Genomic DNA, 144,179 nt, shown 5'->3' on the forward strand with positions numbered 1-144,179 from the left:
TAAACCATCAATTTTATCAGAAAAATGTTTCTAGTTTATTTTTCAATCATTTTAGGAATTTTTATGTCTACTGTTTATCTGTATTATTTTTCAATTAAAACCTTCACTATTTCAAGTTCTACTTCATTTTTTTCACACATATTTTCAGTGAATGTTTCTACTACCTTTTTCAATTAGTTTAGAAATAGTTTATATGTCTAATATTTTATCTGTATTATCTTTTCTGATATCTTCAATTATAATACATTTCCTGTATATTACTTCAATTGTATTAGAAATATTTTCCATCAAAATCTTCAATTTTATCAAAAAATTTTTTCTAGGTTATTAGACAATGTTCTAGGTATATTTTCCATGTTTATTATTTTACTATTATTATTTTCCAACTAATTCTTCAATTTGAACACACACATATATCGTCAAAATCACTACAGATATTAGTTAAGATAAACTTTAATTTTATCAGAAAATATTTCTATAGAATTTTTCAATTATTTAGAGATGTTTTTATGTACACAAAATTATCTGAATAATTTCCAGTGAAAATCTTCAATTTAACACTACTTTTCCATATATTGTTTCAATTATATCAGGAACAAATTCTTTGAAAATCATGAATTTTATGAGAAAATGTTTCTAGGTGCTTGATTTAGTAAAGATAATTTAATTTTCTACCATTATTATTTTCCAACAGATTTTTCAATTTTAACACATTATTTTTCAATTTATTCCTAAAATTGAATTTGCCTACACATTTAGTTCTCTTTGTCAACTTTTTATGTCTATTTATTTTCAATGCCAAATCTCAATTCAAAATAAATTTTCTGTATATTTCTTCAATTTTATAGGAAATATTTTCCATGAAAGCCAACAATTTGATTAGAATTATTTTTACATGGTTTGTCAGTCAGTTTTGAAGTATTATCTATGTGTACACTTTCATGTGTATTATTTTACATCAAATTCTTCAATTTTAACACACATATTAATATATTTCTTCAAATTCAGTGAAAATGTCACATTGGCATCACTGTCAGTCACTCAGAGACTGCTGGTCCTGTCCCTGACTTCACGCCAACCCCGCCCCTCGCCCATGTATCTCAGCCCTGGGCTGTCACCCAGCAACCGCTGGCCGCGCCCCTGACGACCCCTGAGCCTCGCCCCCCCCATGACATTGCACCTCAGCCCCTGGCGGGCGCCATGTTGACGTCCCTGTCTGTCACTGGGCAAAGGCTGGCACCACCCCCGGAGTCACTGTTGTGCCTGCCCTGCATCCAGCCTCCTGGAATGATGTCATTTCCTGTCTTTAATTTTTATGAATGAAAGTGGGCTGGGAGTTTGAATGTGCGCGTTGGTCAGAGGTCCGGCAGAGGCCGGAAGGAGGTGAGTGAGCACATTTAGCAACTGCTGTGATTGCTGAGCTTCCCGGGCTTTGAGCAGCCAGGCCTGGAATTGTGGAACGGGACTGCATTTGCGTGCGCATTCAGATGAAGATAGTGCTCCATGCTGCGGGTGTGTGTGAGCTCTGGAGTAACTCTGGGCTATCCTCCTGTCGTCTCCGCAGATGCGGTCTGTGAGTTTGGAGAGGCCTGGCAAGACGCGGGCTTCCCGACTTGGAAAGTTTGCAGGGGGACGGAGTGCAAACCCTCTCTGTGCTCCAGGCAGGGACAGTGGAGGGGCAAGGCCCGGGCTCTCCGCTCTGCTCTGGAAAGTTTGCAGCGGGGCAGAGTGCAAACTCTCTCTGTGCTCTGGGCGGGGACAGTGGCCGGGAAAGGTGCAGGTTTCCCGCTCTGGAAAGTTTACAGTGGGACCGAGTGCAAACCCTCTCTGTGCTCCTCTGGGCAGGGACAATGGCCTGGCAAGGCGCGGGCTTCCGGCTAGGCTCTGGAAAGTTTACAGTGGGACCGAGTGCAAACCCTCTCTGTCCTCCTCCAGGCAGGGACAGTGGCTGGGTAAGGTGCAGACTTCCGGCTCGGCTCTGGAAAGTTTGCAGTGGGGCAGAGTGCAAACCCTCTCTGTGCTCCAGGTGGGGACAGTGGCTCCGCAAGGCACAGGCTTTCCACTTTGCTCCGGAAAGTTTGCAGGGGGACTGAGTGCAAACCCTCTCTGTGCTCCAGGCAGGGACAGTGGATGGGAAAGATGCAGGCTTCCCTCTCTGGAAAGTTTACAGTGGGACCGAGTGCAAACCCTCTCTGTGCTCCTCCGGGCAGGGACAGTGGCTGGGTAAGGCGCAGACTTCCTGCTCTGCTATGGAAAGTTTGCCGCGGGGCAGAGTGCAAACTCTCTCTGTGCTCCAGGCAGGGACAGTGGATGGGCAAGGCGCAGGCTTCCCACTCTGGAAAGTTTACAGTGGGGCGGAGTCCAAACCCTCTCTGTGCTCCTCCAGGCAGGGACAGTGGCCAGGCAAGGCTTGGGCTTCCTGCTCTGGAAAGTTTGCAGTGGGGCGGAGTGCAAACCCTCTCTGTGCTCCTCCAGGCAGGGACATTGGCTGGGCAAGGCACGGGCTTCCGGCTCTGCTCTGGAAAGTTTGCAGTGGGGCAGAGTGCAAACCCTCTCTGTGCTCTTCCAGGCGGGCACACTCGCCTCCTAGCACGACCCTCCTGTGGGAATGGAAGCCAAGCCTGGCCGCCCTGGATCTCTGGGCTGTGCGCCCGGCTCTGGCTTCTGGCTGTGAGCTGCTGAGACAGGAAGGGAATTCACAGGCCAATAAACTGCATTCTGATCCTTAATGACACAGGCTGGGCTGTGAAACGACAAAGACCTGGTAGAGTTTACAGAGGTCTGGGCTGGCGCTTTCCAAAGGAACATTAATGATCAAGTTGGAGCTGGCTGGGGTCAAGGGTTGTAGGCTTGGCAGGGCTAGGTCCCAGGGTAACTTGTTTTTTGTTTTTTTTTTAATTTTTTTTTTTTTTTAGTTTTGTTAATTATTCCTGTAGTAGTTTTTTTTTTTTTTTTTTTTTTTTTTTTTAGTTTTGTTAATTATTTCTGTAGTAGTTTTTTTTTATTTTTTTATTTATTTAATTTTTTTTTTTTTTTGCTTTACTTTAGTTGTTTAGTGTTTCAATTATTGTGCAGTAAAGGGACTTTTCCCCAATCTCTTTGGTATATTGCATGCTTTTACATTAACTCTGGCTATATATTTATAATAACTCTGGCTATTCTTACACAGGCACCTTCTTTAGTTTAGGAAATTTTCATTTAGGATTTTATTGGAAATGTTTTCTAGACATTTATGCTGATTGATCTTCACTCTCTCCCTCACGTTCTCCTTCTGAGGTGTTACCTGTGGGTATGCAGCTTGAATGCTTCTCCGTGTCCTTCTCTGAGCTCTGCTGTTGTGTGCTGTGAGGGGACCTCAGGGAAGCTCTGAAATCAAGACATGGTGAGTACAGGATCACTGCCCACAATGGGGAGGAAAATGAGGCTGAGCAGTGGGACCAGGGGTGGTGGGTCTTCTATGGGGTTGGATCAGAAGCATCAGTCAGATGTGACTTCCTGTGGGGTTTCTAGTGGTTCTTCTTACTTGCAATTTCAGGCCATGACCTCTGAAAAACTTCAGTATCATGGCTGATTGTAATTGTGTCCAGAACATCTGGACCAGTTGCTTTCTAATAGAAGCATTGGTGGTTTCTGTGACTATGCAGCACCTGTGTCAAAAACTTTTTGTATTTTATAATATACACTAATAAGGCAGGAATAGGAATGGAGAGATGGCTCAGAGGTTAAGAGCTCTGGTTGTTCTTACACAGGTCATGAGTTCAATTCTTAGCAACCACATAGTGGCTCATAACTATATGTAATGGGACCTGGTGCCCCCTCCTGGCCTGAAGTAATACATTCAGGGAGAACATTATAGAAGTAAGAAATTAATTCCTTAAAAATGAAGATGGATATGAATCTAATAGTTCTGATTTCATACATTAATAGTTTTTATTTTGTTTAATTTCTTACTTTTTTCTGCTGTAGTTTTTTTTTATATTTCTTTAACTTGTAGGTTTAGTGGTTTGATTGGTATGTGGCAAATGAAGAACCTCTTTCCCATTTTTTTTTTTTCTATTTTTGATGCTTCCAATTCATTAACAGGCATCTTCTTTAGTTTAAGAGAGTTTTCATTCATGATTTCATTTGAAATATTAAATATTTTCTAGACCTTTATGTGGATTGATTCTTCTTCTTCTTCTTCTTCTTCTTCTTCTTCTTCTTCTTCTTCTTCTTCTTCTTCTTCTTCTTCTTCTTCCTTGTTATTCACATTCTTCTTCTTCTTTTCATCTGCTCCTCCTCATTTTCCTTTTCCTTCTCTGACATGTCCTGAGAAAATAAAGTAAATGAAACATGGAAGAGATCTGCTGCAAAAGAGGGTGTATTGGGAAAGGGAAGAGAGTGAGAACCTGAGGTTGGTGATTTATTTTCCTGGCCAGTATTCATTATTATCCTATGCCGGTGTTTGGGCAGCTGCATTTGTGGTGATTACGGCTCTAGGTACTGGTTTCTCAGGGTGTCTTTTTTTGGGTGGGAGTTTATTCCTGGCTTATGGTTTGCTGTCTAGATTTTTTGAAAATGTTGGGTGACTGTTGCCCCATTTTCTGACCTGTTTGGTTGGTTTGTTGAAGAGGAAATGCTGACTAATGTTAAAAGCTTCGAGAGGAGGTGGGCAGTAAGAGATACTCTTAGCAATCCACAAGGATCCATAGTCAGGAGAGAGGTGAAGCTGCCATCATTTCTACATTTCAGAGCTACAGTCATCTGAAGGAGCCTCAGTTGTGGATGTGTCCTCATCAAAATGGCAGTTGCTATGTCTGTGAGTGATAGTGTTGATGATTATGAGTGTGACAATATTCATAAGCAAGTGGGCCCAGGATGGATGAGATGACTTCCTGAGCATGCCAAATAGACCGATCTGAAGAACAAGCCAAGAGATAATGTTTGTCCGTGCCTTTGCCTACTGTTTGTAGCTTCTGTTCTATTCTAAGCTCCCAAAGTGGTGAACTGATATCTGCCAGAACCATTAACAGCAACGATTTATTATGAGATTTATTATTGTTTTTATGAGATGTTTTTTGCTTCAGGATTCTACCACAGCAAGATAGTTGCAAGTTAGAACACCACCAACAACAACAAAAAAAAAATGGTATCAATAGATGATTTTGCTGCTGGACAGAGTCTAGCTTCTGTTTTGAGGGATATGGAATTATTAGAAATTGAGATGGCAAAAGTCATAGAAAGCTGTTCATGAAGTTTAATCAGTTGTTCTTATAGGATTGTGAGTTTGGAGTGTTGACAATATGCAACCAGAGGAAATCGAGATCATAATATTTGAGTGGAAAATAGACTCTGAATTTTTTAGAGAGAGGTCATTCGTGTGATATTTTTCCAAGAATTTTTTCTCCTTGGCTTACACCCTGAAATATTGAGTGGGTTAAATTTTGAAATGAATGTGCTGATTTCTATATTTTCATTCTAATGTGTGTGTTTGTTCATTTTCCCACTTATTTATTTATTATTTATTTATTTTATTTAAATTTGAACTGCTACCATCTCTTCACTCCACTTTACACGGTCCTTCATTCCTAAGTCCTTTTATCTCTCAAAAGAGCTCGGGGACCACAGGAGTATCTACCAACCTTGGCATTTCACATTTCTGGATGGTTAGGATTATCTCTCTTACTGAGTTCAGACAAGGCAACCAAGTTAGGTGAACAGTTTGGACAGACATTCAAGAGCATAAGGGACATCCCCTACACTTGATTTTAGTCAAAAGGCCGAGAAGCCATTAGATATATCTCCTGCTCCATTTGTTGGTGGAAACACATGAAGACTGAGTAGTTCATGAACTACATATATTGTGGGGAGCTTAGTCCATTCTGTATATGTTTCTTGGTTGGTAGCTCAGTCTCTGACTGCCTCCTAGTGTCTGGGTTAGTTGACATTGAGGTTCTTCCTATGGACTTCCTATTCCTTTGGAGACCCTCAGTCCTTTCCCCCAAAAGACCCCCTGGACTCTGTCAAATGTTAGGATGTGCGTGTCTACATCTGATTCTGTCAGGTGCTGTATGGACACTCTCAGAGGACAAGTATGCTAAACTATTCTCTTTAAGTATAAGAAAGTATTTCCTCAGTAATGTCAGGGATTGTTGCTTAACCATGGGATGGGTCTCAATTTGGGCAGGCTATTGTTAGGACATTCCTTCATTCTGTGCTCCATCTTTTTGCCTGCATTTCTTGTAGACAGGACAAGTTTTTGGTAGAAAGGTTTTTTATTTGGTTGGTATAATTAACTGCATTGGGGGCACAGCCTGGCTACAGAATCTGGCCCTCTTCAGTGTCCATAACGCACTGCTATGCATCTCAGCTACAATCAACCCCGTAGACTCCCTGTTGCCCTCCCTTTCGTGGTCTGTGGCACATTCTAAAGATGCCTAAACTCTTAGACCCCTAACAGCTGCAGACTTCAATTAATTTTCCTCACCCTATGGCCCTTCTTTTCTCCTTACCACAACATTTTGTTACTTCCCCTTCCCCTTTCTTAACTACATGCCTTTCCAGTTCTTTCTCTTTCATCTGTCTCCTATGACTATTTTATTTCTGTTTCTGAGTGAGATTCAACCATGCTCATTTTAGACTTCCTTCTTTTTAAAGATTTATTTATTATATATATGAACACTCTTAGCTGTCTTCAGACACACCAGAAGAAGGTGTCAGATCTCATTACTTGTGGTTGTTAGCCATCATGTGCTTGCTGGTATTTGACCTAAAGTCTTTCCAAAGAGCAGTCAGTGCTCTTAGCTGCTGAGTCATCTATCCAGCCCCTTAGCCTTCCTTCTTGTTTAGTTTCTTCAGGGCCAAGAAATGCAGCAGGGATATCCAGTACATTATGGCTATTATTCATTTGTATGTGAGTACATATATGCATATCATTTGGGGTCTCGGATACCTCACTTAGAATGATGGTATCTAGACGTATCGATCTGCCTGCAAAATTCATGTTGTCATTGTTTTTACAGGCTCAATATAATTCCATTTTTTAAGTTTTCCATATATTCTGTATCCATATTTTGGTTGAGGTACATCTTAATTTTTTTCTTAGTTTCAAGCTGTTATAAATGAAACAGATATGAACTTAGTGGAGCACATACCCTTGTGGATAGATGGCTAAGAACATATCCTAAGTGTAACACTTTCTCCAGTTAAGTCTTAAATTCATAAAAGGGGTAGGCAATGTGTTTCCTACTTGCAGGAAGGAACTTTTAATAAAACCTGCTGCAAATGTGGTTTAAGTGATGCAAAGTCCATCAACTTAGAAGTCAAACTTGAGAGGATCATTCATATGGTATGTCTTCTGAAAACTGATAGATGATAAATTTCCAAATTATGGATTATTCCTGTATGGTTTCAGTTTGGCACTATTACACCATTCTTTTGTACAGTCAGCACCCCAGGGATGTTCATTGCAGTGAAATTATGAGGATGATGCTTGAGTTGCATTTTGCGACCACAACTTGTTGAGATAACTAAGGTATTGTTAAATCTGCCATAGGAAGATGTATACAGGGAAAGGAAGTAGACAAAATGTTAAAAGATGTGTCTTTCAAGATTTTGCCTTGAGTGTCCAAGGAGACTTTAGACATTTGAACAGTGTAGGAGCTCCTGCAGACTGCTAGGATCACTGAAGAAAGACTGAATGAATTTATATCACATGATGAACATTTGCCTATAGTGATCAGGGTATGTAGTTGATTGAAACAAAAAGCTGCCAGATAGGATGATGTCTTTGGCTGCTTGTCTGTCCTGTCTGTCTTTCTTTGTGAAGCCCGTGGAAGAACTTCTGGTAGGAGCCATTCCAGATACCTTCCAGGAAATTGTTTGTAGAATGAAAATTTTATTTTTTCTCTCTTTTTTTGCTTTTCCAATAATTTATATATTAATTGTCACCTTTATCACTATCCACATTATATGTCCCTTGCTATGGCAGATTCCCTCCCCCAGTCTCCTCTGTTTTTCTTTGAGAGGTTGAGGGGACCCCAGGTATCCCGAAAATTGGTGCATCAATTCTCTTGTGAGTTAAGTGCATCCTCTCTCACTGAGGCCAGGCATGGCAGCCCAGTTAAGGAAACAGATTCAAAAGATATCTCCCCCACAGCTATAGGGAAAGCTCTTGCTACAGTTGTTGGATGACCTTCTGAGTCTCTGCACTGCACATCTGCTATATATGTGCCAGGGGACTTAGTCCATCCTGTGTATGCTATTTGGTTGGTGGCTTAGTCTCTGAGTGTCCCCAAGGGTGCTTGTTACTTGAGTCTCTTGGTCTTCCTATGGAGTTCCTATCCTCCTCAGGGATTACAATCTTTTCAACAAATCTTCCATAATAGTCCCCAAGGTCCATGCAATGTTTGATTCTGTATCTCTGCAGCTTTTTCAGTGAGCTGCTTGGTGGATCCTCTCAATGGACTATTTCTCAAGGATTCAGTATGGGAGCATAACAGAGTGTTGTTAATAATGTCATGGATTGGTGCCTGTCCATAGAATGGCAATCTCAAGTGGGGCAAATTTTCATTGGCCATGCCCTCAGTCTCTGCTCCAGATTTTACCCAGCATTTCTTGTAGAGGGGAAACATTGTATCCTTGGTGTGTTCTGTATTGTGGTTGAAACTGACCCTTCAGCTTTCTTCTCATGCTCCCATATATGCACTATAATCTCTTTCCTTAAATCATATAAAATACAATATATACATTTGCTATTCAGTGATAATCTATTTTACAAGTCTAGTTGTTTTATATTTTTATATTTATTCTATTTTTTGCTTTTCTTTTCCAAACCAAATTTTGCTGTGTAGCTTTGTCTGTCCTTAAAGTAGTAGAGAAGCCACAAAAAACACACATCTTATATTGGTAATATAAGCATATTTTTGTGTGTTTTTTCATCCATGTCTTCAGTATTGAAATTTGACCAAATGTTATAGATTAAACTTCATATTTCTGCCAGGTGAATACAGATGTTCTATGAATTTATATTTCTTTGTAGGAACTTTCATAAAGAACTTTGAGTTCAGTATCATTTTTTCCCATGGTTGTTTTTTGTAGGGATTGAGGGTCTTAAAATATACATTTTAGTCTCCTAGAACACATTACAAAGGCCATGCCAGTGTCTAGGTAAGTGGCATACACCTGCCTGTGCCTCTGTGATTAAAGACATGAGAAAATACACCCAGCTTGCCCATCATGTTTGTAGTTAGTAATTGTTCATACAATTTTTCAGATGTGTGCTCGGTATTGTGGATCTGTTTCCTCTGCATCTCCCTCTCAATTCGCATTTCTTTGGCAAGGCTGTATCCTATTCAAAGTGTTCAAAAGTGACAGAGGAGTATCTTATAATTAAAGCTCCTTCTAAAATGACACAGTAATTATAAATTCAGAGTCAGAAAATAAGCAGAGCAAGCACGAGAATTATGTGAATATATATTTGAGAAAGCATATATTTATTTTCCGGTGATGTTAGTATCATGCTTTGTGTTGTACACTTGTATGGGATATTTAGGATGCAGTGACTTTTGATGATGTGCATGTGAAATTCACTGAGGAAGAGTGGAATTTGCTCGATCCTTCCCAGAAGAGTCTCTACAAAAATGTGATGTTTGAAACCTACCTGAACCTCAAAGCTATAGGTAAGACTGTTATTATTTTTTTCAGAAGGAAATAAATGTTTCTTGGTTATTGATGATCTTCTATTATTTTAATTGTATGAAAATAGAGCTGAATTATTCAGTTTCACTGAATTTTCACTGTAACTTTCACAGTACAGTTAAAATTCACAGTATCTTTAATTTAGTCTATGTTCCAATGGTATATCATTCATTTTCTTGTACTGTATTTTAGGCTATAATTGGGAAGACCATCATCCTGAAGAACATTGTCAAAGTAGTAGAAAACATGAAAGGTAATTTTCATGTGCAAGCTTATACACAATTGTCTCTGAAGAAAATTTAATATCTTATGGAACCTCCAGTTAAAAGCAAGACTATAAAATGACAGTCCTTTAAGTGTAGCTGTGATTATAATATTCTCACAAAACCATGTACCTCAAGATCCAATATCTCGTTTGTGTATCCATTTGATAAATAGCTCCATTAGTGCTATGCTGTGGAGCTGACATTCTGTATAGCCTCAAAGTATTTAGAAATTGCATAATGAATAATAATAAATCTTTATCCAAAACATTCTAATAAGCAGTTAGTCCATAGAAAGTTTGGTGATACTCATATTCTTGTAGTAATATGGTTAAGTTTGGTGAGAGAGAATTTTATGAGTATCAAGAATGTTGTTGTGGAGAAACATTAGACTACATTGCACATGGTATGAGAAACAAAAATTCAAACAGTGTGAATGCAATGTGTAAAACTTTCATTTATCATTCTTTTATTAGGTATATCGTGTGTCACAATGGATAAAAATGATATGAGCATAGGGATATTGAAAGAGGAAACATAAAACTTTTTGTTCTAAAACAAGAAGATGCATAGTATTCTGACTTTGATAGAAATTAGGATTTTGAAAGATATTTGCAATTAGTTGGTTTTCTAGTTTTACAGGGAAAATTCCAAAACCCAGTTTAGAAAATCTTTATGGGTATTAAAAATTTGAAAATTCTTCTGTGTGTCCTGGTTAATAGTCAAAAGTGTTGTAATTCACAAGGGAGGAGAAAATATGAATACAATCAGTGTTATACAGATCAGAGTTGTTCTTTCTTCAGATAGCTAAAATGCATCATATTAAAAGAGGGTGTTATAAATATGAGCCATGTAATAACTACCACAGAGGTCTTGAACTACTCATGGTGAGGGTGAACACCATGAACATATAAATTGCTTAAACCTTAAGATCTGCTGCTTCTTTACCATTAGACAAATTGTAAACCTAATTCTTATTGATTACATGAGTGATCAGAGTTATGAATGTGGTAAAGATTTCACATGTGCTAATTATCGTTGCAGGCATGTAAGAAGATATACTGGAGTGAAACTCTATGAGTGTAATATATGTGGTAAAGTCTTTACAAGATCCAGTCATCTCAAACATCATAAAACAACACATACAGGAGAGAAACCTTATAAATGTAATCAATGCGGTAAAACTTTTGCACATCACAGTACTTTCCAATATCATAAAAGAACACATACTGGAGAGAAACCTTATGAATGTAATCAATGTGGTAAAGCCTTTGCACAGCGCGTTCATCTCCAGTATCATAAAAGAACACATACTGGAGAGAAACCTTATGAATGTAATCAATGTGGTAAAGCCTTTGCACGGAGCAGTCATCTCCAATATCATAAAATGACACATACTGGAGAGAAACCTTATGAATGCAATCAATGTGGTAAAGTCTTTGCAGCTTACAGTAATCTACAAAAACATAAAAGATCACATATAGGAGAGAAACCGTATAAATGTAATCAATGCGGTAAAACTTTTACACATCACAGTACTTCCCAATATCATAAAAGAACACATACTGGAGAGAAACCTTATGAATGTAATCAATGTGGTAAAGCCTTTGCACAGCGCAGTACTCTCCAAAGACATAAAATAACACATACTGGAGAGAAACCATATGAATGTAACCAATGTGGTAAAGCCTTTGCAAGACCCAGTCATCTCCAAAGACATAAAAGAACACATACTGGAGAGAAACCTTATGAATGTAATCAATGTGGTAAAGCCTTTGCAAGACCCAGTCATCTCCAAATACATAAAAGGACACATACAGGAGAGAAACCTTATGAGTGCCATCAATGTGGTAAAGCCTTTGCACAGCGCAGTACTCTCCAATATCATAAAAGAACACATACTGGAGAGAAACGTTATGAGTGCAACCAATGTGGTAAAGCCTTTGCACAGCACAGTGATCTCCAATATCATAAAAGAACACATACTGGAGAGAAACCTTATTAATGTAATCAATGTGGTAAAGCCTTTATAAGACCCAGTCATCTCCAAAGACATAAAAGAACACACACCGGACAGAAAACTTGTTAGTGTAATCAATATGGTAAATTGTTTTTACCAGGGATAAGTCTCCAAATTCTGTGTGCTGGAGAGAAACATAATGAATACGATCATGCATTAAGTGGGAATTAGGAGGGTATCATAGTATGATATGATAGACATGGGTGCTTGGGATTATTTCCACTCTGGAGATTTTTTATTTTTGATGTTTTTGCAAAGAAGTTTGCTTCCCTTGTCTGAAGAGTTTCCTTGAGGTTAAGGTAAATATGTTTACATTAATTGTATTGACAAAGTAAGTCACGAAAATCACTGCATAGAATTTGGCCTGAAAGATTTTAACAAGCATAGAAACTAAGAAAGGAAAATAAAAAAAGAAGGGTTCAAAATACAAGGCATCATTAGGAAGTTGAATACAAGGATCAAGGATATTCAATGGCATTAAAGGAATGGTTACATTAGGACAAGATTGCATTCAGCTAAACATATGGATTTGCAGTTGTATGAAAGAGAACTGTATCATGTTAGGAATTATTATTACCTGGATACTGTTTTGATGTAGACACATGAAGATACAATTATGTGTCAAATTGCCAAGAGATAGATCTGGATTCTGGGTTCTGAATTTAAAATATAAGCAGAAAGGCTTAGTTCCAGTCATGGTGTTACATGCTTTTTAACGCACCATTCACGAGACAGAGTAATGCAGGTCTTTGAGATCAAGGTAGATCTCTAAGCAAGTTCCAGGAAAGCCAAGATTAGGCAGTGATATATTTGAAATATTGAAAGTTGCTGATAATGGAATACAAGGAGCCATGTTCCAGCCCGAGTAAGCACCAGAACTCCGAGAATTTTATCATGAAGTGGTGTTGAATATTGTCAGAGAATTTTACATTACCTCATGAGATGATCAATTCTTGGTTTTTCTTACACTTTAATCCCATTTTGTTGAACCATCACTGTTTCTAGAATGAAGCCTTCCTCATTTTTAATGGTGGACAATCTTTTGATGTGTTTTATATTTTATTTTATTTGTTTTATCTTTTAAGTATTTTTGAAACTGTGGTTTTAGGTATAATTGGTCTGTAATTCTCTTAAATTGCTCAGTCTTTCCTGACTGGATATATGAGTATTCAGGTGTTCAGAAAATTAATTGAATAATATTTATTTTGTTTCTATATTGTTGAATACACTGAATTCTTGTTAAATCCTCTTTGAAAGTCTGGTAGGACTCTACCCTAAAACTCAGAGATGTGGGCTCATATTGTGGACATATTTTTAATGAATTATGTTTTCCTTCATATTTATGTCAGTTTAAGTTTTTTTTTTCTCTAGTTTAATTTTGGAATGTAGAATCTATTGAGGAAGTTAGCTATTTCTTTTAGAATTTCCAAGTTGGTGGAATGCACCCTTTTTAAACTATGCATTTACTACTCTCTGGATTTCTTCATTACCTGTTATTTAATCCCCCATTTCATTTTAGATTTCATTAATTTGTATATTCTTTATCTTTTAAAGGGGTTTGTTTATCTTGTCTAATAAAAGGATCAAAAGACCAATTCCATGTTTCATTAATTCTTTGAATTGTTCTCTTCCTGTTTTATCAATTTCATCCCCCAACTTGAACTTTCTTGATGTCTCCTCCTCGTTTTCTTTGCTCCCTCACTTCTTTTTGTTGTAGCCTTTAAAACATGCTGTTAAATTGCCAGCATGGGAGTTCTCCAATTTTTTCATGTAGGCATTTTGTGCTGTGAACTTTCTTTTAGCTCCACTTTTATTTTCTTTGTGGACCATGAGATTGTGCATGGTGCGTATTCATTTCCAGTGAACTCTAGAAAGTCTCTGATTTCTTCCTTAATTTCGGTGTGGACCCATTGTCTCTCAAACATTAGTTTGTAGTCAGTTAGCTGTCCTCCCTCATCTTTCACAACACTGAGACATCAGCAGGTTTTTGGCCCAGATCATATATTTTGTATCATCAGAGATTGTGGGGACTCCTGGGTCTGGTGCAATCAAGGACATGAGGATCCCAATTTCTAGGGGCCACCCACTGGGATTTCTTGTTGCTCTCTGGGGTGCAATTTAGTCCTTCCCCATCAGATCGGCCCTCTCCTTACGAATGGCCCCATGGATATGAGAGGTAACAATAGCACACCAGCCATGTGTGTCTTGTCTTTTCTCAGCTCTAATGACATTTCAGAGCTGCCAGTTCAGCTTTCAGGGCTGACATTCCTGCGAGGTGTGGTCCTCCACATGTGTTCTCGGTATTTGACACCACCACTGCCCCAGTGTACCCATGTCCATCCTGAATGAGGCAGTTGCCATTGGTGACCCCTGTTACCCCTACTTCTATTTGAGCCATCATGTAGAGGCCCATCCAGCGAGGTCAGGGTCCAGCAGCAGGGCAGCTGAGTAGATACTCTGGGGGGATTCAAGAAGGGTGGCTGGTAATGAGTCCTTCTGGTATCATTTTTACCCAGAAGCCATTGTGACTGAGGTGTAAATAGAGTGGTTGTTAGCTTGTGCCCATTGGTTACACATTGGACATTGGCTAATGCCAGAACGCCTGGTCTGAGTATGCAGTCCAAAGGTCTATAAAGGTCACCTGAAGTTGGCAGAGTAAGACTTATTTTCTTTGCAGAGGCTTAAATAGCCTCAATTTTAAGGCATCTAAGAGGGCCTCCATTTTTGTTTTCTTCTGTAGCCACTGGGACGTCATTTATAAACTGATGAAGAGACTCTATCTGTAGGTTTTAGTACAATATAATGTTGAACTGTATCAACAAAAGATGATGGATTTCCATTTTACTTTTAGGGTAACCCTGGTCTTGTGGTGGGGGCACTTTTGATTCTCAGGGCCCCCTTATCTCCTTTTTAGGCATCACTCATGGTCTTCTGATTTGGCCTTGGCTAACAACAGGATCTTTCCCAGGTCTCCAGTCTGTTGCTTCTGTCCTCTCATCTGTGTCTCCTCTGCAGTCTGTCCTCCATTAAATACTCTTTTGCCACTGTCCTTAAATCTCTCAGACAACTCTTTCCTAACTACTCCACCTTCTGGGGCTTTGTCTTCATAGCTGGTGTTCCCTGATTGACAAAATCTCAAGCGGTCGCTGCCTTTGCTTCTGGTGATTCAGGGTCCATGGGCGTGTATTGTCAAACATGTCTCCATGACCCTGTCTCAAAAAATCTGTAGGGCTTTTATTTTCTCTCTTTTATTTTTGCATACACTCTGGCCAAATTTGTGAGCCATCTTGTGGCTACCTCGAGACCTTCCAGCATAGCCGGACTGTGGACAAAGGGCCTCCTCTTACCTTCAGTGTTGTTGCAATAACAGTTTGGGTGAGTTAGGGTAATGCAAATATATTGGGGCCAGTAACCAGCTCATATACCAAACCCAGACACTATTGTGGGTGCCAACAAGTGTTTGCTGACAGGAGCCTGATATAGTTGTCACCTGAGAGTCTCTGCCAGTGCCTGACAAACACAGAGGTGAACACTCTCAGCCAGCCATTGAACTGAGCATAGAGTCCCCAATGGAGGAGCTAGAGAAAGGACACAAAGAACTGAAGGTGTTTGCAGCCCCACAGGAGAATCAATAATATTAACCAATTAGTAACCCCAGAGCTCCAAGGACCCATGCCTCCAGCCACATGCGTAGCAGAGGATGGCCTGGTCGGACATCCATGAGAGGAGAGGCCCTTGGCCCGTGAAGGCTCATTGCCCCAGGGTAGGGGAATAGCAGGTCAGGGAAGCAGGAGTGGGTGGATTAGTGAGCATGGGGAGGGGAGATGGGATAGAGGGTTTTCAGAGGGGAAATGGGGAAAGGGGATAGCATTTGAAATGTAAATAAAATATAAATATAAGCATATGTATATATAATATAAAAATATATAAATAAATATAAAAATAAAAAATAGCACTTGGGAGGCAGAGGCAGGTGGATTTCTGAGTTTGAGGCCAGCCTGATCTACAGAGTGAGTTCCAGCACAGCCAGGACTACACAGAGAAACCCTGTCACAAAAGAACAAAAACCAAAAAAAAATAAATGTAAATAAGAACATATCTAATAAAAAATTCTTTAAACAAAACACAACATTAATTCTCATTGTGACCACCTTGAATGGATAAAAGTCAATTCACAAGTATCTTAATCACTGCTGTTGCTTTGATAAAATACTCTGTCAGGAGAACAGGTTTATTCCAGCTCATGTGTCACAGTAAAGTCCCTCATGGTGGGCAACGCCACTCTGAAGTGTGAAGCAGCTGCTCACTCACAACAGGTGTGTAAATGATTCTATACTGGGGTGGAATTATTTTAATTGTTCAGTCTCAAAGAAAAGCAATAAAATGGAACATTTTAAATTCAACAACACATTGGAATGGACAGCACTGCACAAATATGACATGGCCCTGAGTGAAGAAGGTTACAATTTGTATAATGCTGTGTATGCTGTGGCCCACACCTACCATGAATTCACTCTTCAACAAGTAGAGGCTCAGATAACAGTAGAGTACAGAGGAGTATTTTCTGACTCTCAGCAGGTGAAGTTTCTTATATTTCATTATGGTTAGATATGACAATATGATCCTTTAAATGGACCCAGAGACACACAAGTACAATTGTTAGAGATTATTCCCTCAGTGCAAAGATTTTTACACTGCAAAACTCCCTAATTTTACAAGACTAAATATCATGAAGAAGGGAAACATTTAATAGGAAACAATATTTTTTATATCAGTGAGTTTTGTGAAAACATGTCTCAACATTTCACCCAATGATTTCAAAAGTTAAAATAGGAGCCAACAATTTTATAATAAAAGCTTTAAGTGATGACTAGAATATTTTTCCGAAGAGTAATTTCTCAAGAATCAGTACATGTGCTATAAGTAATAGTTACTCATTTAAGTTAACAATGATTAACAAAATCACAAATGGTTAAGACTATATATGTTAAGTTTCAGTTTATTTCATATTTTTATTGTCTATAAATGAAAGAACAACAGACATTCTTTATTTTCACACATATTCAGAATTGCCTTTCATTTGCACATGCCTGGCTATATTTTCAAAAATGTGTTTTTGGCTAACATGAAAACACACGCACACACACACATTCACACACCATGTTACTTGTTATATGCTAATCATTTTTTCTTCCATATTTTACCATCAAACATTGACATCGAACATTATATAAATTTTCAGTATCAATGAGGTATATTCTATTGTACTCCACAGGATTATTTCAATACAACTGTATTTTGTGAAAGTCATCAAGGAATTAGAGGAAATTCACAATTTTGCTTTCCCTTTATTGATACGCTTATGTAAGCATCTAATGATGGATCTCATTTAGGTGTCTTCCTTGCTGAAGACCAGGGTGTTTACTAATCCTGCTGGAGAACTGGTGAACATGAGTCATAGGGAAAATCAGTGTGCAGAATATGACATTTTCATCATTTGGAATTTTCCACAAGGCTTTGGATTTAAAGTGAAAATAGGAAGCTATATTCCTTACTTCACACAGATGCAACAACTTCACATATCAGAAGATGTGGAGTGGGCCACAGGATGAACTCTGGTGTGTACACCACAAATTTTAGATGTTATCGAGATATCTATACTTTTAAATATGAGGCACTGAAACAATATTTTTGTGGTTAAGATCAATGGCTACTCTTTCAGAAGACCATGCTCAGTTACAATCACCAAAATTTGGTACGTCTCAACTCCATGTAAATCTCATGATAGCAATCAAAGGCCTCTGAATTCCATGTTCAGTTTCACCCATAGGCCTATTCAACACACACTACAGGTGTGTGTGTGTTTGTAATGAAAACTTTGTAACTATATGTATACCATGAAATTTTCTTATTTTTTGAGAACATATTTATAGCCTAATTAAGTATTGCATGTGTTCATTAACAGAAATCTTTCTACAGATTCAAGGTATATATACACAGATATGTATATATATATATATATATATATATATATATATATAATTGGTTATTTTATTTACTTACACTTCACATGTTATCCCACTATGCCACTTACTAGAGTCCCTTCTTCCGTGGGGGATGGACTAATCTGGCATCACTGGGAGGGGAGCCCCTTGGCTCTGTGCAGGCTCAATGCCCCACTACAGGGGAATGCTAGAGTGATGAGGCAGGAGTCTCGTAAATGCAGGGGAGGGGGGAAAAGGACAGGAGACTCAAGTTTTTGTTGTAATCCTCTTTACTTCTAGGACAGTCTCATATAACACTTCATATTCATCACACAACTCTTGCCTGATTTACCCTACCTTTTCCCCCATACACCTCTTTTTTAATTTGTAAATCATGATAGAAACACTGATGCTACATAAGCATTCCTTTGGGATTAATCGATTTAGGAAGGACCTATTTTAAATTGCGACAACTTGAAAGTTACATATATAATTTCACATGATGTAGAAAATATTGTGTGACATTTGGTCTACTGCAGGGAATGTTTAAAATATCAGATAATATGCAAAGAAGGGAACATTTTATGAAAAGTACAAGGGGGTTCAGGTTGTGCCTGCAATATTATGCTCTGTAAGTTAATGTGAAAATGCACAATCCCCTTATGAAATAAAAGTGTTTCTTTGAGTGAGTAAATCTCTAATTGAAATCTCACACAATGTCCACTGTGTAACCAATGGCACAAGCTAACAACCACTCTATTTACACCTCAGTCACAATGGTTTCTGGGTAAAAATGATACCAGAAGGACTCATTGCCAGCCACCCTTCTTGAATCCCTCCAGAGTATCTACTCAGCTGCCCTGCTGTTGGACCAACTTCATGTTTCATTAATTCTATGAATTGTTCTTTCTATTTTATCAATTTCATCCCCCAACTTGAAAATTTCTTGATGTCTCCTCCTCGTTTTCTTTGCTCCTTCACTTCTTTTTGTTGTATCCTTTAAAACATGCTGTTAAATTGCCAGCATGGGAGTTCTCCAATTTTTTCATGTAGGCATTTTGTGCTGTGAACTTTCTTTTAGCTCCACTTTCATTTTCTTTGTGTTCCATGAGATTGTGCATGTCGCATATTCATTTACATTGAACTCTAGAAAGTCTCTGATTTCTTCCTTTATTTCTGTATAGACCAATTTTCTCTCAAACATTTGTTTGTAGTCAGTTAGCTGTCCTCCCTCATCTCTTACAACACTGAGACATCAACAGTTTTTTTGGCCCAGATCATATATTTTGTCTCATCAGAGAGTGTGGGGACTCCTGGGTCTGGGGCAATCAAGGACATGAGGAACCCAATTTCTAGGGCCCACCCACTGGGCTTTCTTGTTGCTCTTTGGGATGGAGTTTATTCCTTGCTCATCAGAAGGCTCTGCTCCTTATAACTGTCCTCATCGACATGAGAGGTAGCAATGGCACACCAGCCCTTTGTGTCTTGACCCTGGGGAAAAGATAATCTTACCACAGTGAGGATGGCATGCCTAAGTCTATGAACCCAGAGGAAGCAGACACATCAGAATGGGAAGAGGCCATTTGAAGAACAAGAATTTGTTGTGCCACACCCAGAAGTGGCTGTGATGTCACAGGAAGTGACTGGCCATAACCGGAAGTGAATGTACATCACAGGCAGTGACTTGCTTAAAGAGGAAGTGACAGTTCAATAGCCAGAAGTGACTGTCACCGTCACAGGAAGTGGCCGTGTCTTGACAGGAAGTGACTGTAGCATAAAAGTAAGTAGCCATATGTCACAGGAAGTGACTTTAAGGACTTAAATGTCCGTTCTTAGCTGTAATGAATTTTTCAGAGCTGCCACTTCAGGTTTCTTGACTGACATTCCTGCCAGTTGTGGTTCTTCCCATGTGATCTCGGTATTGGACACCACCGATATCACAGCATACTCCTGTCCATCCTGTATGAAGCTGTGGCCATTGGTGAACCCTGTTACCCTTGCATCTATCTGAGCAGTCATACAGAAGCCCAGAGAGTGAGGTCAGGGTCCAGCAGCAGGGCAACTGAGAAGTTAACCTGAGGGCATTCAAGAAGAGAGGCTGGCAATGACTCATTCTGGCATCATCTTTAATCATGAGGTCGATTGGTTATCTATAATCGATCAATAACCTAAAATGAACACAAATCGATCGGGAACCAATTGTCCATTGATCATTTTTCAGTCATGGACCTATCATTCGTCCCACATGAGTCTCATTGTCTAGAAGCCTATCAGTCATTTGATTGTTGATCAATAGTAGACTTCCAGTCAACGACGAGACAGTCATGAGCTGCCAATCAGTCAATAAATTATCTATAAATAGTAACCAATTGATTGGTAAATTAATCAATGACAAATATTCAACAAAAGTTAATTGATCAATAATTAATCAACAATCAATATAATTAAACAAACGACAATTATTCAATTACATTGGTCTTTGCTGCACCAAAAACTGACTCGGTTATTTATTGATTGATTGTGAACTACAGATTCCTGACTGATTATAAGTTGATTGATTGATTGATTGATTGGTGACACATTGGCCATTGGCTCATGCCAGGACTCCTGGTCTGAGTATGAATTCCCCAAGTCTACAAAGGTCACCTGCAGTTGGCAGATGAAGGCTATTTTAAGCACAGGATTAAATAGTCTGAATTTTTCAAGGCATCTAAGAGGTCCTGCATTTTGTTTTTGTTTTGGTTACCACTGAAAATTCATTTATAAACTGATAAAGAGTCTCTGTCTGTAGGTTTTAGTAAGATATAATGTTGAACTTTATCAACAAAAGCTGGTGGGTTTCCATTTTGCATTTAGGGTAACCCTGGTCTTATGGTGGGAGCACTTTTGGTTCTCAGGGCTCCCTTACTTCCTTTTTAGGCATCACTTATGGTCTTCTGATTTGGCCTTGACTGACAACAGGATCTTTCCCAGGTCTCCAGTCTGTTGCTTCTGTCCTCTCATCTGCGTCTCCTCTGCAGTCTGTTCTCCATTAAATACTCTCTTTGCCACTGTCCTTAAATCTCTTAGACAACTCTGTCCTAACTACTCCACCCTCTGGGCTTTGTCTTCATAGCTGGTGTTCCCTGATTGACAAAAGCTCAAGCCACTGCTGCCTTTGCTTCTGATGATTCGGGGTCCATGGGGGTGTATTGTCAAAAATGTCTGCATGACACTGTCTCAAAAAGCTGTAGGGCTTTTATTTTTCTCACTGCCTAATATTATTCACTCTGGGCAAATTTGTGAGCCATCTAGTGGCAACCTTGAGCCCAGCCAGCAGAGATGGAAGGTGGACAAAAGGCCTCCTCTTACCTTCAGTGTTGTTGCAATAACAGTATGGGTGAGTTAGGGTAGTGCAAGCATATTGGGGCCAGTAACCAGCTCATATACCAAACCCAGACACTATTATGGATGCCAACAAGTGTTTGCTGACAGGAGCCTGATATAGCTGTCTCCTGAGAGTCTCTGCCAGTGCCTGACAAACACAGAGGGGGATGCTCTCAGCCAGGCATTGAACTGAGCACAGGGTCAACAATGGAGGAGCTAGAGAAAGGAACCAAGGACCTAAAGGGGTTTGCAGCGCCACAGGAGGAGCAACAATATGAACTAACCAGTAACCCCAGATCTCTCAGGGACTAAAACATCAACCGAAGAGTGCACATGGAGGGACCCATGGCTTCAGCCACATGGGTAGCAGAGGATGGCCTGGTCGGACATCCATGCGAGGAGAGGCCCTTGGACCCGTGAAGGCTCATTGCCCCAGGGTAGGGGAATACCAGGTCAGGGAAGCAGGAGTGGGTGTGTTAGAGAGCATGGGGAGGGGGGATGGGATAGAGGGTTTTCAGAGGGGAAATGAGGAAAGGGGATAGCATTTGAAATGTGAATAAAATATAAATATAAGCATATGTATATATAATATAAAATATATAAAAATATAAAAAAAATTAAAAATAAAAAAAATTAAAAAGCACTTGGGAAGCAGAGGCAGGTGGATTTCTGAGTTTGAGGCCAGCCTGATCTACAGAGTGAGTTCCAGGACAGCCAGGACTACACAGAGAAACCCTGTCTCGAAAAAACAAAAACAAAAAAAATAAATGTAAATAAGATAATATCTAATAAAAATTTCTTTAAACAAAACACAACATTACCTCTCATTGTGACCACCTTGAATGGATAAAGGTCAATTCACAAGTATCTTAATCACTGCTGTTGCTTTGATAAAACACTCTGTCAGGAGAACAGGTTTATTCCAGCTCATGGTTCACAGTAAAGTCCCTCATGGTGGGCAATGCCACTCTGAAGTGTGAAGCAACTGCTCACTCACATCAGGTGTGTAAATAGTCAGGACGCCAAGAGCAATGAATGCCTGCTACTGCTCAGCCCCTTTCCACACACACTGCCCGGGACCCTAGCCAGGGAATGGTGCCGCCCACAGTGAGTGGGGCTTCCCACACCAATTAAGATAACCAAGGCAGCCCTTACAGCCACGCCCCGAGGCACCTCCCCCTTGTTAGGATTCTGTCTAAGCTCCACCCCACAGTTACCTGGCAACAGCCAGATATGCCCCTCCCCACCGTTACCTGGCAACAGCCAGGTAGGTCTGGTGCACTATAAAAGGGGCTGCTTGCCCCTCCCCCTCTCTTATCCTCTCACTCTCAGCTTCTCTCTTGCCCCTTCTTGGGCTCTTCTCCCTTCCTCTCCGCTCCCTCCTCTCTCCACATGGTCATGGCCGCCTCTGCTTCTCTACTTTCTCCCTCTCTCTGCCTTTCTCTGCCTCTACTTCCCTCTTGACTCCCCTCTCCATGCCCTGAATAAACTCTATTCTGTACTATACCTTCTTGTGTCTGGTAATCTCAGGAGGAAGGGATGCATTGGCGTGGGCCCACTGAGGCACGCCCTTCCCCCCACACCGCCATTAAAACATATTCTTTCGCCTCTTTCTTTTTTATGACCACAACAACCCTGGCCACTCTTCATCTTATCAAGTAGACAGTTGAGGTTAACCATCATGGTGGCTGTGATGCTTGGTCTATTTATCTAGACACTGGGGTACTCTGTCTTGCCTTGAAAGAGTATATGAAATCATTTTCTCAGATTAATTTTAATATATAATAATATATAATGATATATAATATATTATAATATATAATATATATAATTAATAATATAAAATAATAGATTTTATATTAAAATATTTTATATTTCTAAAATCTATTTATTGGAATTTGTGCATTTACTAGCTTTCCCACCAGATGTTAAATGTATTGTATGACTGAGCCTGACCAAATTGACGTTCAAAAGTTGAGGGACTGGGTGGGTACAAACCAGGGCTAGAGACTCCTACATATTCTGATCCTTGCTCCCCTCTCATTTCCCTCCTCACCAGGGGTAGTATTTTCCTTCATTACTGTAATCAATATGGCTTCCAAGTGACTTCGTTCCACATAGATCAAAGCTCTTCATAAGCTTTACCTCAGTTTCTCCCCTTGTTCTAGGAGGGGAAAATTGCTAGTTAGCCTAGGATGACCCCTCCCACTCCACAGAGGAGAACAAGGGCAAGGACTCAGGAACTGACTCGTGGGTGGAGGGAGCACCTGGTGGCAGCCCTGCCAGGGAAACATGGCTCCCTAAGGAGTGTGTGGGTGACTTGGATTTCCCAGATGGCATTGCCACCATGAGCAAAAATGGTCTCAACCTCCACTCTTTCCCCCACAGTGACTCCACTGTTGACTTCTTCACATCTCTGTGTAGGGTTGTCAGTGTTGTGTTTTGTAAAAGGAAGTCAAGGGTGTGTTTGGTGGTGGTGCGGTATGGTGTGGGGGGAAGGGGGAGCCTCTGTGGATGATGGTGAGGCACCACTTCCCCCTGAAGGACCAGGCACAGGATGGTATAGTAGAGAATAGAGTTTATTTAGGGCTTTTCCTGGATCTAAGGAGATGATGTTGTGATTTTTCTCGGCGTTGTGTGTATATTGGATTGCATTAATGGATTTTTGTATATTGAACCAACCTTGCATCCCTGGAATGAAGCTTACTTGACCATGGTGAGTGAGGGTTTTGGTGAGGTTTTTGGATGCAGTTGGCAAGCATTTTATTGAGTGTGTTTGCATCAATATTCATCAGTGGGATTGGTCTAAACTTCTGTGTTTTTGGTTGAGTTCTTGTGTGGTTTAGGCGTCAGAGTAATTGTGGCTTCATAGAACAACTCAGGTCGTGTTCTTTTCCTATTTTATAGACAGGGCACAGAAAAATTGCCATCAGGTCTTCTTTGAAGTTCTAGTAACATTCTACACTGAGTCCATCCGGCCTGGGCTGGTTTGGGCTGGGAGGATTTTCATGACGTCATAAATATATTTTAAAATACACACAGGTGCACTGACCTTGAGATCGCGCACACATTCCCTGGTGGAGGGAGTGTCATTAAAAAGATAGTACTTGACTTTGTCCTCCTGTGAAAAGTCACTGTGGACACACACAGCACACAGTTTGTGTGTCTCAAATTTCTGAAATGTCTCAACAATATCCGTGAGCGTCCACATCTCTTCACAGCAGAGTCTCCAGATTGTTAACTCAGTAATCACCGGCTCAAGCTCACCTGTGCCGTGTAGACGTCCCCAGCATCTGGTGTGTTTTTCCTCACAATGGCCGCCCCCCTTGAACTTTAACCTGTGACGTCTCTGCAGCCTCTCCTGTCTCACTCCACAGTGCGCACACTGACCTGCTTCTCGTGTCCTGTTCTGCAGGCAGAAGCCACGCTGCACCTGCACATCCGCTTCCTGTGGCTGCAAAGGCGAGTTCGCTGCAGGACGCCAACATGGACGCCGACCTCGGCAGCATCGTCCATCTTGTGCTGGTTCTGGAAACGGACGGATGACAATGTCAAGGTCACGGACTCTTCCTCGATGGCGTCAGTTTGGCGCGACTCCCGCCACCTTTTGTCACAGTCAGGGCCTCAGCGAAGCCTCTGAGAGTTCATGGCGTTGCACGGAAGTGGTGAGGACGATACTTACGTGGAGTTTTGTGACCAGGAGGTGTTGAGATGCCTCAGGCGTTAATACATTTCCTAAGAAGACAGGCGGACAAGGAAAAGAAAGACCCGAACTCGGAGACGGAGAACGGACAGGAAGAGGAGCATCGAATCCTCTAGAAACCGAAGTCCAATGTGTGTAACACAAAGCTGCATCCACATCTGCACAGGAGATGTGAACCTCCGGGTGCAGCCCTTGAACTAAAGAATTCAGGAAGTTTAATCAAGAGGAAAGCAGGGTCACTTACGTGGGGAGCATCACACTGGCAGCAAGTTGTCCTGAGTCAACACAACATATTTTGCAAACATTATTCTAAAAGGATGAAGATACTGCTATCTTAGAATTAATACGCCTTCCCAAGGAGAAATCACTCTACACACATTTAAAGATTATTTAAACACATCTGTAATGACAGCAGGAATTCAGCTCCGGCTAACGCTCTGTTAGTTTCACTCCCCGTGTTACACTTTAGACAATGAAACAGGGACAAGAGGAGACTGCAAGTCTAGTCATTTAGGAAGAGGGAAGATTTACATAGCAAAGACATTCCTCAAACTATTTTCTACGAACACCAGCGCCCTCATACAAAGGGTCATTCTTTAGTGACAGGGTCGTAAGTCAGAGGTCTCAGAGTATGAAATAGAGGAAAGTATAATAAAACTTATTATAAAATATATAAAAGTTGTGGTGGGGAGGACTTAGAGAAGCCATGACTTATTCTAGGCAAAGCCCTGAAGAAGTGTATCTTGTATATTATTTACAGAGGGAAAATGGAAATAAATGGGAGACTTCTATGAGGCCAGAAGATGCTATCTTACAATAGGACAAAATTGGGAGGAGTCTTATAAACAATGTTGCACTAGGAGAACAGACCTCATCTCAACAACATCACAGACCCAGTCTACAGGGGTCTAAGCACTGACAACCGCAGCCCCACAGGGTAGAAAGGGCTGGGTTCTGAGGATATAAAATGTCCGTACAGCCCCGGCCATGGATCATTCCCAGCTTTCCCAAGGATGTTCCTGGCTTTAGAAAAGGAGCTCTATTTTTCTTTGTTTCTATTCCATTCATCCAGGATTTTCATTATTTCCTGCCTTCTACTCCTCTTTGGTATTATTGTTTCCCCCTACCCCTGGGAGTTTCAGGTGTACTTTTGGGATGGCTATCCCTGGTTGCCTACTTGACTACATCTAGAATGGACTATAATCATGAAATGAAGGGCACACCTATGATCCAGATCTTGAAACTGAAAGACACAGGCTTCCGAATTGGATCTTGGCAAGAATATCTAGAAGCAGAGCGGCCAGGAAAAGCATAACCCCAGGCAAAGTAGTCCATACTTTAATCCTAGGAGACTGTGGCAATTAGATTTCTTAGTTCAAGGTCAGTCTTGGAAAAAGTGAGATCCAGGGGCCTGGTGGGACACACCTTTAATCTGAGCCACACGTTCTCCTGGAGGCCTAAATAAGAACAGAGGAAGGAGGAAGACTCATTCTTTGCCTGCTTGCACTTACTTGCCAGCACATGTATTGGAACAGAGCTCTTCAGGATTCCAGCATTTAAAGGCGACCAGCTGAAACTAATATTGGACTTCCCATTCACAGTTGCCCATTTTTGGCTTGGTTGGACTACAGATTGTAAGTCATTACAATTAATTCCCTTAGCATAGAGAGACTGTCCATCAGTTCAATGGCTCCAGATCACCCTATCTAATGTGACTTTCACATTGCCGATATGAGAACTTTCTACCTTCTTTATGGAGACCTTGTATTATGAACTATTCTCTTAGTGTCTATGCTGTCTGTAGTGGCTATTCCTGGTTGTCAACTTGACAATATCTGGTATGAACTACAGTCTAGATTTGGAAGGCTCACCTATGATCCTAATCTGGAGGCTCAGAGATGTAAGTTTCTGACCAGGATCTTGGCAAGGAGGTCTTGATGCATAGTGGCTATGAATTCCAGAAGATTAAGACAAGATCCCAGAGTTCAAGATCATGTGGGATTAAAGGCAGGGAGGCACACACCTTTAATCTGGGCCACACCCTCTGCTGGAGACTCACACGCCTTTAATCTCTGCCACACCCTCTGTTGGAGATTTAAAGCCTTTAATCTGGGCTACACCATAGCCAGATATATAAGGACTTTGGAAGAAGGAAGATTTACTCACTCTTCCTTGCCTGCTTGCCTCAGGGGACTGAGCATCTGCTAGATCCTTGGACTTCCATCCACAGCTGCTGCTGACCATTGTTGGGGAGTTGGACTACAGACTGTAAGTCATCACCAAATTCCCTAACTATATAGAGACTGCCCATACATTCTGTGACTCTAGAGAACCCAAACTAATACAGACTGATTTCACTGAGTTTCAGGAATGTGCCTTCATTATCACTGAATTCTATAGAGTCTTTAATTTCTTCCCTGATACAGAGATCAGTGAGCAGAGAGTTGTGTAGATTTTCTGGTGTTTCTATTGTTGTTGAAGGGCAGCTTTAACCCATGGTGGTCTGACAAGGTACACGGTGTTATTTCAATTTTCTTGTGTCTGTTGATTTGGGATTTAGGATATGGTCAGTTTGGAGAAGGATCCTTTAGGTGATGAAAAGAAGGTCTATTTCTCTGTGTTTATCAATGAGCTATATCAACAGTCACTAACATGGCATTCTGTCTTTGAATACAGGCAAAATACAGATCATAAAACAGATATCAGTCGAAAGTATTTAATGTATTTACCTCTACAGGTTTAGCCTCTGCACCTGTTTATACACCTCATAAACGAGATATGTCTGTTACCACTCCTTGAGTAAATATATTAAATACATATTAAAAGGAGATATAAACATATAAAATTATATATATATATATATATATATATATATATATATATATAATATTTTCCATTTCTCTCAGATTATAATATAATTTGAAAACATCACATTCTAAACTCTGATATTTGTTCAGAAAACAGAAGCCATGGCTTTGGTTGCATCACACTTAGAAGAGGCGCCTAGAAGGAAGGAGCACCCAGAGCCCAACATGCCTCCAGACCTGACCCGAGAACAGGCATGGGCCTGGGCAATGGATAATTTTGAGGCCTTGATTCATCCCTCTTGCCAGCACCCTTGGTGCTGTGGGCCTGGGAACCCCAGCATAGCCACACTGCTGGATGAAGCTGCATTTGGAGAAGAGAGGGGACAGAAATGCTCTATGGAGCCACATGGAGAGGAGCCAATGGCTGAGAGTTCAGAGAGTCTTTGGGGTCCTCTAGAAGTAGGAGCCACTTCCAGGAGAAGGGTTCAATGGGCTCTGAACCAGGCAGAAGATGACAGATCAGACAGCGGTGGAGACATGTTTGACCCAGGTGAATTCTGGAGCCAAGGCAGTTCCCATAAACGACTAAAAACAGAGCCTTAGTGAGAGAGGAACCTGTAAAGGAAAGACACCCAAGCATTGTACAGAACATACACCTTGAATCCTTCAATATATTCCCTGGGAGGAGCCAAAGCAAAACTGAACAAGAGCCTCATGTTGTCTCTGTGGATTTATGAGCTGGGACTGTGCCCCACATGCCCAGGAGCCTTGAAGTCTGTTTATTTTGCCCTTCTGACAGTTCAATTGATATGTTGAGGGATTTTTCCTAAAATCTATGTAGAATCATTGCATTCTGATGGAAAATGTACATAATTAAAATATTTTCTCTCAGCCACCTGTGTAATTGTATTTCAGTGTCAAAATCAGCATTCTAATCGGTGGTAGGAAGTGTTCACTAATCAAGTCAGAGAAATTTCTCTGTGTGGAGTTTCGTTAGGTTTGGGCCATGGAAACAAACAGGCTTGGTAGGGACAAAAGAGTGCTCCACCCACTAGGATTTCTTATATTATTCTCTAGAAGAGGGCAGAGTGGAAATGTGGGTAAAAGTGGGTGGTCGGGGTTGGGGGGATGGTGAGTGTGGTAATTGACCTGCAGCTTATAATGACAAGAAAGGAACAATCTGATTACAGATCTTCCAAACTGGCAACCAAGAGGTGACAGATGATCAGGTCTAGGCAAGCACAAAACACTTCCCTTTAATCCATGTCTTTAATGTATAAGGTTGACTGCCACATCCACCAAATCAGGCTCATGGGGTCCAAGGAACAGCAAAGAACTTTAAGGTTTGTAATCAAATAACAAGGATTTGCAGAGGAAGACACGGTTGTGCACACATTTAATCCTAACACAATAGAGGTAGACAGGTCACTAGTTGTTTTTTTTTTTTTTTTTTTTTTTTTTTTCTATTTTGTTTTGTTTTTTTTTTTGTTTTTTTGTTTTTTTTTTGTTTTGTTTTTTTTTTTTTTTTTTTTTTTTTTGAAATAGCCCAAGCACTTGCTTGGCAATGTGGGGAAGTCTGTATGCAGAGAAATGGTGAAGATTGGTAGCAACTGTCAGGACAAGGAAATAAGTCCTTATGCTAATAGACTTACAGGAAAGGTCTCTGAGCTGATCAGATCAGGGAAGGAGTCAGACACAATGCAAAGCAGCAACTGAGACAGCTAATCATCCTGTCCCACTCTAGGATGCCCCTGAGTTCCACATGCACAGGAGTGAAACAGCTTAGGGTAGTTGTCAGAAAGGATGTAGACATGGCTAAGTGGTCAACAAGAGCAGCCTCTGGGGTTTGACAGTTCAGAGATGCCTGACTTAGAGGGTGTACTGGCTGGTTTTTGTGTCAACTTGACACAGGCTGGAGTTATCACAGAGAAAAGAGCTTCAGCTGGGGAGGTGGCTCCATGAGATCCAGCTGTGGGGCATTTTCCCAACTAGTGATGGGGACGGTCTTGTGGATGGTACCACCTTTGGGATGGTAGTCTTAGGTTATATAAGAGAGCAGCCTGAGCAATCCAGGGGAAGCAAGCCAGTAAGGAACATCGCTCCATGGCCTCTGCATCAGCTCCTGCTTCCTGACTTCCTTGAGTTCCAGTCCTGACTTCCTTTAGTGATAAATAGCAATTTGGAAGTGTAAGCCGAATAAACCCTTTCCTCCCCAACTTGCTTCTTGGTCTCGATGTTTGTTCAAGACTAGAAACCATGACTAAGATAGAAAGGGTCTGGAAATCCAAGGACCATGGTGACTCAGCTGAGATCTGCATACCTGAGATCTATAGTAAGGTAAATTTTCTTTTGTTTTTGTTTTTGTTTGTGTTTTTCTGTGTCTCTTTGATTGTCCTGGCTTATTTCCTCTAGAACAGTTTTTCAGAATAAAATCTACTGGCAGGGACCAGAACTATATTTTAAATGGGCAACAGCTTGCTTCCCTGAATGTCCATCAAAATGCTCATAAAAGTCCTGCCTACTTTACTCTGTTTTCTACAAGAAGTCTGAGTGCTGAGTTCTTTTTCTGAGTGGTAAAACCCTTCCTGTACTCCTGACTTGCAAAGGAAGGGGATGCTACTTAAGTGTCCTCCTCAAGCTGACAGCTGTGTGATCACTCTCTTGCCTGGGACATGACTTACTTCACAGCTTAGGTCTTTCTGGGGGGTGGGGAAAAGATGCCTTAAAATTCCTGGGAATACTGAAAAGATGAAACTGAGACCCACAGTCCAAGAAAGTACAAAACCACTATCTTGGAATCACAGCGGATGTTGACCATGCTGCCTGAGTACTAGCACCCACATCTTCAGCATGGTGTCGAGAACTCAGTGGGCACTGGAGGGAAAGTTTTGGCTGCAGAATGAGGGTTACTAACTTCCCAGGCATTGTCTTGTGCAGGTGAAATCTCAGGAGAAAGAACATAGCTGACTCTCCCAGTTGCTGAGCACTGTTTTACACAGATGTTTTCTTTTATACTCCACAAATGCAGTAAGGACTGTCATTCAGACCCATCCATCATTCGTTTGTTCCTCTCACTATATATCCCTGTCTGTCCTAGAATTCTTTGTGCAAATCAGACTGACCTGGAACTCACAGGGATCCACCTGCCTGCGTGAACATACCTACCTTAGATCCATTTCCTGCTGAGAGGCTAGACTTCCTGGAAGACTAAGAGGTAAAGTAAGGCTTATAAAATGAGAAGCACTTCCAAGACTGGAGGCACATAAAAGACATCCTCTCAAGGCTAGGTGGCTTGGTTTTCTGTGTTAGGTCCAGCACTACAAATTTGATGCAGAAATGTGCTCTGGAAATTGGTAAAAATAGAAAAATTCACCTGTGTAGAATGTGACACCTGTGGTGTCACAGACCTCTTATCCCTTTTGGGGAGAGGCAAGGCAATGTGAATCTGTGTTCAGGGCTAGACTATTCTATAAAGAAGAAAGAAGGTCTAAAATGGAAGTTGCAGGTGGCCGCTAGATAAATTTGGAGTGGAAGCCCATTGTTAGATCTGTCATCATTCATGCTGATTCAGCAGAAGGTTGTCTGCTGTGTGCCGGTTATCTTATGGCCCATCGCACATGATAAAATGGATGCCTGAGGTCCCTCTTAGGATTTCCTTTAAAAAAATACACCTGTTACTCATGTAACCAGCATTAGGTAACTGTAGAGTATCCTCATGTGTGTCCAATACACTCTTCATCTTTTCCCTTGGGTCATTTTAAGACGAATGTAAACTTCCAGGTTTTAAACACTTTTATTAAGAGAGCTGTAAACAAATAAAGAAACGAACATCAGATGGCTGCAAAGACACAAGTGTCCTGTGTGTGCCTTTTCTGACACAGCTGTCAGAGCAGCTGACACAAGTTCCCCTAATTGCAAGTCTTAGAATGCATCAGTGTTCCTGGGCTCCAAACAGAGATCTGGGTAGTTTTTTCTCCTCCTCCTCCTCCTCCTCCTCCTCCTCCTCCTCCTCCTCCTCCTCCTCCTCCTCCTTCTCTTCCTCCTCCTCCTCATCTTCCTCCTCCTCTTCCTCTTCCTCCTCCTCTTCCTCCTCCTCCTCTTCCTCCCCCTCCTCTTCTTCCTCCTCTTCCTCTTCCTCCTCCTCTTCCTCCTCCTCCTCTTCCTCTTCTTCTTCTTCCTCCTCCTCCTCCTGCTCCTCCTCTTCTTCTTCTTCTTCTTCTTCTTCTTCCTCTTCCTCTTCCTCCTCTGCTGCCTCCCCTTCCTCCTCCTCTTTTTCTTTCTCCTCTTCCTCCTCCTCCTCCTCCTCCTCCTCCGCCCACGCTTCTGGAAGCTGTGCCCAGTAGCCTAGACATCTGGGACTATCAGAAGCAGGGTCCTGGTCAGTGCTGTGCCCACAATCACAGGTCTCAAGTTCCAGGCCTTTCTCCCTGAGCAGGCAAGGGGAGGTTCCGTCTGACTCCTCCCTATCTTTGTCGTTGGCTACATCTCCCGGGGATGCTTGTGGCTCCCTCTGACTCTCACTCTGGAAGACCTCTGTGGCTTTTCTGATGTCACGATTCATTATGTGGCGGTATCTCAGGTAGTCCAAGATCTGAAATACACAGATGGCGAGGAGTAAGGATCCCATTCAACAGTCCAACTGTCCTCAGGGCAGATGTTTGGCTCTCCACAGACAGAAAGTGGCACAGATGTGCAAGATCCTGTACTCAGGGCTGGCAAGACACATGTACTTGGTAGTTGATGCTCTTCAGAATCTGATCTATTTTTGAAAAAACTGAGACAGAACCACTTCACCACCTTGGCTTTATCCATGGACCACTGAGAGCAAGTACCTGCCCTCTGATACAGAGACGATTCCAGTAAATTAATTATACCCTTCCAACCATTACACTGCATGGATCTGGGTTTTAAACCCATTATCCTAGCAGCTATTGGCATTGCATAAGGAGGCAAGGGTCTTCCCAGGTTGGTGGTATAAAGCATTAGTCCCAGCACCTATGAGAAAGGAACGAGAACAGAGGCAGGGATAGGTGGATCTCTGATCTCAAGGACACACTGGTTGTCAGACCATGTTTAAGGGCAGCTAGGGCTACACATGAAAACCTAGGCTCAAAAAACAAAACAAGCAAACACAAAAGGAGTGAAAATACTTTCACTATGGATGCAATTGTCTAGAATTATTAAACATTATAGGCAAGTGAATAGACAGGCAATGTAGAAAGTGCTAAAGGGCCAGCAAATCAATCTGGGGTGCCTGGTTTACAGAATAAAAGATCAAATAGAATGACCTCTCACTCCAGCTCACATTCCTGAAATGGGATATATTAGAATGACTTACTGGATGCAGTCGACCTTATCACACAGCAGCTGGATAGGAAGCAAAGTCCAAGAATCCAGATGTTCTCAGTCCCTGAGGCTGGATGTCCCAGCTACTCTTCAGTAACAGCTGAAACCACCGACAAGCAAGCTCTAATGCCTGCTAAGTAATAAGACTTGATAGCTAGGAGAGAGTAAGCATGCAATGTGAAAGCTTGCTTCCTCTGTGTTCTTATGTAGGCCTCAAGATGAAGGTGTGGCCACAATTAAAGGTGTGTGTTTTAGACTCAGTCCTTGGATTAAAGGTGGGTGTCTTCGGCTGGGTGTTGTGAATCATGCCTTTAATCCAAGCACTATTAGCTGAATACTGCAGGTGGATCTCTGTGTGTAGCCTGGTCTACAAATAGTGTTCCTATACAGCCAGTGGTATTGCAGACAAACCCTGGTTCATAGAAAAATAACTATCACAATGACACAGTTATGTGGCATTCTTGCTCCATATTCAGATTAAAGGCCTGTGTCTTTCAATCTCAAAGAGATCTGCATTGAATTGAAGTGTTCCTACTTCAAAGAACCTGATTAACTTCTACAAATTAAACAACAAATCCCTTGAAGTTGTGTCCTTAACTTTTGGATTTTCCATAATTCATGATGTAATCAAGCAAAAGCGATTTTCAGAACAACCACGGTTACACAGAGCAATGCACTCTGTGGTCTCTAGGAGCCTAGACAGGAAATGAGTCTGGCAAGGAGGTTAAATGTTTCTTGGCTGTGAGATGAAAGCCAATAACTACTTCAACTTGAGACTTGAAGTCTAGCTAAATTCCACTTGAGAACAACTCCAAGCTGAAATTTCATAATGATTTCAAACATCACTGGTGATTTTGTTTCTAGGTGCTATCCTTTTGCCAATGAGATCAGACCCTGCTGGGTAGGGTGAGTAGGATTCTGTGCAAACCCAAGATGTAGACCCCATGCACCAAAACACTGACCAAAAATGCTTGGTATCTGATTGTGAGTGTGCAGGAGATGTGATGCTGTGCTCTCAGCAGGCTGAATCTAATTCAGATATTGCTTGCAAACAACATAGTTAATTTTGTTTCTATGTGCTTTACTCTTCAAATGGAACCAGACTTTGCCAGGGATGCTGCAGTGAGACCCTTTGTAAACCCATTACCAGGGTTTACAAGGTGTGGAGGAAACCCTGGATGAAACCCCTAGCGCCCGTGTGCCAGTATACAAGAAATGTGATCCAGACACAATTTCATTTTTTTCAGGTACTCTCTGTTTGCTATCATTTCTAAGTATCTCTGGGGTGTGTTGAATCTCTACACTCTCAGAACAGCTGCCATCCATGTTGACTCAGCAGAGGGGTTTCTCAAAGTTCTCAGGGTTGCTTCCTGTGTGGTGGTTATCTTATGGCCCAGTACACATAAGAATAAGATTTCTTAAGACTTCCTGAAAACTTCTTTAAAAAACACCATTGAGTACTCTGACCTAGGCTCAAAAGACAAAAGAAACAGGAAAAATGGGGCAGAAGCTTTTTAAATTAAGATCCTATCACTCTGGATGTGATTGTCCAGACTTAACCATTATAGGCGATTGATGAGACAGGCAAAGGGTAAAGTGCTCATGAGCCAGCAAATCTCCTAGGGGAGCCTACTTTAAAGAGTAAAATATCACATAGAATGATCTATCAATCACTCTACCTTTCCTGAAAGGGGATTTATTAGAATGACTTACAGGATGCAGTCTGCCTTATTCCACAACAGCCGTATAGGAAGGAAAGTCCAAGAATCCAGATGTTCTCAGTTCCTGTGGCTGGAACTCTCTGCTGGTCTTCAGAAGAAGATGGAATAATAGTCAAGCAAGATCTAAGCAAGCAAAGTAATAATACTTGCCATCTAGGAGAGAGCAAGCAGGCACTGTGAAAGCTTTCTTCCTCTGTGTTCTTATATAGGCCTCAAGATGAAGGTGTGGCCCAAATTAAAGGTGTTTTTTCCAGATTCAATCTCTGGATTAAAGCTGAGTGTCTTCTGCTGGGTGTGGCAACTCAGACCTTTAATCCAAGCACTGTGGGAGTGAATCATGCAGGTGGATCTCTGTTAGTAGTCTGGTCTACAAAGTGAGTTCCAACGATTTAAGAAGAAAAGTGTAGTGCTAGGGAAAAGTTAGTGATCTACAAAATAACAGATAGGAGCCAATCTTATTTAACTCATAGTAGGGTTGATATTTTATTATTTTATATTATTTGAATTAGCTTGGACCATCCAAGGAACCACTGTCATGCAGCATGGTTGTGGTTGTTGAGGGCAATGCAAGAGCCAGAGCCAAGGAATGAGGCCTGGCAAGATTGCTAAAGTCTCCATTTTCAGATCCTCAGTTCTCCTACAGAGCTGCAGACCAGCGACTTCTTCACCACAAGGGTTGCTGTGGCATTGGCGCTCCAGGTGGTGTGGACCTAAGTGGTCACACTGTGCGCTCCTTTCTCTAGTTAGCTATGACTTGTCCTCCAAGCCAAGTTCTTCTAGGCTGTCAGCAGGCCTGAGTTGTTTTCCGAAAGTGATTTGAAAATTCATATGTGTTTTTGTTTCTCTGAACATTCACTGTGCTGACAGGATTGGACTCTGCCAGGTGAACAGAAGTGGAATTCTGCAGGAGCTCAGAGTCTAGAAGGTGTGCTGCTAAAGGCTGACCAAAATGCCTGGTGCCCGGATTCAAGGAAGGAGATGCATTGCAGGTGCCACGGGTTCATTTGTTTTCTGCTCCACTAAGCCTCCTGACTTTTCAGAAAGCAGACTTCATTCTGTCTACCTTAGGTAAATAACCCATTCAGCCCTACAAGTGTGCCAAGACTTGTGACCCATCCCCCCCCATCATGGAATGCAACAATGTCAGTGCAAACATAAATCTCCTTGAAGCTGCTTTCCTTTCTGATCTTCTATGATTTTCCAGATGGCACAGACAAGTGTGCAACTGGTATTCTGTCTCAGCTGGTCTTTTCATGTAGCTGTAGTTTCCCTGTTGCCTTGGGGTCATGGCCCAAGAGAACATTTGACAGGGAAAGCACAGGACAAACATGGTTGACTGACTCACTCACCCCGAGTTTTATGTGAGTGTTGCAATCCTGGCAAGGCAGGTCCATATTTAGTTCCCCTGTCTGCATGTCCATACTTGTAGAGACCACAGCTAGACCAGGGACCAAGGAAGGATCCCGAAGCTCTAAAGCTTCCTAGCTCCACAGCTCTGCCTCTGAGCTCCAGGCACTGACACTTCTTCCCAGCAGGGGTCACCATGGGCTGCTCTTCCACCAGAGAGGAATGCAATGTTCAGTGCCCTTGTTTGCATTCTCAGTGCTCTCCTAACTGTGAATTTCCCACACAGCCAAGTTTTCCATGGGTGTTGGCTTGCGCGAGCTGAAATCATTTCCAACTGTGTCCGTGATTTCTTGGTGCTATCGTTTAGACAACCAAATCAGATTATGCCCAGCAAGCTACAATAGGACTTGATTCGAACCCAGGGTGTGCTCCTAAATACTGACAGAACAGCCTGGTGCCCAGGGATGAGTCATTCTCTCAGTGAATCCAAGATATATTACCTGAGTCTTCTCACCTCTGTTGAAAGTTCTAGGTGATGTGAATTACAGAATATATTGAATATTCAAAGGAAAACATGCTGGTCAGTGTTTCTGTGCACTGTCTATTTTTTTTCCTACATAAACTTCCTGGGAAATGAAGTTCAGAGAGTCAAATGTAAGAAATAATTCCTTAGCCTGGTACACGGCTTACCCTACTGAGGGATTCAACTGCTAGGAAGACCAGCAATAGAAATATGGCTTGTAAGTGTTGAAGCTCTTCCAAGACTGGAAGCACTTAAAAGACACACTCTCAAGGCCAGGGAGCTGGATTTTCTGTGTCAGGGCCAGCACTGCCCTGAACTTCCAACTTAGCCTGTCCTGTTTCTGCAGGTGAGGTCCCCTGTGAAGCAGAAATTTCCAAAGGAAATTGCTGAAAATAGAAAGAATCTCCTGTGCAGAAGTCGTGGCACAGGCCTCTAATCCCCATACTAGAGAGAAAAAGCAAAGTAAATCTGAGTTGAGGGATAGTCTAGTCTACACAGAAGGAAGAAGGGGTAAAATGGAAGTTGTAGGTGACACCTAGATTAATTTGTAAAGGAAGCATCTGGGTAGATCACTCCTCAACCATGTTGATTAAGCAGAGTGGTTTCCCAAAGTGCTCAACTTTACTCCCTGTGTGCTGGTTGTTTTGTGTCCCTACACACATGAAAACCAGGATGTCAAAGTCTCCTAACGACTTTTTTTAAAAAACAAACCACCACTTACTCCTGTAACCGAAGGTAGGAAAGAATAGAATATCCTCATCTGTGTCCACTCTACCTCCATATTTTCCCTTGGGCTATTAAATAAGAACACAAATTTCCAGCTTTTAGCAGTTTTATTAAGAAAGCTGTAAGGTGGGTGATGGTGACACAAGCCTGTAATCCCAGCACTTGGGAGGCAGAGGCAGGTGGATTTCTGAGTTCGAGGGCAGCCTGGTCTACAGAGTGAGTTCCAGGGCAGCCAGGCCTATACAGAGAAACCCTGTCTCGAGAAAACCAAATCTGAATAACCAAAAAAAAAAAAAAAAAAAAAAAAAAAAAGAAAGAAAGAAAGAAAGAAAGAAAGAAAGAAAAGAAGAAATTTGTAGATTTTGATTCAATATATTTCTGATAAATTTGAAGAAAAATAAACAAAAATGTGTTAAAATGGAAGATTTTCATGGAAAATAATACAGGTAAAATGTTAGATATATTAAACATTTCTGAATTAATTGAATGGTAAGTAGAAACCTTTTCTGGTAAAATTGAAGAGTTACACAGAAAATATTTCTGATCAAATTAAAGAAATATATAGAAAATGTGTTAACACTAAAGAATTTCTTCAAAAATAATAATTGTATAATAGTAAACATATAGTAAATGTGTTAAAATTGAATTTGTTGGTGAGGGGTTAGGGTTGGCCCCTGCAGTTTCTTTATGTATAAAAACCATTGCTTGAGAGCTGCGAAATACACTCAGATTCAAACGGCCCCTGTGTGTGTTTCTGTGTGTCACCACTGAATCCATACCTCAGCCCCAGGATGGAGCTGTGTTACCATCCCTGTCACCTGGTGACTGCAGGCACAAACCCCTGATGTCACCCATAGCCCCGCCCATGGCCCGTGTCCATCCACCTCAGCCCTAGGCAGGTGCTCTGTTGGTACCCCTGTCAGTCACCTGGCAACTGCTGGCCCTACCCTGACGTTACCCCACCACCTTCCCACTTCTGTCAATCTCAGCCTCTTGTGGGTGCCATGTTGGTGTTCCTGTCTGTCACCTGGAGATGGCTGGCTCTGCCTCTGATGTCACCCTGGCCCTGCCTGTTTTCTAGCCTCCTGGAACGTCATTTTTTGTCTTTCATTTTTATGAATGAAAGTGGGCCGGGAGTTTGAACTTGAGTATTGGTTCGTGGTGTGGCAGAGGGGGGAGGTAGGTGAGCCCATGCTTTTATCGACTACTGGGATTGCCAAACTTCAAGCGCGGGCACGGAATGGCCAGGCGGGGAATGGGGTGACGGGACCACATCTGCATGCTCTTTCAGATGAAGATAGTGCTCCACGCTGAAGGTGTCTGTGAGCTCTGGAGTCACTCCGCGCTATCCTCCTGTCATCTCCGCAGACGTGGTCAGTGAGTTTGGAGAGGCCTGGCAAAACGTGGGCTTCTCACCCTGGAAAGTCTGCAGCAGGGCGGAGTGCAAACTCTCTCTGTGCTCCAGGCGGGCACAGTGACCTCCTGGCAAGACCCTCCTGTGGGAACGGAAGCCAAGCCTGGCCGCCATGGATCGCTGGGCTGTGCACCCGGCCCTGGCTTCTGTGTGTGAGCTGCTGAGACAGGTAGGGAATTCACAGGACAATAAACTGAATCCTGTTCCTTAATGACACAGGCTGGGCTGTGAAATGACAAAGACCTGGTAGAGTTTACAGAGGTCTGGGCTGGCGCTTTCCCAAGGAACATAAATGACCAAGTTGGAGCTGGCTGGGGTCAAGGGCTGTGGGAAGGGTGGGGCTAGGTCTTTATCAAAGAATAGCACCAAGTTCAATGATTGCTTCCATCTTATGAGGGAAGATCCCCAAGTGAAATGTAGAACAACAAATGCCGCTGTGGTTTTCTATTTTATGTGACCTGGTCACCACAGTAGTAAAGATGTTTCCTGTCAGGAAATCCCAAATTTTTGGATAAGGAAATCCCAGATTCTTGGATAATTTTCTTTCCACTTTCCATGGGGCCATAAAACAGATGTTGATACTTTGAAAACGAGGGCAAGGAAGGCAGAGGAGAGAAAAGATAGAAGCTGATTTCACAAAGCACAACAAATACTTTGCCCTAACCCTGACCCTCTGAGCCAAACTCTAACCCTGATATTTCTTCTTTGTGTAATATTTATACTATAGACTTAGTGAAACCATCAAGAATAATGTTGACCACCTTAACCCTAACCCTTCCCCTCACTATGGGAATTACTCTAAAGCACTAACCCTATCTTAACTCCTAAATTTCCTAATCACACAAACCCTAAGAACTTTACCCTCTTCCTCAATATAATACTTTAATCATGTAACTCTTATGCAAACCCTCCTTACTGATAGGATTTTTTTTTGTTTTTGTTTTTTGAGACAGGTTTCTCTGTGTAGCCCTGGCTGACCTAGAACTCACTCTGTAGACCAGGCTGGCCTCAAAGTCAGAAATTCGCCTGCCTCTACCTCCCAACTGCTGGGATTAAAGGCGTGTGCCACCACCACCTGGTGGGAAATTTCTTAATTATACTTTTTGAAGTAAGAAACCCTTTCTTAATCTTGATCTTTTGAGATCCACCTTTAATCTAGGTTATAGATTCTCTTGGCAAACTATATATATATATATATATATATATATATATATATATATATATATATATATATATATATATATATATATATATATATAGGATAATGAACATAGTGGGGTTTTTTTTGTTTGTTTGTTTGTTTTGCTTTCTATTGTATTTTTTTTTTGGTTGTGACCCTATATTTTTTAACAAAAATAGTTGATTTCTTTGTTTTTTCTTTAATTTTTTTTGTTTTTGTTTTTGTTTTTTTAAACTGGCATTAGTATGTACTTATTTCTTCAAAATTCTGGTATATACTGAATATAAGTTTTAATATCCTGCAACATGAAATCAACCAGTCCATGATTTTTCGAATTCTCTTTGGCTGGTAGCCTTTATTGTGACATTCTATTAACTAACCTTTCTGTATACTTAGATTCATTACCTTTATGATTTCAGACATGTTTATCTAGAGAAACTATACTAATCCAACTGTGTTTTTTCTCGACTTAGCCACAAATGAAGATGTGCGTGTTAACAATATTGCTCAACAGGGTTTCCCTTATGTTTCTGGCTTTTCGCCCAGGGTTGTTTGATACCTATCATCTGGTGAAAGGGAGCTGCAATTTCCCTGAGGCTAGAATGAAGCCAAGAAACAAAATTCTTTTTTCTTGAAGATTTATTTATTTATTATGTTTAAGTACACTGTAGCTGTCTTCAGACACCCAAGATGAGGATGTCAGATTTCATTACAGATGGTTGTGAGCTACCATGTGGTTGCTGGAATTTGAACTCAGGACCTTTGGAAGAGCAGACAGTGCTCTTAATAGCTGAGCCATCTAACCAGCCCCTGTTAAAAAATCTCTTTTTTTCCTTTTTCTCTTTCTTTCTTTTTTTCTTTCTTTCTTTCTTTCTTTCTTTCTTTCTTTCTTTCTTTCTTTCTTTCTTTCTTTCTTTCTTTCTTTTTTTCTTTCTTTTTCTCTTTCTTTCTTTCTTTCTTTCTTTCTTTTTTTTTTTGATATTCAAGGCAGGGTTTCTCTGTGTAGCCCTGGCTCTTCTGGAACTCACTCAGTAGACAAGGCTGGCCTTGAACTCAGAAATCCCCCTGCTTCTGCCTGAAAGTGCTAGGTTTAAAGGTGTGTGCCACCACCACCAACCCAACAAAATTCTTGATTCGTAAAATCCCTCTTTAATGCTAATAGCCTGGTTAACTTTCCACTCCTGAGTCAGACTGACAGCCGCACTGTACCTTGAATAATGTGCTATGCAAGCTGTTCACCTGGATTTCTGGAAGAAGCAGACAAGTACTGTGGGAAAATTTCAGGAAAGGTCTAAATGTCTAAAGTCAGGATCATTGCTAACAGATGGGAGTAGTGAGCGGCCCACTTGGTAAGTCCTCCCCCAGTGCTGGGTGGGATGAGATTCCTCCTGGAGGGTGAGCCTAAATGCTAATTTAGTGTAAACCAGTACTGAGATCTAGAAAGATTCTGTCCCTGGAGAGGAAGCACATTTTAACCTTTAGGAAGGATTAGACTCACTGGCTAATCAAGGCCACCAGGTAGACCTGCCAGTCAGACAAAGAGGTGGGATCATCTAGGTGCCTGACTATGGTGATCGCTGTGGCTGTGCAGGCTTGAATGATTCTTTGTGCCCTGCTTTGAGGTCTGTTGTTGGGTGTTGTGATGGGACTTCAGAGAAACTCTGAAATTGAGACATGGTGAGCACAGGTTATCTACCCACAAAGGGGAGATACAGGCGGCTGAGCAGAGGGCGCTGGGATGGTGGGTCCTCCATGTGATTGTATTGGAAATATCAGCCAGATGTGATCTGCTGTGAGATTTTTAGAGGTGCTTCTTACTCGCTTGTTCAGGCCAAGAACGTTTTTTTGAGGCAGGGTTTCTCTATATATCCCTGGCTGTCCTGGAGGTGACTCTGTAGACCAGACTGGCCTGGAACTCAGAAGTCTGCCTGCCTCTGCCTCCCAAGTGCTGGGATTACAAGTGTGCACCACCATGCCTGGCTAGGTCATGACCTCTTAATAATTATAGTATCATGGCAGATTGTAAATCTGTCCAAAATATCTGGACCAGTTGCTTTCTTTTAGATGCATGGGCGCTTTCTGTGACTATGCAGCAACTGTGTCCAAACCTTTCTGACTTTTATAATGTAAATTAAGAAGGCAGGAATAGGGCTGGTGGGATGGCTAAGAGATTAAGAGCTCTGGCAGTTCTTACACATGTCAGGAGTTCAATACTTACCAACCACATGGTGGCTCACACCCATATCTAATGGAATCTGGTGATCACTTCTGGCCTGCAGGAATAAATTCAGGGAGAACATTTCATACTTAATGGATTAAATACTTAAAAAAAAAGACAGTCATGAATCTAATAGTTCTGAATTTATACATTACTAGTTTTTGTTTTGTTTAATTTGTTAGTTTTTTTGGCTGTAGTTTTTTATATTTAGTATTTTGATTATTATGTTGGAAAGGGACTTTTTCTCACTCTGGTTGATATTTTTGATGCCTCTTGTACATTAATAGGCACCTTCTTTTGCTTAGGAAAGTTTTCATTTGTGATTTTATTGGAAGTATTTTCCAGAACTTTATCTTCTTTGTCCTCCTCCTCTTCCTCCTTCTCCTCCTCCTCCTCCTCCTCTTCCTCCTCCCCCATTCTCTCTTTTTTTGTTTGTTTATCTTATTGAAGACAGGGTTTCTCTGTGTAGCCCTTGCTGTTCTGAAACTCAGTTTATAGACTAGGCTGTATTCAAAATCAGGAATCTGCCTGCCTCTGACTCTCAAGTGCTGGGATTAAAGGTGTGTGCCACCAATGCCGTGCACTCCTTCTCCTTCTTCTACTTCCTCTTCCTCCTCATCTTCCTTCCTTCTCTTCCACCTCCTCCTCCTAATTCTTCTCCAAACGTTTGTGTTCTTGCCTTCTCATATGTTGCTGAACTCTTGGTTGTTTAATGACATGAAAATTTTAGAATACAGGTTTTTTGAATAATGTATCCATTTTTTCTATTCATTTTTAAATATTTTAATTTTCTATATTCTTTGTTTACATTCCAAATGATTTCCCCTTTCCCGGATCCCCCCTCCCCATATGTCCCATAAACCTTCTTCTCTCAATCCATTCTCCAATCACCTCCCTCTTTTTTCTCTGTCCTTATATTCCCTTCCAATGCTAGATCAGTCCTTTCCAGGATCAGGACCCTCTCCATACTTCTTCATAGGAGTCATTTGTTATGCGATTTGTGCCTTGGGTATTCAGAGCTTCTGGGCTAATTAATATCCACTTATCAGAGATTGCATTCCATGTGTATTCTTTTGTGATTGGGTTACCTCACTTAGGATGATATTTTCCCGATCAAACCATTTGCCTAAAAATTTTGTGAATTCATTGTTTCTAATTGCTGAGTAGTATTCCATTGTGTAAATATACAACATTTTCTGTATCCATTCCTCCTTTGAGGGGCATCTGGGTTCTTTCCAGCTTCTGGCTATTATAAATAAGGCTGCTATGAACATAATGGAGCATGTGTCTTTATTGCGTGCTGGGGAATCCTTTGGGTATATGCCCAGGAGAGGTATAGCAGGGTCCTCCGGAAGTGTCATGTCCAGGTTTCTCAGCAACCGCCAGACTGATTTCCACAGTGGTTGTACCATCTTACAGGCCCACCAGCAGTGGAGGAGTGTTCCTCTTTCTCCACATCCTCACCAACACCTGCTTTCTTCTGAATTTTTGACCTTAGCCATTCTGACTGGTATAAGGTGAAATATCAGGTTTGTTTTGATCTGCATTTCCCTAATGACTAATGATGTTGAGCACTTCTTAAGGTGCCTCTCGGCCATCCGAATTTCTTCAGGTGGAAATTCTTTGTTTAGATCTGCACCCCATTTTTAATAGGGTTATTTGGTTCCCTGGGGTCTAACTTCTTGAGTTCTTTGTATATATTGGATATTAGCCCTCTATCAGATATAGGGTTGGTGAAGATCCTTTCCCTATTTGTTGGTTGCCTTTTTGTCCTTTTAACAGTGTCTTTTGCCCTACAGAAACTTTGTAATTTTATGAGGTTCCATTTGTCAATTCTTGATCTTAGAGCATAAGCTATTGGTGTTCTGTTCAGGAACTTTTAAAAATAGTTGATTTATTTGTTTCGTTTTTGTTTGTTTTCTGTTTTTTTTTTTTTTTTTCTTTTTTAAACAGGCATTAGTAAGTACTTCTTCAAAATTTTGGTTTATACTGAAAATCATTGGAAATATCCTGCAACATGAAATCAACCAGTCCTTGATTTTTTCTAATTCTCCTTGGCTGGCAGCCTTTATTGGGACATTCTATTAACTAACCTTTCTGTATACTTAGATTCATTTTCTTTATGATTTCATATATGAATATCTAGAGAAACTATACTAAACCAACTGTGTTTTTCTCCACTTAGCCACAGATGAAGATGTGCTGGAAAATAATAATGCTCAACAGGCTTTCCCTTATGTTTCTGGCTTTTCTTCCAGGGCTGTTTGATTCCTATCATCTGGTGAAAGGGAGCTGCAATTTCCCTGAGGCCAGAATAAAACCAAGAAACAAAATTCTATTTTTTTAAGTTTATTTATTTATTATGTTTAAGTACACTGTAGCTGTCTTCAGAGACCCCAGAAGAGGATGTCAGATTTCATTATGGATGATTGTGAGCCACCATGTGTTTGCTGGGATTTGAACCCAGGACCTTTGGAAGAGCAGACAGTGGTCTTAATAGCTGAGCCATCTCACCAGCCCCTTTAAAAAACTTTATTTATTTTATTTATTTATTTATAGCCCTGGCTCTCCTGGAACTCACTCTGTAGACAAAGCTGGCCTTGAATTCAGAAATCCTACAGCCTCTGGCTCCAAAGTGCTAGGATTAAAGGTGTGTGCCACCACTGCTAGGCCAAAACAATTCTTGCTTCCTAAAATCCCTCTTTAATGCTAATAGCCTGGTTAACTTTCCCCTCCTGAGTCAGATTGACAGTTCCACTGCACCTTGAATATTGGGCTATGCAAGCTGTTCACCTTGATTTCTGGAAGAAGCAGGCAAGTGCTGTGGGGAAATTTCAGGAAAGGTCTAAATTTCAGGAAAGGTCTAAATGTCTAAAGTCAGGATTATTGCTAACAGATGGGAAGAGCAGGCAGCAGGAATGGTAAGTCCTCCCCCAGGGCTGGGTGGGGTGAGATTCCTCCTGGAGGGTGGATTTAAATGCTAATTAAGTGTAAACCAGTCCTGAGATCTGGAAAGGGACTGGCTCTGGACCAGAAGCACACTTTAACCTTTAGGAAGGATTAGACTCACTGGCCAATCAAGGCCACCAGGCAGACCTGCCAGTCAGACAAAGAGGCGGGAACATCTAGGTGCATTTCTGTGGTGTTTGCTGTGACTGTGCAGGCTTGAATGATTCTCTGTGCCCTGCTTTGATTTCATTTGTTGGGTGCTGTGAGGGGACTTCAGGGAACCTCTGAAATCGAGACATGGTGAGCACAATCTATCTACCCACAAAGGGGAGATACAGGCGGCTGAGCAGTGGGCACTGGGTTGGTGGGACCTCTCCGGGTTTGTTTTGGAAACATCAGCCATGTGTGGCTTCCTGTGAGATTTTTAGTGGTGCTTCTTACTTGCTAGTTCTGGCCATGACCTTTTTTTTTTTTTTTTTTTTTTTTTTTTTTTAAGACAATGTTTGTCGATATAGCCCTGGCTGTCCTGGAGCTCACTCTGTAGACCAGGCTGGCCTCAAACTCAGAAATCTGCCTTCCTCTACCTCCCAAATGCTGGGATTGCAAGCGTGCACCACCACTGCCAATTAGGCCATGACCTCTTAATAATTTTAGTATTATGGCAGATTGTAAATCTGTCCAAAGCATCTGGACCAGTTTCTTTCTTGTAGAAGTATGGGTGCTTTCTGTGACTATGCAACAACTGTGTCCAAACTGTTTTGACTTTTATAACATACATTAAGAAGGCAGGAATAGGACTGGAGAGATGGCTAAGAGGTTAAGAGCTCTGGCTGTTCTTACAGAGGTCATGAGTTCAATTATTACCAACCACCTGGTGATTCATAACCATATGTAAAGGTATCTGGTGCCCACTTTTGGCCTGCAGGAATACTTACAAGGAGAACATTTCATACTTAATGGATTAAATACTTAAAAAAAAAAGAAGACAGATATGAATCTAATAGTTCTGATTTTATACATTACTAGCTTTTGTTTTGTTTACATTGTTAATTTTTTCAGCTGTGTTTTTTTTATATTTCTTGAACTTATATGGTTAGTGTTTTGATTATTATGTGACAAAGGGACTTTTTCTCACTCTGTTTGGTATTTTTGATGCTTCTTTTACATTGACAGGCACCTTCTTTTGTTTAGGAAAGTTTTCATTTATGATTTTATTGGAAATGTTTTCCAGACCTCTATGTTATTTGTCCACCTCTTCTTCCTCCTCCTCCGCTTTCTTTTACATTTTTTTTTTTTTTTGAGACAGCGTTTCACTGTTTAGCCTTGGATGTCCTGGAACTCATTCTGTAGACCAGGCTGGCCTCAAACTCAGAAATCTGCCTGCCTCTGCCTCCCAAATGCTGGGATTAAAGGCCTGTGCTACCAACACCCAGCACTCGTTCTTCTTCTACTACCTCTTCTTCTTCCTCCTTCCTTCTCTTCCTCCTTCTACTCCTCCTCTTCCTTCTTCTCCAAACATTTGTGTTTTTTTACTTCTCATTTGTTGCAGAACTCTTGGTTGTTTAGTGCCAGGAAAATTGTTGAATCCAGATTTATTTGAATAATGTATCCATTTTTTCCTATTCATATTTAATGCTTGTGATTCTGTCTTCCATTCTTATTCTGTGGGCGAGCCTTTCCTCGATAATTGTGAGTGTACAGAAAATTTCAGTGGCCTGTTCTTAGTGACATAGAAAATTCTTAAGCTATGATCTGCCTCCATCACCTGCTGCTGTTTCTAGTTTGTGCATTATATACCTGGACAGCCTGTTATTTTTGTTCCCTGTCTCTGTTTCCTGCACGTGCACTCTCTCTATTCTCTTTATCTTCCTTCATTGCTCTTTTTCTGCTCCTTATCTGTCTGCCTCTCTGCAAGTTCTCTTGTGTACCTCTATCCCATCCTCAGGTTCTCACCCCTCTCCTCTCCTCCACACTAACTCCTTTGCATCAGATCTCTTGCACGTTTTAGTTTCGCAGCACCTGCTGTGAAAACTTAGCTTGGCTTTCTTGGTGACATATTTCCCTGGCTGTGATTCATTATGTTACTATGTTCATGTATAGGCATCTGGGTTCAGGGTGATAATAGGCCTATGTGTTAGTTTCTGGGTTTCTATTGTTTGAGTGTGAGTTTTATTCCTTTCTTTAGAATCTAGATGTTCACTTTGCTATCTAGATGTTCAGAAAGTGTTGCCTCTTTTACTGACCAGTTTGTTGGGTATGTTCAAGAGGGAATGCTGGCTAATGTTGAAAGCTTGGAGAGGAGGTGGACAGGAAGGGATAATCTTAGCAATGCACAGGAAGGCATAGATAGGAGAGAGTTGAAGCTGCCAAAATTTCAACATTTCAGAGCTACAGTCATCTGAGGAAGCCTCAGTTGTGGGTGTGCTCTCATCAAAATGGTAGTTGCTATGTCAGTGAGAGATAGTGTTGATGTTTCTCAGTGTGACAATATTTATAAGCAAGTAGGCCTGGGCTGGATGAGATAGGTACCTGTGCATGGGACACTGAACAAACAGGAGAGAAAGCCAGGAGAAAATGTTTGTCCATGCTTTTGCTTCAGTTTGTAGCTTCAGTTTTTACTCTAAGCTCCCAAAGTGAAGGACTGTGATCTGTCAGAACGATTTGCAACAAATATTTATTAACTGAGGTGCTTTTGCTCAGAGGATTCCATCACAGCAGCAGAGTAGAAAGTTAAAACAAGAACAACAATAACAACAGAAATTAAAAAAAACAAAACAAAACAAAACAAAACTGGTGTGGATAAGTGATTTTTGACAGAATATGTTCATTTTTTAGGGAATGTGGAAAATAACAGAAATTGAGATAGCAAAAGACATAGAAAAGTGTAGATGTAGCTTAATCAACTGGACTTGGAAGATTGCAGTGTTGACAGTATGCAGCCAGAGGAAATGGAGATAATAGTATTTCAGTGAAAATTGGACTCTGTGTATCCTTTGTCAAGAGGACATTTTGGCCAAACATCTTTCCTACTTAGCTTATTTCCTGAAATATCGAGTTAGGTAGAATTTTAAAATAATGGGCTGATTTCTATATTTTCATTCTATTAATATGTATTTGTTCATTTTTTGAATTATTTGTTTAACATTCATTTATTTATTTAATTTAAATTCCAGTTGCTATGATCTCCCCATTATACCTTATACAGACCTTCACACATAACTGCTTTTATCTCTTCAAGGAGGGTGGGGTCCACTTGAGTATTCACCAACCATGACATTTCAAGTGTCTGCATGGTTCGGCACATCCTCTCTTACTGAAGTCAGACAAAGCAACTTAGTTAGGGGAACCATTTGGACAGACAGGCAACAGCATAAGGGACATCTCCTGCTCCATTTGTTGGGAAACAGCATGAAGACTGAGTACCTAGCATACTACATATATGATGGGGTACTCAGTCCATCCTTTGCATGCTCTGAACTTGGTGACTCAGTCTCTGGGAGTCTCCTAGTGTCCAGGTTAATTGACCCTGAGGGTCTTCTTATAGACTTCCTGTTCCTTTGGGGGTCCTCAATCCTTTCCACAAGTCTTCCAAAAGATCCCCTAGGCTCTGTCCAATTTTAGGCTGTGGGTTTCTGCATCTGTTTCAGACAGGTCCTGGATGGATACTGTCAGAGAACAATTATGCTAAGCTACTCTCTGGAAATATAATAAAGTATACCCTCAGTAATGTCAGGGATTGGATCTTGCCCATGGGGTGGGTCTCAAGTTGGGCAGGGTACTATTTGTCCAATCCCCCATTCTCTGCTCCATCTTTGTGCCTACATTTTTTTGTAGAAAGGACAAATTTGGGGCGGAAAGGTTTTTGGTTTGGTTTGTGTAATAAACTCTCCACTGGTGGTCCTGCCTGGCTTTAGGATGTGTCCCTCTTCAGGGTCCAATTCTCACTGCTATGCATCTCAGCTATGATCATCCCCACTGACTCCTGTTGCCCTCCCTTTTCTGGTCTGTGGCACATCATAAAATTGCCTGCACCCTTCCACCCCTGACAGCTGCAGACTTCAATTAATATTCCTCACGCTATGGCCCTTCCATTTCTCTCACCACACCTGGTCCTTACCTCTCTTCCTCTTTCTTATCTACTGTTCCTTCCAGTTCTCTCTCTTTCATCTGCCTCAAATGACTGTTTTATTTCTACTTCTGAATGAGATTCAACCAGGTTTATTTTAGTCTTCCTTCTTCTTTTTAAAAATTTATTTATTTATTATATATAACCACACTGTAGCTGTCTTCAGACACACCAGAAGAGGATGTAAGATCTCATTATGGGTAGTTCTGAGCCACCATGTGGGTGCTGGGATTTGAACTCTGGACTTTCATAAGAGCAGTCAGTGATCTTACCAGCTGAGCCATAGATTCAGCCCCTTAGCCTTCTTTCTTGTTTATCTTCTTCAGGGCCAAGACATGTAGTATGGCTATCCTGTACTTTATGGTTATTATTCATTTGTAAATGATTACATACATGTATGTCTATTTAGGTTTCAGATACCTCACTCAGGATGATAATATCCAGTTGTATCCATTTGTCTGGATTTTTTAAATAAACATGTTTTACATCCACATCTGTAGTTTTGAATTTTGGACAACTATATAGATTATATTCTATTTCTCAGGATAGCATAGGTTCATGATATCAATATTATCTGAGGTTTTAGTGTCATTGTGTGCCAGGTATATTAAATTCTGCCTCAATCTTGTGTTTGTTATGAAATGATTGTATAACTAGGAATATTTTGCCTGTGTGCATGAGTAAGAATATCATGTGTGTCTCATCTTTACTATTGTCAGAAGATAGCCTCAGAACTCCTGATCATGAAGTAATGAGTAGTTGTTGGTCCCCATGTGTATGCGAGAAATTGACCATGATTATGCGGAAGGCTAGCAAGAGTTTTCCATTGCTGAGCTCTCTCTCCTGCCGTATGTTTCTTATAATAATAAACATTTATATTGATATTATTTTCATCTGTCCACTTATAACAATTTAAGCATATATTCTCTTTTAGTAAAGTTTTATTAATGTTATAGTTTAAACTGTTACACTTCATATTTCTGCCAGATGAATACAGATGTTCAGTGAATTTATAATTCTTTGTAGAAACTTTAGTAATGAACTGTGAGTTATCTATCATTTTTGTTTCCTTGGTTGACTTTTGTAGGGATTGAGGGTCTTAAAAGATAACTATTGGTCTCCTAGAACACATTAAAAAGGCCATGCCAGTGTCAAGCTGTTGGACATACACATGCCTGTGCCTCTGTGATTAAGAACATGTGCAAATACACCCAGCTTGCCAATCATGTTTGTAGTTAGTAAATGTTCCTACAATTTTTCAGGTGTGTTCTCAGTACTGTGGATCTGTTTCCCCTGCATGTCCTTCTCAATTGGCATTTCTCTAGCAAGGCTGTATCCTATTCAAAGTGTTCAAAAGTGACAGAGGTGTATCTTATAATTAAAGCTCCTTCTAAAATGACACAGTGATTATAAATTCTGAGTCAGAATATAAGCAGAGCAAGCACGAGAATTATGGGAATATATATTTGAGAAAGCATATATTTATTTTCTGGAGATGTTAGTATCATGCTTTGTGTTGTACATGTATTTGATATTTAGGATGCAGTGACTTTTGATGATGTGCGTGTGCAATTCACTGAGGAGGAGTGGAATTTGCTGGATCCTTCCCAGAAGAGTCTCTACAAAAATGTGATGTCAGAAACCTACCTGAACCTCAAAGCTATAGGTAAGACTATTTTTTTCTGAAGGAAACAAATGTTTCTTGGTTATTGATGATCTTCTATTATTTTAATTGTATAAAAATTAAGCTGAATAATTCAGTTTCACTGAATTTTCACTGTAACTATCACGGTGCAGTTAAAATTCACAGTACCTTTAATTTTGGCTATTTTCAAATACTATATCATTCATTTTCTGGTACTGTGTTTTAGGCTATGATTGGGAAGAGCATCATCTTGAAGAACATTGTCGAAATAATAGAAGTCATGAAAGGTAATTTTCATGTTCTAGCTGATACAAATTTGTCTCTGAGAAAATTTGAATATTTTATGGAATCTCCAACAAAAATCAAGAGTGTAAAATAACAGTCATTTAAGTGTAGATATGATTATAATATTCTTAAAAAAACCATGGACCTCACGATGCGATATGTGATTTGTGTATCCACTTGATAAGTAGCTCCATTAGAACTGTGCTGCGGATCTGCCAATCTGTATAGTCTCATAGTATTTAGAAATTACACATTGAATAGTGATAAATTTATATCCAAAACACTCTAATAAGCAAATAGTCCATAGAAAATATGGTGATACTAATATTCTTGTAGTAATATGGTTCAGTTTGGTGAGAGGACATTTTACGAGAATCAAGAATATTGTTGTGAAGAAACATTAGTCCATATTGCACATGTTATGAGAAACAAAAATTCAAACAGTGTGAATGCAATGCGTAAACCTTTCATTTATCATTCTTTTTATTAGGTATATCATGTGTCACAATGGATAATAATCATGTGAGCATAGGGATATGCAAAGAAGAAACATAAAATTTTTATTCTAAAACAAGAAGATATGTATTATTCTGCCTTTGGAAGAAATTAGGAATATGAAAGACATTTGTAATTAGTTGGGATTTTAGCTTTACAGGGAATATCCCAAAATTCATAGTGTAAAAAAATCTTTATGGCTATTAGGAATTTGGAAATTCTTCTGTATGTCCTGGTTCCCAGTCACATGTGTTATAATTCACACTAGAGGAAAAATATGAATACAATCAGTGTTATACAGATCAGAGTTTTTCTAACTTTCTTCAGATAGCTAAAATACATCATATAAAAAGAGGGTACTATGTATATGAGCCATGTAATAACCATCACAGGTGTCTTGAACAACTCATGATGAGGGAGAACAACATGAATATATAAAGTGCTAAAACCTTAAGATCTGCTGCTTCTTTACCATTAGACAAATTGTAAACATAATTCATATTAATTACATGACTGATCAGAGTAATGAATGTGGTAAAGATTTCACATGTGCTAATTATCGTTGCAGGCATGTAAGAAGATATACTGGAGTGAAACCCTACGAGTGTAACCAGTGTGGTAAAGCCTTTACAAGATGCAGTGATCTCCAGTATCATAAAAGAACACATACTGGAGAGAAACCTCATGAATGTAATCAATGTGGTAAAGCCTTTGCACAGCACATTGCTCTCCAAATACATAAAAGAACACATACTGGAGAGAAACCTTATAAGTGCCATCAATGTGGTAAAGCCTTTGCACAGCACAGTCATCTCCAATGTCATAAAAGAACACACACTGGAGAGAAACCTTATGAATGTAATCAATGTGGTAAAGCCTTTGCACAGCACAGTTCTCTCCAATATCATAAAAGAACACATACTGGAGAGAAACCTTATGAATGTAATCAATGTGGTAAAGCCTTTGCAAGACCCAGTCATCTCCAATATCATAAAAGAACACATACTGGAGAGAAACCTTATGAATGTAATCAATGTGGTAAAGCCTTTACAAGACCCAGTTATCTCCAGTATCATAAAAGAACACACAGTGGACAGAAAACTTACTAATGTAATCAATGTGGTAAAGTGTTTTCACTAGGGATAAGTCTCCAAATTCTGTGTGCTGGAGAGAAACATAATGAATATGATCATGAATTGAGTGGGAATTAGGAGGGTATCATAGTAGAATATGATAGACATGTGTGCTTGGGATTATTTTCACTCTGGAGATTTTTTTTTTTTTTTTATGTTTTTGCAAAGAAGTTTGCTGCCCTCGTCTGAAGAGTTTCTTTGAGGTTAAGGTAAAGATGTTTACATTAATTGTATTGACAAAATAAGTCACAAAAATCACCGCATAGAATTTGACCTGAAAGTTTTTAACAAGCAAAGAAACTAAGAAAGGAAAAATAAAAAAAAGAAAGGTTCAAAATACAAGGCTTTATCAGGAAGTTGAATGAAGTTTAATCTTGTGATCAAGGATATTCAATGGCATTAAAGGAATGGTTACATTAGCACAAGATTACATTCAGCTAAACATATGGATTTGCAGTTGTATGAAAGAGAACTGTATCATGTTAGGAATTATTATTACCTGGATACTGTTTTGATGTAGACACATGAAGATACAATTATGTGTCAAATTGCCAAGAGATAGATTTGGATTCTGGGTTCTGAATTTAAAATATAAACAGAAAGGCTTAGTTCATGTCATGGTGTTACATGCTTTTTAAACCACCATTCACGAGACAGAGTCATGCAGATCTTTGAGATCAAGGTAGATCTCTAAGCAAGTTCCAGGAAAGCCGAGATTACGCAGTGATATATTTGAAATATTGAAAGCTGCTGATAATGGAATAGAAGGAGCCAGTAAGCAGCAGAACTCTGAGAATTTTATCATAAAGTGGTGTTGAATATTGTCAGAGAATTTTACATTACCTCATGAGATGATCGATTCTTGGTTTTTCTTACACTTTAATCCCATTTTGTTGAACCATCTATTTTTCTAGAATGAAGCCTTTTTCATTGTTAATGGTGGACAAACTTTTGATGTGTTTTATATTTTATTTTATTTGTTTTATCTTTTAAGTATTTTTGAATCTGTGGTTTTAGGGATAATTGGTTTGCAATTCTCTTTTTATCACTCAGTCTTTCCTGACTGGATATATGAGTAATCAGGGGTTCAAAAAATAAATTGACTATTATTTATTTTGTTTCTATATTGTTGAATACACTGAATTCTTGTTAAATCCTCTTTGAAAGTCTGGTAAGACTCTACCCTAAAACTCTTAGATGTGGGCTCATATTGGGGACATATTTTTAATGAATTCTGCTGATTTTGTGCTATGTGCTTGTGTGAAGCAGCAGCCTCAGCGTTGGCGATCATTAAATCAAAATATCGATCAATTCTGAGAAACAGTGAAGACGCTCTGTGTCTTGCTGCATCAAATATTCCACCAAGACCTAATTCTTTCTGTGAAAACTTACAAGCTTGTCCACCCCATTAGTATGCAAATTTGCTATTGTCTTTAATAAATGATAAAATATGCATATTAAAAAATCATCTTTAAACAAATTTATCATTCATTGTTAGGAAATGGTTGATTTATATACTATATGCCCAGGACCATGTAAAAATTTCCCTGATGGAAAGAGGTTATAAGTGAGAAAGCTTAAAAATCCATGGTAGCCTGCTAACCGCAATCAAAAGAAGCAAGATGCATGGAGTATGTGTCACATGTATGCAATACACATGCAGCAGGATGCATAATATATGTATACATAGGTATGCTACATGCACCTGCGGACATGCTACCAGGCTACAAGAGCTTGGGAACTTTGGAAGTGAGCAGAGCTGGCAGGGATGGGGCGGGGTCAGGAAGTGTGGAGAGAGAGAGAAAATGGTCCTTCTTTTCTGCTTCAGGCAGCTCACTGAGGCACAGATCCGATTTTCACACAAGGATTACTAGATTACATTTTTCACCACAGGCAGCTCTCCCTGTCAAATAAATAATCATCACCTTACATTTATATATCACCTTTCATCCCACAGCCCCTTTCCTAGAGCTAGGACCAGCCTGGGAACAGTGTCATGCCCTCTCAGGAAAGGGAGGGGCAAGAAGGCTGGAGCGGCCTGCACAGAGGGAGGCAGCTGGGTCGGCCCTTTTGGGTTCCATGAAAGCAAGGCTGGAGTCCAGCAGAGAGAAGAACCCCGACACCAGGAGAGCAGCCTGCCTGCCGTGTAGTGTGCCACGGTGCTGTGAAAGGTGCAGGCAAGGGAGTTAGTGCTGGACTGTAGCCAGGGCTGGGCCCCTGCAGCCAGGGCTGGGACTCTGCAGCCAGGGCTGGGCCCCAGGGCTGAGACCATACAGCTAGGGCTGGGCCCCTGCAGCCAGGCCTGGACTGCTGCAGTCAGGGATAGACCCCTGTAGCCAGGGCTGGGCCCCTACAGCCAGGGCTGGGCCCCTGCAGCCAGGCCTGAGACCCTGCAGCCAGGGCTGGGCCCCTGCAGCCAGGGCTGGGCCCCAGGTGTGAGACCCTACAGCCAGGGTTGGGCCCCTGCAGCCAGGACTGGGACCCTGCAGCCAGGGCTGAGACCCTACATCCAGAGCTGGGCCCCTGCAGCCAGGGCTGAGACCCTACAGCCAGGGCTGTGGCCCTGCAGCCAGGGCTGGACCCCTGCAGCCAGGGCTGGACCCCTGCAGCCAGGGCTGGGCCCCTGCAGCCAGGGCTGGGCCCCTGCAGCCAGAGCTGGGCTCCGATAGCAAGGACTACCCCATGCCCAGAAGCCAGGGCTGCACCAAGCCAGCAACAGCAGGCAGATGATGGCTCTCAGGCTCTGCTAAGTGAGACTGGACAGGCCGCACCTCTGTGCAATTGCCGTAATTCAAAGACATGTACGTCAGAGGGAATCCTGGGAGCTCCCCTAGAAGAAAGCCTTGAGCACCACACCCTGTTATTCACCTGCTCGCCAAGTAGGCCAGGGGGGAAGCCATGAGCTCTACTAGTGGCTGTCACAGGTCCCCTTCTGAGCGGGGTGACCGCTCTGTATCAGCCTCAGGCAGCTGCCTCTTCAAAGCAGTGGCTTCCAGTGAGGCACTGTTCCCACAAAAGGACACAGTGGAGCCAGGCTGGGGCTACAGATGAGGGCCCTGACACAGAGGATGCATCCAGACCACGAGCCCTGCGCTGCATAAGCACTCAGACACCAGGCCAAATCCCACAGGCAGGCCAACCTCTGCTCAAAACACAGGGGCGGGCCCGCACCACCATCCTGAAAACCAGACAGGAATGAGGGTCAGGGTCAGTGGGGCAGCAGGAGCAACAGAAAGGGAGGCCGCGGGTGATGGGGGCCACGCCCGGCTTCCTCAGAGACAAAGGGGTCCTGGTGGAAGAGGGCGCCGGGGGAACGGAGTGGCGCCCAGACACACAGCATCCCGAAAGCACAGAGGGGAGCAGAGCACCCACCACGGCCGTGCTGGAAAAGCCACTGAGGTGCTCAGAGGAGCCAACGCACATTCAGACGCCCCTGTGGGAACCCACAGTCTGGAGGGCTAGCGAGGTCTCGGTACTGAGAAGCGACTTTTTAGCGAATGGGGGTCACCTTGGGTGAAACAAAATTCAGCCCATCCCTCTGCCCAGGACTCCAAAGACCCTGGGTAAGTGTCCACTGAGTCCCGTGGCGCCCTCTGGGCCTCTGGTTCAGGTCCCTGTGTCCCCTTTGCTCTCCACTCACCTCCCACACGCATGCATCCCGTCACTTCCTCCTGGCCTATCCCAGCATTCACAGCGCCAGGCCTTTATGCCACATACCCCACTTCCCTGAGCCTTCCAAATACCCCCCCCAGGCTTTTCTCGTTTGACATTGGTCCACATTTCCAGTGTCCTTTGCCAGGGACCCTCACACACGAAACTCCAAAACCACACCCACCCGCCTGACATAAAGACTTGTTCTTGGTCCTCCTGCACCTCACCCCCAAACCTCCATGGGGTCTCACACCACAAGGTCCAGAATACCCTTCTCATTTGCAAGCCAGTCTCTCTCTCTCTCTCTCTCTCTCTCTCTCTCTCTCTCTCTCTCTCACACACACACACACACACACACACACACACACAAAATCTGCAAATAGTCCAAAACTGACTGTGGCCCTTTACTGTGTAACTCCCCCAATCTCCTCAATCTCCTACACGAGATCTAAAGTCCAGCACTGTCTCCCCAGAAAGCCCTGCCTACTTTCCGTGATTGTTTCTGTGACTTAGGCCGCCAGGGGCAGCATTTTCTTAGCCCGTCTGGGCAACGGACAGGCTTGCCCCGCCCTGGGTTGACCCACAGCCCCAAAGCCTAGGACGAACACACTTCTTACCACTTGTGATTCTAAAGATGTTTTACAACACCCGCACTGCCCGGTATCCTGCTCCATAAGACAAGGCCTCTGTTTTCAACAGCATCCCCAGGGGGTTCCCTTGATACATGAGACCCCAGAAAACACCAACCTGATGCAGCCATTGGCCCCACACCCCCGCCGGGGCGCGGCCATGGCCACTTGATGACTTCCACTCCCAGGCAGTGCTGGTGGCTGCCCTGCGATGTCTACCTTTCTGTGATCCAAACAATCAGACTTTCCCCATGAAGGGCGAATGGAGAGTCACAGCAATGCAGCAGCCAGGGCCTGACCAGCCAACTAGCTGCCATCTACAGAGACAGGGCGTGGCACGTCACCTGCAGATGCCAGAGCTTCATCTGTTTTGAGGGTGAGAAAAGCCACCTGAAGGGTGCAGGGAGTCAAGATGATGCCTGTGGTTGAACATTAGATTGAGGGGCACGACGAGAAGGAGTGGGGGTGGGGAACAGAGGTGGGGAAAACACCAGCATCTGCAAGTCACCTCACCACAAGCCCGAGGCAGGCTGCAGACAACAGAAGACCCTCCTGAGGCCTAGAGAGACACTGTACAGTAAGGCTGGTCTCTTGGGGGAAGTACTTGGGAAGGAGGACTCTAACTCATACAGGTTGCTGCTCGACTACCTGATTAAAATAATAATAATAATAATTCACCCAACACCTGGGTAAAGACTTCTACCTTAACCTCAGACTTGCAGAGGGAGAGACCAGCAGAGCTGAGCCTGCCTTCCCTAGACACTCCCTCACCCCCAGAAAAAGAAAAAGGACCATGAAGCTGAAACCTGAGAAGATGCCAAGGGGCAGTGGGAGGCCATTTACAGCTGGGGAAACTGAGCCTTCGGCCAGATGTGGGCCCTGGGCAGGAGGGGGTGGGCTAACCCCTGTGCATAAGTGCCTAGAGGGGCTCGCTTCTCAGGTCTCTGGGCGCCGGGCCTGGTTCTGAGTGGAGAGCCTGGTGAGTGTAGAGAAAAGTAGGACAGGGCAGTGCCCAGGACTCAAAGCCATCAGCCAGGGCAGGGCATGGGGTGCAGCGCAGGGGGAAGGGAGACAAAGAGAAGGAACAGGGCGAAGAGGCCAGGAGGAGGTTTGATGACTGCAACAGAGGTAGAAGGGCTTCTTCCCACTCAGGGATCCTTGACATTGCCAGGAGGAATCAGCCAGAGACCTGCTTCCTTTTGCCCAGGCCTTAGACTCCACTGCCTCCTGAGCACAGAGGATGACTGTGTGGGGTCCGTCACAGGTGTGCACGCCTCTAGGGCCCCTTGCATCACTAGAGTCAGCCCGGAACAAGAGCCAATCTGATACAATCACAATATCAAAGCCAGAGGCCAGAGAACTAGCAAGCATGGCCCCTCACCACCAACTCAGGACAAATGAAGGATGGAGAGGCCCAGAGAGGGTCAGTGCCATCCTGAAAGTCACACAGCATGGGGGAAGGGCACTAGATTAGGACCTAGATACCTAATGCTGGGCTCAGGAACCCAAACTACCCTCCTCACCAGCCCAGACCAGCACAGCTCAGCTAAGGAAACAAAGCTTCCCACTTCAAGAGAATCTAAGAGGCTGGGAAAGAAAGGGGGGAGTCGGCCCCCCCAAATGCAAAAATCCCTCTGACAAGTGGTGGAATTATTTCCATTGGAAAAAAAAAATTAATGAAAAAGCCTCCCTTACCAGACCCCGGGGGTATTTGGCTGTACGCTGATGTAATAGGGAGAAGAGAGGCCAAGGGGAAGGAGCCCCCTCCCACAGCCCCCAGCATGCCTTCTGCCAGAAGCACAACAGGGAAGCTGCAGCTGGAGTGGGGGGACAGGAGCCAAGCAGGATGTCCGAGCTTTGGAAGGAAACCTAACACAGCCAGGCTGGCGGGCTGCGAGGGAAGCAGAAGCCTTTGAAACAGTGGAGCCCCTCGCGGGTAGCCCAGGGGTGGACACAGACACCAACACAAAGCCTGTGGAGGGCAGTGGAGGGTGTCTGTGACAAAGCCGGCTGCAGGCAGAGCCAAGAAGCAGAAAGAGGGGGTGTGACCCAGGCCATCAGGAGGTCGGGGCCTGACTTGGGATCTAGGGTCGTGCATCTACTGGTGATGAGGAGTAGAACTGCACAGGGAACTTCTTACTGACCCCGCCCCACAGATGGAGGACTTCTGATGAAGTAGGCGTGCCTACAACAGGACCTACGACCCCAGCCTGGAGCCTCAAAAATACCCAGCGTGCAGAGGGCACTGACGTGAAGAGCCAAAGTCATGCCACTGTGCTCCCCCACCCCTGGTGTGGACAGTGCTCCCAACACGGGGAGCACACCCAGAAAGTGGTCCCGGAGAGAGCAGCGGCCAAGGGTAGGCCTGGGCAGCAACACTACCTCAATAGGCCAGTTAGATCCGCAAGGCACTGCACCAACACTGTCTTCCTCCACCAGATACCTGCACAGCATCACAGTAGAAAGCCCTGGAAGCTGGGGGCCCCCTGGTAGCTCCGCAGTGCAACTAAGGTCCCATCCCTGCCTACAGTTTAGGGTACAGACTAGTAGGGTACTTAGAGTTAGTAGGCGGGGGTAGTGACAGTTTGTGTCCCCATTTCTGGCATCCTGGTGAGAATTTCTCTTTCACCCAGTGACCCCATCACGTGCAGAGCCGATCATGACAGAAAAAATAAAGAAAAGTCCCGGCCTTCGGATCAGTGGCCGCCGGTTCAGCATTTTATCCGGGAAATGTTGAACATGCCCTTGACCTCTCTGAACCTCCAGTTCCCCCCACGGGTCTCAGGAGGACAACCCAGTCCTTGACACAAGCCTGTGGGAAAGACACATGAGACCCGCGCCAGGAAAAACTGCAGCCCCAGAAACAACACTCAGTAGAACTGCACAGGGAACTTCTTACTGACCCCTTCCCACAGACGGAGGACTTCTGATAAATTAGGTGTGCCTACACAAGGACCTAGTGTTTAGGGTTAGGGTTAGGGTTAGGGTTAGGGGTTAGGGTTAGGGTTAGAGGTTAGGGTTAGGGTTAGGGGGTTAGGGTTAGGGGGTTAGGGTTAGGGTTAGGGGTTAGGGTTAGGGTTAGGGTTAGGGTTAGGGTTAGGATTAGGGGTTAGGGTTAGGGTTAAGGGGTTAAGGTTAGGGTTAGGGGTTAGGGTTAGGGTAAGGGGTAGGGTTAGGGTTAGGGGTTAGGGTTAGGGTTAGGGTTAGGGGTTAGGGTTAGGGTTAGGATTAGGGTTAGGGTTAGAGGGTTAGACGGTTAGGGTTAGGGGTTAGGGTTAGGGTTAGGGTTAGGGCTAGTGGTTAGGGTTAGGGTTAGGGTGAACCTGAAATGGGGCGTGGCTTAGCACCCTGTGGGCCTACCCTGCAGAGATCTAAGGCTATGTGTGGCCATGACTTGCCCAGGACAACAGGATGGAGGACTACACCAGGGCCTGCTGGGAGTAGATTGGGGATGAAACCAGAAGACTCCGCCCACTTCTGCACTCTAGCTGAGCGGTCAGGGATTTTGCTATTGCTATGTGTCCCTGTTGCTGGAAAGCGTGTCCTTGACCTTATACTGCTGCTGTTCCCAGGCTAGCCCCACCCCAGCCATGACCTCCCTCCATGACCAGCACCATCCACTGTCCACACAAGCTGCCAAGATGAGGTCTGGGGTGGGGTGTGAGAGGAGGAGGGGGATTTTCGACTCCCCCAGAGCCCAGTTCTCTGCTTCTGGCTCCCACACAGCCCTGGAATGCACACGAGAATTCACTCTACAGCAGGAACTCACTACAAAGGGTTTGGCCACAGGTAGGGTGCTGAAAGGCCACCTGCGAGTCTTGGACAGCGCCCCGAGACAGCCACTTCATATATATAAATATATATGAACCACATATTCATATATTCATATATTCACATATCCATATATTCATTTATTCATACATTCATACACTCACATATTCGCATATTCATACATTCATATATTCATACATTCATACATTCATACATTCATACATACATACGTTCATATATTCACATATTCACACATTCACACATTCACATATTCATACATTCATATGCTCATATGTTCATATGTTCATACATTCACATATTCACATATTCGTATATTTATATATCCATACATTCACATATTCACATATTCATATATTCATATATTCACATATTCACATATTAACATATTCACATTTTCACATATCCACACATTCATATATTCATATATTCGTATATTCATATACTCATATATTCATATACTCATATATTCATATATTCGTATATTCATATATTCATATTTCTGAAAAGGATGAAGATACAACTGTCTTAGAATTAATATAATTTCACATGGAGAAATCACTATATATAAAATTAAATATTACTTAAAAATGTCTTTAACAACAGCATGAATTTGGCTCTGGCTAATGCCATTTTAGTTTTAGGACCCATGTTATACTTCAGAAAATTGAAAAGGGATAGAAGATTGCAAGTGTAGTCAATTAGGAAGACAGAATATTCACACAGAAAAGATATTCCAGAAATTATTTCCAAATTATACGAGTACCCTAATACAAAGGGTCATTCTTCAGTGACAGGGTCATAAGTCAGAGGTTTCAGATGATGGAAAAGAGAAAAAGTATAAGGTAAGTTATATAAATGTTGTGGGAAGGTCTTAGAGAAATGATGCCTTATGCTAAGAAAAGGTCTTAAGAATAGCATCTTGTGAACTACTTAAAGAGGGAAAATGGAAAGAAATTGGGGACTTCTATGAAGCCAGCAGAAACTATCATACAATAGGACAAACTTGAGAGGTGCCTCATAAACAATGCTGCACTAGGATATTACACCATGCCTCAACAACATTATAACCCAAGCCTACAGTGGCCTTAGGACTGACAACCGCAGCCCCATATGGTGGACAGACTTGGGCTCTGAGGATATAAAATATCCTGAAGGCCCTGGCCCCAGACCATTACCAGCTCTCCTAGCATATTCCTGGCTTTAGACAAGGAGCTCTATTTTATTCTCAGTGCATTGTGGCCTCAGGAAAAGATCCCAAGGCCTAGGCCCCAGGCTGCCATTGTCTCTGCCAAGCATGTTCCTGGGTTTGAAAAGAACTATTTCATACTACATACATGAAGACCTTATGGAAAGACATGCTGGATAAAGCTAGCCCTCCATACAATAGTCTCTCTCTCTCTCTCTCTCTCTCTCTCTCTCTCTCTCTCTCTCTCTCTCTCTCTCTCCAAAACCCCTCTCAATTGTTTTTTTACTTGCATTATAAATGTTGCCCAACTCTCCTGTTCCACCTCCCAGCATTCTTTACCCCACTCCCCTCCCCTTTTACTTTGAGAGGTGCTCCATCACCCCACCTCCACTCCTGCTATCCACACCCCCAGAACCACCTCACATCTGCTGTTCTCCTTGATGGCATCAAGTCTCTATATACTGAGAACAGACAATACAGTCCTCTGCTATATATGTTCCTGGGGCTTAGCGCACTACTCATCTGTGGGGTGTTTTTGAGGCAGTCCTCTATCAAGTAAATGCTACTTACTGTCACTATTTCCTAAGCTTGGTAAGTCCTTTACATTCTAAATTCTACTCTTCTCCATCACAGGTTAATATGCCAGTGCTCCCCAATATATGAGATGCCTTTTAACAGCTCTACACAATTAACTGCAGGTGGATCTTACACATAAGTGGCAAATACTGAGGGCAGAACTTGTATAAGAATCAAGAGAAACTGGGGCTGTCCATGTTTGGCATCCTGCCCATGACATTTCTACAAGCGAACCCCTGGTCCAAATGTTTTGAGCAGATTCAGCCCTGGTAGTGAAGTTATTCAGAGGTCACCACCTGATGTACCAAATGAGGAGCACCACAAGGACCTCAAAGATGGCCACATCTGGCTACATGTGACTGATGCTTCCCATCCAGCACCAGGGAGGACCAACCACCCCAGCTCCAGTGCTCACCCACTTTCTCCTCTTCATGGAGATAGACCCTGTGCTCAACATGTGTCAAAAATCGAACTTTCTTGAGGTCACCACACAGCAGCCAAGAACATCATTCAAAGCAGGACACAGAGAGTCATTCAAGACATAGAGGTTTATTATACACTCAGGCCTTTCCACCCAGAGCTCAGTTCTTAATTTCAAAATCTCAGCAGGACGGATCCCTGGCCTGTCTGTTCCTGTTCCAGAACAACCCATCCATTCCTAGACTGTGTGAACATCTCCTATGTCCCAGGAGTTGCATCAGAACTGGTGGTGTTTCAGACATGGCTGTCACCATGACGGCAGATTGGATGGGTCTCCCACCACTCTCTGCCCTGCTAGGACTTCTCAACACGTGTGGGTGGTGGTGTTGGAGTTTTTGATGACGGCCTTGGAACACAGCCTCAGCAGAATAGCACTTGACTGAGAGCCGTCCGACTGATCATGCCGGAGCCATGAGTTCTGGGATGCACTCTATTCCCACCTTGGAACAGACCAGGCAGTGTCGCTGACTGAACTGTGCTTTAAGGTCAGCCAATGGTAACGCCTGTGTGGCCGCAGGGACCTTTCTTCTGCAGGAGGGGAACGTGGTCACAGTGTAACGAGTAAGTCCCATTCCGAGTGTGTATGTGTGTACACTGTGCATGCAGAATGGCTGTCACTCAAAGCATTCTGACCAAAGTCTTGCTGTGGGACTTCAGACTCACAAAATGCGTGAATCTTGAGGCCTCTCTACTGACAAATATTCATCAAGAACAGGTGCGTTTGCATCGTAGTATGATCAGAAAGCAGATGCTGTGAGAAGATTTGTTGAAGAGGGTTCTCCCTCTCCACCCCATGAGGCAGTTTAGAAAGGTGTGGGGTGGGGACCACACAGGATGAAACAGTAACTTGTGGCTCAGGGGCAGCCACTGTGTTACCAGATCCAACCGTAACACCACAATCATCATGGTGTGCTCTCACTGAATACTTGTGGGAAGCTCAGCTGAAGGGAACTTTAGGGGCTTCCCTGTTCGTGTGTGTGTGTGTGTGTGTGTGTGTGTGTGTGTGTGTGTGTGTGTGTGTTTGCTGGGAATAAATCAGATGAAACACCACCTTCTTTAGCTGGTATTAAGTAATTAACAAGTTCCTTGTTACCCTGAAGGTACTGAACTGATTTAAAAATAGAATGATGTTTAGAAGTCACTTGACACACCCAAGTATGGCAGAGTCACCTGGAGAGCTGGGCAGGTTCCTGGGCGGTTTATATTTTGAATCAGCGTCCAGTATTTGGTGTGGTTTCTCTCATAGCCAAGATCCATGATTTCAGGAATCAAGGTTTTGGGCCTCTTTGAATATTGCGGGCCCCAAGTCTGAGTGGAACTCCGCTCAAAATGGAGGACGGCCTTTATCAGCAGGGCTTCCATTTCTATTTCTGAGTTTATCTGGACAATGTCACTGAATGCAGGTGCCTGTCCTTATCTAAGCAGTGTCCTTTTATACATTATTTCTAGGACAATGAAGTAGAATCGACTCACTGTGCTGACATCAGGAGAATAATCATTCGATAATACTTACAGCCATTACAATCCAGATTGCCCTGGCTGCTCCCTTTGTCCTCGCTGTTCGGTGACAAACACCCACCCATGGGGAAAGAAGACCGGCACGAAACCTATCACACTTAGTGGCCCACTTGGAAAAAAATTGCTTCCTTTTCCTGTGATCTTAAGTTCTGTTGGCCTGCGAGTTTTAGTTATAGAGATGTGAGCTCTACTTCCAAGAACTACGACAAAACTTTATTCTTCCCGGGGGCCAATTTGGGAGTCTAAGGCCCTTAAACCAACAGAATAAGAAAGGAATAACGGTGTTTGAAAGGTTGAGTAATTGCCACGGGAAAATTAAATTGCTTCTTCAAATGGAGTTTCAAGGCTTATGTCTAGACTGCAGATCCTCTTGCAGTGGTCTCAACTTTCCCAATGCTGGGACACTTGAGTATAGTTCTTCATGTTGTGGTGAGCTCTAGAGCATAAAATTAATTTGGTTACTACTTCCTAAATGTAAAACTACAAATATGATTGATTGTAAAGTGAATATTTGATATGCAGATGGTCTTAGTCAACACTGGTGAAAGGGTTCTTAGATCCCACAGCGATTGCGACTCACAGGTTGAGAACTAGCGGATTATGGTATCTCATTATAATACTACATCTTGTGCTTAAAGACAATGGAAACCTACAATAAACTTATCCAGACAGGATAACAAAACACACAGACCCATCAGAAATGAAGGTATGAATCAGTTGTCCAGGAACAGATCTAGATCTACTGAGGTTAATATCAAGGTTGGTGAAAATACAGAATGGGTACTAGGGGAAGGTAGTCATAAATATAAGCAACGGCCTCATGGCTAATTGCAGAAATGACAATTACAAGTGACATGCGTGTTCTTGTCATATTTTGTTAAGGTTGTATTTCTACACATACTTGTTTTTTCTTTCCTTAATTTCAGTAAATCAATGAAGAAAAGTGGTTATCATATTTGAAATATGTTCCCAAGATGCATTACAAGAGTTTTATGTGTCTGTCCTTGTACAATTGGTAGTTCAATCAATTTAGTCATAATTATCACCTGGTCCAGTATATACTGCTTTGCCTTATTGTGGACTACTAAGATCTAGGCATTATCATGACAGTTGTTTTTTTCACTCTGGAAATCAACCATGACATAAGAAGGTATGAACATGTGTGAACTTGACATCAGTTGGGGACTGATTGTCCATTGATCAGCATTCAATCAGGGACCAATCAATCATTCCCCGTGAGTCCCATTGCCGAGCAGCCAATCAGACACTTGATTGGTGATTGATAACAGACTGCCAGTCGACGACCAGCCAGTCATGATCTGACAATCTGTCAATCAGTTCATGATCAATAAATAGCAACCAATTGGTTGAAAATTAATCAGTGATCAATATTCAACACATAATTAGTCAGAAGAACAGGTTTATTCCAGCTCACGGTTCACAGTAAAGTCCCTCATGGTGGGCAATGCCACTCTGAAGTGTGAAGCAGCTGCTCACTCACATCAGGTGTGTAAATAATCAGGACGCCAAGAGTAATGAACGCCTGCTTCTACTCAGCCCCTTTCCACACACTGCCTGGGATCCTAGCCAGGGAATGGTGCCGCCCACAGTGGGTGGGGCTTCCCACACCAGTTAAGATAACCAAGGCCGTCCCTTAAAGCCACACCCGGAGGCTCCTCCCCCTTGTTAGGATTCTGTCTAAACTCCACCCACAGTTACCTGGCAACAGCCAGATATGCCCTGCCCCACCATTACCTGGCAAAAGCCAGGTAGGTCTGGTGCACTATAAAAGGGGCTGCCTGCCCCTCCCTCTCTCTTATCCTCTCACTCTCAGCTTCTCTCTTGCCCCTTCTTGGGCTCCCCTCCCTTCCTCTCCCATTCCCCCCTCTCTCCACATGGTCATGGCCGCCTCTGCTTCTCTCCTCTTTCCCTCTCTCTGCCTTTCTCTGCCTCTACTTCCCTCTTGACTCCCCTCTCCATGCCCTGAATAAACTCTATTCTGTACTATACCGTCTTGTGTCTGGTGACCTCAGGAGGAAGCGATGCCTTGGCATGGGCCCACTGAGGCACGCCCTTCCCCCACACTGCCATTAGAACATAGTCTCTCACCTCTTTCTCTTTTTATGATCACAACACCCCTGGCCACTCTAAAACACATCCAGTAGACAATGGAGGTTAACCATCATGGTGGCTGTGATGCTCGGTCTATTTATCTAGACACTGGGGTCCTCTGTCTTGCCTTGCAAGAGTATATGAAATCATTTTCTCAGATTAATTATAATATATAATAATATATAAGTATATATATAATATATTATAATACATAATATATATATATAATTAATAATATAAAATAATAGATTTTTTATTAAAATATTTTATATTTCTAAAACCTATTTATTGGAATTTGTGCATGCACTAGCTTTCCCAACAGATCTTAAATGTATTGTGTGACTGTGCCTGACCAAATAGACATTCAAAAGTTAAGGGGCTGGGTGGGTGCAAACCAGGCCTAGAGACTCCTACATATTCTGTTCCGTGCTCCCCTCTCATTTCCCTCCTTACCAGGGGTACTATTTTCCTTCATTACTGTAATTAATATGGCTTCCCAGTGGCTTTTATCCACAGAGATCAAAGCTCTTCATAAGCTTTACCTCAGTTTCTCCCCTTGTTCTGGGAGGGGCAAATTGCTAGTTAGCCTAGGATAACCCCTCCCACTCCACAGATGAGAACAAGTGCAAGGTCTCAGGAACTGACTCGTGGGTGGAGGGAGCACCTGGTTGCAGCCCTGCCAGGGAAACATGGCTCCCTAAGGACTGTGTGGGTGACTTGGATTTCTCAGATGGCATTGCCACCATGAGCAAAAATGGCCTCAACCTCCACTCTTTCCCCCAAAGTGACTCCAATGTTGACTTCTTCACATCTCTGTGTAGGGTTGTTACTCTTTTGGTGACGTGCTGATCATCATGTTTGGAGAAATTTAATATACAGTTATGATGAGAAATAAGTCTCTGGGTGGCTAAGATATTGTTCATCTCCCTGTAGAAAGGAATGTGAGTTGACTTCACTTAATCATGGCTTTCCCTGTTGTGCTACCACAGATGGCAGACAAAGCAGCTCTCCCCGCATTGCTGATGGAGTCCATGCTGACAGCAACTTGGGCTGAGCTGGATCACACGTGTGTGTTAGGCATTAGGGGTTCCACACAACAACATTATCCAGTACAGATATCACTTTGATAACTGTCATGGCTGCTGCTTATGCCTGGCGTGGCGGAGATGATGAGAGTTTATTTGTTCAACAAATGAGATAGTGGAGTTGATGTGTTAATCAGGGAGCCTGGCATCTAATCTGTTATCGAGTGCTCAGGGCATGGTTATATGGAAAGCTTAGGCTGAGCCTTATTCAAGTATGCATGCATATATTTTAAAAATAACAGCAGTGCGTTTAAAATCTAGACAGAACCCCAAATTAAATTTCTTACAGGAATTATACTAGCCTCTCCTCTCAACATTGAGAAATAACATAAAATAATAATAATAATGAGTGAATGTCTCAGATGTCTAGAAAAGACAAAAATGTATAAGTTTTGACTTTTTCCCCCTTAAAGCCCTCCGCAATAGACAAGCAATAAATAGGCTTTGATTTGCAAACTAAAACCTTAATTTTTATTTTAAAAAAAAGACACTTGGAAGTGGGATTTACCTTGCAATCAAATGCAGAAGTGTGACTCCTGAGGCTCAGTCTTAAGGCATCAGGCAGGGAGCTTGCAGGGAATTAAAGGGCTGTTGACTTGTCAGTGTGAGATGAGGCTGTGGGGGAAGATGATCTGGGTGGGTCCTCCATGGATGGGTAAGGGGATGAACTTGGAGCATGTTTGAGACAGGTGGGACATTTTGAATGCTTGTCAAGGGTTTTAGATTGTTTGCTTGTTTTTTTTTGTTTGTTTGTTTTTGTTTTGTTTTGTTTTTTGGTTTTTGGTTTTGGGGTTTTTTTTGTTTGTTTGTTTTTTTTTTTTTTTTGAGACAGGGTTTCATCATTAGCCCTAGATGTCCCTAGATATAGTTTTGTAGACCAGTCTGGCCTCGAACTCACAAGACATCTGCCTGTTTCTGCCCCCGCCCCCAGTGCTCGGATTAAAGGTGTATTCCACCACTGCTTGGTTGTCCATGCTGTTATTAAATATGGTAGGATGTAGACCGACAGTGAGAGCCACCTGACACCTGAGAACACATGGCAACTGCTAAGTGCAAAACCTGCTCTTGCTGTCCTACTGTTTTGTTGAAAAGGAAGGGATTCGAGAGGGGTTTAGAAGGGTGGGAACTTCAGCAGCCAAGCCATTAGCTCAGTGGCTAAACTTTTTGCCCTTATTTTTTATTGAGTGTGTTTGCAGTTATCACTGTAAAGCAGTAATGTCGCCCAGTGTTATTTAATATTCCCTCTGATAAAGGTGTCCAAGCCCCGGATCCAGAGGTTGCTGTGTTGAAGTAACTTGCTGTAATTTCTAAATGTTGCCTGCAATCTTTGGTCTCAAACTGGAGTCGTTTGAATAGCACACATGTAGTGTGTGATGTTTATTAAATTGAGTGTTTTGAGACAGGATCCTGCTGTGTAGTCTAGGGCTGCCCTAGAATCCACTACGTCTTCTAGGTTGGGTGGAGCTCACTGCAGTCTCCTGGTTGACAAGTGCCCAGTGATGTGTGTGTGGTGGTGGCAGTGTATGCGTGCCTCACCTGGCTAGGCTTGTGCTTTTAAAGACGCTCTTCAGAGCCTGGCGAGGGATGAGCTGTGTCCTGACCTCAGAGTAGGTAATAAATTGATCAACAACTACTAATTAATATCAAGGACATTTACTGCCATTCTTTAAAAAATTAGCCAGGCATGGTGGAGCACGCCTGTAATCCCAGAACTTGGGAGGCAGAGGCAGGCAGATTTCTGAGTTTGAGGCCAGCCTGGTCTACAGAGTGAGTTCCAGGCCAGCCAGGACTACACAGAGAAACCCTATCTCAAAAAACAAAACAACAAACAACAACAACAACAAAAAAAAACAACCAAAAAAACCATAATAATTTTTTAGGTGCAGTGTGTCTGTGATCTTGGGAAAGCTGATGTTGGGAGTCATAAGTACTCTTCTGTTGTATGTGAACTGGGCATCATGATGACGTAATGATATTTCCCATCTGGGAATTCTGCCTATGCGGATAACTCACTTTCTACTTTCATTGAGGGCTTGAAAACAGATTTTGATATTATGAAAAAGAGGACTAGGAAGGCAGATGAGTGAAAAGATAGAACCTGGTTTCACACAGCACAACAAACAATTCCTCTGACACGATCCTGAGACTAACCCTAACTCTGACATTTCTTCTTTGTAAAATAGGGAAACTTTTGATGCAGTGAAACCATGAAGAATAATGGTGGCCATCTTGAACCTAACCCTGAGCCTCTCCCTGTGACTTATTCTAAATCTCTAATCTTATCTTATCTCCTTAATTTCCTAAGCATCTTAACCATAACAACCCTTGTTCTGATCCTAACCATAACCCTCTAATCCCCTAGGGGTGTTTCTAAATTATACATTTTAAATTGAGAAACCGTTTCTTACTCTTGATCTTTAGAGATGTTCTGACCCACCTTTGATCTAGACTAGAGATGCTTTTTCAACCTATATATGGAAAGGTCATTTTTGCTTTTTGTATTTGTACTTCTTTATTTTACAAAACAAAACTGATTTGTTTAACTTTGCTTTTTCAAAACTCGCATCAGAAGTAATTATTTCCTAAGTATTCCCTGTAAGATCCTGCAACGTGAAATTAACCAGTTCTTGATATATTTAACTTCCCTTGGCTGACAGCCTTCATCAGAACATTCTATTAATTACCCTTTATATATACAGAGAAAGATTCATCTTCTCTATGATTTGAGATAGGCTTATCTAGAAATTCTTTACTAATCTAACTGTGTGTTTTTTCTCTAATTTGCCACTGATGAAAATTGTCTGGATAATAATAGTGTTCAACAATGATTGCCTTACATATCTGGCTTTTCATCTGAGGCTGTCTATTACCTATCATCTGTTTAAGTGAGCTTCAGTTTCCATGATTCAAGCATTTAGCCATAAACAAAACTCTTGGTTTGTTTGTTTGTTTGTTTGTTTGTTTTGCGACAGATTTTCTCTATAGCCCTGGCTGTCCTCGAACTCACTTTGTAGACCAGGCTGTTATTCCTGTGTTACTGTTTTCTGTCTAGATTTTCATAGTGTTGGCTGAGTGTGGCCTCTTTCACGGACCTCTTTGATATGTTCAGGAGAGATTGCTGGTTAATGTTGACTGCTAGGAGAGCAGGTGGGCAGCAAGAGATCATCTTTTCACTCCACAAGGGGACATAGTCAGGAGAGAGGTAAATCTGCCATCATTTCTCCATGTCACAGCTACGTTCATCTAAAGGAGCCTCAGTTGAGGGTGTGCTCTCATCACAATGGCCGTTGTTATGTTTCTGTGAGATAGTGTTCATGATTCTGAATGTGACAATATTCACAATCAAGTGGGCCTGAGCTGGATAAGAGAGTGACCTGAGCATGGGGCAACGCCCAAGCAGGAGAGCAAGCCAGGAGACAAAGCTTGTCCATGTTTTTACCTTTAGTTTGTAGCTCCAGTTTCATAAAACAGGCCTAAACAGACACAAAAAGTTTGACGATAATCCCATGCATCCTATCACATCACCAAAGACTTAGGCTGGGTTTGAAATAATAAGAGAATTCCCACATCAACATGGATACCGAACAACACCCTACTCCATGATAACTCGGACAAGAAAGAACTAAAGACAAAACGATTAGAATTTAGTGAAAATGAAGGCAAAACAAATGCAAACCTTTGACACACAATGCACGCAGTGCTAATAAGAAAACTCGTAGCTCTGATTATTTGTAATTCCCACAAAAAAACAAGGATTAGGTGAATAGTCTCCCGTTGAATACAGACAATGCCGTCCTCTGATGCATATGTGACTGGGGTCCCGCCCAAGCCCAAGTGTGCTCTTTGCTGGATGGCTTAGACGCTGTGAGCTCCCAGGGGTCTGGGTTACTGATACTGTTGGTCTTCTTAAGTTGTTGGAATTCCCTACAGCTCCTTCCATTCTTCTTCTAACTCTTCCATAGGGATACATGACCTGAGTGCAATGATTGGCTGTGATTATCTGCATCTGTCTCAGTTGCTGTCAGAGCCTCTCAGAGGACAGCCATGCTAGGCTCCTGTTTGCAAGAACATAGGGTTTCTTCCCTTCTCAAATGGCTGTCTCCCCATATAGATTTTTGTATTGAAAAAAAAGAATTAAAAACAGTTTATGATAAAATTGAAGATTTTCGTGGAAAATATTTCTGATAATATAGAAGAGATATATAGAAAAAATTTTAAAATTTAAAATTTTCATGGAAAGTTAAAGAGTAAAATGATATAAATAAAACATTGCTATATTAATTCAAAAATAAAATAGAACCTTTTATGACTGAATTAAAGTTGTACATGGAAAATATTTCTGATAAAATAGAAAATTTTAGAAGAAATATGTTAAAATTGAAGATTATCATGGAAAATTTTATATAGATAAAATACTGGTAGGCATCCACCTTCTATTAACTTAGAAAGGTTTTTTATATCTACCACTTTATCTATAAAATTGCTATGGAAATATTAAATTTTAACGTGTTTGTCTACATATTCTTGAATTTTATTAGAAATATTTTTACGTAAATCTTCAATTTTACCTGAAAATATTTGTAATTCCACTTTCAGTCAACTTAGAATTATTTTATACCTCTCATTTTATCTGTATAATCTCCATTATAGTGTTCAATTTTAACATGTTTTTCTATATATTTTTTTCAAATGTATCAGAAATATTTTCCATGTCAATCATCGAGTTTATCAGAAAATGTTTACAATCCCAATGTAGTATTCACAATGAGACAGAGCTATGTTTTTCACAATTAGAAAAAGGGGGTTTCAGGCCCACCAGACCTTGATGTTGGTGGTGACTTAATACTGACACTTTGAGCAGCTTGTACAAACCTGTTTTTTGTTATGACCGTGTACCAAGTAGCTGGTTGTACATCACAGTTGTCTCCTTTGTTATTGTTTGGAGACAGGTTTCTAAACAAACCTGATGAAGGAACATGGGAATCCTAACATCCTAGTCTTTAACCGCCCAGCTTAGCATCCTATCTGTGGGGTGTGTTTAAGGCCGTCCTCCTTCAGCTAAATGCTACTTACTATCACTATTTCCTAAGCTCGGTAAGACCTTTCCTTCACCAAATCCAACCTTCTACATCTCAGTTTAATATTGCAGTGCTACCCAACACATGAGAGGCCTTTTAAATATTCCGCAAAATTAACAGCAGGTGGATCTTAAACCTTGGTGTTAACTGCTAAGGGCAGAACTTGTAGAAGATTCCAGAGAAACCAGCGCTGTCCAAGTTTGGCATCGTGCCCATGACATTTCTTCAAGCAAGCCCCTGGTCCAAGTATTTTGAGCAGATTCAGCACTGAGAGTGAAGTCATTCAGAGCTCACGGCCTGATCTAGCAAGGCAGGAGCACCACAAGGGACCTCACAGGTGCAAACATCTGGCTACACCTGGCCGACGCTTCCCATGCAGCTCTAGGGAGGACCAACCACCACTGCTCCCACTGCTCATATGTCTGCTCCTTCTTACTATGGGCAGGGACACTGTGGTCAACATGTCTCAAAAACGGAGCTTACTATAGACATTTACATGAATAAATTATGAAACTCAAAGCTAAATGGAACTAGAAAAAGGCCCAGTGCTAGGATTGTTTTCCATGTAAATCTCCATTTTTATCAAAATTTTCTAATTCTATTTTTATTTAATTTAGAAATATTTTTATTTCTATCATTTTAGAAGCATCCCTTTCCTTGTAAATCTTCAACTTTCAAACTTTTTTCTATGTATTTCTTCAATTTTATCAGGAATATATTAAATGAAAATCTTCCCGTTCATCCCAAATTTTTCTATGTCCTTGGTCATTCAATAAAAGTAAAATTATCTACATTTTTTAACATTATTTTCCAACAAATACTTCAATTTTAACACATTTTTCAATATATTACATTAATTTTCTCAGAAATGTTTTACATGTAAATCCTCAATTTTATCAGAAAATGATTCTAGTTTATTTTACAATCATATTAGGAACTTTTTATGTCTACTGTTTATCTGTATTATTTTTCAATTAAAACCTTCACTATTTCAAGTTCCACTTCATTTTTTTCACAAATATTTTCAGTGAATGTTTCTACTACCTTTTTCCATTAGTTTAGAAATAGTTTATATGTCTAATAATATTTCATCTGTATTATCTTTTCTGATATCTTCAATTGTAATACATTTCCTGTATATTACTTCAATTGTATTAGAAATATTTTCCATCAAAATCTTCCATTTTATCAAATATTTTTTCTAGGTTATTGGACAATGTTCTAGGTATATTTTCTATGTTTACAATTTTACTATTATTATTTTCCAACTAATTCTTCAATTTGAACACACATATCTTCAATATCACTACAGATATTAGTTAAGATAAACTTTAATTTTATCAGAAAATATTTCTATTTAATATTTCAATTATTTAGAGATGTTTTTATGTACACAAAATTATCTGAATAATTTCCAGTGAAAATCTTCAATTTAACACTAGTTTTCTATATATTGTTTCAATTATATCAGAAAAAATTTCTTTGAAAATCATGAATTTTATGAGAAAATGTTTCTAGGTGTTTGATCTAGTAAAGATAATTTATCTTTTTACCATTATTATTTTCCAACAGATTTTTCAATTTTAACACATTATTTTTCAATTTATTCCTAAAATTGAGTTTGCCTACACATTTAGTTTTCTTTGTCAACTTTTTATATGTATTTATTTTCAATGCCAAATCGTAATTTTAAATAAATTTTCTGTATATTTCTTCAAGTTTATAAGAAGTATTTTCCATGAAAGCCATCAATTTGATTAGAAATTTTTTACATGGTTTGTCAAGCAGTTTTGAAGTATTATCTATGTGTACACTTTAATGTGTTTTATTTTACATTAAATTCTTCAATTTTAACACACATATTTATATATTTCTTCAAATTCAGTGAAAATGTCACATTGCCATCATTGTCAGTCAAGCAGAGAAGGCTGGCCTTGCCCCAGATATCATGCCAACCCCGCCCCTCGCCCATCTCTCTCAGCCTGGGCGAGAACCATGTTGGATTCCCTGACTGACACCCAGCAACCGCTGGCCACGCCCCTGACGTCCCCCGAGCCCCGCCCCCTCCCCATGACCCTGCACCTCAGCCCCTGGCGGGCGCCATGTTGGCATCCCTGTGCGTCACCCGGCAACTGCTGGCACCACCCCCGAAGTCACCTCAGCGCCAGCCCTGCATCCAGCCTCCTGGAATGTCATCATTTCCTGTCTTTAATTTTTATGAATGAAAGTGGGCTGGGAGTTTGAATGTGCACGTTGGTCAGAGGTCTGGCACAGGCGGGAAGGAGGTGAGCATGCGCATTTACAGCTGCTGCGATTGCTGAGCTTCCAGGGCTCTGAGCACCCGGGCCTGGAATTGTGGAATGGGTCCGCTTTCGCGTGCGCATCTGGATGAAGATAGTTCTCCGTGCTGTGGGTGTCCGTGAGCTCTCAAGTTACACCGCGCTATCCTCCTGTCGTCTCCACAGAAGCAGTCTGTAAGTTTGGAGAGGCCGGGCAAGACTCGGGCTTCCTGCTCTGTAAAGTTTACAGTGGGGCGGAGTCCAAACCCTCTCTGTGCTCTGGGCAGGGACAGTGGAAGGGCAAGGCGCAGGCTTCCCGCTCTGGAAAGTTTGCAGCGGGGCAGAGTGCAAACCCTCTCTGTGCTACTCCAGGCAGGGACAATGGCCGGGCAAGGAGCAAGCTTCCCGCTCTGCTTTGGAAAGTTTGCAGCGGGGCAGAGTGCAAACTCTCTCTGTGCTCCAGGTGTGGACAGTGTACGAGCAAGGTGCAGGCTTCCCGCTATGGAAAGTTTGCAGCGGGGCAGAGTGCAAACCCTCTCTGTGCTGTGGGCAGGGACAGTGGACTGGCAAGGCGTGGGCTTCCCGCTATGGAAAGTTTGCAGCGGGGCGGAGTGCAAACCCTCTCTGTGCTCCTCCAGGCAGCAACATTGCCCGGGCAAGGCTCGGGCTTCCGGCTCTGCTCTGGAAAGTTTGCAGCGGGGCGGAGTGCAAACCCTCTCTGTGTTCCTCCAGGCGGGGACAGTGGCCAGGCAAGGCGCAGGCTTCCTGCTCTGCTCTGGAAAGTTTGCAGCAGGGCAGAGTGCAAACTCACTCTGTGCTCCAGACAGGGACAGTGGCTGGGAAAGACGCAGGTTTCCCGCTCTGGAAAGTTTGCAGTGGGGCAGAGTGCAAACCCTCTCTGTGCTCCTCCAGGCGGGCACAGTGGCCTCCTAGCACGACCCTCCTGTGGGAATGGAAGCTGAGCCTGGCCTCCATAGATCTCTGGGCTGTGCGCCCGGCCCTGGCTTCTGGCTGTGAGCTGGTGAGACAGGAAGGGAATTCCCAGGCCAATAAACTGCATCCTGATCCTTAATGACACAGGCTGGGCTGTGAAACAACAAAGACCTGGTAGAGTTTACAGAGGTCTGGGCTGGTGCTTTCCCAAGGAACATAAATAATCAGGTTGGAGCTGGCTGGTGTCAAAGGATATGGGATGGACAGGGCTAGGTCCCAGGCTATTTTTTTTCTTTAGTTTTGTTAATTATTTATGTAGCAGTTATTTATATTGTTTTCCTTTGATGTTTTCTGTTTTGATTATTGTGCAGCAAAGACACTTTTCTACAATCTGTTTGATATTTTGGATGCTTCTTTTACATTAAAAGGCACCTTCTTTAGTTTAAGAAAGATTTCATTTATGATTTTATTGGAAATGTTTTCTAGACATTTATTCTGATTGAGCGTTTTCCCTGTGGGTGTGCAGCTTGAATGTTTCTCTGTGTCCTGCTCTGAGCTCTGCTGTTGTGTGCTGTGAGGGGACCTCAGGGAAGCTCTGAAATCAAGACATGGTGAGTATAGGATCACTGCCCACAATGGGGAGGAACATGTGGTTAAGCAGTGTGTCCTCTATGGGGTTGGATTGGAATGATCATCCAGATGTGAACACCTGTGAGGTTTCTAGTGCTTGCTTCTTTACTTGATAGTTCAGGCCATGATCTCTGAATAATTTCAGTATCATGGGTGATTGTAATTCTGTCCAAAACATCTGGACCAGTTGCTTTCTTGTAGAAGCATGGGTGGTTTCTGAGACTATGCAGCATCTTTTTGTCTTTTATAATGTACAAGAGGAAAGCAGGAATAGACCTGGAGAGATGGCTCAGAGGTTAAGAGTTGTGGCTGTTCCTACACAGTTCATGAGTTCAATTCTTAGCAACCACATGGTGGCTCACAACCATATGTAATGAGATCTGTTGCCCTCTTCTGGCCTGCAGGAATACATGCAGGGAGAACATTGTGTGTGTAATGAATTAGTTCCATAAAAATAAGATGGATATGAAGCTAATAGTTGTGATTTCATACATTTCTAGTTTTTGTTTTGTTTAGTTTGTTAAATTTTTCTGCTGCAGTTTTTTTCATATTTCCTTATCTTATATGTTTAGAGTTTTGATTATTATGTTTCAAAGGGACTTTTTCTCAGTCAGTTTAGTATTTTTGATGGTTCTTGTACATTATCAGACACCTTCTTTAGTTTAGCAAAATTTTCATTTATGATTTTATTGGAAATATTTTCCAGAATTTATCCTCCTCCTGCTGCTTCTCCTCTTCCTCCTCTTCCTCCTCCTTCTCCTCCTCCTCCTCCTCCTCCTCCTCCTCCTCCTCCTCCTCCTCCTCCTCCTCCTCCTCCTCTTCTTCTTCTTCTTCTTCTTCTTCTTCTTCTTCCTTTTCTTCTTCCACTTCTTCTTCTCCTTCTTCTTCTTCCTCTTCTTCTTCCTTTCTCCAATTGTTTGTAACTATGCTTTCTCATATGTTACAGAACTCTTTGTTGTTTAGTCCTAGTAAAGTTGTATAATCCAGATTTATTTTTGACCATTCTATCCAATTTTTTTCTATTCATTTTTTAAAATATATTCTTTATTTACATTTCAAATTTTGTCCCCTGTCCTGGTTCCCCCTCCCCCAAAAATCCCTTAAGCCATCTCCCCTCCCCAATCAACCCTAAACTGCTCCTCTTTTCTGATATTCCTCTACACTATGGTATCAAGTTTTTCCAAGGCCAAGGGCCTCTCCTCCCTTTGGTGTCTAATAATACCATCCTCTGCTGCCTATGTGTCTGGAGCCATGAGTGATTCCATGTGTACTCTTTGGTTGATGATTTTGTCCCTGGGAGCTATGGGTGTACTGGGTGACTCATTGCTGTTCCTTCTGTGCACTGCAAAGCCCTTCAGCTCCGTGGGTCCTTTCTCTAGCTCCCCCATTGCGGACAAATGATATCTCACAGTTATTAACAGGAACTATACAAAGTAGTCCGTCCAACCCTAGTGCTTTAAATCTTATTATAAATACCTAGTCTTTTGTGTCTTTTACTTGGAATACTTATCATTCAATTGTGGTAAATAAATAAATAAATATTAATAATATTTACCACAGAAAGGTGGCTTTAATTATTGTTTCTGTCCAATGATTGGGATGAAAAATAAGATGGCCAATGATACTCAGTAGTCCTGGCTCTTTTTCTTTCTAGAAAATGTGCTTTCAGAAAGCTTTTTAAGAAGATAAAAGGATGACCTTGAACTCCAACTATATAGGATCAGAGTAGAAGACATAGAAGTCTCTCTCTATATAAATACTTCTCTTTTAAGACCATTAAATGTTAACACCAAAAGTTAAAATAGTTTTAATAAATAAATCCACAATTTATTGTCAGAACATTAATTCAGGATTGGGAAATAAAATATTTTTATTCCCATTTTCTAAGTTTCAAAGATACCACATTTTAAAAATATCATAGTTTATCAAAGGATAAAAGGTAAAATTATTGTTTTTCTTTAAAGAAAATTGACAAAGCATTTCTTTAAAAAAGATTTATTTATTTATTTCATGTATGGGAGTATAATATCCCTGTCTTCAGACACAGAAGAAGAGGGCATATGATCCTGTGACATATGGTAGTGATCCACCTTGTGGTTATTGGGAACTGAACTCAGAACCTCTCGAAGAGCAGTCAGTGCTCTTAAATGCTGAGCCTTCTCTCCAGCCCTGAAGTACATTCTATACATCAAAAACAATTTACTCGGGATATCTTTAGACAAATTCACATGACCTAACTAGTTATTCCCCCTACAAATTATAGAAATATTGGCCACCCATGTCCTCTTATTTCACAGAGTTTTAATAACATTTAAAAATGCCTTATGTGATTATATTAATTCAAGAGAGTTGAAGATATGAAAATGGTTGTTGTTTAATTTAGACAATAAGTCAGAAGCCCTGTGCTGATCTTTCTATCTTAGTATATTTATTGGTTTTTAATGAGGCATTTTGGGAAATAAATATTGATTAAATTATTAAAGTGTTTTTGTCTATATAAATATTTACACATGTATATTTCATTTTCAAAAGAACTCATGTATCATTCTTACATTGCGTGAAGACAATGCCCAATATGAAGAATAAATCCTGGTCTAGGAAAACAAAAATATTTAAAACTAATTTCGCTCTGAAATCAAGACATGGTGAGTACAGGATCACTGCCCACAATGGGGAGGAACATGTGGTTGAGCAGTGTGTCCTCTATGGGGTTGGATTGGAATGATCATCCAGATGTGAACACCTGTGAGGTTTGTAGTGGTTGCTTCTTACTTGATAGTTCAGGACATGATCTCTGAATAATTTCAGTATCATGGCTGATTGTAATTTTCTGTCCAAAACATCTGGACCAGTTGCTTTCTTGTAGAAGCATGTGTGGTTTCTGTGACTATGCAGCTGCTTTTTGTCTTTTATAATATACAAGAAGAAAGCAGGAATAGACCTGGAGGGATGGCTCAGAGGTTAAGAGCTGTGGCTGTTCCTGCACAGTTCATGAGTTCAATTCTTAGCAACCACATGGTGGCTCACAACCAAATGTAATTGGACCTGGTGCCTTCTTCTGCCCTGCAAGAATACATGCAGGGAGAATATTTTTTAAAATGAGAAACTCTTTCTTAATTGTGATCTTTTGAGATGTTCTGATCCACCTTTTACTTAGGCTATAGGTGCTTTTTTCAACCTACATGTAGACAGGTCATGAAAAGGTAATTCAATATTTTTTTTGTACTTGTACTAATTTATTTTACAGAACAAAAGTGATTTGTTTTTTTTTTAACTGGCATTAGGAAGTACTTATTTCTTAAATATACTGGTATACACTGAAGATCACCTGTAATATCCTGCAATTTGTAATTTCCCTTATGATTCTAATTTCCTTTGGCTTATAGCCTTTATTAGGACATTCAATTAACTATCCTTTCTATAAACATAGAAAGATTCATTTTCTCTATGATTTGAGATAGGCTTATATACAAAATATGTACTAATCCAACCTTATTTTTTCTCTATTTTGCCACTGATAAAAATATGATGTCTAGTAATAATGATCAACAGTGATTCCCTGTGTTTTTGGCTTTTCATCTGAGGTTGTCTCATACCTATCATCTGTTTAAGGGAGCTTCAGTTAACCTGATCCAAGCATTTAGCCATAAACAAAATTCTTGCTTGGTTTTGTTTGTTTGTTTGTTTGTTTGTTTGTTTGTTTGTTTTGTGACAGGTTTTCTCTGTATAGCCCTGGCTTTCCTGGAACTCACTTTGTAGACCAGGCTGGCCTGGAACTCAGTTCACCACCCTCGGCCTCCCAAGTGCTAGAATTATAGGCATGCACCACCACTGCCCAGTTAAAACTTTTTTTTTAGTAAAAATACATCCTTAATGTTAATAGCCTGGGTCATGCACTGGGTCATCCATTCCTGGGTCACACTGATACCTCCAATGCACCTTGAGCAGTGGGCTTTGCAAACTCTTCACCATGATTATGGGAGAAGACAAGGGCTTTGAGGAAAGCTCAGGCAAGGTCTGAAATCTTAAGTGCAGGGTCTTGGTTCACAGAGGGGAGGAACAGGCAGCTGACAAGCCTCAGCTGGAATGTTGAGTCCTCCCAAGAACTGGGTGGGGTGAGGTTCCTCTTTTAATCTTAATTCAAATGCTAATGGAGTGCAAACCCTGCTATCTGGAAAAGTTTTGCCCCTAGACAGGAATCACACTTTAACATTAGGAGGGCTTGACTCATTTGCCAGTCAAGGCCTCCAGACAGACCTGCCGGACAGGCAAAGAGGTGGGCTCTTCCAGGTGCCTTTCTGTGTGTTCACTGTGGCTGTAAAAGCTTGAATGTTTCTCTGAGTTCTGCTGTTGGGTGCTGTGAGGGGACATCAGGGAAACTCTGAAATCCAGATATGGTGAGCACAGGATATCTGCCCACAATGGGGAGGAACATGTGTTTGAGAAGTGGGTGCTGGGGTGGTGGGTTCACTATGGGGTTGGATCAGATGCATCAGTCAGATGTGACTTCCTGTGAGCTTTCTAGTGGTGCTTCTTACTTGCAAGTTCAGGCCATGACCTCTCAAAAACTTCAGTATCATGGCTGATTGTAATTTTGTCCAAAACATCTGCACCAGTTGCTTTCTTGTAGAAGCATAAGTGGATTCTGTGATATGCAGCACCTGTGTCCAAACTATTTTTTCCTTTTATAATATATATTAAGAAGGCAGGGTCAAGCCTAGAGAGGTGGCTCAGAGGTTAAGAGCTCTGGTTATTCTTACACAGGCCATGAGTTCAATTCGTAGGAACCACATGGTGACTCATAATTATATGGAATGGGAACTAGTGTCCTCTTCTGGCCTGCAGGAAAAATTCAGGGAGAACATTGTATTAGTTATGAATAAATTCCATAAAAAATAGAAGACAGATATGAATCTAAGAATTCTGATTTCAAATATTACTCATTCTTTTGTTTCCTTTGTTATTGTTTTTCTGCTGTAGTTTTGTTTTTACAATTTTTAATATATTAATATATAATTTTTAATATATAAACATATTTTGGTTTAGGGAAATTTTCATTTATGTGTCCACTTGAATTATTTTCTAGACCTTTATGTTTAATGATTTTTTCCTCTTCTTCCTCCTCCTCCTCCTCCTCCTCCTCCTCCTCCTCCTCCTCTCTAACATGTCCTGAGAATCTAAACTGTACTGAAACATGTAAGAGTCGGATGCAAAAGAGGTTGTTTGTGGGAAAGGAAAGGAGTGAGAACCTGAGGATTGTGACTTATTTTCCTGGCTGGTATTCATTGTATTCCTATGCTGGTGTCTAGGCAGCTGCATTTGTTGTGATTATTGGTCTAGGTAATGTTTCTCAGTTTGTCTTGTTTGTGAGTGTGTTTTTATTCCTGTGTTACAGTTTTCTGTCTAGATTTTCATAGTGTTGACTGAGTGTGGCCTCTTTTACTGACCTTTTTTGTTATGTTCAAGAAAGATTGCTGGTTAATGTTAAAAGCTAGGAGAGGAGGTGGGCAGGATCTTCTCAGTCCACAAGGAGACATAGAATATATAGTCAGGAAAGAGGTGAAGTTGCCAACATTTCAATATTTCAGAGCTACAGTCATCTGAAGAAGACTCAATTGAGGGTGTGTCCTCATTAGAATGACTAGTTGCTATGTCTGTGTGAGATAGTGTGGATGATTGATGTGGGAAGCTCTTCCACTGAGGGTGACAATATTCATAAGCAGGTGGGCGTGGTCTGGATGAGAGAGCTACCTGAGCATGGGACACTGACAAAGCAGGAGAGCAAACCAGGGGACAATGTTTCCCATGTTTTATCCTTCAGTTTGTAGCTTCAGTTTCTATTCTAATATCCAAAGTGATGGAATGTGATCTGACAGAACCATTCACAACAACCATTTATTGCCTGAGATGATTTTGCTCAGAGGATTCCTTCACAGCAGTAGAGTAGCAAGTTAGAAACAACAACAACAGCAACAGCAACAACAAATGTGGTATGAACAAGTGATTTTGCTGAGCAGAACCTAGTTCTCATTTGAAGGAATATGGAAATTATCAGAATTTTACATGACAAAAGTCATAGAAGTCCTCTTCATGGAACCCAATAATAGGTCTTGGAAGACTGGAGTGTTTACAGTATACAGTCAGAGGAAATTGAGTTAGCATTTGAGTGGAAAATAGACTCTGCAAGTTTTGTCGAGAGGTCATTTGTGTAATATTATGGCCCAAATTCCTTTCTCCTTGGCTTACACCCTGAAATATTATGTGGTGGTAAAATTTAAAAATAATGTGCGGATTTCTATATTTTCATTCTATTTATATGCATTTGTTCATTTTCCACACTCATTTATCATTTATTTATTTAATTTAAATTCCAACCATTACCATCTGTCCATTCCACCTTACACAATCCTTTATCCTTAATTACTTTTATCTCTCCAAGGAGCGCGGGGACCACTAGAGTACCCACAATCCACGGCATTTCATCTCTCTGCCTGGTTAGTCATATCTCTCTTACTGAGTTCAGACAAGGCATCCAAGTTAGTGGAACAGTTTGGACAGACCCTCATTAGCATAAGGGACATCTCCTGCTCATTTGTTGGGGGAACAACATGAAAACTTAGTAGCCTCTCTACTCAGTCCATACTGTGCAGGCTCTTTAGTTGGTGACTCAGTCTCTGAAGGTCTCCTAGGGTCCAGTTTAGTTGACACTGAGGGTCTTCTTATGGACTTCCTGTTCCTTCTGAGTCCCTCAATCTTTTCCCTAACTCTTCCAAAAAAAAAAAAAACACTGGGCTTTGTCCAAAGTTAGGCTGTGGGCTCTGCATCTGTTTCAGTCATGTGCTTGGTGGAGACTCTCAGAGGACAATTAAGCTAAGCTACTCTCTGGAAGTATAACAAAGTATATGTGCAGTAATATCAGGGATTGGCACTTGCCCATGGTGTGGGTCTCAATTTGGGCAGGGAATAGTTTGTCCATTCGCTCATTCTATGCTCAATCTTTTTGCCTCCATTCCTTGTAGACAGGACAAATTTTGAGTGGAAAGATTTTTGCTTGTTTGGTATAATTTTCTCTCCACTGCGGATCCTGGGTGGCTTTAGGATGTGGCCTCTTCAGTGTCCAATTCTCACCGCTATGAATTTCAGCTATGATCACTCCCATTGACTCCCTGTTGCCCTCCCTTTCATCATCTGTGGGACAGCCTAAAGCTGTCTGCACCCTTGCACCCCTGACAGATGCAGATTTCAATTCATTTTCCTGACCCTATGGTCCTTCCTTTTCTCTCACCACACCTGTTCCTTTCCTCCCCTTCCCCTTTCTTAACTACTGGACCTTTCATTTCTATCTTTCTCTTTCATCTGCCTCAAATGACTCTTTTATTTCCACTCCTGAGTGTGATTCAACCATGCTCATTTTAGCCTCCCTTCTTTAAAAAAAAATTATTATATGCGAGTGCACTGTATCTGTTTCCAGACACACCAGAAGAGGGCATCAGATCTCATTACTGGTGGTTGTGAGCCACCATATGGTTTCAGGCATATGAACTCAGACCTTATGCTGACCCATCTATTCAACCCTTTAGGCTTCCTTCTTGTCTAGCTTCTTCAGGACCAAGAAATATTACGCAGATATCCTGTACTTTATGGTTATTATCCATATGTAAGTGAGTACATACATGCATGTCCCTTTGGGTCTGGGATAGTTCACTTAGGATGATAGTATTTAGTTGTATCAATATGCCTGCAAGATTCATAATGTTTTTGTTTTTACTAGCTGAATAGAATTCCATTTTGTAAATGAGCCACATAATCTTTATCCAAATTTTGGTTGAGGGACATCTTGATTTTTTTCACTTTTTAGCTGTTATAAGTGGACCAGGTGAGGCAGAGTCCATCACCTTAGAAGCCAAACTTAAGAGGATCTTTCATATGGTGTGGCTTCTGAAAACTGATAGATGATAAATTCGAGATCCCGGAATCTTCCAGTATGGTTTCAATTTGGCCCAAATCCAGATATCTTTTGGCAGAGTCAGAGCGATGGGAAGACTGCATGAGAGTTCATTGCACTGAAATTATGAAGATGATTCTTGAATTTCATTTTGCGACCACAGCTTGTTGAGATAACTATAGCATTGGTAAATCTTCCATGGAGAGATGTATACAAGGAGAGGATGTACCCAAGCTGTTACAAGAGGTGACCTTCAAGATTTTGCCTTGTGTGTCAGAATAGACTTTAGATGTTTGAACAGTGTAGGACTTCCTGCAGACTATTAGGATCCCTGAAGAAAGACTGAATGCATTTTCATCACAGGATGAATATTTGCCCATAGTGTCAAGGGTCAGGATGCAGTTGATTGAAACAAAAAGCTTCTAGATAGGATGATGTCTTTGGCCGCTTGTCTATCCTGTCTGGCTTTCTTTGTGAAGATTGTGGAAGATCTCCTGGTAGGAGCCATTCCAGATACCTTCCAGGATAGTGTTTATAGAATGAAAATTTTATTTTTTCTCTCTTTTTTTGCTATTCCAATAATTTATATATTCATTGTCACCCTTATCTCTATCCGCATTATATGTCCCTTACTATGGCAGAGTCCCTCCCCCAGTCTTCTCTGTTTTTCTTTGAGAGGTTGTGGGGCCCCCAGGTATCCTGAAAATTGGTGCATTAATTCTATTGTGAGTTAAGTACATCCTCTCATACTGAGACCAGACATGGCAGCCCAATTAAGGAAACAGATTCAAAAGATATCCCACCCCCACAGCTATAGGGAAATCCACTGCTACAGTTGTTATTAGACGACCTTCTGAGCCTCTGCGCTGCGCATCTGCTATATATGTGCCAGGGGGCTTAGTCCATCCTGTGTATGCTATTTGGTTTGTGGCTTAGTCTCTGAGTGTCCCCAAGGGTGCTTGTTACTTGAGTCTCTTGGTCTTCCTGTGGAGTTCCTATCCTCCTCAGGGATTTCAATCATTCCACAAACTCTTCCATAAGAGTCCCCAAGGTCCATGCAAGGTTTGACTCTGGATCTGTGCAGCTTTATCAGTCAGCTGGTTGGTGGTTCCTCTCAATAGACAATTAATCAAGGCTTCATTGTGGGAGCATAACAGAGTGTCATTAATAATGTCATGGATTGGTGCCTGTCCATAGGATGGCACTCTCAAGTGGGGCAAATTTTCATTGGCCATGCCCTCAGTCTCTGCTCCAGATTTTACCCAGCATTTCTTTTAGAGGGGAAACATTGTGTCCATGGTGTTTTCTGTGTTGTGGTTGAAACTGACCCTTCAGCTTTCTTCTCATGCTCTCATATATTCACGATAATCTCTTTCCTTAAATCATATAAAATACAATGGATACATTTGCTAATCAGTGATAATCTATTTTACAAGTTTAGTTGTTTTATATTTTTATATTTATTCTATTTTTGCTTTTCTTTTCCAAAACAAGTTGCTCTGTGTATCTTTCTCTGTCCTTAAAGTAGTAGAGAAACCACAAAAGACACATGTCTTGTATTTGTAATATAAGCATATTATTGTGTGGTTTTTCTTTTTTGTTTTGTTTTGTTTTGCTTTTTGGATTTGGTTTTTTTGAGACAGGGCTTCTCTGTATAGCCCTGGCTGTCCTGAAACTCACATTGTAGACTAGGCTGGCCTCGAACTCAGAAATCCGCCTTCCTCTGCCTCCCAGAGTGCTGGGATAAAGGTGTGCGCCACCACCGCCCGGCTCTCTGGTTTTTCATCCATATCTTTAGTATTGAAATTTGACCAAATGTTATAGATTAAACCTCATATATCTACCAGATGAATACAGATGTGCTGTGAATTTATCATTCTTTGAAGGAACTTTCATAAAGAACTTTGAGTTCAGTATCATTTCTTCCCATGGTTGTTTTTTATAGGGATTGAGGGTCTTAAAATATACATTTTAGTCTCCTAGAACACATTACAAAGTCCATGCCAGTGTCTAGGTAAATTGCATACACCTGCCTGTGCATCTGTGATTAAAGACATGAGAAAATACACCCAGCTTGCCCATCATGTTTGTTGTTAGCAATTGTTCATACAATTTTTCAGATGTGTGCTCGGTATTGTGGATCTGTTTCCTCTGCATCTCCCTCTCAATTTGCATTGCTCTGGCAAAGCTGTATCCTATTCAAAGTGTTCAAAAGTAACAGAGGTGTATCTTATAATTAAAGCTCCTTCTAAAATGACACAGTAATTATAAAGTCTGAGTCAGAAAATAAGCAGACCAAGCACAAGAATTGTGTGAATATATATTTGAGAAAGCATATATTTGTTTTCCGGTGATGTTATTATCATGCTTTGTGTTGTACATGTATGGGATATTTAGGATGCAGTGACTTTTGATGATGTGCATGTGAAATTCACTGAGGAAGAATGGAATTTGCTGGATCCTTCCCAGAAGAGTCTCTACAAAAATGTGATGTTTGAAACCTACCTGAACCTCAAAGCTATAGGTAAGACTGTTTTTTTTCTCCTGAAGGAAACAAATGTTTCTTGCTTGTTGTTGATCTTCTATTATTTTAATTATATGAAAATTGAGCTGAATAATTCAGTTTCACTGAATTTTCACTGTTACTTTCACGGTGCAGTTAAAATTCACAGTACCTTTAATTTTGGCTATTTTCAAATACTATATCATTCATTTTCTGGTACTGTGTTTTAGGCTATAATTGGGAAGAGCATCATCTTGAACATTGTCGAAATAATAGAAGTCATGAAAGGTAATTTTCATGTGCAAGCTTATGCAAATTTGTCTCTGAGAAAATTTTAATATTTTATGGAATCTCCAACAAAAAGCAAGAGTGTAAAATAACAGTCATTTAAGTGTAGATATGATTATAATTTTCTTATAAAACCATGGACTTCAAGATGCCAGATGTGATTTGTGTATCCACTTGATAAGTAGCTCCGTTAGACCTGTGCTGTGGATCTGCCAATCTGTATAGTCTCATAGTATTTAGAAATTACACATTGAATAGTGATAAATTTATATCCAAAACATTCTAATACGCAAATAGTCCATAGAAAATTTGGTGATACTAATATTCTTGTAGTAATATGGTTCAGTTTGGTGAGAGGGCATTTTATGAGAATCAAGAATATTGTTGTGGAGAAACATTAGTCCATATTGCAAATGTTATGAGAAACAAAAATTCAAACAGTGTGAATGCAATGCGTAAACCTTTCATTTATCATTCTTTGTATTATGTATATCATGTGTCACAATGGATAATAATCATGTGAGCATAGGGATATGAAAGAAGAAACATAAAATTTTTGTTCTAAAACAAGAAGATATGTAGTATTCTACCTTTAAAAGAAATTAGGAATATGAAATACATTTGCAGTTAGTTGGTTTTTAGCTTTACAGGGACTATCCCAAAACTCATTGTGTAAAAAAATCTTTATGGGTACTAGGAATTTGGAAATTCTTCTGTGTGTCCTGATTCCCAGTCACATGTATTGTATTTCACACTAGAGGAAAAATATGAATACAATCAGAGTTATACAGATCAGAGTTTTTCTAACTTTATTCAGATAGCTAAAACACATCATATAAAAAGAGGGTATTATAAATATGAGCCATGTAATACCCATCACACTTATCTTGAACAACTCATAATGAGAGAGAACAATATGAACATATAAAGAGCTAAAATCTTAAGATCTGCTGCTTCTTTACCATTAGACAAATTGTAAACATAATTCATATTGATTACTTGATTGATCAGAGTAATGAATGTGATAATGTTTTAACATGTGCTAATTATCATTGCAGGCATGCAAGAAGATATAATGGAGTGAAACTCTATGAGTGTAATATATGTGGTAAAACCTTTACAAGATGCAGTAATCTCCAATATCATAAAACAACACATACTGGAGAGAAACCTCATGAATGTAATCAATGTGGTAAAGCCTTTGCAAGATCCAGTTATCTCCAAAGACATAAAATGACACATACAGGAGAGAAGCCTTATGAATGTGATCAATGTGGTAAAGCCTTTGCACAGCGTAGTAAATTTCAATATCATAAAAGAACACATACTGGAGAGAATCCTTATGTATGCAATCAATGTGGGAAAGCCTTTGCATGTCACAGTACATTCCAAAATCATAAAGTAACACATACTGGAGAGAAACCTTATGAGTGCAATCAATGTGGTAAAGCCTTTGCATATCACAGTGCTCTCCAAATACATAAAAGAACACATACTGGAGAGAAACCTTATGAATGTAATCAATGTGGTAAAGCCTTTGCACAGCACAGTTATCTTCAAATTCATAAAAGAACACATACTGGAAAGAAACCTTATGAGTGCCATCAGTGTGGTAAAGCCTTTGCAGAGCGCAGTAATCTCCAATATCATAAAAGAATACATACTGGAGAGAAACCTTATGAATGTAATGAATGTGGTAAAGCCTTTGCACAGCGCAGTACTCTCCAATATCATAAAAGAACGCATACTGGAGAGAAACCTTATGAATGTAATCAATGTGGTAAAGCCTTTGCACAGCACAGTGCTCTCCAAAGACATAAAAGAACACATACTGGAGAGAAACCTTATGAATGTAATGAATGTGGTAAAGCCTTTGCACAGCGCAGTACTCTCCAATATCATAAAAGAACACATACTGGAGAGAAACCTTATGAATGTAATCAATGTGGTAAAGCTTTTGCATGTCACAGTAATCTCCAATATCACAAAAGAACACATACTGGAGAGAAACCTTATGAATGTAATCAATGTGGTAAAGCTTTTGCCCGTCACAGTGATCTCCAATATCATAAAAGAACACATACTGGAGAGAAACCTTATGAATGTAATCAATGTGGTAAAGCCTTTACAAGACCCAGTCATCTCCAGTATCATAAAAGAACACACACCGGACAGAAAACTTATTAATGTAATCAATGTGGTAAAGTGTTTTCACCAGGGATAAGTCTCCAAATTCTGTGTGCTGGAGAGAAAATTAATGAATATGATCATGAATTAAGTGGGAATTAGGAGGGTATCATAGTAGGATATGATAGACATGGGTGCTTGGGATTATTTCCATTCTGGAGATTTTTTTTTTTTTTTTGGATGCTTTTGCAAAGAAGTTTGCTGCCCTCGTCTGAAGAGTTTCCTTGAGGTAAAGGTAAAGACGTTTACATTAATTGTATTGACAAAGTAAGTCACAAAAATCACCGAATAGAATTTGGCATGAAAATTTTTAACAAACATAGAAACTATAAAGGAAAAATAAAAAAAAAAAAGGTTCAAAATACAAGGCATCATCAGGAAGTTGAATGACGTTTAATCTTGTGATCAAGGATATTCAATGGCATTAAAGGAATGGTTCTACTAGGACAAGATTACATTCAGCTAAACATATGGATTTGAAGTTGTATGAAAGTGAACTGTATCATGTTAGGAATTATTATTACCTGGATACTGCTTTGATGTAGACACATGAAGATACAATTATGAGTCAAATTGCCAAGAGATAGATTTGGATTCTGGGTTCTGAGTTTAAAATATAAGCAGAAAGGCTTAGTTCCAGGCATGGTGTTACATGCTTTTTAACCCACCATTCAGGAGACAGAGTCATGCAGATCTTTGAGATCAAGGTAGATCTCTAAGCAAGTTCCAGGAAAGCCAAGATTAGGCAGTGATATATTTGAAATATTGAAAGCTGCTGAAAATGGAAGAGAGGGAGCCATGTTCCAGCCCCAGTAAGCACCAGAACTCCGAGAATTTTATCATGAAGTGGTGTTGAATATTGTGAGAGAATTTTACATTAACTCATGAGATGATCAATTCTTGGTTTTTCTTACACTTTAATCCCATTTTGTTGAACCATCACTGTTTCTAGAATGAAGCCTTCCTCACTGTTAATGGTGGACGATCTTTTGATGTGTTTTATATTTTATTTTATTTGTTTTATATTTTAAGTATTTTTGAATCTGTGGTTTTAGGGATAATTGGTCTGTAATTCTCTTTTTTATCACTCAGTCTTTTCTGACTGTATATATAAGTAATCAAGAGTTCAGAAAATAAATTGACTAATATTTATTTTGTTTCTATATTGTTGAATACACTGAATTCTTGTTAAATCCTCTTTGAAAGTCTGGTAGGACTGTGCCCTAAAACTCATAGACGTGGGCTCACCTTGGGGACATATTTTTAATGAATTCTGTTTTCCTACATATTTATGTCAGTTTAAGTTGTTTTTCTCTAGTTTAATTTTGGGATGTGGAATCTATTGAGGAAGATAGCTATTTCTTTTAGAATTTCCAAGTTGGTGGAATGCACCCTTTTTAAACTATTTCTTTACGACTCTCTGGATTTTTTCATTACCTGTTAATTAATCCCCCATTTCATTTTAGATTTCATTAATTTGTATATTATTTGTCTTTTAATAAGGTATTGTTTATCTTGTCTAATAAAAGGATCGAAAGACCAAGTCCATGCCTCATTAACTCTTTGAATTGTTCTCTTTCTATTTTATCAATTTCATCCCCCAACTTGAAAATTTCTTGATGTCTCCTCCTCGTTTCTTTGCTCCCTCACCTCTTTTTGTTGGAGCTTTTAAAACTTGCTGTTAAATTGCCAGCATGGGAGTTCTCCAATTTTTCATGTAGGCATTTTGTGCTGTGAACTTTCCTTTAGCTCCACTTTCATTTTCTTTGTGTTCCATGAGATTGTGCATGTTGCATATTCATTTACATTGAACTCTAGAAAGTCTCTGATTTCTTCCTTTATTTCTGTGTAGACCCATTTTCTCTCAGACATTAGTTTGCAGTCAGTTAGCTGTCCTCCCTCATCTCTTACAACACTGAGACATCAACAGTTTTTTGGTCCAGATCTTATATTTTGTCTCATCAGAGAATGTAGGGACTCCTGGGTCTGGTGCAATCAAGAACATGAGGAACCCAATTTCTAGGGGCCACCCATTGGACTTTTCTGTTGCTCTCTGGGATGGAGTTTATTCCTTGCTCATCAGAAGGCTCCACTCCTTATAAATGGTCCCATGGAAATGAGAGGTAGCAATGGCACACCAGCCCTCTGTGTCTTGACCCTGGGGAAAAGATAAACTTACCACAGTGAGGAGGGCATGCCTAAGTCTATGAAACCACAGGAAGCAGACACATCAGCACTGGAAGTGACCATTTGAAGAACAGGAAGTGTCCATGCCACACCCAGAAGTGGTTGTGATGTCACAGGAAGGGATTGGCCCTAATGGAAAGTGAGTGTATATCACAGGAATTGTCTCAAGTTTTAGAGAAAGTGCCCTTCGTATGACCGGAAGTGAACGTAACTGTCACAGGAAGTGGCTGTGGCTTGATATGAAGTGACTGTAACATAACAGGAAGTGTTGCTACACCACAGGAAGTGGCGCTAATGACTTTTATGTCCTTTAATAGCTCAAATGACATTTTGAGAGCTGCCCGTTCGGCTTTCTGGGCTGACATTCCTGCCAGGTGTGGTCCTCCACATGTGTTCTCGGTATTTGACACCACCACTGCCCCAGCATACCTCTGTCCATCCTGAACGAGGCAGTTGCCATTGGTGAACCCCGTAGTAGTTACACTGGGGAGATTCAAGAAGGGTGGCTGGTAATGAGTTCTTCTGGTATCATTTTTACCCAGAAACCATTGTGACTGAGGTGTAAATAGAGTGGTTGCTAGCTTGTGCCAATAGGTTACACATTGGCCAATGCCTAATGCCAGGACCCCTGGTCTGAGTATGCAGTCCACAGGTCTACAAAAGTCACCTGAAGTTGGCAGAGTAAGGCTTTTTTTCTTTGCAGAGGCTTAAATAACCTCAATTTTAAGGCATCTAAGAGGTCCTCCATTTTTGTTTTCTTCTGTAGCCACTGGAAAGTCATTTATAAACTGATGAAGAGACTCTATCTGTAGGTTTTAGTACAATATAATGTTGAACTGTATCAACAAAAGATGATGGGTTTCCATTTTACTTTTAGGGTAACCCTGGTCTTGTGGCGGGAACAGTTTTGATTCTCAGGGCCCCCTTATCTCCTTTTAATGCATCACTTATGGTCTTCCGATTTGGCCTTGGCTGACAACAGGGTCTTTCCCAGGTCTCCAGTCTGTTGCTTCTGTCCTCCCATCTGTGTCTCCTCTGCAGTCTGTCCTCCATTAAATACTCTCTTTGCCACTGTCCTTAAATCTATTAGACAAGTCTTTCCTAACTACTCCACCCTCTGGGGCTTTGTCTTCATAGCTGGTGTTCCCTGATTCACAAAAATTCAAGCCACTGCTGCCTTTGTTTCTGGTGATTCAGGGTTCACGGGTGTGTATTGTCAAAAATGTCTCCATGACCCTGTCTAAAAAAGCAGTAGGGCTTTTATTTTCTCTCTGCCTAATATTATTCACTCTGGTCAAATTTGTGAGCCATCTTGTGGCCACCTTGAGACCTGCCAGCATAGTCGGACTGTGGACAAAGGGCCTCCTCTTACCTTCGGTGTTGTTGCAATAACAGTTGGGTGAGTTAGGGTAATGCAAGCATATTGGGGCCAGTAACCAGCTCATATACCAAACCCAGACACTATTGTGGATGCCAACAAGTGCTTGCTGACCGTAGCCTGATATAGTTGTCTCCTGAGAGTCTCTGCCAGTGCCTGACACACACAGAGGGGGACACTCTCAGCCAGCCATTGAACTGAGCACAGGGTCAACAATGGAGGACCTAGAGAAACGACCCAAAGAACTGAAGGGGTTTGCAGTCCCATACGAGAAGCAACAATATGAACTAACCAGTAACCCCAGAGCCCCCAGGGACTAAACCACCAACTGAAGAGTGCACATGAAGGGACCCATGGCTCCAGCCACATGGGTAGAAGAGGATGGCATGGTCGGACATCCATGAGAGGAGAGGCCCTTGGACCCATGAAGGCTCATTGCCCCAGGGTAGGGGAATAGCAGGTCAGGGAAGCAGGAGTGGGTGGGTTAGTGAGCATGGGGAGGGGGGATGGCATAGAGGGATTTCAGAGGGAAAACGAGGAAAGGGGACATTTGAAATGTAAATAAAATATAAATAGAAACATACATATATAATATAAAATATATAAAAATATAAATAAATAAATAAATATATTTAAAAATAAAAAAAAATTAAAAAAAGCACTTGGGAAGCAGAGGCAGGTGGATTTCTGTGTTTGAGGCCAGCCTGATCTACAGAGTGAGTTCCAGGACAGCAAGGACTACACAGAGAAACCATGTCTCAATAAACCAAAAGCAAAAAAATAAATGTAAATAAGAAAATATCTAATTAAAAATTACTTAAACAAAACACAACATTACCTCTTATTGCGACCTTGAATGGATAATGGTCAATTCACAAGTATCTTAATCACTGCTGTTGCTTTGATAAAATACTCTGTCAGGAGAACAGGTTTATTCCAGCTCACTGTTCACAGTAAAGTCCCTCATGGTGGGGATGCCACTCTGAAGTGTGAAGCAGCTGCTCACTCACATCAGGTATGTAAATAATCACGACGCCAAGAGCAATGAACGCCTGTTGCTGTTCAGCCCCTTTCCACACACTGCCCGGGATCCTAGCCAGGGAATGGTGCTGCCCACAGTGGGTGGGGCTTCCCACACCAGTTAAGATAACCAAGGCCGTCCCTTACAGCCACGCCCTGAGGCTCCTCCCCCTTGTTAGGATTCTGTCTAAGCTCCACCCCACAGTTACCTGGCAACAGCCAGCTATGCCCCTCCCCACCGTTACCTGCCAACAGCCAGGTAGGTCTGGTGCACTATAAAAGGGCTGCTTGCCCCTCCCCCTCCTTATTCTCTCACTCTCAGCTTCTCTCTTGCCCCTTCTTGGGCTCCCCTCCCTTCCTCTCCCCTCCCCCCTCTCTCCACATGGTCATGGCCGCCTCTGCTTCTCTACTCTCTCCCTCTCTCTGCCTTTCTCTGCCTCTACTACCCTCTTGACTGCCCTCTCCATGCTGTGAATAAACTCTATTCTGTACTATACCGTCTTGTGTCTGGTAACCTCAGGAGGAAGGGATGCCTTGGCATGGGCTGACAAAAGATCCCCTAATTGCAGGCTTCAGGGTTCCAAGACTACAAACAGAGTTCTAGGTGAGTTTTTTTCACTTCTTCTTCTAACTGAAAGCCTTTTGAAGTCATGTCCAGCATCCTAGGTTCCTGGGACGGTCAGAAGCAGGATTTTGGTCAGGGCAGTCTCCACCATCACAAGTCGCAAGTTCCAGCATTTTCTTCCTGAGCAAGCTTGCCGAGGGTTGGTCTGGCTCCTCTATACCTTTGTCTTAAATGTTGTCCACATCTCTTGGGGACACTTATTGCTTCCTCTGACACTCAGTCTGCAAGACGTCTGGGCCCTTCATGACACAATTCAATCTGCTTCTGTGTCTCAAGTTGTCTAAGCTCTCAAATACAAAGTAAAAGGGGTATAGATCCCAATTAACAATCCAGCCATCATCAAAGCTGTGGTTTGTCTCTCCACAGAAAGAAAGATGCTGAGACGTGGAAGATCCTGAACTCATGGCTGGCAAGTCACGTCCACTTGGTAGTCCATGCTCTCTGTAATCTGCAGTATTTTTGACAAAACTAAGACAGTACTCCCTCAGAACCTTCAGATTATCCATGGAATGCTGAGAGTATGTCCTTGACCTTCTCATATAAAGAAGTCTCCAGTTAGTTAATTATACCCTCCCCAAGCATTGCACTGTGGTAAATTGGGTGTTAAATCCACAATACTAACATTTATTTGCATTGCCTATGGAGGCAAGATTCTGCCCAGTCTGGTGGTGCAAGAATTTAATCTCAGCACCTATAGGAATGAAGCAGATTGGGGATAGACGCAGAGGCAGGTGGATCTCTGATCTCAAGGCCAGCCTGGTAGTCAGACCTACTTTCAGGACAGCCAGGGCTATACAGGATAACCTAGGCTCAAGGAATAAAACATGCAAACACAAAAGGAGTGAAGCTTCTCAACATAAAATGCTATCACTCTGGATGCTGTAATGGTATTTAATTTAAAAATGAGCCAATACATTCCTCACCCACAACAACTGCAGGTGAAACAGCCAGTCTGCTCAGTGAGGTCCTTGGCAGAGGCAGCAATCTAACACTTTGGTAAGGTCAAGCCTGGCTATCAAGAATCTGGTCACTGCCTCAGACTCTCTAGAGCAGTCTGGGCCATGTTGGGCATCTCTCTTGCCTCACATGGCACTTACCATGTCTCCACAGGGTCTCCTTCAGAGGTGCTCTCACTTTTGCCTCTGAGGCAATCTCTTCCAACTTGCTTTCTTGGCATCTCTGCTGAGTTCTCTCTCTGCCATATGCAGGGGACCCACGTTTCACACATGTCACACTACCTGTGGGACACCAGCTCTATTGTTCCCCAATCAAGGAGCCTCAAATTACCCAGAAAAACAGACTCTCAACACTTAATTAATTAATTTGCCAATTAGATTTAAGTATATGTTTAAAAAGTTCAAGATGTCAATAAGGCAATAACAAAGATATCTATTATAGTAAAAGTTCTTATCCCAATAGTCTCACCTTTAGATTTATTTACCTCTGATTGCATCTTGGCATGCTGTATCTCTACCCTCTCCTATTCATGGCTCCTGCATGCATCTCCCTGTGTCTCTCTCCCTAACTCCTCCTCCTCCTCACTTCCTTCTAATCACCCATCCACCACCAGCTGTATATACAAGATTAGACAAATAGTGTCCCATGGAGTACAGACAATGCCTTCCTCTGCTACATATGTCATGGCCAGCCCATGCTTTTAGGTTGATGGTTTAGTCTCTGAGTTCCCAGGAGTCTGGGGTACTTGATACTGTTGGCCTTCTTAAGGGATTGGCATCCCATCCAATCATTCAATCAGAACTGGTGGTGTTTCAGACACTCTGTCACCATGACGGCAGCTTGGACTGGTCTCTGCCCCTCTCTGCCCTGCTAGAACTTCTCAACACATGTGTGTGTGTGTGTGTGTGTGTGTGTGTGTGTGTGTGTGATGTTGAAGGTGTTGGCGATGGCCTTGGAACACAGCCTCCGAAAAGGAGCTCTGGACTGAGAGCCGTTCGACTGATCATGCCAGGGCCATGAGTTCTAGAATGCATTCTATTCCCACCTTGGAACAGACCAGGCAGGGTTGCTGACGGAACTGTGCTTTAAGGTCGGCCAAGGGTCAAGCCTCTGTGGCCACAGGGACCTTTCTTCTGCAGGAGGGGAACGTAGTCACAATGTAACGAGTAAGTCCCATTGTGTGTTCATTGTGTATCCAGAATGGCTTTCACTCAAAGCATTCTGACTACAGAGTCTTCCTGTGGGACTTCACACTCATGAGATGTGTGAATCTTGAGGCCTCTCTGCTGACAAATACTCAAGAACGCACCTTGTGTTTCCATCGGGGTGTGTACAGAAAGCAGATGCCATGAGAAGATTTGTTGAGGAGGGTTCTCCTGACCCCATGACACTGTTTAGAAAGGTGTGGGGTCAGGGCCACACAGGAAGAAACAGCTACTTGTGAGTAGCCTGTTCTACAAAGTGAGTTCCATCGAGGTGAGAAGAGATTTGTGGTGCTAGGGAAATGTTAGTGATCTACAAAATAACAGACAGGAGCCGAACTGGTGAAACTTATATTATGGTTGTTATTTATTTTATTTTATTTTATTTTATTTTATTTTATTTTATTTTATTTTATTTTTATTTCATTTTATTTTATTTTATTTTATTTTTATTTTATCTTATTTTAATTTAATTTATTTTATTTTATTTTATGTTAATTTAATTTAATTTAATTTAAATTTAATTTAATTTAATTTAATTTTATTTTATTTTATTTTATTTTATTCGAGTTATCTTGGTCCCTTCCAAGGAACCACTCGCATGCAGGATGGTTGTGGTGGTTGAGGGCAATGCAGGAACCAGAGTCAAGGAATGAGGCCTGGCAAGAAGGCTAAAGTCTCCATGTGCAGACCCTCAGTCCTCCTACAGAGCTGCAGTCCAGAAAGTTCTTCACCACAGGGGGTGCTGCGGCACTGGAGTTCCAGGTGATGGGGACCTCAGTGCTCCTCCTGTGAACCCGCTTCTCTAATAGCTATGAATTGTCCCTCAAGCCATCTTCCTTAGGCTGTCAGCAGGCCCGAGTTGTTTTCCGAAGGTGATTTGAAACCGCATATGTGTTTTTGTTCCTCCGAACATTCGCTGTGCTGACAGGATTATGCTCTGCCAGGAGAACAGAGGTGCAATTCTGCAGGAGCTCTGGTTCTGGAAGGTGAGCTCCAAAAGGCTCACAAAAACCCCTGGCACGTTTGATCAAGAATAGTGATGCATTGCAGGTGCCGCGGGTTCAGATTTTTTTCTGCCCTGCTCAACCTCCTGACATTTCGAAAAGCAGACTTCACACTGTCTACCTTAGGTAAAGACCCATTTGGCCCTGTAAGTGTGCTAAGACTTGTGACACACACCCCCTCATGCAATGCAACACACTCAGTGCAAACATAAATCTCCTTACAGCTGGTTTCCTTTCTGTTCTTCTAAGATTTTCCAGATGGCACAGACAAGTACTCAACTGGTATCCTTCTCAGCTGGAGTTTCCATCAAGCTGTAGTTTCCCTGTTGCCTTGAGGCCATGGTCCAAGAGTCCACTTGACAGGGAAAACACAGGACAGCCACGATTGACTCACTCAAAAACCCTGAATTTTGTGTGAGTCTTGCAATCCTGGCAGGGCAGGGCAATAGTTATTCACCCTGTTTGCTTGTCTACACTTATAGAGGCCACGGCTGGAGCAAGGACCAAGGAAGGAGCCAGAAGATCCTAAGCTCCCTAGATCCACAGCTCTGACTCTGAGCTTCAGGTGCTGCTATTTCTTCACAGCAGGGGTCGCTGTGGGGCTGCTCTTCCTCCATAGAGGAATGCTAATGGTCAGTGCACATCTTTGGAAGTTCAGGTCTCTACTAACTGCGAATTTTCCACACAGCCAACTTTTTCTTGGCTGTTAGCTTGTGTGAGCTGAAATCATTTCGAACTGTGTGGGTGATTTTGTTTCTTGGTGCTTTTGTTTCAACAACCAAATCAGATTATGCCCAGCAAGCTGCAATGGGACTTGATTCAAACCCAGGGTGAGCTACTAATGCTGACAGAACAGCCTGGCGCCCAAGGATGAGTCATTCTCTCAGTGAATGCAAGGTGTATTCCCTGAGTCTTCCCACCTCTGTTGAAAGTTATAGGTGATATGAATTAAAGAAAATATTGAATATTCAAAGGAAAACATGCTGGTCAGTATTTCTGTGCAGTGTTTATTTTATTTCCTACATACACTTCCTGAGAAATGAAGTTCAGAGAGCTAAATGTAAGAAATGATACATAATTGACCTTTTGACACTGAGAGCTGTGCAATCATTCTTTAGCCTGGTACATGGCTTAATCTACTGAGGGATTAAACTGTAAGGAAGACCAACAGTAGAAGTAAGGCTTGTAAAACATGAAGTTCTTCCAAGAGTGGAAGCACTTAAAAGACACCCTCTCGAGGCCAGGGAGTTGGGTTTTCTGTGTCAGTGCCAATAAAGCCCTGACCTTCCAACTTAGTACAACTGTTTCTCCAGGTGAGCTCCATTGTGAAGTAGAAATTTTCAAAGGAAATTGCTGAAAATACAGATTCTCCTGTGCAGAAGTGATGGCACAGGCCACTAATCCCCATACTAGGGAGAGTTCAAGGATAGTCTAGTCTACACAGAAGGAAAAAGGGGTAAAATTGAAGTTGCAGATGGCGCCCAGATTAATTTGTAAAGGAAGTACGTGGGCGGATCACTCCTCAACCTTGTTGATTAAGCAGATAGTTTTCCAAAAGTGCTCAAGGCTATTCCCTGTGTTTTGATTCTTTTATGTCCCAACACCCATGAAAACCAGGATGCCAAATTCTCCTAAGGACTTGCTTTAAGACAAACCACCAGTTACTCCTGTAACCAAATGTAGGAAAAATTAGACTATCCTCATCTGTCTCTACTCCATCTTTCATTTTTCCCTTGGGCCATTTCTAAAAGAACACAAATCTCCAGCTTTTAACTCTTTTATTAAGAATGAGATAAACAAACAAACACCAGATGGCTGCAAAGACACAACTACTTGTATGTACCTTTGCTGTAATAGAAGAGCTGACAGAGAATCCCCTAATTGCAACTCTTAGCAGGCATCAGGGCTCCTGGGCTCCAAACAGAGTTCTGGGTGGCTTGTTCACTTCTTCTTCTTCTGGCCAAAAGCCTTTTGAAGCCATACCCAGCATCCTAGGTTCCTGGGACTGTCAGAAGCAGGATCCTGGTCAGGCAAGTCTACACCATCACAGGTCTCAAGTTCCAGTCGTTTTTCTCTGAATAAGCTTGGTGAGCGTTGGTCTGAATCTTCTACACCTTTGTCTTTGTTGTCCTCCACATTTCCTGGAGACACTTGTGGCTCCCTCTGACTCTCACTCTGGGCGACCTCTCTGCCCTTTTTCACGGCAAAATTCAATCTTTGGTACTATCTCAGGTAGTTCAATCTCTCAAATACACAAAAGGAATATAGGTCCCAGTCAGCAAACCAGCCATCCTCAGAGCAGTGGCTTGAATCTCCACAGAAACGATGTGGCTCAGGTGTGGAACACCTTGTACTCAGGACTGGCAAGACACGTGCACTTAGCAGGGCGTGTTCTTGAGAATCTGGTGTATCTTTGACAATCTTGGGAGAGGACTCCATCATCTTCTTGGCTTTATCCATAGAACTCTGTGGGTAAGTCCTTGACCTTTGATTTAAAGAAGACACTAGGTAGTGGATTATACTCTATACTTCATGGCCCTTCCCAACCATTAGACTGTGGGTAACTGGGTTTTAAGCCCACAATCCTAGCATCTGTTTGCATTGCCTAAGTAGGCAAGATTCTGCCCAGTTTTGTGGCAACATCCTTTTATCCCAGAACCCAAGGGAAAGAAGCAGATCTGGAACAACAGAATCAGAGGCAAAGGTATCTTTGACCTAAAGGCCAGCCTGGTAGTCAGACCTAGTTTCAGGACAGATAGGCCATACAGGACAATCTAGGCTCAAAGAACAAAACATGCAGACAAAAAAGAAGTGAAGCTTGTCAACATAAGATACTATTACTCTGGATGCTGTAATAATATTTAATTAAAAATGAGTGAACACGTGCCTCACCCACTATAACTGCAGGACAAACAACCATCCCTCTCAGTGAGGTCCTTAGTAGAGGCAGAAATCTAACCCTTTGGTAGGGTCAAGCCATGCTCTCAAGAATCTGGTCACTGCCTCAGATTCTCTAGAGCAGTCTGCACCACTCTTAGCATCTCTTCTGCCTCACCTGACACTCACCAGGTCTCCACAGAGTCTCAATCAGCTGGGCTCTCACTGTTGCTTCAGAGAAAATCCCTTCCAGCTTCTCAGCCTTTCAACTGAGTTCTCTCTCCACCATTGGCAGCAGACCCACATTTCACACACGTCACACTACCTGAGGGCCACCAGTCCCTTTGGTTCCTCAACCAAGGTGGCCCAAATTACCCAGAAGTACAGAATCTCAACACATAGTTAATTTGCCAATTAGATTTAAATATATTTAAAATTCAAGTACAAGATGCCACTAAGATAATAAGAAACCAAATCTATTATATTAAAGGTTCTATCCCAATATTCTAACCTTTAGATATATTTACCTCTGATTCCATCTTAGTATGCTATGCCTCTCTCCGATCTCCCACTTGTAGTTCCCGCAAGCACCTCCCTGTGTATCTCTCCCGAGTCTTCCTCCTCACTCCCTTCTAATCACTAGCCTCTCACCACCTCAATGTGTATGCATGAGAAATACCTTGCAACAACATGCAATTGTCTAGAGTTAAACATTATAGGCAACTGATTAGACAGGCAATGGGGAAAGTGCTCATGGGCCAGCAAGTCTACTTGAGGTTCTTGTTTCAGAGAGCAAAAGATCACATAGAATGATCTCTCACTCCCTCTCTCTGTCCTGAAAGGGGATAAATTAGAAAGACTAACAGGATGCAGTCTGCCTTATTCCACAACAGCTGGATAGGAAGCAAAGTCCAAGAATCCAGAAGTTCTCAGTCCCCAAGGCTGGATGTCTCATCAGGTCTTCAATAGAAGATGGAATTACAGACAAGTGGACTCTAATTCAGGGAGGTCATAAGACTTGCTAGCTAGGAGAGAGCAAGCAGGTAATGTGAAAACTTTCTTCCTCTGTGTCCTTATATAGGCCTCAAGATGAAGGTGTAGCCCAAAATAAAGGTGTGTGTTCCAGATATAATCTCTGGATTAAAGCCTGGATTAAAGCCCCTGGATGAGTGTGTACTACTAAGTGTGGCAATTCAGACCTTTAATCCAAGCAGTATGGAAGTGAATCAGGTGGGACTTTGTGAGTAGCCTGGTCTACAAAGTGAGTTCCAGGACAGTCAGAGGTATTACAGATAAACCCTGGCTCAGAATATCAACAACAACAACAATCACAATAACAAAGTTAGTTGGCTTCCTTACTCCATATACAGATTAAAGGCCTGGATCTTTCAAGCTCAAATAGTCTGAATTAAAGTGGAGCATTCCTACCTCAAAGACATTGATTGATTTTTTACAAAGTAAGCAAAAATCCCTTTGATGGAGTGTCCTCATGCTTTGGATTTTGCTTAATTCAAGATTTAATCAAGTTAACAACACAGACTAGCGACCACAGAGTCTTACTCTCTGTAACCCTGGCTGTTTTGAAAGTCACTTTGTGGACCACCAAGTCAAAGAGCTCCCTGCCTCTGCCTCCTTCATACTGAGATTAAAGGCACATGTCACAGTGTCCTGCTTGTAAATCCTGTTAAGTGTCATTTCTTTAGCTGGACACCTGAGCAGATAATAATCCTCTGTTCCAAGCAGAGAGATGGTTGGGGGCAACAGCCAAGTGCAGAGATGAACTCTTAGAGAAAAATAAACCGACATAATTTTTATGTTTTTACAGAAGAGAAATTTGGCCTCAAAAAGGAAACAGGGAGCCCATCAGATAAGAGGAAGAAAAACAAAATTTTGCAAAGAGCACAAAGAAAACGGCATAATTTATATTGTTACAAAAAACATGAAAAGAAGCTTGGCCCTGAAAGAGGAATCAGTGATCCTGTCAACCAAGGAAAGGAAAGGCAAAGCTGAGCTCTACGAACCCAAAAGCACCTAGAAGGGTCCACGCTAAGGAAGGCTGTGGAAAGGACTGAGACTGCTGCCCAGTGATGCCGGCCTCCTATTGGCCCAGGGCTGATCTGGATTTAGGGACCCTAGTTCCTCTGCTCTATAGCCAGGTCCCTGGAATAAACACCCAGAGAAGTCCAGAAGCCAGCTCTGGCTGCCTCCTTGCTGTGCAGGGCTCAGTGGTCCATTCTGCAAAGGGGAAGAACTAGGCTAAGTAAATATTGCTGGCATGGTTTTATTTCTGCAGTTTCACAACAAATAGAAATTTTGCCTTTGGCTAGCGTAGCTCTATTTCAGGGAAAGCAGGGGAAACTAAACATGAAGCAGCAAGAACTTCATCAGATTCCAGGACGCCTTTGTGCTTGTCAAACAAATTCAGACTGGAGATTTTGTCAAGGCTTATAAGCCTAGTATGGCTTTCTTAGAGTTGCTTTTCTTCACAACATGGACTACTATCAAAAGGAAAATGTTGTATGAAAATGATAGTTTATTAAAAGGATATGCATAATTAAACAATGAAATTAGGGGGGTAATGATAGCATTTTGTTTATTAGCTGGGTATTTTACTCAAAAGAGCTGACTCTTGTAACAATGAACCCATTTAAGAAGACCGCCTACCGTTTACTTAAAGAACTCACTTTACTTAAAGAGTTACTCTGAGCCAAGTGTGGGAAATCAAACCTTATATCCCAGCACTCAGGATGCAGAGTCAGGCAGATCAATATGAATTCAAGGCCAGATTGGTCAGAGAGTGTGGCAAGGGAAGAGGGGCTGGTAAAAGAGAGGGAAACTGACAGAAACACACACACACACACACACACACAAACACACACAAATTTACTCTGAATTTAAAAGATTGAGTTTTTAAATCTTGGCATTTTTAAATGAAATGCAATTACGTTGATTTTGCTCCTCTTCTTCTGCCTTCCAGGCTTTTCCACGTAACCCAATGGTCACAACTTCACGGCCTCTCCAGCAATGGCTCTCCATTGCTTTCTTGAGGACCACCATTGCCATTGTGACTGGGACAAGAAGGAATCTCAGAGTAGTGTCAGCACCTTCCTCCGCTGGCCAAGGAGGAAGAACAAACCATTCCCCCAAGCAGACCGGTATTTGTACTTCAGCCCCTCAGAGTCTAAGGTTTTCAGTTTCATGATGTTCCACTTGCCAGTTGGTGGCTCTGTTTCCTTAGCGACCAGTGTCCTATCTAGCAAATGAAGGGATCCTGAAGTGTTTTGTCTTTTTTTCCCCTATCAGCCCTATAAGTTCCTTCTTGTATCACAGGAAGGTCTGGGGCACTTCTCAGTTGCTGTCCCTTATAGGGTGACAGAGAGGAAGCTAGGAGCATTATACTTGTTGCCCCCCAGGTTTCCAATGATCATTTATTGAAGGTACTGTCCTTTCCCAAAGGAATATTTTTGGCCCCTTAGTAAATAAAATAAAATAAAATAAAATAAAATAAAATAAAATAAAATAAAATAAAATAAAATAAAATAAAATAAAGTAAAATAAAGTAAAGTAAAGTAAAGTAAAATAAAATAAAATAAAATAAAATAAAATAAAATAAAATAAAATAAAATAAAATAATCAAGTGCTGCTTCTGGTGTGAGATTGTTATGGAACCTGAGGTCTGATGTCTGATTCATGTATCCAAGCATCTGGTCTCAGCACACCAAGACTGTTTCCACTAGGATGTTCCTACTAGTATGGATGTTTCTCCAAGTATGGATGTGTCTACTAGGACTCCCAGAATTCACATCTTGCATTGTTTCTTTTAGGAACAGTTTTGCTATGGTGGATATGTTGTGATTCCACATGAATCAATTCCAATTACAATGTTTAAGAAAATTATCAGAGTCTGCCTGGGTGGCTCTACCATGCTTGATAGAGACTGAACTGAAGAGAACATGTTAAAACGCAAAATAAAATGCTGGCCAGGACACCAGAGGCTGTGTTTCTTTTTGATATGAAGGTGTTTGAGCAGCAGCCCGAAGGTGCCTCCTGTTCTCTAAGGCTCCCTGGTGCCAAACACTGAAGAGCAGCCGTCAGTTGGCAGAAAAGCACTGGGCAAACAGGAGGCCTGACAAAAGCAGACATCTTCTCCACAACTTGCAGGAGCGAGCCACTCGCATTAGCCATGGCGTCTCAAGTATGAGTTGTTTGAGTACTGACTGAGGCACCCTGCTTGGAGACCCTGCCTTGTATGAGGGAACTGCTGCAGCACAAGACTATATGGTGCTACCCGGGTTCTCCTCTGCAACCAAGCCTTTGGCATTTGTTATCCATGAAAGAAAACAGGCAGTGAGCTCACTCTGTGCTCTGCCAGGATGTATTTCCCAGAACAAGCCCTCCACCAACCTGGGAGAGCTTCCTCCAAGAGAAGCACACAGAGGAGAACTCTTCTGAGACCAGATAGGAAGGCATAGGCCAAAGACTGTTTGATATCTCTATCCCTATCCCTATCCCTATCCCTATCCCTATCCCTATCCCTATCCCTATCCCTATCCCTATCCCTATCCCTATCTCTATCTCTATCTCTATCTCTATCTCTATCTCTATCTCTGTCTCTGTCTCTGTCTCTATGTAGGTATGTATGATGTATGTATGTATGTATGTATGTATGTATCTATCTATCTATCTATCAATCTATCTATCTATGCATCTACATGTATCTATGTATCTATCTGTCTGTCTGTCTGTCTCTCTGTCCATCCATCCGTCCATCCATCCATTTATCCATCCATCCACCCATCCATCCATTCATCCATCCATCTATCTTTTTAACTAATGACTTTGTTGTTAATTTACCCAAGGTATTTACAGTCTCTTTCACTCTCACAGACAACAAATTCGAATCTTTGGTATAAACTGTACAGGCACCAGGAAGAGCCTTGTTTGTCATCCTCTGGAGTGATTTCTGTTTCAGATTTCTACAGTTGAGGAAAGCAGAGCCTGCTCAGCAACTTGGGTTTCATGAGGCACAGCCTGGTCAGACAGACAGACAGACAGTTCTGCTTTTTTTTTTAGTACTCTATCTAGGGAAGAGAGGTCTGAATCCTGGTGGCTATGGGCAACTACTGCCTTACCTATCCCACAAAAGAGATGGGGAAGGGAAAGAACTGGGCACCAAAATCTCTACAAAAGTACAGAGGAAACATGGGTGAACTGGGATTCCTGTCTGGATACAGGAAGTGGTCGCTTCAGGCTCCATATTTCCAATGCAGTGAGTCACAGATAAAGTTACCACCATTGGTGTCTCTATTGTTCTACTGGGGTTCCTGTCTGGATACAGGATATGGTCACTTCACTTTCCATATCCCCAATTTAGTGAGTCACAGCTAAGGTCACCCCCATTGATTCTTGAGCACCTCCCTTGTCCCTGGCCAGGTATCATCCTGGAGATAATCACCACCACCTCACCCCTATCAGCTGCAGATTTCCATTCATTTGCATGGCCATATGGGCATTTCTCCTGTCCTTCCCCACACCTGATCCCTCCCCTCTTCCAAGTTACCTCTCTCCATGTACCTGCTATCACTATTTTATTCTCTCTTCTAAGTGGGATTGAAGCTTCCTTACTTGGGCCTTTATTTCTGTTTAGCTTCTTTGGGTCTGTGGAGTGTAATGTGGTACCTGCATTTTCTGCTTATATCCACTTACAAGTGGGTACATACCGTGCATGTCTTTTTGAGACTGGGTTATCTCATTCAGGATGATATTCTCAACTTCCATTCATTTCCTTCAAAATTTATGATATCTTGCTTTTTAATAGCTGAATAGTATTCCACTGTGAAGTTGTACTAGATTTTACTCATCTATTTTTTTCATCTGAAGGATATCTAAGTTGTTTCCAGTTTCTAGCTATCATGAATAAAGCTGGTATTAACACAATTGAGCAAGGGTCTTTGTGTGATGCTGGGACATCTTTTGGGTATTTATCCAGGAGTAATGTAGGTGGGTAATGAGGTTGAACTATTCCCAGTTCTCTGAGAAAATGATAAATTGATTTGCAAATTGGTTTTAGAAGTTTGCATTCTCACCAGAAATGGAACAATGTTCTCCTTGCTCCATATCCTCACCAATATTTGCTGTCACTGCTCTTTATGATCTTAATTATTCTAATGGGTATAAAATGAAACCTCAGAGTGTTTTGATTTGCATTTCCCTGATGACCAAAGAATTTAAACATTTCTTTAATTGATTCTGGCCATTTAAGTTTCTTCACGTGAGAATTCTCTGTTTAGTTCTGAAGCCTATCTTTTATTTAACTGGGTTATTTTTTGTTTTATTTTGTTTTTTGAGGGTTTTTTTTGGAGTTTTTGGTGGATTATTTGGGTTGTCAGAATCTAAATTCTCGAGTTCATTGTAAAATTTTAATATTAGCCCTCTGACAGATGTAGGGTTGCTGAACCCGTAATCTGTGGGCTACCGGATTGTCCTATTGAGAGTCTACTTTGCCTTAAAAAGAAGCTTTTCAGTTTCATGAGGTCCCATTTATCAATTGCTGATCTTAGAGCCTGAGTCATTGGTGTTCTGTTTAGGAACTTGTCTCTTGTACCAATGTGCTCAAGGGTGTTTCCAACTTTCTCTTCTATGAGATTTAGTGCATCTCATAGAAGAGAAAGTTCTATGAGTTTAGTGCATTATGGAGGTCCTTGATCCATACGAACTTTAGTTTGGTGCAGTGTAATAAATGAATGAATGAATGAATAAATAAATAAATAAATAAACAAATTCTTCTTTATGTAGACATCTGGTTAGTCCAGCACCATTGGTTGGAGATGCTTTCATTTTTCCTTTGTATGGTATTGGATTCTTTACCAAAAATCTGTGTCCATTGTTGTATGAATTTATTACTGGGTCTTCAATTCCATTGATCAATGTGTCTGTTTCTGTAAAAATATCATGTGTTTATTTTTTTTTTAATTATCATTACTCTGTAGTATAGATTGAGGTCAGGGATGGTGATTCCTCACAAATCTCTTTTGTTGTTCCGGATATTTTTGACTATCCTGGGTTTTTTTTTTTTTTTACTTTTATGTGTGTGTGTGTGTGTGTGTGTGTGTGTGTGTGTGTTTGTATATGTAAATATGTATACATATATGTATATATGAAGTTGAGAATTGCTCTTTCAGGATCTATAAAAATTGTGTTGAAATATTGATGGGGGATTGCAATGAATCTGTAGATTGGTTTTCGTATAATGTTCATTTTTTTTGTTTTTGTTTTTGTTTTTGTTTTTTTTTTGAATTTTGTTTTTTCGAGACAGGGTTTCTCTGTATATACCTGGATGTCCTAGATCTCACTCTGTAGACCAGGCTGGACTTGAACTCAGAAATCCACCTGCCTCTGCCTCCCAGAGTGCTGGGATTACAGGCGTGTGTCCCCACTGCCCAGCATGATGTTCATTTTCACTATGCCAATCCTTTGAGCATAGGAGTCTTTCCATCTTCTGATATCTTCTTCATATTCTTTCTTCATGGGCTTGAAGTTTTTGTCATATAGATATTTTACTTGCTTGTTCAGAGTTACAAGAAGATATTTTATATTATTCACAGCTATTGTGTGTGTGTTGTTTCTCTAACATTTCAAAAAGCAGTCTTTATTCTGTCCACCATAGGTAAATGACACCTTCAGCCCTACAAGTGTGCCAAGACTTCCCACACTGTCCCCCTCTCACACAATGTAATAAACTCTGTGCAAACACAGATCTCCTTGCTGCTGCTTTCCTTTCTGTTTGCCTAAGATTTTTCAGATGGCACAGACAAGTGCTCAACTGGTATTCTGCCTCAGCTGGTCATTTCATCTAGCTGTAGTTTCCCTGTTACCTTGGGGCCATGGCACAAGAGTACACTTGACAGACAGGGAAAACACAGGACGACCCCGGTTGACTCACTCATACACCCCGAGTTTTAAGGAGAGTCTTGGAATCCTGGCAGGGCAGGTCCATAATTAGTCCCCCTGTCACCTTGTCTACACTTGTAGAGGCCACAGCTTGAGTGGGGACAAAGAAGCCAGTAGCACAATGATCCATAGATCCACAGCTCTGACTCTGAGCTCCAGGTGCTGCCACTTCTTCACAGCAGGGGTCGCTGTGGGGCTGCTCTTTCTCCAGAGAGGAATGCCAATGGTCAGTGCACATCTTTGTAAGCTCAGGGCTCTGCTAACTGCGAATTTCCCACACAGCCAAGTTCTTCTTGGCTCTTGGCTTGTGCAAGCTGAAATCATTTCCAACTGCATGCATGATTTTGTTCCTTGTTGCTTTCATTTTGTCAACCAAATCAGATTATGCCCCGCAAGCTGCAATAGGACTTGATTCGAACCCAGGGTGAGCTACTAAATACGGACAGAACAGCCTGATGCCCAGGGATGAGTCATTCTCTCAGTGAATGCAAGATGTACTACCTGAGATTTCCCACCTCTGTTGAAAGTTCTAGGTGATGTGAATTACAGAAAATATTGAATATTCAAGGGAAAACATGCTGGTCAGTATTTCTGTGCAGTGTCTATTTTTTCCTACATACACTTCCTGAGAAATGAAGTTCAGAGAGCTAAATGTAAGAAATGATACATAATTGACCTTTTGACACTGAGAGCTGTGCAATCATTCTTCAGCCTGGTACATGGCTTAATCTACTGAGGGATTAAACTGTAAGGAGGACCAACAGTAGAAGTAAGGCTTGTAAAACATGAAGTTCTTCCAAGAGTGGAAGCACTTAAAAGACACCCTCTCGAGGCCAGTGAGCTGGCTTTTCTGTGTCAGGGCCAGCAAAGCCCTGACCTTCCAACTTAGTCCAACTGTTTCTCCAGGTGAGCTCCATTGTGAAGCAGAAATTTCCAAAGAAAATTGCTGAAAATACAGATTCTACTGTACAGAAGTGATGGCACAGGCCTCTAATCCCCATACTAGAGAGACAAGGCAAAGTAAATCTGAGTTCAGGGCTAGTCTAGTCTACACAGAAGGAAAAAGCGGTTAAATGGAAGTTGCAGATGGTGCCTAGATTACTTTGTAAAGGAAGCATGTGGGCGGATCACTTCTCAACCATGTTGATTAAGTAGAGAGGTTTACAAAAGTGCTCAAGGCTACTCCCTGTGTTTTGGTTCTTCTATGTCCCAACACCCATGAAAACCAGGATTCCAAATTCTCCTAAGGACTTCCTTTAAGGCAAACCACCAGTTACTCCTGTAACCAAATGTAGGAAAAAGTAGACTATCCCCATCTGTCTCTACTCCATCCTTCATTTTTCCCTTGGGCCATTTCTAAAAGAACACAAATCTCCAGCTTTTAACTCTTTTATTAGGAATGAGATAAACAAACAAACACCAGATGGCTGCAAAGACACAATTGCCTTGTGTGTGCATTTGCTTTAAAAGAGGAGCTGACAGAAGATCCGCTAATTGCAAGGTTTAGCAGGCATCAGGGCTCCTGGACTCCAAACAGAGTTCTGGGTGCCTTGTTTACTTCTTTTTCTTATTTTGGACAAAAGCCTTTTGAAGCCACGCCTAGCATCCTAGGTTCCTGGGACTGTCAGAAGCAGGATGCTGGTCAGGGCAGTCTCCACCATCATAGGTCTCAAGTTCCAGCCCATTCTCCCTCAGCAAGCTTGGTGAGGGTTGGTCTACCTCCTCTATATCTTTGCCTTGGTTGTTGTTGTTTATATCTCCTGAAGCCACACGTGTCTCCCTCTGACTCTCAATATGGGAGACCTCTGTGCTCTTCTTCACGGCACAATTCAATCTTTGGTCGTATCTCAGGTAGTCCAAGCTGTCAAATACAAAAAAGGAGTACAGATCCCAATCTGCACACCAGCCATCCTCAGAGCAGTGGCTTGACTCTCCAGAGAAACAACATGGCTCAGACGTGGAAGATCTTGTAGTCAGGGCTGGCAAATCACATCCACTCGGCAGTCCATGCTTTTTGGAATCTGCTGTGTTTTTGACAAAACTTAGACGGAAATCCCTCAGAACCTTCAGGTTATCCATGGAATGCTGAGGGCAAGTCCTTGACCTTCAAATACAGAGAAATCTCCAGTTAGTTAATTATACTCTCCTGAGCATTACACTGTGGAATATTGGGCGTTAAACCCACAATAATAGCATCTATTTGCATTGCCTAATGGAGGCAAAATTCTGCCCAGTCTGGGGATGCAATACTTTAGTCTCAGCACTTATCGGAAAGAAGCAGATTGGGGATAGAAGTAGAAGCAGTTGCATCTCTGATCTCAAGGCCAACCTGGTAGTCAGACCTAGTTTCAAGACAGCTAGGGGTCCAGATTAAAACCCAGGCTAAAATATCCAAACAAACAAACAAGAAAGGAGTGAAGCTTCTCAAATTAAGATCCTATCACTCTGGATGTAGTTGTCTAGAGTTAAAATTATAGTGGACGGATGAAACAGGCAATGGGGGAAGTGCTCATGGGTCAGTAAATCTACTTGGGTTGCCTGTTTTAAAGAGTAAAAGATCACATAGAATGATCTCTCACTCACTCTATCTTTCCTGAAAGGGGATATTAGAATGACTTACAGACTGCAGTCTGCCTTATTCCACAACAGCTGGATGGGAAGCAAAGTCCAAGAATCCAGAAGTTCTCAGTCCCTGAGGCTGGACGTCTCAGTTGGTCTTCAGTAGAAGACGGAAGCACAGACAAGTAAGCAATAATGCCAGGGAAGTCCTAAGTGTTGTTATCTAGGAGAGAGCAAGCAGGCAATGTGAAACCGTACTTCCTCTCTGTTCTTGTATAGGCCTCAAGATGAAGGTGTGGCCCAAATTAAAGGTGTGTGTTCCAGATTCAATCTCTGGATTAAAGGTGAGTGTCTTTTCCTAGGTGTGGCGACTCAGACCTTTAATCCATGCACTATGGGAGTGAATCAAGCAGGTGGATCTCTGTTAGTAGCATGGTCTACAAAGTGAATTCCAACGATTTGAGAAGAAAAGTGTAGTGCTAGGGAAATGTTAGTGAGCTACAAAATAACAGATAGGAGCCGATGTGATGTAACTCATAGTAGGGTTGTTACTGTATTATTTTACATTATTTGAATAAGCTTGGTCCCCTCCAAGAAACCACTATCATGCTGGATGGTTGTGGTGGTTGAGGGCAATGCAAGAGCCAGGGAAGTCCTAAGTCTTGCTATCTAGTAGTAATAATATTTGTTAGCTAGGAGAGGGAAAGCAGGCAATGTGAAAAGTGACTTCTTCTGTGTTCTCAGGCCTCAAGATGAAGTCGTGGCCCCAATTAAAAGTGTGTGTTCCAGATTCAATCTCTGAATTAAAGGTGAGTGTCTTCTGCTGAGTGTGGCGACTTAGACCTTTAATGCAAACACTATGGGAGTGAATCAAGCAGGTGGATCTCTGTTAGTAGCCTGGTCTACAAAGTGATTTCCACCAAGGTGAGAAGAGAAGTGTAGTGCTAGGGAAATGTTAGTCATGTACAAAATAACAGAGAGGAGCCAATCTGATGTAACTCATATTAGGGTTGATATTTTATTATTTTATTTTATTTGAATTAGCTTGCTCCCCTATAAGGAACTACTGTCATGTAGGATGGTTGTGGTGGTTGAGAGCAATGCAGGAGCCAGAACCATGGAATGAGGCCTGGCTAGAAGCCTAAAATCTCCTTTTTGCAAATTCTCAATTTTTCCTACAGAGCTGCAACCCAGCGAATTCTTCGCCACAGATGGGGCTGCAGCACTGGCACTCCAGGTGGTGGTGATCTCCGTGGCACACCTTGGATCCCCTTCTCTAGGAGCTATGACTTGTCCCCCAAGCCAAGTTCAGCTAGGCTGTCAGTAGGCCTGAGTTGTTTTTCGAAGGTGATTTGAAACCTCATATGTGTTTTTGCTCCTCTGAGCATTCGCTGTGCTGACTGGATTGGATTGTGACAGGCAGGCAGAGGTGGAATTCCACTGGAGCTCTGGTTCTGGAACTTGTGCTCCTAAAGGCACACCAAAAGGCATAGTGTCCAGGTTCGAGGCTGGACATCTATTGCTGGTGCAGAGATTATTTTCATGACAGCCCAGCCTTCTGACATTTCAAAAAGCAGACTTTATTCTGTCTACCATAGGTAAATGACACCTCAGCCCTACAAGTGTGCCAAGACTTCCCACACTGTCCCCCTCTCACGCAATGTAATAAACTCTGTGCAAACACAGATCTCCTTGCAGTTGCTTTCCTTTCTGTTTGCCTAAGATTTTCCAGATGGCACAGACAATGCTCCACTGGTATTCTGCCTCATCTGGTCATTTCATCTGGCTGTAGTTTCCCTGTTGCCTTGGGGCCATGGCACAAGAGTACACTTGACAGACAGGGGAAAAATAGGACGAACCCAGTGGACTCACTCATACACCCCGAGTTTTAGGAGAGTCTTGGAATCCTGGCAGGGCAGGTCCATACTTAGTCCCCCTGTCGGCTTTTCTATACTTGCTGAGGCCACAGTTTGACTGGAACCAAGAAGCCAGTATCTACAGTGATCCCTAGATCCACAGCTCTGACTCTGAGCTCCAGGTGCTGCCAGTTCTTCACAACAGGGATCGCTGTGGGGCTGCTCTTCCTCCATAGAGGAATGGCAATGGTCTGTTCACATCTTTGGAAGTTCAGGGCTCTATTAACTGCGAATTTTCCACACGACCAAGTTCTTCTTGGCTGTTGGCTTGTGTGAGCTGAAATCATTTCAAAGAGCATCCTTGAGTTTGTATCTTGGTGCTATCTTTTTGACAACCAAATCAGATTATGCCCAGCAAGCTGCAATGGAACTTGATTCGAACCCAGGGTTTGCTCCTAAATGCTGACAGAACAGCCTGGTGCCCAGGGATGAGTCATTCTCTCAGTGAATGCAAGATGTATTACCTGAGTCTTCACACTTCTGTTGAAAGTTCTAAGTCATGTGAATTACAGATAATATTGAATATTCAAAAGAAAACATGCTGGTCAGTATTTCTGTGCAGTGTTTATTTTATTTCCTACATACACTTCCTGAGAAATGAAGTTCAGAGAGTCAAATGTAAGAAATCATTCTTTAGCCTGGTACACGGCTTAGCCTACTGAGGGATTCAACTGCTAGGAAGACCAACAATAGAAGTAAGGCTTGTAAGAGGTGAAGCTCTTCCAAGACTGGAAGCACTTAAAAGACACACTCTCGAGGCCAGGGAGCTGGGTTTTCTGTGTCAGGGCCAGCACTGTCCTGAGCTTCCAACTTAGCCTGTCCGGTTTCTGCAGGTGAGTTCCCTTGTGAAGCAGAAATTTCCAAAGGAAATTGCTGAAAATAGAAAGAATCCCCTGTGCAGAAGTCATAGCACAGGCCAGTAATCCCCATACTGGAGAAATAAAGCAAAGTAAATCTGAGTTCAGGGCTAGTCTAGTCTACACAGAAGGAAAACAGAGTTCTGGGAGGCTTGTTCACTTCTTTTTATTTTTTTGGCCAAAAGCCTTTTGAAGCCACGCCCTGCAACCTAGGTTCCTGGGACTGTCAGAAGCAGGATGCTGGTCAGGGCAGTCTCCACCATCACAGGTCTCACATTCTAGTCCTTTCTCCCTCAGCAAGCTTGGTGAGGGTTGGTCTACCTCCTCTATATCTTTGTCTAGTTTGTTGTTTACATCTCCTGAAGCCACTTGTGTCTCCCTCTGACTCTCAATAGGGGAGACCTCTGTGCTCTTCTTCATGGCACAATTCAATCTTTGATAGTATCTCCGGTAGTCCACGCTCTCAAATACACAAAAGGAGTATAGATCCCAATCTGCAAACCAGCCATCCTCAGAGCAGTGGCTTGACTCTCCACAGAAACAACATGGATCAGACGTGGAAGATCTTGTAGTCAGGGCTAGCAAATCACATCCACTCAGCAGTCCATGCGCTTTGGAATCATCTGTGTTTTTGACAAAACTTAGACGGTATTCCCTCAGAACCTTCAGGTTATCCATGGAACGCTGAGGGCAAGTCCTTGACCTTCAAATACAGATAAATCTCCAGTTAGTTAATTAAACCCTCCTGAGCATTACACTGTGGAATATTGGGTGTTAAACCAACAATAATAGCTTCTATTTGCATTGCCTGATAGAGCCAAAATTCTGCCCAGTCTGGGGATGCAATACTTTAGTCTCAGCACCTATAGGAGAGATGCAGATTGGTGATAGAAGTAGAAGCAGGTGGATCTCTGAACTCAAGGCCAACCTGGTAGTCAGACCTAGTTTCAAGACAGCAAGGGCTACAGATTAAAACCTAGGCTAAAATATCCAAACAAGCAAACAAGAAAGGAGTGAAGCTTCTCAAGCTAAGATCCTGTCACTGTGAATGCAATTGTCTAGAGTTAAAATTATAGTGGACTGATGAAACAGGCAATGGGGGAAGTGCTCATGGGTCAGTGAATCTACTTGGGGTGCTTGTTTTAAACAGTAAAAGATCACATACAATGATCTCTCACTCACCCTCTCTGTCCTGATAGGGGATTATATTAGAATGACTTACAGACTGCAGGCTGCCTTATTCCACAACAGCTGGATGGGAAGCAAAGTCCAAGAATCCAGAAGTCCTCAGTCCCTGAGGCTGGATGTCTCAGCTGGTCTTCAGTAGAAGACAGAACCACAGACAAGTAATCAATAATGCCAGGGAAGTCATAAGACTAGCTAGCTAGGAGAAAGCAAGCAAGCAATGTGAAAACTTTCTTCCTTTGTTTTCTTATATAGGCCTCAAGATGAAGGTGTGGCCCAAATTAAAGGTGTGTGTTCCAGATTTAATCTCTGGATTAAAGGTGCGTGTCTTCTGCTGGGTGTGGCGACTCCGACCTTTAATCCATGCACTATGGGAGTGAATAATGCAGGTGGATCTCTGTTAGTAGCATGGTCTACAAAGTGAATTCCAACGATTTGAGAAGAAAAGTGTAGTGCTAGGGAAATATTAGTGAGCTACAAAATAACAGATAGGAGCCGATGTGATATAACTCATAGTAGGGTTGTTACTGTATTATTTTACATTATTTGAATTAGCTTGGTCCCCTCCAAGAAACCACTATCATGCTGGATGGTTGTGGTGGTTGAGGGCAATGCAAGAGCCAGGGAAGTCCTAAGTCTTGCTATCTAGTAGTAATAATACTTGCTAGCTAGGAGAGGGAAAGCAGGCAATGTGAAAAGTGACTTCTTCTGTGTTCTCAGGCCTCAAGATGAAGTCGTGGCCCCAATTAAAAGTGTGTGTTCCAGATTCAATCTCTGAATTAAAGGTGAGTGTCTTCTGCTGGGTGTGGCGACTCAGACCTTTAATGCAAACACTATGGGAGTGAATCAAGCAGGTGGATCTCTGTTAGTAGCCTGGTCTTCAAAGTGATTTCCAACAAGGTGGGAAGAGAAGTGTAGTGCTAGGGAAATGTTAGTCATCTACAAAATAACAGATAGAAGCCGATCTGATGTAACTCATATTAGGGTTGATACTTTATTATTTTATTTTATTTGAATTAGCTTGCTCGCCTCTAAGGAACTACTGTCATGTAGGGTGGTTGTGGTGGTTGAGGGCAATGCAGGAGCCAGAACCATGGAATGAGGCCTGGGTAGAAGCCTAAAATCTCCTTTTGCAAATTCTCAATTTTTCCTACAGAGCTGCAACCCAGCGAATTCTCCGCCACAGATGGGGCTGAAGCACTGGCACTCCAGGTGGTGGTGATCTCCGTGCTCACACCTTGGATCCCCTTCTCTAGGAGCTATGACTTGTCCCCCAAGCCAAGTTCAGCTAGGCTGTCAGCAGACCTGAGTTGTTTTTCCAAGGTGATTTGAAACCTCATATGTGTTTTTGTTCCTCTGTACATTTGCTGGGCTGACAGGATTGGATTTTGACAGGCAGGCAGAGATGGAATTCTGCAGAGAGCTCTGGTTCTGGAACTTGTGCTCCTAAAGGCTGACCAAAACACATGGTGCCCAGGTTCGAGGATGGAGATTCATTGCAGGTGCTGAGATTTTTTTCCTGACAGCTCAGCCTCCTGACATTTCAAAAATCAGACTTTATTCTGTCCACCATAGGTAAATGGCACCTACAGCCCTACAAGCGTGCCAAGACTTCCCACACTGTCCCCCTCGCACACAATGTAATAAACTCTGTGCAAACACAGATCTCCTTGCAGTTGCTTCCCTTTCTGTTTGCCTAAGATTTTCCAGATGGCACAGACAATGCTCCACTGGTATTCTGTCTCAGCTGGTCTTGTCATCTAGCTGTAGTTTCCCTGTTGCCTTGGGGCCATGGCCCAAGAGTTCACTTGACAGACAGGGAAAACAGAGGACGACCCCGGTTGACTCACTCATACACCCTGAGTTTTAAGGAGAGTCTTGGAATCCTGGCAGGGCAGGTCCATAGTTAGTCCCCCTACCGTCTTGTCTACACTTGTAGAGTCCACAGCTGGAGTAGGGACCAAGAAGCCAGTAGCTGCAATGATCCATAGATCCACAGCTCTGACTCTTAGCTCCAGGTGCTGCCACTTCTTCACAGCAGGGGTCGACGTGGGGCTGCTCTTCCTCCATAGAGGAATGGCAATGGTCTGTGCACATCTTTGGAAGCTCAGGGCTCTATTAACTGTGAATTTTCCACACAACCAAGTTCTTCTTGGATGTTGGCTTGCACAAGCTGAAATCATTTCCAACAGCGTCCGTGATGTTTTATCTTGGCGCTATCATTTTGTCAACCAAATCAGATTATGCCCAACAAGCTGCAATGGGAATTGATTCGAACTCAAGGTGCGCTCCTAAATGCTGACAGAAGAGCCTGGTGCCCAGGGATGAGTCATTATCTGAGTGCATGCAAGATGTATTACCTGAGTCTTCCCACCTCTGTTGAAAGTTCTAGGTGATGTGAAGTATTGAAAATATTGAATATTCAAAGGAAAACATGCTATTCAGTATTTTTGTGTAGTGTTTATTTTACTTCCTACATACACTTCCTAAAAAATGAAGCTCAGCAAACCAAGTGTAAGAAATGATACTTAATTATCCTCTTGACACTGAGAGCTGTGCAATCATTCTTTAGCCTGGTACATGGCTTAGCCTACTGAGGGATTCAACTGCTAGGAAGACCAGCATCAGATGTCAGACTTGTAAAATACAAACCTCTTCAAAGAGAGCAAGCACATAAAAGATAGACACCCTCTCAAGGCCAGGGAGCTGGGTTTTCTGTGTCAGGGCCAGCACTGCCCTGAGCTTCCAACTTAGCCAGTCCTGTTTCTGCAGGTCTGTTCACGCATGATGTTGAAATTTCCAGAGGAAATTGCAGAAAAAAGAAGCATCCCCCTTTGCAGAAGTGGGGGCACAGGCCTCTAATCCCAATACTAGAGAAACAAGGCAAAGTAAATCTGAGTTCAGGGCTAGTTTAGTCTACACAGAAGGAAGAAGGGTAAAATGGAAGTTGCTCTCCCTCTACTGAACAGAAGCTGCGGCGCCCATCCAGGGAGATTCTCCTGGGACACAAATGCTGATCACCTCCCTTTCAAAAGCCAGAGGTCTCAGCCACTGAGATTTGGCAGTGTCAGAACAATGGGAAAGTGCTGTGCTTTATTTCCAAATGTGTTAGCTGTTGAGAAATGGGTCAGGATGGAGAGAAGAGCCAGCCCATAAAGTTGGCAGCAGAAGACTTGAGATGTCCACTTTCTTCCTAGGCTTTGTCCGCATGAACTTGTTAGTAGGCAGTTCCAGGGTCACCTTCAGCATGTGGAGATTCAGGACGGGAGGGACGTTCTCAGGACGGTCTTGCTAGGAGATGATGGCTGCAGACAGCGATCAGGAAAACAAGATTATTCTGTTTTGTTCTATTTGGTCAGAGTGTCAGATCTGAGTAATCTTGTCTATATTATATAGTATATTGTATAGGATATATCTCTGTATTCCATGATGTGTAAGTCAGGCTGTGAGAGACCTATCTACCCAGACACTAGAGCACAGTCGTGTGTCCAAAATTGTCAACAAATGTCCAAATTCTCCATTTCCTAAACAGCTCTCTTCTGTCCCCTAGCCACTTCAAACCTATTCTATAACTGAATTAACCACAGTGTACCATACCTTACTGCATATAAGTATGGTCTAAATGTCTCAAATCTAATATCAGCCCAATACTCAATGCAGATCACAGCTCCTATTATGCAGGAGATGAGTGTTTTCTGGAGAGAGATAATGACCACCAAGCCTGAGCATGGACAGTGATCTCTAGCCTGGTCTCTAGAGTCCTTCCTTGCATGGGAAGAATATAGCTGGGAAGTCCTATGTGGCCATATAGTTATAAATTTCATATTTTCATGGAAAAGATAATTTTTTTTTTGCCCTGAATGTTAAGAATCCGAATTACAATTTCAAAATTAATCCATAACTAGCTCACCTGTGGTCTGAATCTGGAGGCTCAGAGATACAAATTTCTGACCTGGATCTTGGTGAGGAGATTTTGAAGCATAGTTTCTGTGAATTCCAGAAGATTAAGACAAGGAAATCCCCAAGTTCATGATCATTTAGAATTAAAGTCACAGTAGCACATGGCTTTAATCTGGGCCACACCCTCTGCTGGAGACTGACAGGTTTTAATCTGGAACATGCCCCCTGCTGGAGACTGACAGCCTTTAATCTGGGCCACGCCCCCTGCTGGAGACTCACAGCCTTTAATCTGGGAAACACCCTCTCCTGGAGACCTGCATAAGGACATTGGAAGGAGGGAGACACTCTTCTCTGCCTGCTTGCCTCATGGGACTGAGCGACTGCTAAATCCTTGGACGTCCATCTAGAGCTACTGCTGACCATGGTTGGGGAGTTGGACTGCAGACTGAGTCCTCGAGAAACTCCCTAAATATATAGAGACCACCCATGTGTTCTGTGACTTAGAAGAACCCTGACTAATAAAAGCATTGTGATGGACAGTGGGGAATTGTGATGGGACAGTGGGGCACTGTGATAAGACAGTGGAGCATTGTGATGTGACAATGTGTCATTGTGATGGGGCAGTGGGGCACTGTGATGGGATAGTGGGGCACTATGATCAGAGAGTGGGACATTGTGATGGGACAGTGGGGCATTGTGATGTGAGAGTGGGACATTGTGATGTGACAAAGGGGCACTGTTATGTGACAATGTGTCACTGTGATGGGACAATGGGGCATTGTGATGGGACAGTGGGGTATTGTAATGGGACAGTGGGGCACTGTGATGGGACAGTGGGGCATTGTGATGGGACAGCGGGGCACTGTGATGGGACAGTGGGGCACTGTGATGGGACAGTGGGGCACTGTGATGGGACAATGGGGCACTGGGATGTGACAATGTGTCATTGTGATGGGACAGTGGGTCATTGTGATGGGACAATGGGGCAATGTGATAGGACAAAGGGGCATTATGATGGGACAATGGAGCATTGTGATGGGAGAGTGGGGAACTGTGATGGAAAGTTGGGCTCTGTGATGGACAGTTGGGCACTTTGATGGGACAGTGGGGCAGTGTGATGGAAAATGGGGCAGTGTGAAGGGACAATGGGGCAGTGTGAAGGGACAGTGGGGCACTGTGATGGACAGTGGGGCACTGTGATGGGACAGTGGGGCACTGTGATGGACAGTGGGGCACTGTGATGTTCAGTGGGGCACTGTGATGGACAGTGGGGCACTGTGATGGGGCAGTGGGGCACTGTGATGGTCAGTGGGGAAATGTAGAAAAAGTATATGACAAAATGCAATACCCCTTCATGTTAAACATATTGAACATATTAGAAATTCAATACCCATACCTCAACATAATAAAAACATTTTACTGCAAACCAACAGCCAACGTGAGATTAAATGGAGACAAAGTTGAAGCAACCCCACTAACATCAGGACCAAGACGAGGATGCCCACTCTCACATATCTATTCAACATTGTAATTGAAGTGCTATCTAGAACAATGAATCAGCAAAAAGAGATCAGCTCTATACAAATTGGCAAAGAATAAAGGTATCACTATTTGCAGATGATATGATAGAATACATAAATGACCCCAAAAATTCTACCAGAGAACTTCTCCAGCTGAAAACAACATAAGGAAAGTGGTTGGATATAAAATTAACTCAAATAAATCAGTACCCTTTCTTTATACAAATGACAGTCTGAGAAAGAAATTAGGGAAACAACTCTTCATAAGAGCCACAAACAATTCAAAATATGTTGGTGTAAATCAAACCAAAAATAAAAAAAAAAGAAAGATCTGTATCACAATAACTTCAAGTCTCTCAAGAAAGTAATCAAAAATCAAAGAAGAACTCAAAAAATGGAGCAATCTCCCACGTTCATGGATTGGCAAAATTAACATAGTAAAAATGGACATCCTACCAAAGGCAATCTATAGTTTCAATGCAATCTCCATCAAAATCACAACACATTTCTTCATAGACACAGAAAGTGCAATCTAAAATTCATTGAGAAAAAAAAAAACAAAAGCAAAAACAAGGCTTAACAATATAAATAATTCAGGAGGAATCAGCGTCCCTGACCTCAGGCTGTGCAACAGAGCAATAGGGGTTAAAAAACTGCAGGGTATTTGTACAGAGACAGTCAATGTTATAGAACAGAAGATCCTGAAATAAAACCACATACTTGATCTTTGACAAAGAAGCCAAAAATATACAATGGAAAAAGGCATGCATCTTCAATAAAGTGCACTGGTCTAACTGGCAATCTGTATGTTGCAAAATGAAAATAATCCCATATTTGTTATTTTGGACAAAGCTTACGCCCAAGTGGATCAACTACCTCTACATAAAACTGGATACATGTAGTCTAATAAAAGAGAAATTGAGAAAGAGCCTTAAATTCATTGGCACAGGGGTATATTTCCTAAACAAAACTCAAACTGCCCCAGCACAAAGATCAAGAATGAATAAGTGGGGCCTCATGAAACTGGAAAGCTTCTCTAAGGCAAGGGACATATCAGGAAGCTGTCAACAACCCAGATGTCCTACCACAGAAGGATGAATACAGAAAATGTAGTCTATTTACACAACTGAATACTACACAGACATGACATAATGAACTTTACATACAAATGAATGGGATTAGAAAAGATTGTGCTAGGTTAGGTAACTATGACCCAAAACCATATGTATGCTATATACTCATTCATAAGTAGATATTAGGCAGTAAAAGTACAAAATTACCAGGATACAGAACTCAAGGAGGCTAACAAGCCAAAGGGCCCAATCACACTTGGGAGTAGAAAGCAATCACAGGAGTGGGGAAGGCATTGGGTGGAAATGAAATAGGGAGGTGAGAAGGAATAGCCTGATCAGGTGTTGAGGGGAACAGGACTGAAGTTCTGAGGGCGAGCAGAATGATTCAAAATAGACAGCATCAGGAAGTAGGAGGTGGGGCAACCCTCTAGAATGGACCAGAGACCTGGGAGGTGAGAGACACTTAGATGAAATCTCTACTGAGAGGTGAGAGAACTTGTAGAATCCACCTACAGTAGAATGGCAGGGTATCAAGTGGAGGGATGGGGTTGCCATCCAATAGTCAAAACCTCACACCCACAAATGTACCTGTTTGAAAGAACAGAAGGAGCAAAAGTGGTGAGGTACCTGAAGATGAGGAGGTCCAGTTACAGGCCCAAACTGAGATCCAGCTCAGAGGGAGGTCCCAAGGCCTGACACTATTACTGAGTCTATGGGGTTACAAAGAGGGACCTATCATGATGGCACACTGGAAGGCCTAGCAAGCATCAGAAAGTGTCAGAAGCAGATATTTGTACCCAACCAATGGACAGAAGCACATAACCACTATAGTTGAATTAGGGGAAAACTGGAAGAAGCTGAGGAGAAGGGCGACCCATAGGAAGACCAGCAGTCACTATTAACCTGAATCCCTGGGATCTCTCATAAACTGAACTGCCAACCACCCAGCCTACACCAGCTGATATGAGGCCCCCAATACTATACAGCAGAGGGCTGTAGGGTCTGAAGACAGTTACAGAAGATGTGTCTAATAATCAAGAGACATGGGGCCCCAGTATGTGGACAGGTCTTTTGGGGTGGTAGTTCGTTGGGGACATCCTTTTGGCTATCGGTTGTCAGGGAGTGGGGGTGTGTGGAATATGGAAGAGTCAGTATGGACCATGACGGGGATAAAAACCAGACTGTAAAAATTAGATTAAAGAATACATTTTAAAAATAAGAAGAAGAAAAAAGGAGTCCACTGCAGTCAGTGTGGATATTATGGGGGAAAAATAAGGTAGTTCAAAATCAAATTCAATGTTCCATCTGTGTCACTCTCCGTAATCTAACTAAGTTACATAAATTAGCATAACAAGACATCTGTGTTGTTTGGATGTACTTCCAGACAGTACTGTTTATAAACAAATGACAACTAGACATGAATGGAAAATTGAAGTTATTTACTAAAATTATTGGTAAGATTCTCTTTCATAAATGACACCTAAATTCTTTCATTCCTTTGAGTAAAATGTATAAAATTCTTCTCAATCATCGATCAGCAATGTATCATCCAAAGTCATTGACTGCCAGGGACTGATTGTCAGGCAAGAGATCAGCATTTTAAGCCATTGATTGTCTGCACAGGTACTGATCTTGAACAGGATGAGCTTTGAATCTGTATTATTCCAGGCATTAAAGGATGTAGAAGAATTATATGTTCTCCAGGTATCAAGAATCACAGGAAGTTTGAAGAAGTATTGTAAACATGACTAACATACAATAGTATATGAACAACAGAGAGCATGCTCAACTCCAGACTCAGTGTTGCCTGTGAGACTCCCCTTCCTTCCACTAGACAAGGAAAGACATAATGTCCCATGATTAAACTCAACCTCTGAATGATATACAACATTTATGACTGTCTCAACTTTTTTATTACTATGGAAGTTCTGGTGAAATGCACTGTGTTTATACATATAGCGAGTGACACTTTGTCTGGACCAAGCTGCCCAAGAAAAGATTGTCCTTTGGAATTATATCACGCATATGAATGAAATCATTGCACGTGTGCATAGAGAACATGATTTCCAAAATATGTTTTTAGAAATGTTTTGCTCAAAAGTTTTCAGACCTCAGGTGTAGAACTTGAGGTCAGAATTTTCCTGAAGTATCCAGGAAGCATGACATAGGATTAATTGAAGAGAACTATTGAATATAATTAAGTGAATTTCCAGAAAGCAGTAGATTTAAAACAGACACATGGGTGTAAATATGTGTGTGATGTTTGCCTACACTGGACACGGATTTCACAACTGCTACATCTGAGATCCTAGCCGACATGAAGAAGCTGTGGGCTTTCACTATTTCATTTTTGTTTCTGACATTTTCTCTTATTTTGTGATGTTTGACTGAATCCATTTCCTTTGGAGGGTAAAGAATAATGATAATGATGGAGATTTGTGAAGTGAGTGTGCTTTACTTTTTTGGACAATGGAGGAACCAATTGAAGCCGCATTTTTTAATACATTTTTTGATTTTAGGTAAGCAATTAACTTTATTTCTCCATCAATGGGAATAATTAGAAATATTTAGCTGTGTACACAAACTGTGGGGTTCTCTCTGGTTCCTCCCTGCTAAGTTAAGGAAGCACTGAAAATTATTACACCAATCACTATGTTAATACTGTCAAATGTGTCTCACTTTAGTTTAGCTTTAATTCTTTGGGCTGCAGTTCACAATGCTGGAAAATGAGTCAGATTCTCTCTGTTCAGTCTTTGTTGATATCATATGTTGAAAGAAGCCTTTTCATCTGTTTTGAACCCACAATTCCCACATTGAGCAAGAGTTCAATATGAAGAGACTGCATCCCTTTCTATATTCAATTCCCTCTCAACAATTCCTATATTAGCATTCATCCAAATGCTTCATGAAAATGTCATCTAATTTTGGTTTCCAACAGTTGGGCATACATTCATTCATTGAAATATTTATATATGTGTTGGTCTACTATGCCCTGATTATATTATAGCATTACATATATACTTGTGAATATACACATATTTTGCTTGGTAAAATAGTCATTAAGTGAGCCCCTCCTGCAATTCTGTATTTGACACTTAATGTGGTTAAAGACTGCCAGGCTTCTTATTCTGTTACCAGAATAATATTTTGATCCAATTATACTAATACCCAGACACAGATAAGATACAGCTTATCATCAATATCAGGTAGATAGTTAATATTTCTATTAACAATGGCATAAATATAACATTAAGAGAAAATCTAGGAGAATAAATGATCATTTTTTGGATTAGAAGCTGTCCTCAGTGTCTGATATCCTAAGGGTGAAATGTTATCATTTGTGCCTGCAGATCATGCAGGAAGGTGTGTTGAAATTACTCACCTATAACTATTCAATCTGCTTGGAACTTCTTTCTTTCATGAACCAAGATTTTCTTTGTTTTTCTGTCTTTGACACTCATTGAATCTCTCATTCAATTTTTTTGTCTTTGGTATTTAAATAATATGTTTTCCACTTGGTAGTCACAATACACTGTACACGTTGATAGTGATGGTTGCTTCACCTTATTATTCTTCTGTGTTAGGTTAGGATGAAATTAATTTCTGAGGTTTTCTATATTTTTCATTACCTCATTTGAAAAAAAAACAGAGGAAATTCTCATTGGTGACATATTTATAAAGCATAATAAGGTTTAAATTCACAAAAATGAAATGTGTCAATACATGGTTTCAGGTTTAGAAATAAAATCTTATCTCCGAAAGTCTATTAAAAATGCAAATATAGTCATAGAGCATGTTTGGTATATTTCCCCCTCATTAGAGGTAATAATAACAGATTATTAATAACTGCTAACTGTTCTGGGACAGATGAACAATTTTCTTATAGAGAGAAGATCTCTGTGCTCAGATATCACTTAAAGGATCTGAAAGGATAAGGAAGACTGAGGTGTTAAGAGAAATCTAATACTTTTAAAGAAACTGACATAGTAACAACACACTAAAAGTTAACATTAATGTAATGGGTAAAAGAGCAGAAAAGATAAAAATCTAGGTATTTGGTATATTATATAATTTTTTGTACTTTGAAATGGATAGATAATTTAAATGAAATATATGTTGAAATAATAATTCTGTTTATGAATCTTACCATTTGAAAATATTAAATGTTTTATAAACTTCAAGGATATATAAATGTATCTGCTGGATTACATCTCCAATATTATTTTATAGTGTCTTATTCAATAGGACTACAATATAGTTCAAGGATGGCATTAAGAGGTAGATCAAGCTCCTTATTGATTTACTAAAATACAAAATATATCATATCCCATCATATCCCATCATATCCTAGCATATCCTAGCATATCATAGTGCCCTATGTCTAAAAATTCCTAAATTTTATTCAGCTCTACAGATCCCTCATTTATGAGGCTTATATCAAGACATTTATTTAGAAGTTTAGCATGCCCCATAGTACAAACTTTACTGCAATTGATATTTTATATTTCCAGCATCTCCCTTATTCATCACTGTGCCTTGTTTTAGAATACCATCAAGAAGATATGAGTTTTTTCTGGTATTGCTTTTTGTTATTGATGAGATCAACATGAATCCTTATCTTTTACCAAACATGACTTTGATATTCTTCATCACTGGTCTGTGTAAAGCTACATTGCAAGTTCTGGGTATATATATATATATATATATATATATATATATATATATATATATATATATATATACTGAGTTCAGGATCAGCCTGGCACAGAGCAAGGGTAGGTCCAGGTCCTGTAGAACTTGTAATTTCTAGAAAGGGTACCCACAGCATGCTTATCATTTGTGCTTAACAGAGGCAAGCAGATCTCTAAATTATTTTGCTAAGTTTAAGGGAAATAAGTAATTGTTGTCTCCTAAGTAGCAAGAGGCTAGGTTCACAGGATTCTGATTTATATGATAATCAAAAAGAGAGCAGAAGTCATTTACTGCATTTATATATAATATAAGTGACTGGGCCTATGAGCTGCAAGAAAAAAAATACTATCCAGGTAAAGTTTTCAGAATAGCAAGAGAGAATTGCTTGGAGAACTGTCACAGGCAGCACATAGAGAGGAAGAGAGCTGCCTGGAGATCTTCAGCGAAAACTGATCAAAAATAAAGATGATTGAACAAAGAGAAATCTGGTTGTAAAGTTTTCTTGAGGAGAAAATAGGACACCAGCTTGCCCCACAATTGTAGTCATTTGTTTTTATACTATCAGACAACTCTTCCTTAAAACCTATCTCCAAGCTATATCTGCTCCTACAACTGATTCATAGTTTATGGAGCGTCACTGACTTACTGAGACTGGATGTAAGTCAGAGAGTAAAAAGTAGAGGAAGTGATCTAATGGGACCCCAAACAGTTCCAGACAAACCAGGGCTTTTCAAAGATCAACATCCAGAGAATCTGGGCAGAAGATCTTGTAACTCTCTGCCTTTAGTCACCTCATCTTTTTCTAGCTGACACTGACAAAGAAAGGGCACACTAGAAAAAGAAAAGAAAACAGAAAAAAAAAAAGAAAACACAAAACAAACAGGGATGTTTATGCATTACTGGAAAGCCTGGCTAAAGTGTGCCTAATCCAGGAATTTTTCACATCACTGTTCTATGACTCCCTGTGACTTTCCCAGGACCACATTTTCCTTGCTGGTTTACAGTGAGATGGGAAGCCAGCTTCCTTTGGCCTCACTTTCTCATTTCTCTAAGCTCCCCATTCTCACTCTCAAGTACACACCTCCTCCATCTTGCAGACATAAATATGGGTGAACTCTCTAGAGACTAATTGATAGCCCTGAGAGCAGTGGGTGTTGTGACATCACTGGTGACATCACAGGGGATGCCCAGAGCTCTCCAGGATTCACTAGACTGTTCAGACAAGGGATTGTGTATGTCATGGGGAACAGGCTTTGCCTTCCTGTTAATGCTCTCCCTCTACTGAACAGAAGCTGAGGTGCCCATCCCGGGAGACTCTCCTGGGACACAAATGTTGATCACCTCCCTTTCAAAACCCAGAGGTCTCAGCCACTGAGATTTGTCAGTGTCAGAACAATGGGAAAGTGCTGTGCTTTATTTCCAAATATGTTAGGTGTGGAGACCTGGGTCAGGATGGAGAGAAGAGCCAGCCCATCACGTTGGCAGCAGAAGACTTGAGATGTCCACTTTCTTCCTAGGCTTTGGCCACATGAACTTGTTAGAAGGCAGTTCCAGGGTCACCTTCAGCGTGTGGAGATTCAGGACGGGAGGGATGTTCTCAGGACGGTCTTGCTTGGAGATGATGGCTGCGGACAGCGATCAGGAAAACAAGATTATTCTGGTTTGTTCTCTTTGGTCAGAGTGTCAGATCTGAGTAATCTTGTATATAGTATATAGTATATTGTATAGTATATATCTCTGAATTCCATTCTCTGTAAGTCAGGCTGTGAGAGACCCATCTACCCAGACACTCCCCAACAGTTTTGTATCCAAATTTGTCAACACATTTCCAAATTCCCCATTTCCTAAACAGCTCTCATCTGTCCCTCAACCACTTCCAACCTATTATATTACTGAATTCACCACAGTATGCCTCACCCGACTGCCTCCAAGTGTGGTCTAAATGCCTCAAATCTGACAACACCCCACTACTCTATGCAGATAAAGTCCCAGCAACTACATGGTGGCTCACAACCATCTAAAATGAGATCTGACGACTTCTTCTGGAGTATCTTAAGGACATCTACAGGATATTTACATACAGTAAATAAATAAATATTTAAAAAAGAAAACTTAAAATAAAGGATGGTCTTATTTCCAAGAATTCAATTATTGTCCAAGAATGTTTTAGATATCTTAGAGGTTTTTTCCCCCTACGAAATTGTGTACTGTCCTTGAAATATCTGCAAAAAAAATAAAGCTGAAAACGTGAGGGGGTTTGTATTAAATCTGATGATTGCTTTTAGTTTATTGTCCTCATATTATGTTAAGTATACATATTCTTGAACATGGGAGATCTTTCAGTCTTATTTCTTTCTTTCTTTCTTTCTTTCTTTCTTTCTTTCTTTCTTTCTTTCTTTCTTTCTTTATTTATTTATTTATTTTCGTTTTTATTACTTTCATTTTTTCAATCCAGTTCTTAACTCTCTCCTGGCACACCATCCCAGAATTACCCATCTCATTCCTCTTACCCCCTGTCTCCAATAGCATGTCTCAATCTTCTAACACACAGCTCAAAGTACTAGAAAAAGGTCATCAATAAAATCATTAAAAAAAATTCTTCTCCAACTTAAAAAGGTGCTGGCCATAAATATACAAGAAGCCTATAGATCTCCAAACAATTTAGACAAAAAAAAATAAAATTTTCTTGTCTTACAGTATTCAAGACACGAAATGTGAGAGCTGATCCTGTGCCTCAGTTCTCCATACATAAATACTGCAGTGAAAGAGGTGGTCTCTCAGGAGTTCTGACAAGCCTGTGAGTAGAGGTAAGAATACCAGTTCTGCTCAAAGGGACCCCGACAGAGCACTCAGTTGGAAAGAACTGGGCAGCAGCCTGGGACATGATCCTTTTATTCTCTGCCTGCACCCAGAGCTGATCCCCTGCCTCAGTGCTCCACATCCAAATTCTGTGTGGAGAGAGTTGATCTCCCAGAAATTCCATCACACCTGTATGATCCACTTCTGCTCAAATCCCTGGACCATGAGAGGTCCACGCAGAGCCATCAGAACCAAGGAACCAAGGGACATCTGGGGACAGGATCCTTCTGGATTCTGTCTGCACCTTGGAGGTAGCTGATTATGTGCCAATAATTTCCATACAAAAATTTCTCCTTTAGAGAACTGTTCTCTCAGGAGTACTGACACACAGACTCACAGAAGAGACAAGCCTCAATCAGAGACAGATCAGCTAACACCAGAGATAACCAGAGAGCAGGACACAAGGGCAAGATCATAAGCAACAGAACCCATGGCAAATTGGTATCATGAACATCGAGTTCTCCCACCAGAGCAAGCCCTGGATACCCCAACACACAAGAAAAGGAAGTCTCTGATTTAAAATAATATCTCATGATGACAATACAGGACTTTAAGAAGAGCATAAATGACTCTCTTAAAGAAATACAGGACACAGGAAAACATCCAGTATCCCTTAATGAGGGCACACAAAAACCCCTTAATGGTTTTCAGAAAAAGGCCAATTAAAAGGGGAAGGAATTGAACAAAACCATCCAGGATCTAAAAATGGAAATAGATACAATAAAGAATCCATAAAGGGAGACAACCCTGGAGATAGAATACCTAGGAAAGAGATCAGGAGACGTAGATGCAAACATCAATAAAATGCAAGAAAGAGAAGAAAGAATCTGAGGTGTAGACGATGCCGTAGAAAATACTGACTGAAAAGTCAAAGAAAATGTAAATGCAAAATTTTCTTAACCAAAAATATCCAGGAAATCCAGGACAAAATGAGAAGGCCAAATCTAAGGTAATAGATAGAGAAGAGAGCAAAAATTCCCAATCTAAAGGGCCAGTAAATATCTTCAACAAAATCACAGAGGAAAACTTCCCTAACCTTAAGAAAGAGATGCCCATGAATATATCAGATGACTAAAGAACTCCAAGTAGACTGGACTAAAAAAGAAATTTGTACTCTCAAATAATCAATGCACTAAATGCACAATTCAAAGAAAGAATATTTAAAGCAGTAAGGGAAAATGGTCAAGTAACATATACACACAGGTCTATCAGAATTCCACCAGACTTCATATCAGAAAATATGAAAGCCAGAAGCTCCTAGGCACGTGTCATATAGACCTAAGAGACCACAAATGCCAGCCCAGGCTACTATACCCAGCAAAACTCAACGTTAACATAAATGGAGAAACAACATATTCCATGACAAAAACAAATGTCCACAATATACTTCCACAAAATCAGCCCTAAAATGTATAATAAATGGAAAATGCCAACACAAGGAGGGAAACCCCACCCTAGGAAAAGCAATAAACTAGTCTTTCAAAAAGCCCAAAGTACGATAAACATGCAAACATAAAAATAACAGGAAGCAGCAATCACTATTCCTTAATATCTATTAATATCAATGGCCGATAAAAAGACAGACTAAGGGACTGGATATGTAAACAAGACCCAGCATTTTGCAGCATACTGGAAACACAACTCAGTGACAAAGACAGACACTACCTTAGAGTAAAAGGCTGAACCCAGTGCCCTTTGACTTTATAATGTGCACATTGATCTTTTTCCAAGTGCGGTTTATCTCTTCTGGGTCTCCTTGTCCCCTGCCATTTTCTGTCTGCCAGGTCCCCTGACTGCCAAATCCTGTCTCTTTTATCTCTGTCTACTACTGCGGCCAGTATTCTATTCAAAGTCTTTTCTTGCTTTGTCTTTTCTCCTCTCCCTCTTTTCTCTTTCTTGTTTCTCTTCCTCTGTCTCCCTCTTGTGGTACACTTTCTCAGCCTCTCTAACCACACCCCTTACAGTACAGTCTTGCAATCCCTCAATCTGCTGCAATTTCTTTCTGATGTCATGAGCTGACTGCCCAGTAAAGGCAATAATCACTGAGGCTCGTTGCCCTACAGACATGGGGTCAAAAGGGGTGTAACTTCTGTAAGCCTCCATGAGCCTCTCCAGAAAGACTGAAGGGGGTTCAGTCAGTGCCTGCATGACCTCTCTCACCTTAGCCAGATTTGTGGGCCTTTGTGCGGCACCCCTGAGACCCGCCTCTAGAGCCCGATGGTAATTGGACAGCTGTTCCCTACCTTGTGCCATGTTATAGTCCCATTGAGGAGGCATCAAGGGGAATCCTTCATCTATCCCAGCCGGAGTCTGGACAGGATATCCAGCATTGTCCCAGGCATTCTTCTGAGCTTCGAGGAGAACTCTGTCTTTCTCCTCAGTGGGGAACAAGGTTTGTAAAAGTTGTTGGCAGTCATCCCAGGTAGGCTGATGCGAAAACATCAGGGACTCAATTAGACCTGTAAGCCCTGAAGGGTTTTCTGAAAAGGGAGGGACATTAACTTTCCAGTTATAAAAATCAGAGGAAGAGAAAGGCCACTGCTTTAAAAGTTGTCAACCATCCTGGTCATCTGGATTTGGAGGTGGTCCAACCCTAAGGGGAAGCGCCACACCCAGGAACACTACAATGGAGTCGGTCAGTCTTTCGGAGGTGGCATCCCATCAACTCCTGGTCCCTGCAGCGGGACCCCATCCTCCAGCCCCAGGGACTGGAGCTAGAAGGGGTCCAGTGGAGCTGAGGTTTGGGGTTCTGGAAGTGGGGCTGCAAGGTAAAGTGGGGGTGGGGGAGCAGGCCACTCAGGGGGTTCTTCTATTTCAGGGTAGATCTTAGGAACAGGTGTTAGTGGAGTGCTGTACTTGCCTCCCTCCTTAGGCTTCTGTTTCATTTTCTTATCTGCAACATCTCCTCTGGCAGCCAGGATCCTGGAGCTGGAACGACCGGGTGCGAGGAATGGTTGGGCCCACTGAGGTGGGGGTCGCGCCAAGTCCTCCCATACCGTGATGTACGGCTGTTGGTCTGGATGTGATCCCGGTCCTTTGTGAAAAAACAATGGCCTCCAAGGCCCTAATGATAGGCAAACCAAAAGCTCCTATGGGCAGACATCCTACCCCCAAATCAGGCCATTCTGAGGCATAAAAGGTCTGCCACTGTTTCTTCTTAATTTCTACTGATAAATTCCGTCCTCCTGCCCTAATTTCCATCCAATGGTCCTTAGTCAAAGACAAAGGGGTTGTCACTGTCTGCCCCATGTCAAAAACAAAAAACAAAAGGTACAAGAACAAAACACAAACAATAAACACTAGCACGTCCAAGCACACTCGTCCGTGTCTGGACTTAAACAGCCAAACGCAACTTCTGACGGGGTGGTATTCTGCTTCCACTCCCTTCTCGGTAGAAGAAGCACTCTGTCCCCTTCGTTCCTGAAAACCACAGTCAGGTCCCCCTGACTGTCCCTCACCCTTGGAGAGTCCTCCAAGGTTGCAGCCTCCGGGACTCTAGGATGTCTCCCTCTGCAGCAGCTGGGTCCTTATGGCCCGCAGCGGCAGCTGCAAACAAACTGTGGAGTGGAATTCTGCTTCCACTCCTATCTGTTAACAAACTGAAACCAAAACACACACACAGAGGTGCCGCACTCAGACACTGAGGACATTTAGAACAAAAACATTGCTAGCACACACACACACAAGCATACCTCCAAGGGGGTCTACGAGGTTCCTGGGTGCCACCTATATCCCCGTACGGGCCACCAAATGTAGGACCTCCTTTTTGGGGAGTCCCCCACTCCATTCTCGGGATAGTGTACACCCAAGGAAACATGAGAGACCAACTTGATGGAAACACACGAGGCAGTTTATTATCAGAGCTCCGGGCCAACATCTATCTCAAGCAGGAGACTGAGGAGTGGACCTTGAGGCTCAAAAGTTAGGGGTTTATATAGGAAAAGTCAAGGGGTTTTGGCGTGGTTACACTTGATTTGCTGATCCAAACACTGATGGTGGATTCTGGTGGGCAGAGGGGGTTTTTTGGGCATACATACAGCTTGGGCCATCAGCAATGTAGGAGGGTGATTTATTTTGTTAGCAGGAGGTCACTTCGACGTTAGTAAACTGCATCCAAGATACAGGAGACAGGAGACTCCAGTCCAGATGGTTTATGATCCATAGGAGTTTTCCCAGGCACGCACGCCCCTTATCTTTTATGGCCGGTCTGTTTGTGGAATGACTCAATCACAACCTTGCTTCAAGCTTGTCTAGTGAGCCCGGGCTCTAAGTCTGCCTACTGCCTCAACTATGGATTCTGAGAAATCCTAGTTCCCTTCAATGTCTACCATTTATTTGTATTATTTTTCGATTAAAACCTTCACTGTTTCAAGTTCTACTTAATTTTTCACAAATATTTTCAGTAAATGTTTCTACTACCTTTTTCAATTAGTTTAGAAATATTTTATATGTCTAATATTTTATCTGTATTATCTTTTCTGATATCTTAAATTATACTGTATTTCCTGTATATTACTTCAATTGTATTAGAAATATTTTCCATCGAAATCTTCAATTTTATTAAAATTGTTTCTAGGTTCTTGGACAGTGTTCTAAGTATATTTTCTATGTTTACTATTTTACTATTATTATTTTCCAACTAATTCTTCAATTTTAACACATATCTATATATATTTCTTCAATATTACTTGAATATTAGTTAAGAGAAACTTTAATTTTAACAGAAAATATTTCTATTTAATTTTTCAATTATTTAGAGATGTTTTTATGTACACAATACTATCTGAATAATTTCCCATGAAAAATCCTTAAACCTACTTTTCTATACACTGCTTCAATTTTATCAGAAATATTTTTCATGAAAATCATTAATTTAATAAGAAAATGTCTGTAAGTGCTTGATTTAGTAAAGATGATTTATTTTTTACCATTATTATTTTCCAACATATTCTTGAATTTTAACACTTCTTTTTCAATTTTTTCCTAAAATTGAGTTTGCCTACACATTTAGTTTTCTTTGTCAACTTTTTATGTGTATTTATTTTCAATGCCAAATCTTAATTTTAAATAAATTTTCTGTATATTTCTTCAATTATATAAGAAGTATTTTTCCATGAAAGCCATCAATTTGATTAGATTTTTTACATGGTTTGTCAATCAGTTTTGATGTATTATCTATGTGTACACTTTCATGTGTATTATTGTACATCAAATTCTTCAAATTTAACACACATATTTATATATTTCTTCAAATTCAGTGAAAATGTCACATTAGCATCACTGTCAGTCACTCAGAGACTGTTGGCCCTGCGCCTGACACCACATCAACCCTGCCCCTTGCTCATCTATCTCACACCTGGGCAGGAGCCATGTTGGATTCCCTGACTTACACCCAGCAACCGCTGGCCACGCCCCCTGATGTTCCCTGAGCCCCCATGCCCGCCCCATGACCTTGCACCTCAGCCCCTGGCGGGCGCCATGTTAGCGTCCCTGTCTGTCACCCGGCAACCGCTGGCCCCACCCCTGATGTCACCGCAGCACCCGCCCTGCATCCAGCCTTCTGGAATGTAGTCATTTCCTGACTTTAGTTTTTATGAATGAAAGTGGGCTGGGAGATTGAATTTGCAGGTTAGTCAGAGGTCTGGCAGAGGCGGGAAGGAGGTGAGTGCGCGCATTCAGCGACTGCTGCGATTGCTGAGCTTCCCGGGCTCTGAGCAGCCTGGCCTGGAATTGTGGAAAGGGACCGCATTCGCATGTGCATCTGGATGAAAATAGTGTTCCATGCTGCGGGTGTCTGTGAGCTCTCAAGTCACACCGCGCTATCCTCCTGTTGTCTGCACGGACGCGGTCTGTGAGGTTGGAGAGGCCTGGCAAGATGCGGGCTTCTCGCTCTGGATAGTTTGCAGTGGGGCGGAGTGCAAACTCTCTCTGTGCTCCTCCAGGCAGGGACAGTGGCCAGGCAAGGCTCAGGCATCCCGCTCTGGAAAGTTTGCAGCAGGGAAGAGTGCAAACCCTCTCTGTGCTCCTCCAGGCGGGCACAGTGGCCTCCTTGCACGACCCTCCTGTGGGAACAGAAACCAAGCCTGGCTGCCATGGATCTCTGGGCTGTGCGCCCGGCCCTGGCTTCTGGCTGTGAGCTGGTGAGACAGGTAGGGAATTCACAGGCCAATAAACTGCATCCTGTTCCTTAATGACACAGGCTGGGCTGAGAAAAGACAAAGACCTGGTAGAGTTTACAGAGGTCTGGGCTGGCGCTTTTCCAAGGAACATTAATGATCAAGTTGCAGCTGGCTGGGTTCCAGGGCTGTGGGATGGGCGGGGCTAGGTCCCAGGGTAACTTGTTTTTTTTTTTTTGTTTGTTTGTTTGTTTTGTTTTGTGTGTTTTTTGTTTTTTGTTTTTTGTTTTTTTTAGTTTTGTTATTTATTTCTGTAGTAGTGTATTTTTTTTATTGCTTTACTTTAGATGCTTAGTGTTTCAATTATTGCGCAGTAAAGGGACTTTTCCCCAATCTGTTTGATATTTTGCATGCTTTTACATTAACTCTGGCAATATATTTATAATAACTCTGGCTATTCTTACACAGGCACCTTCTTTAGTTTAGGAAATTTTCATTTAGGATTTTATTGGAAATGTTTTCTAGACATTTATGCTGATTGATCTTCATCACTCACTCCCTCACCTTCTCCTTCTGAGGTGTTCCCTGTGGGTGTGCAGCTTGAATGCTTCTCTGTGTCCTGCTCTGAGCTCTGCTGTTGTGTGCTGTGAGGGGACCTCAGGGAAACGCTGAAATCAAGACATGGTGAGCACAGGATATCTGCCCACAATGGGGAGGAAAATGAAGCTGAGCACTGGGACCTGGGTTGGTGGGTCCTCTATGGTGTTGGATCAGAAGCATCAGCCAGATGTGTCTTCCTGTGAGGTTTCTAGTGGTTTTTCTTACTTGCAATTTTAGGCCATGACCTCGGAATAACTTCAGTATCATGGCTGATTGTAATTTTGTCCAGAACATCTGGACCAGTTGCTTTCTAGTAGAAGCATGGGTGGTTTCTGTGACTATGCAGCACCTGTGTCCAAACCTTTTTGTCTTTTATTATATACACTAAAAAGGCAGGAATAGGACTGGAGAGATGGCTCAGAGGTTAAGAGCTGTGGCTGTTCATGCACAATTCAATTCTTAGCAACCACATGGTGGCTCACAACCATATGTAAGGGGATCTGGTGCCCTCTTCTGGCCTGCAGGAATACATGCAGGGAGAACATTGTGTATGTAATGAATTAATTCCATAAAAATAAGCTAATAGTTGTGATTTAATACATTTCTAATTTTTCTTTTGTTTAGTTTGTTAAATTTTTCTGCTGCAGTTTTTGTTAATATTTCCTTATCTTATATGTTTAGTGTTTTGATTATTTTGTGCCAAAGAGACTTTTTCTCAGTCTTTTTAGTAGTTTTGATGGTTCTCGTACATTATCAGACACCTCTTTTAGTTTAGCAAAATTTTTATTTATGATTTTATTGGAAATATTTTCCAGACTTGATCCTTCTCCTGCTTCTTCTCCTCTTCCTCCTCCTCCTCCTCTTCTATTTCTTCTTCTTCTTCTTCTTCTTCTTCTTCTTCTTCTTCTTCTTCTTCTTCTTCTTCTTCTTCTTCTTCTTCTTCTTCTTTTTCTTCTTCTTCTTTTTCTTCTTCTTCTTCTTCCCCTTCTTCTTCTCCTTCTTCTTCTTCCTCTTCTCCCTTTCTCCAATTGTTTGTAACTTTGCTTTCTCATATGTTACAGAACGCTTTGTTGTTTAGGCCCAATAAAGTTTTATAATCCAGATTTATTTTTGACCATTGTATCCAATTTTTTTCTATTCATTTTTTCTTTTTAAAAATATATTCTTTGTTTACATTTCAAATTTGGTCCCCAGTCCTGGTTCCCCCTCCCCCAAAAATCCATTAAGCCATCTCCCCTCCCCAATCAACCCTAAACTGCTCCTCTTTTCTGATATTCCTTTATTCTATGGTGTCAAGTTTTTCCAGGGCCAAGGGCCTTTCCTTCCTTTGGTGTCTAACAATACCATTCTCTGCTGCCGATGTGTCTGGAGCCATGAGTTATACCATGTGTACTCTTTGCTTGATGATTTTGTCTCTGGGAGCTCTGGGAGTACTGAGTGACTCATTGCTGTTCCTTCTGTGGCACTGCAAAGCCCTTCAGCTCCGTGGGTCCTTTCTCTAGCTCCTCCATTGTGGACAAATGATATCTCACAATTATTAACAGGAACTATACAAAATAGTCTGTCCAACTCTAGTGCTTTAAATCTTATTATAAACACCAAGTCTTTTGTGTCTTTTACTTGGAATCCTTATCATTCGATTGTGGTAATAAATAAATAAATAATAATATTTACCAAAATATGTGGCTTTAATTATTGTTTCTGTTCAATGACTGGGATGAAAAATAAGATGGCCAATGATACTCAGTAGTCCTGGCTCTTTTTCTTTCTAGAAAATGTGCTTTTAGAAAGCTTTTTAAGAAGATAAAAGAATGGCCTTGAACTCCAACTATATAGGATCAGAGTAGAAGACATAGAAGTCTCTCTATATAAATACTTCTTTTTTTTAGACCATTAAATGTTAACACCAAAAGATAAAATAGTTTTAACAAATAAATCCACAATTTATTGTCAGAACATTAATTCAGGAGTAGGGAATAAAATATTTTTATTCCTTTTCTAAGTTTCAATGATACCACATTTTAAAAGTATCATAGTTTATCAAAGGATAAAAGGTAAAATTATTGTTTTTCCCTAAAGAAAATTGACAAAGCATTTTTTAAGAAAAGATTTATTTATTTATTTCATGTATGGGAGCATAATATCCCTGTCTTCAGACACAGAAGAAGAGAGCATATGATCCTGTGACAGATGGTAGTGATTCACCTTGTGGTTGATGGGAATTGAACTCCAAACCTCTTGAAGAGCAGCCAGTGCTCTTAAATGCTGAACCTTCTCTCCAGTTCTGAAATACATTCTATACATCAAAAATAAATTACTGAGGTTGTCTTTAGACAAATTTACATAACCTAGTTATTCCCCCTACAAATTATTCAAAAACTGGCCACCCATGCCCTCTCATTTCATAGAGTTTTAATAACATTTTAAAATGCCTGCTCTAATGATATTAATTCAAGGAACCTGAAGGTAAGAAAATGGTTGTTGTTTAATTTAGGCAATAAGTCACAAGCCCTGTGCTGATCTTTTTTTTTTTTTTTTTTTTTCGAGACAGGGTTTCTCTGTGTAGCCCTGGCTGTCCTGGAACTCACTCTGTAGACCAGGCTGGCCTCGAACTCAGAGATCCGCCTGCCTCTGCCTCCCAGAGTGCTGGGATTACAGGCGTGCGCCACCACCGCCCGGCCCTGTGCTGATCTTTATATCTTAGTATATTTATTGGGTTTTAGTGAGGCCTTTTGGGATATAAATATTGTTTAAATTATTAATATGTTAATGTCTATATAAACATTTACACATGTATATTTCATTTTCAAAAGCACTCATGTATCATTCTTACATTGAGTGAAGACAATGTCCAATATGAATAACAAATCCAGGTCTAGGAAAAGAAAAATCTTTAAAATTAATTTAGACCCCTAAGCGATAGTGACTATTTGCATACTAAAATTGGAATAGGACTCATAGAGATATCACTGTAATCAGATCTGTATGTTTACATATATCAGGTACTTAAAAGTAGACATTACAATTTAAATATATATCCTCATGTTACCCATTACAAATAAAGATTCAGAGACATAATATCATTTCATATTTATTTTACCTGTGGGGATTTATTGATTAAATATACATTTGTCTATTCATATTAATTTTTAAGTTTTATTTATTCTGAATAAAAATAACTTAGTCAAAGTTAAGCAGTTTACTTTACTTGTAATCTATTTGGTATTAAGAAAAAGATGTGAAGAATAAACCATGATCCCATGTGGATATTCTATACATAAGTAATAAAAGACAAATTTCATTAAGCCACAATTTTATGTTTATTGCTTGTCCAAGATTTTTTCCATAATTTTCATTGATCATTTTGTGAAAACTTCACAAAAAATCTTTAGTAAGCATATTTTTAATTTGGACAGAAAGTAAACCATACATATCTAAAGCAGAAGAGTACTGAAGGCCATTTTATCACTGAGGGGAATTAGCTGCATAAATAACTGACACTGAGACCCAACACAGAGTAGCACAGATATTCTTTGCTGGCAGCAGTCGGTCCTGCCCTTGGCAACTTGTCCCTTGATTATCGGTTTGATTTTGTGACTATCAGAGTCATCACTTCCTTTTTCAGTATGCTAGTTTGGAAGTGGTATGGATAAACTTTTAGGTTCTTTAGAGAAACCATTGAGTGAATAAGGTAGAAGCTATCAGAATAAGAACAGAACAAAACATTAAGATATAAAATGAATAGCTTTTAGTTGTGGTATTTTGTGTAATTGGGTTCCTATTGACTCAGTGAGACCAGCAAGAGTAATGATGGAGACCATTTTGTCTTGTACAATTTGGTTATATTTACTAAAGATGTGGTAAAGACAGATGGCCCATGCACACTTATGATATTACCAAAGAGGGGCACCAAGTCCCATGATTTTGTACATCTTATGAGGATCCCCAGATGAAACTAAGAAAAACTAAAGGAGTAGTGGTTTTCTGTTGTATGTGAACAGGACCTCATAATAATGCAAAGATATTTCCATATCTGGGAATTCTAGGTTCATGGATAACTCACTTTCCACTTTCACTGGGACAGGAAAGATTTTTATATTATAAAAATTGAGGACTAGGAAGGCAGATGAGCAAAAAGATAGAAACTGAGTTCACATACAACAACAAACAAATCCTTTGACCTGATCCTGAGACTGACCACAACCCTAACATTTTTTCGTTGTGTAACAGGGATACGATTGACTCAGTGGGACCATCAAGAATAATGGTGGCCACCTTAACCCTAACCCTGAGGCTAACTCAGGGACTTTTACTAAATCTATAATCCTATCTTAACCCCTTGATTTCCTAAGCATCCTAACCCTAACAACCCTTGTCCTGATTCTAACCATAACCCCCTAATCCCCTAACCCTAACTCTAACCCTGCTTACTCTGGGGGATGTTTCTTAATTATACTTTTTGAAGTTAGAAACCCTTTCTTAATCTTGATCTTTTGAGATGTTCTTATCCACTTTTGATCTAGGCTATATATGCTTTTTGCAAGCTACATATAGAAGTGTCATGAAAAAGCAGTTCTTTTGTTTTGGTACTTGTACTTTTTTATTTTATAAAGCAAAGGTGATTTGTTTGTTTGTTTTTTAAACTGGCATTAGGAAATACTTATATCTTAAATATACTGGTATATACTGAAGATCAGCTGTAATATCCTGCAACATGAAATCCACCAGTCCTTGATTTTTCTAACTCCCCTTGGCTGACAGCCTTTATCAGGACATTCTGTTAACTACCCTTTCTCTATACATAGAAAGATTCATTTTTCTCTATGATTTGAGTTAGGCTTATCTAGAAAATCTGTACTTATCCAACTGTATTTTGTTTTTTAATTTGCCACTGTTGAAAATGTGCTGACTAGTAATAGTGCTCAACAGTGTTTCCATTATGTTTCCCTTATGTTTCTTGCTTTTCTTATGGGGTTGTTTGAGAAGGGAGCTTCAGTTTTCCTGAGCCCAGGATTTAGAAAAAATAAAAAAAAAAAAAAAACCAACCAAACAAAAAAAAAACCCTACTTGGTTTGTTTTTGTTATTTTTTCTTTCTTTCTTTTTTTTTTTTTTTTTTTTTGGAGACAAGCGTTTCTCTGTATAGCAGAGGCTGACCTGGACCTCACTCTGTAGACCAGGCTGGTGTTACATTGGGTCATCAATTCCTGGGTCAGATTGATACATCCAATGAACCTTCAGTACTGGTATAGGCAAACTTTTCATAATTATTATGGGAAGAAGACAAGTGCTTTGAGGAAAGCTCAGACACAGGTACTGGAAAATGCAGGGTTCTGGCTTCAGAGAGGGAGAAGCAGGAAGCTGACCAGCCTAAGCTGGAATGTTGTTCCTCTCTCAGGGCTGTGTGGGGTGTGATGCCTCTAGATATCTTATTTCAAATGTCAATGGAATGCAAAACACTCCTGAGATGTTGAAAAGATGTGGCCCTAGATAGGAAGCACACTTTAACCTGAGGAGGGCTAAGACTCACTGGCCAATCAAAGGGCGCCAGGCAGACCTGCCAGGCAGACAAAGAGGCGGGGTCTTCTGGGTGCCTTTTGGTGTGTTCCCTGTGGCTATGCAGTTTGAATGATTCTCTGTGTCCTGCTCTGAGCTCTGCTGTTGTTTGCTGTGAGGGGGACCTCAGGGAAATGCTGAAATCAAGACATGGTGAGCACAAGATATCTGCCCACAATGGGGATGAACATGCGACTGAGCTGTATGCACTGGGGTGGTGGGTCCTCTATGGGGTTGGATCAGAAACAACAGCCAGATGTGACCACCTGGGAGGTTTGTAGTGGTGCTTCTAACCTGCTAGTTCAGGCAATGACCTCTCAATAACTTCAGTATCACGGCTGATTGTAATTCTGTCCAAAACATGTGGACCAGTTGCTTTCATGTAGAAGCTTGGGTGGGTTCTGTGACTATGCAGCAACTGTGTCCAAAGCTTTTTGTCTTTTACAATATACATTAAGAAGGCAGGATTAGGCCTGGAGAGATGGCTCAGAGGTTAAGAGCTCTGGCTGTTCTTACACAGGCCATGAGTTCAATTCTTAGCAGCCACATGGTCTCTCATGACCATATGCAATGGGACCTGGTGCCCTCTTCTGGCCTGCAGTAATACATGCAGGGAGAACATTGCATAAGGAATGAATTTATTCCTTAAAAAAAGAACACAGATATGAATCTAATATTTCTGATTTCAAACATTACTAGTTTTTCTTTTGCTTAGTTTGTTAATTTTTTTCTGCTGTAATTTTTTTGTTTCTTTAACTAATATGTTTATTGTTTTGATTATGATTTGGCAAACGTCTCTTTTCCAATCTGGTATTTTCCAATCTGGTATTTTTGATGCTTCTTGTACATTAATAGACACCTTCCTTTAGTCAATGAAAGCTTTCATTTGTCGTTTTCTTGGAAATATTTTCTTTATGCTGATCTTCTTCTTCTTCTTCTTCTTCTTCTTCTTCTTCTTCTTCTTCTTCTTCTTCTTCTTCTTCTTCTTCTTCTTCTTCTTCTTCTTCTTCTCCATCTTCTCATTCTCCTCATCCTCCTCCTCCTCCCCCTCCTCTTCCTCCTCTTTCTCTAACATATATTGAGAAAGTAAAACACACAAGAGCTCTGATACAAAAGAGGTTGTTTGTGGAAAAGGAAAGGAGTGAGAGCCTGAGGATGGTGACTTATTTTCCTGGCTGGTATTACATATCTTTCTATGCTGGTCCTAGGTATTTGCATTTTTGGTGATTATTGGTCTACGTACTAGTTTCTCAGTTTTTCTTGTTATTGTTGGAGTGTTATTCCTGTGTTACAGTTTTCTTTGTAGATTTTTAGAGTGTTGGCTGAGTGCTGGCTCTTTTACTGACCTGTTTGTTATGTTCAAGAGAGATTGCTTGTTGATGTTGGAAGCTAGGAGAGGAGGTGGGCCGGGTAAGAAAATCCTAGCAATCCATAAGGAACATAATCAGGAGAGAGGTGAAGTTGATAGCATTTCAACCTTTCAGAGCTACAGTCATCTGAAGGATGAAGTGAGTACATACATGCATGTCCCTTTGGGTCTGGGATAGTTCACTTAGGATGATAGTATTTAGTTGTATCCATTTGCCTGCAATATTGATAATGTTTTTGTTTTTACTAGCTGAATAGAATTCCATTTTGTAAATGAACCACATAATCTTTATCCAAATTTTGGTTGAGGGACATCTTGATTTTGTTCACTTTCTAGCTGTTATAAGTGGACCAGGTGAGGCAGAGTCCATCACCTTAGAAGCCAGACTTAAGACGATCTTTCATATGTTGTGGCTTCTGAAAACTGATAGATGATAAATTCGAGATCCCGGATTCTTCCAGTATGGTTTCAATTTGGCCCAAATCCAGATATATTTTGGCAGAGTCAGAGTCATGGGAAGACTCCATGAGAGTTCATTGCACTGAAATTATGAGGATGATTCTTGAATTCCATTTTGCGACCACAGTTTGTTGAGGTAGCTAAAGCATTGGTAAATCTGCCATGGAGAGATGTATACAAGGAGAGGATGTACCCAAGCTGTTACAAGAGGTGACCTTCAAGATTTTGCCTTGTGTGTCAGAAGAGACTTTGGATGTTTGAACAGTGTAGGAGTTCCTGCAGACTGTTAGGATCCCTGAAGAAAGACTGAATGCATTTTCATCACAGGATGAATATTTGCCCATAGTGTCAAGGGTCAGGATGCAGTTGATTGAAACAAAAAGCTTCTAGATAGGATGATATCTTTGGTTGCTTGTCTGTCCTGTCTGGCTTTCTTTGTGAAGCTTGTGGAAGATCTTCTGGTAGGAGCCATTCCAGATACCTTCCAGGATAGTGTTTATAGAATGAAAGTTTTAT

The 144,179-nt window shown here is 41.4% G+C and overlaps 1 pseudogene; it reads left to right on the forward strand.

Moving 5' to 3' along the window:
- The first annotated feature begins 9,538 nt into the window (after window positions 1–9,538).
- LOC127672812 (zinc finger protein 431-like) lies at window positions 9,539–89,820 on the forward strand (annotated as a pseudogene).
- The last annotated feature ends 54,359 nt before the right edge of the window (window positions 89,821–144,179 follow it).

Source organism: Apodemus sylvaticus, chromosome 22 (assembly GCF_947179515.1).
Source record: "Apodemus sylvaticus chromosome 22, mApoSyl1.1, whole genome shotgun sequence".
NCBI classification, from domain to species: Eukaryota; Metazoa; Chordata; class Mammalia; order Rodentia; family Muridae; genus Apodemus; species Apodemus sylvaticus.